We start from the raw sequence: 121,896 nt of genomic DNA on the forward strand, positions 1-121,896 counted from the left end.
GTTGTAAAAAATCATGCCCAAATTTCTAACTTGAGTGTTGGGTGGAGGGTGAGGCTCTCGACAGATACAAGACGAGGAACAGGTTTGGGTGGGGTAGATAATAGTACCAGATAACATTCATTGGCTCCTGACTATGTGCCAGGTTCTACGGATGTGCTATCTTGTTTTACTCCACCCAACAAACTTACGAGGTAGGTATGACTGTGGTCCTCATTTCAAGTGTGAGAAAACTGAGGTGCTAAGTAGAGCAGCTAAGATGTAAACCTTCCAGCAGCCCGAGTCCAGAACTTGGGCATTAGCGATTGACGTTTTAGAACGGTGCAGTTGAAAACACTGTGCAGTTGGCACATGTAGGTGGTGAGAGGCAGATGGAGGCGCTGACCTGTAATTCAGAAGAGATATTCTGAGAAATGGTTAAAGACCTAGGAGGAAGGGAGTGGCTGTGGCTCCTGTGTTTGAGCGCCTGCTTCCCACATAGGAGTTCTGGGTTTAGTCCCTGGTGCCTTCTATAAAAAAAAAAAAAAAAAAAACCCAACAGCAAGCAACCAAAAAAACCCAGCAACTCAGGGGAGCAGATGTGGCTCAGTTGTTCAGCACGGGCTTCCCACATATGAGGTTCAGGGTTCAATCCCCTGCCCCAGTACCTAAAAAAAAGAAATAAAAAAGATCTGGGAAGAAAGAAGGCATTAAAGTGAATGACATTATCACTGAGAGGGTATGTAAAGCCACACCTTGATGTGCTATCAATCTTGTTTCAAACAAATCCATTTTATCGATACAAATTAATAAAGCATACAATCCACCGAAGTGTACAATCAATGATATTTGGTATAATCACATAGTTGTGATTTAAAAAATAAAATAAAATCTTGTTTCATTTTCCTTCGGCATTTATTATTTATTGTAGAGGAGGAATGTGGGAAAAAATAGTTTTTAGCTTTTTAATAAATAACCTTTTTTTAAAGATTTATTTTTTTATTTATTTCTCTCCCCTTCCCCCCGCCCCCAGTTGTCTGCTTTCTGTGTTTTTTCACTGTGTATTCTTCTGTGTCCGCTTGTATACTTGTCAGAAGCACCCGGAATCTGTGTCTCATTTTATTGTGGCATCTTGCTGCATCGGCTCTCCGTGTGTGTGGCACCATTCCTGGGCAGGCTGCACTTTTTTGTGCTGGGCGGCTCTCCTTATGGGGGTGCACTCCTTGCGCATGGGGCTCCCCTACGCGGGGGACACCCCCGGGTGGCATGGCACTCCTTGCGTGCGTCAGCACTATGCGTGGGCCCGCTCATCACACGCGTCAGGAGGCCCTGGGTTTGAACCTTGGACCTCCCATGTGGTAGGCGGACGCCCTATCCGTTGGGCGAAATCCACTTCCCAAATAACATTTTTTTTCCGATTGGATACTGTTTGCCTTTGTTTTTTATCCATGAAATTTAAGAATTTTTCCAGATTATGACTTGGAGCTTGTGGTGGTTTGAAGCAGTTTGTATCCCAGATAAACATGTTCTTAAATCTAATCTATTTCTGGGAGTGTGAACGCATTCTAAGTAGGATTTTTTTTTTAAGATTTTTTTTATTTATTTCTCTACCCCCCCCATTGTCTGCTCTCTGTGTCCACTCGCTGTGTGTTCTTCTGTGTCCACTTGCATTCTCGTCAGTGGCAACAGGAATCTGTGTCTCTTTTTGTTGCATCATCTTGCTGCGTTAGGAATCGGTGTGTGCAGTGCCACTCCTGGGCAAGCTGCACTTTTTTTTTCACGTGAGGCAACTTTCCTTACAGGGCACATTCCTTGTGCGTGAGGCTCCCCTATGCAGAGGACAACCCTGTGTGGCATGGCACTCCTTGCGCGCATCAGCAGTACACGTGGGCCAGCTCATCACCGGGTCAGGAGGCCATGGGTTTGAACCCTGGACCTCCCATGTGGTAGGAGGATGCTCTACCAGTTGAGTCAATTTTGCTTCCTTAAGTAGGACCTTTTGATGAGGTGACTTCAATTAAGGTATTGCCCAGTCCAATCAGGGTGGTTCTTTTATTTTAAAAAATTTTTTAAAGATTAATTTATTTCTGCCCATCCTTTCATTGTTTGTGCTTGATGTGCCTCTTCGTTGTATGTTCATCTTCCTTTTTTTTAGGAGGTACTGGGAACTGAAACTGGGACCTCCCATGTGGGAGCGAGGTGCCTAATCACTTGAGCCACCTCCACTCCCTGCTTTGCTGTATCTCTCATTATGTTTTCTTCCTTGTGTCTCTTGTTGCATCAGCTTGCTGCACCAGGCTGTTGTGTCAGCTTGCTGTCTTGCTTATCTTCTTTAGGAGGCATTGGGAACCGAACCAGGACCTCCCCTGTGGCAGGCGGGAGTGCAATCGCTTGAGTCACATCCACTTCCCCATGATGGTTCTTCATCCTATTACTGGAGTTCTTTATAAGGTGGATGAAATTCAGACAGAGTGAGAGAAAGTCACAGAGGGAGCAGCCTGAAGCTGGGCATCAATGGACCCTGGAAAAGAAGGGAGGGACAAGGAGATGCCATCATGTGCCTTGCCATGTGTTAAACTAAGGACTGAGGATCACTGGCAGACAGTCTCAGAACACCAGTCTTTGGGGAGTATAGCAGTTTGATATGGTGATGAATTCCAAAAATAGATATTAGCTTATGTTTGTAATCTGATTTGTACCTGGGCGTGATTAAGTTATGATTAGGGCTTTGATTGGGCACATTATTAGGGCGTAGAATCCCCACCCCTTGGTGGGTGGGGACTCACCGATAAAAGGCATGGCAAAGGACAGAGGTCAGGGTTTTTGATATTGGAGTTTTGACGCTGGACTTTAATGCTGAAGCCTTAAGCTTGAGCCCCAGGAAGTAAGCACACAGAGGAAAGAGAAGCAAGCCTCAAGAAGGAGGAACCTGGGAAATCTGAACCCTTGCAAGACATTGGCATCCATCTTACTCCAACACGTGAAAATAGATCTTGGTGAGGGAAGTAACTTATGTTTTATGGCCTGGTATTTGTAAGCTCCTACCCCAAATAAATACCCTTTACAAAAACCAACCAATTTCTGGTATTTTGCATCAGCACCCCTTTGGCTGACTAATATAGTGAGAAAGCATCACCTTGATAATGTCTTGATTTGGACTTTTTTTTAGCCTTAAAACTGTGAATGATAAATTTCCATTGTTTAATCCACCCAGGAACCCAGGAAACTAAAACAAAGCTTGTTTCTGTTTTATTACTTTTTCTGGATCCAAGCGAATTCACTGAAATTTCATTTCCACTTCAGATCTTTTCAGCCCTGAGTAAAGTTTTCTTGTCTTAAAATTTTTTCATTATTCCCTTTAAATGATTTGCTCTGTCTTCTTTTGGAGGATGCCCATAGTTTCAATCTCCATGATGCTCTCCATCTCCATTATTTTCTCTTTTAAAGAATTCTATTACTTCATTCTGTGTTTTTGAACATTTTCTCATGTTTACATTCTGTACTGCTGGTTTGCTATTCTGCATTGTCAAGTTCTATTGCATTGAACACTGCTTTTACTTTAGCTATTGTAGTTTTCATTTAATGGTACTCTCCATTTATCTTTGCTTATTCTTTAAGAGATGCAATGTCTTCTTTTAATCAAGAATAAGAACTGTTTTCTAAAATTGGGTTCTGCATCAGGGACTAAATATATTTCAAAGGAATAATTTTTGGCTCTAGCACCTTATTCCTTTTCTCATATGCCACATATTTAGTTCTACAGGGTTTTAAAACATTTGGTCATTTATCTTTAAAGTTGACTAGTTGATTTTTGTTGAAGTCCAGAGCTGGTGGCTTTAAAGATCGCAGAGTCAGACAATCAGGCTGCACGGTCTGCAGCTCTTACTTCCCCTTCCAGAGATGGCCTAGGAAATGGTTCTAAGTCTGTGAGTGGATCATCTTGTCTCATTGTCTTAGCTATTCTTAGCAGGAATCCACTTGCTTCAGGATTCCAATTTTTTATTTTCAACCTCTGGTGTTTGCAACTATTTTTGAAACTCAATGTATCAGTCTCCTTTTTCTAAGTCTGGATGTCTTGGTTTTAGCATTTCCCTCTTGACATTTCTATTTCACTTTGTGTTTTGTCTAAGTTTCTGTCAATCTGTACCAATCTCAAGCCTTTCTCTAGAGTCTCAATCCACTACTCTCTAACCCCTTATTCTACTTTATATTTCTCCATTGAACTTAGCACAATTTGAGTATTACACATATTTATTTGTATGCTTCTTCCATTTAGAATGTAACTTCTTGGAGGGACTATAGATAGATAGATAAACAGATATATATTTTAAGTTTCTGATGCTCAGGAAGATGGTAGATGCTGAGCACATTTGTTGAACGAACTGACAATATTGTTGTCTCAATAACGCATCCTCTCACAGTCTTTCGTTTGGGTACCAACATTTGAGTATCACACTTTCTCAGTATGCAAATGTCTCTTTCTGCCAAGCATTTCACTTTCTGTCCCGGTCTAGAAGTCTAAGTGTGTGGGGGGGCCCCCGGATTCGCCAGACTGTTCCAGGCCCACGGTTGCTGTCGGGCCTCACGCGCAGTCCCTTGTCGTTCTCTGGGTCAGTCAGGACGCCGCTGCGGGGCTCGACCCTCTCCCGGGCGTCGATCCCTCCCTCAGGGTCAGTCTGGCGGGTTCCAACGCGAGGTCTCGTACTCCCGGGCCGACTTAGGGACCGCCTCCCGCGGGCGACCGCCCCGCGGCCGCCGCACGTGACCGCTCCGGGGGGCGCCTCCTGCCTCCGCCGCAGTGCTCCGCCCTGAGCGGGCCGCTTCCGCCGGCCAGCGCCCGCCCCGCCCCCAGGCTGTGGGTAGCCAATCCTCGCGCACGCCTCTAGGCCCCGCCCTGGCGCCCTCCTCGGCGCGCGCCCCTCCCTCCGCCCGCCGGCCCGCCCGTCAGTCCGGCAGTCGGTCAGTGCAGCCGTCGGTTCTCCCGCTTGCCTCGGCGGCGCCCTCCTTCCTCCTCCACGGTCCGCAGCGGCTGCACGGGCGGCGGCGCGGTCCCTCCGGGTGGCGCGGCGGGAGCCGAGCGGCGGCCGCGGAGCGTCGAGCCCAGCGCGGCGGCGGCGGAGGCGGCGGCGGCCCGGCAGCCAACATGGCGGCGGCGGCGGCGGCGGGCGCGGGCCCGGAGATGGTCCGTGGGCAGGTGTTCGACGTGGGGCCGCGCTACACCAACCTTTCCTACATCGGCGAGGGTGCCTACGGCATGGTGTGGTGAGTGTCCGCACCGTCGGCAGGCCCGGCAGCGTCTCGCCCTCCCGCGCCGACCCGGACCCCGACCCCGGGCTGGGCCGCGGTCCGCGCGCCTGGGGCGGGGCCCCCGGGCGGGTCGCGGGTGTAGGGGGGATTGCTCGCGGCTCCTCCCTCGTTCGCCGCCGGGAGACGGCGAGGGACGGGACCCCCGGGCGCGGAGCCGGCCCCCCGAGAAAAGAACGGGAGCCCCCCTCCCCCAGATTTGCAAGGATCGGGGTCTTCGATTTGAAATCCGATTGTAAAACTGGGAATTCCGTCAGATGCTTGTCAGTAGCGGCGGCGGCTGTGGGCTTCTGTGCTGAATACCGAAATAACTCCTTTTCCTTCCTTTGCCTCAGTTTTCCGCGAACGGCTTTCGTTACATATCTTTAGGGGTGCCAAGGGTGCACTCGGGCGCAGGCTTTTTAAAAGGCGTGCATGCCTCCCGTGTTGGTTGTGGAGTATTTCAGTCCTGAAGTTTTTAAGATGGCTATTAACGTTGTACTGTTACGTTTTCAGGAAGGATAAGTCACCCTGGCTCTTTCCGATTTATTAAAGATCCGTTTGGAGTGGGGCCTACCTAGTTTGACGTTTTTTTCCCCCTTCCCCTTTACCCCAAGTGCTCTCTTGGGTAGCATAAATGTTTCTGGACGTTTTAGCACATTTACTGTGGACTTTGCTTGTTAATGTTCTACTGATCAGTAGGTGTAGCCTTGATGGAGTTCTTGCACCGTCACATCCCTTCTCCTTCATCCTTATCCAGGTCCCTAAGAATTGTCTGTGTGGTGTGAGGCTGACGATATTGTTTTTATTTGAACCAACGAGCTTTAGTGGTTTGGGCTGGGGAAGACTTGTGGAAGTGTAGACTTCCTCACACCTACCTCTTCTTGTAAGTGTGTTTTCTCTGTTGAATGATGGAAGCAAAGTAATATTGACGGAACACTTCGTGGTAGGTACTGTGCTAAGTGTACATTATCTCATTTTGTTTGAACAACCACGGGGGGGGGGGGGAGCTGAGGAAAGGGTGGTGGTATACCTCTTTCAGGTGAGAGAAAGTGTGTGGCCTTCAGATGCAGATTGAGATCTGATTTTAAATGGCTGTAGCTCTTTCTGTTATACTCTGCTTTCCTTAGTGTGATTAGTGATTTCAGGATTTAGCGTGTTTTACTGTTCTTAGCAAGTATGTTTCAGAAACACATTCAAATTTCAATGGGCATAATTTTTAAAATGTCAGAGAGGGCAAGTTTATACCAAGTAACATAGCTAGATGGAATGACTAGTTAAATTATTTTTTAAAAGATTTTAATTGAATCTTGAATACTTTCTCTTGGGCAAAATGCTTCACAGTATACAACTGTGAAAGTTAACATGTACTCACAGGTTTAGGAGCGGAAAGAGAAATAGGTCAGGCCTAAAAGAAATAGGGACCTGAAAAATAGGGGAGAGTAAGCACTGCCTGCAGCATCACTTCTGTCACGCATCTTGATGCCATTGCACCTGCTGGTAAGTATGCCATTGAACATGTCTCATTAGGAGGGGCTCAGAATTTCCCATCCTATCCTTTGGTTCTTCTTAAAATTAAGTTATCTAAAGTGAGAATTGAACACTCTTTAAGACATTTCTATTGAAAGGTTTCCCCCCCCTCTATCTGATAAGACCTTTATTAGTCTGAAGGTGATTTCGACCTGGTAATCATTTCTGTCATTGCTGTGGACTTATTTTACTTTCTCAGTCTCCATTCAAGTGCAGTACCAAGTCTTTTTTTCCCTGTGAATTTTCCTTACTAAGTAAAATCCAAATACAAATGAATTGGAATTCAAATCCTGGGTTCAGAAACTTTTTTATCTTTAGGTTGATAATACACTCTAATAAGAATTTAATCTTCTTTATTGCTTATTATGAACATTTAATAAATGTTAAATCAAGATGTAGATTGTGGTTTGAATTGGGCCTTTTAAGAGTGGGTATGATTTCGATGGGGAGATAATAGGAGCAAGTGACAGCTTAAGCTGCGGAGTCTAATCCTGGAAAAGTACAGTACTTAGGTGGCAAACTAGGGTACTCTGAAGGCAAAACTGAGTTTCACTGTATATTTGTGTAATGGGGAAGCATTGGAATTTTTGAAAGACAGTCATGTGGTCAATTTTGAATTTACTTTTTTGGGGGGAAGATATACAAAAGTGATAGAAGAAATTGGAGTGAAGGAATCAATTAGGCTATTGTAACCATTTAGAGGCTCAGTAATATAGTAAGAGCAGAAGGCAGCAGTATAGGTGAGACACCTGCAGAGATAAAAATCAGTCAATAACAGGGACTCTCATCAGAGGAGTGGCAGAAAGAATCGTGGCAAGTAGGGAAAGAAACAAAAAATGATGAAACCTTAAGGGGTAAGAGACGGAGAGAAGTAGGTTCTGGTTTTGAGAAGGGTTTCTGAGATAGAGACAGGGCTTGGTGATGGATTGGGTATGGGTACAGTTATTAATTTTAAGACTTCTAGTTTACGAACCTGGGAAGGTGGTGATGCCATTATCTGAGAAAAGGAATATGGGAGGCAGAACAGGTTTACAGAGAGAAATGGTAAATTCTTATTTGGACTAATAAACTTTATAGTGCCTGTGGGCTGTTCAGGGTATATCCAGAAGACATCCTGAAATTTATGAAGGAAGCCACTGCCAGAAATGGAAATTCATGTAAATGTAGTTAGTCTTTTTGTGTGTTTGTTTTCTTAAATTTCTAAAATATGCAAACATTCTACCCACCAAACACCACCACTGCCTTTCCCTTACCTTTATCCCTTGGTAACCTCTAATTTATTTTCTGTCTCTATAAAGTTGCTATTTCTAGATATTTCATATAAGTGAAATCACACAGTAGTTGTCCTTATGCGCTTTGCTTCTTTCACGCAGCATAATCTTTTTAGGTTCATCTATTTTGCAACATGTTTCAGAACTTCATTTCTTTTTATGACCCAATAGTATTCTATTGTGTGAATGTACCATGTTTTGTTTATCCATTCATGTTTACTGATACTTGGGTTGTTTCTACCTATTGGCTACTGGGAATAATGCTTTTATGAACATTGATGTGCAAATATCTGTTAGTCTCTGTTTTCAGTTCTTTGGGGTATATACCTAGAAGTGGAATTGCTAGGTCACAAGGTAATTCTGTGTTTAACATTTTGAGGAACCAGCATCTACTTTCCACAGTTTTACATCCACCAACAATGCTCCAGAGTTCCAATGCTTATTTTGTTTTTTTTTTAATAGTAACCATTCTTGTGGGTGTGAAGTGATATCTCATTGTCATTTTGATTTTCATTTCCCTAATGGATAGTGATGGTGGGCATCTTTTCAAGTGTTTATTGTCCATTTGTGTGCCCTCTTTGGAAAAATGTCTGTTAAGTCCTTTGCCCACTTAAAAAAATTTTTATTTACCAGCGCTTTGTACCCACCAAGCAAAAACTTTCCCTTATCCCCCTGGGGTAGCTTGGAGTTATGAACCCCAGAAAAATATATTCTTAATCTTAATTCATTCCTGAGGCTGTGGACCTTTTATTGAGGTTACTTTGGTTAAGTTGTGTCTCATCTCAATAGGGGTTGGGGAGGGGTCTTAATCCTTTTACTGGAGGCCTATGGAGAAGGCCACAGAGAGAGGAATCTGCGGGAAGAAGCCAGATACTGCAAGACAAGGGAATCTGGGAGAAGACACTTCAGTGTACATTGCCATGTGATGGAAAAGCCAAGGAACCCCAAAGATTGTGGGTCAGCCAGAAAGATACCCCCAGGGAAGAAGCAAGCCTTCTAGCCTCTGAAACTTGAGCCAGTAAATTACTGTTGTTAAGCCAACCCATTATATGGTATTTGTTACAGCAGCTGGAAAACTAAAATACCTCCTCCTCCCATCCCCTGGTAACCTCTAATCTATTTTTTGTCTCTGAATTTGCTATTTCTAGATGGTCCACATGAATGACATCATACAATAATTGTCTTCATGTGCTAGCTTATTTCACTCAGCATAATTTCAAGGTTCTTCCGTGTTGCGGCATGTCTCAGAACTTCCTTTTTACAGCTGAATAGTATTCCACTGTGTGTATATACCACATTTTGCTTACCTGTTCATCTGTCTGTGGCTGCTTGGGTGGTTTCCACCATTTTTCTTTACCCAGGTTTTAGCTGGATTGTCTTTTTCTTGTTGAGTTGTAAGAATTCTTTTTATTTTAAGCCGTAATCAGATATATGATTCACAACTATTCCATCCTGTATGTTGGATAGTTGAAGTGTTGAGTCAGAAGAGATTCTTTTTTTTTTTTTTTTTAAGATTTATTTTATTTGTTTCTCCCCTCCCTCCTGCCCCGTTGTCTGCTCTCTGTGTCCATGCACTGTGTGTTCTTCTGTGTCTGCTTATATTATCAGGCGGCACTGGGAAATTGCATTTCTTTTATTTTTTGTTGTGTCAGCTCTCCACGTGTGTGGTGCCACTCCTGGGTGGGCTGTGCTTTTCTCATGTGTGGTGGCTCTCCTTGTAGGGTGCACTCTTTGCGTGTGGGGCACTCCTATGCGGGGGTGACCCTGCATGGCATGACACTCCTTGTGTGCAGTAGCACTGCATGTGGGCCAGCTTACCACATGGGTCAGGAGACCCTGGGTATAGAACCCTGGGCCCACCATGTGGTAGGCGGATGCTCTATCAGTTGAGCCACATCTGCTTCCTTCAACAGAGATTCTTATTGGGATTGTTGGTTAAGTGACACTGCAAGCAGAAGTGTTTGTAAACCTTTTTGGTAAATCCGTAGCATTCAAAGGGATCATTATCCTGGAAAGTTTTAAGAACCACTGAGGCAGTAAAGAAGTAACCCTATCAAACAAATACTTCTGAGAGACAGGCAGAGGAACTTGAGGACTGATGAGATGTGTAAGAGAAGAAGTAGGGGTAAAAAGGAGGGAGAAGGGAAATTGAAACTTTGTGCTTAGTTATTAACTTAAGAAGGATCTCTTTTAGTTAAATTGAGTTTGAAATATTGTTTCTGAATGTGACAGAGGTCATGGGGTCATCTCCATAGAAATACTAATTGAAGCCTTCAGAATGGATGAGGTGAGAAAAGATCACCAAAGGAACGCTTGCCTTTAGGTGTCAATAGAGGTAAAGTTACAGACAAGGACAGAGGAAGTGTGGTCAGAGAGGCTAGAGAACCAGAACTGTACATTTTCAAAGAAACCAAGGAAGACTATGTATTGAAGGGATTGACATCAGCATGTGGAGGCAAACAGAATGCAGCTGAAGATGAGCTGGTGGATTTGTTTGGCCTTCAGCTTTCCTAAAACAAGCAAACAAAGATGGTTCCAACTGAAAGTTCATTATGGGCACATTCCTAGTGGTACAATATCCTGTTCTTTAAGATTTCTCTGATTTCTGGCAGAAGTAGAACTACTATTTATTATTCAGCATTTTGTTTTGTTTTGTTTTTTAACTAATGAGGAAACTGAGGCACAGAAATTAGCTAACTTGCAGCTAGGAAGCAGTAGAACAACCCAGTCTGTCCGATTCCTAAATGATACTCAACCAAAGATCAGAATTGAGAAAACAGATGCTTTCAATAACAGAAAATATTTGTTGTCTGTTTTCGCTTGTATCACTTTTTGGCCTTCCTTAAAAGTTTCCATGCAGTCATTCACTCAGAAAACATTTATTGATTCTAATATGTGCCAGGATTCACATGGACCCTGCCCTTTAATAGCACTTATTCCACATGGTGATTTGGAGTTGGGCAATAATAAAGGAGGAATGTGTGAACTGCTATGAGAAAAAGACTTGAGTGACAAGGGACTTTGCAGACTTTTGAATTGGGTGTTGATATATGACTTGGAATTGCTTTGAGACGTGCATTCTAGGTAGGGGGTAATGTATAGGTAAAGGCACAGACGTATGAAAACAATATGTCAGTTCAGGAAAACCATAAGTTGGGGTGGCTGGAGTATAGGGTGCTTTAAAGAAGAGGGCTGGAGTTGGGGTGGGAAGGAGCCAAATCTTGGAGGACATTGTTTACATGTAGTTTGGGTTTGATCATATAGGTGAGAGACTGTCATTAAAGGATGATCTCCTTTCTCCCTATTCTGCATCAAATTTTGTTCATTGTTTTCCCCCTCTTTGTTTCTCTTAGTGCTTTTTACCTACTGTGCCAGCTCTCTCTTACTAATTAGTCATACGGAGTGGGGGTGATTCTACGTCCCTCGCTCCCAGGGCATTTGGAAATGTGTGGGAACTTGTTTTGTTGTGGTCATCGCATTGACTAGGGGGCATGCTAAGAACCTGCACTCTCTACTGAAGAATGGTTCTGTCTGAAATGCCCAGAGTACACCCCCATTCCCCGCCAAACACTGGACCCTTTTAAAAACCTGTCTTCCCTAAGGCTTATCTCTAAACTTCCCGTTATTACCTCCTGCCATACTCCTTCCCTCCCGCAAAGTCTGCTGGCATTTGTACTGCCTGTTTGACAGGCGGGCACAGCAGTAGTATGTATCATCTGTGAAGGTTCTGTATAGACTTGGAGTCAGGGATCGGGATGCAGAGTATTAATTTCGCTTGCTGTTAATTGAACTGTTAAAAAAGCTCTTGCATGCTTTTTGGAGTGCAAAGGTGTAAGACCAGCTTACATGAACAACAGAAAATCAAACATTTTTTAATAGAGTTTAGATTTAGAGTGCAAATAAAACTCAGAACAAAATTAATATTGATATTAATAGCATTCATATTTATTAATGTGCTTATGGCAGTTAGCTATAACTGATATCCCATTCCCATGAATATTTTATTCTCACTTCTCAAAGACTTTTATGAAAAGCATCCATGTTCAGTTTCCCCAAGAACCATGTGTAGTTGATTCTTTGCCTTGCTCACATTAACATGCAGCTCTGATTCCCCATCAGACATTCAGAGCTCCCTTGTCCCAACCTCCTCTTCTCACCCACCTGCCTAGCCCTTTTTCTGTGTTTTTTCACCTTCACTTCTTTAGGCCGCCCACACTGAAAGGTGCCAAAGCAGCACAGCTAGCAGCCACACCCTGTTCTCTGTTCTGGCTAGGAAAGGCCAGCCTGCCTGAGCTGGCTGCCAGAGGGTTTTAGGCAACAGACCAGGCTGTACCAGAGGAGAAAAATTCAAGGATTCTGACCCCAGGCTTTCTGGGATCCAGGTAGAACCACAGGAGGAGAAAACCTATAAGCAGTTTGACATATTTATGGTAAACCTTTAATAAGTTCCTGTTTGATCAGCTATAAAATTGAGTTGGGCTCTATCTGTAGTTTTCAAACAGCCTCCAGTGTGTGGGGCCTCAGGCCTACCCCCGTGGAGAAACTCCATGTGCAACATGTCTTTTCCCTTAACAGAGGAGCTCTGCCTTTTCCTTGCTCTTTCCTTGGTCTCCTGTGCTTCCCTCCTGCCGTTCCTTCTCTGGTTCCTTCCTCCCTTACCCACTCCCTCATTCTGTCCTTTCATCTCTATTTATCTGTCCCTGTTGTCTTTGCATATATACCTATTGGGATTAGCAGGAGAAGATTCCCTTTGGGAAAAGGGTTTAGTTATTTTAAAAACATTGGAAAACCAATGGGATAGATGCTTTCCAAGGTTCTTCTCTGATTCTCAGTCTTAGGGCAGGCTCTGGGTTTTGAACCCATGGCCAATAAGGTGAAAATGGGGTGGAGGGTAGGAGGTACCTGCTGGGGCTATGTCATGACTGCCTGCCAACCAGGCAGTTGTAGACCTGCTTTGCTTTAGGTACTCAGATGTTAAATTCATTCTCATTTAGTCTTCATCTTTGAGGTATAATTTTTTTCACTTTACAGATAAGGAAACCTGGGCTGAGGTAATTTACCCAGGATCATGTGTCAATAAATAAATAGCAGAACTGAGATTTGTTTATGTTTAGAATCCAAGGCTTGTGCCTCTTGTTTTTTGTTTGTTTGTTTTTCACTTCTGTAGGATTTCCTCTGTTCCATCAAGCTTTGTGGAAACATGCTTCCTACAGCCTGGGCTCCCTAGTGCATTGGCATCAAAGTCTGGTGACTGTGACAGCAGACTTGGGCCTGATGAGTCTGGGGGAGGAGAAACTGGGTGGTTAGAAGGGCTGATGGAGATGAAGGGATCAAGTAACTTAATGTTCATCAGGAGATGAGGTTGATTACCTTCACCAGTTTCTTGATTTTCATTCATTTAATAAGTATTAACCACCACCTGTCTCTGTGCTAGGCAGTAAGAACACAGTGGCAAACAAAAGTTCTTTCAGTTTACAGTCCAACAGGGAAGTAATAGCATTTCCTGAATATGCTGAGGTACAGAGTGCTATCAGAATATAAAAGCTGGAGCCAAGGTAGTCTGATGTGTAGTCAGGGAGAATTTCCTGGAGAAAGTGGTGTTTAAGCTTTGACCTGAAGAATGACTTGGAGCTTGCTGGGTGAAAGGGAGGGGCAGGGTGTTGAGTTTTTCAGGCTCTGCCTTGTAGAGAGTAGATCATGTATCGGCAGCAGTAGAATGGGGAGATCTGTGAGGAAACTGCTGGAGAGCAGAGGTGGTGGCATCTTGGACTGAGGTGGTGGCAGTGCGGTTGGAGAGTAGAATTGTGACATAGAAGGGAGACTTAGGGAAAGCATTTTTTGATTGTAGATAATAGACACTCTCCCTGGAACTAGCTTGGATAAAATAAGGCATTTATGATTAAGATCCAGAGGGCTTTCTTGTAGTAGCAGGAACAGGACGTACAGTTAAAACTTAAGTTAAAACCAGGAACTTAGAAGGTAGCTATCTCCCTCCCTCTTTACATTTACGAAATCTTGTTGCACCATGCATCTCTGCACAGGTTTTTTTTGTGTGTGTGTGTGCTTGGGTAGTAGTTAATCCTAGGTTCCTAAAGGTAAGGTATGTGCTTTCTGTTCATTTGACACCCAGAGGCTGAGAATACTCTGAATCTGATTCCTGTTCGAAGGAATCTGGCCCAGCTTTGAATGGTGTCTACCTCTAGTCTAGTCAGCTGAGACCCAAGATGGGGTCTTTTAATAAGGCTGGACATCCCTAAGGTATGAGGGGTGAGATGGAGTAGTCAAAAGAGAGCTCTTGGAACTGACAGGTGGGGTAACCAATCAGAACAGCAAACAGTTGGAGCCCTGCTCCCAACGTTATGAAGGGGGAGAAGGAAAGACTTTAAAAAGGACCTGGGGCCCTACATGCATGTCTCATTCTGCAGCATGCTGTGGTCTGTGCCTTAGACTGTGTACTTTTTGAGTTTTCTTGTTTCTTTCTTTTTTTTAAAGATTTATTTATTTCTCCCCCCACCTCCCTGTTGTCTGCTCTCTGTGTCCATTTGCTGTGTGTTCTTTCTGTCTGCTGGTGTTCTCATTAGGCAGCTCTGGGAACCAATCCTTGGACCTTCCAGAGTGGGAGAGAGGGGGTCATTCTCTCGCGCCACCTCACCTCCCTGTTCTGCTGTGTGTTCTTATTGTCTCTCTTCTGTGTCTCTTGTTGTGTCATCTTGCTGCATCAGCTCTCTGCGTGGGGCGGCACTTTGCATGGGTCAGCTCAGCACACGGGCCAGCTTGCCTTCACTAGGAGGCCCTGGGCATTGAACCCTGGACCTTCTTTATGGTAAATGGGAGCCCAACTGCTTGAGCCACATCTGTTTTCCTCTTGTTTCTTTTTTTTTTTTTAAAGATTTATTTCATTTCTTTCTCTCTGCCCCCCCCCCCCCCCCGTCATTGTCTCCTCTGTGTTCACTTGCATTCTCGGCAGCACTGGGAATCTGTGTCTCTTTTTGTTGCGACATCTTCCTGCGTCAGTTCTCCACATGTGCAGCCCCACTCCTGGGCGGGTTGCACTTTATTTGCGCGGGGGCACCTCAACGTGGGGCGCACTCTTTGTTCATGGGACTCCCTTATGTGGGGATGCCCCTCCACGGCACAGCACTCCTTGCATGTGGCAGCGCTGCGCGTGGGCCAGCTCACCACATGGGCCAGGGGGTCCTGGGTTCGAATCCTGAACCTCCCATATGGTAGGCAGACGCTCTGTCAGTTGAACCATGTCTGCTTCCACTTTTGTTTCTTAAACTTTTTAGTCCCTTGCCTACCCTGAAAATTAAAATTAAAAAAAGTGTCTTGTTGACTGCTGACTTGCCTGTTTAAAGTTCTTGGTGCTATTTCCCTTGCTCTTCCCCAGGCTGAAACTATTCACTACTGTTGGAATCTGTGGGGAAGGGAGGAAAGAAGAGAATAGAATAGCTTTTAGGGCTATTCTACCTTCCTGTTTCAGGTGAGGTGGCAGCTAAACTGAAATGGTGTCTTTAAAAGGAAATTTATTCTTTAATATTTGATATGCATATAACATGTGACATATATGTGAATTTGCAGCCTAACAATAAAATAAAACACCTAAGAATGTACCACCCATTGTGACTTCTTGATCAGATTTTCTGAGGTCAACTTTCCTGATCCCTGGACACAGTCTCACCCTGGAGTCTTAGCTGCTTCCTGAGAGTCTGTACAATGGATTAGGTAAGAGCAATCGTTTTGAACCATGTACATGTGATGGTGGGCATGTGACCCAGCCTGAACCTTGATTTTTTCTGTGTTGTGAGGGCTAAGAGAGATAAGAGGTGTGAAGGACTTAGCACTCAAGTCCTCCTTAATGCTCTAATTGTTGTTATTCTCTTGAAGTAAAGGGACCTGGCAAGACCTGGATCCTCCCTTACTGGGTCTCTGAATGTGTGAAAGTAAAACTATTAGACTTGGTGTCAGACAAGTTGCGTGTTGAGTTCTAGCTCCGTGACCATGGGCAATTCACACTCCTGTACTTTAACACTCAGAGAGCATCTTCTCTGCCAGGCCCTGGGCCATGTTCTTGTCCTTCCTCAAGAATGTTACCTTGTAGTATTGGCGGTATACTGATAAGGGAAAAGAGCATTCAGACAGAGCAGCCGACTCTATCTGACCTTCCCAGTCAATAGTCAATTCAAAAAGTAGAATATTTACTAGGCGCTGTTCTGGGTGCCGAGACTGGAGCTTCAAGCAGAACTCTGGCCCTCGGAGTTTACAGTCAGGCGACCTGGCCGAGTGGGAGTGGTCTGAAGAGAGGGTGGTGGGGTCTGGAGAGAGGAATAGAAAGGCTGGATCAGGGATGGTAGCCTTAAGTTTCTTCTAATAAGTTTCCTTTTAGTTCTCTCTTACAACACCTATCAAAAACATAGTTTAAAATACTTTTTTCAATGTCTGTTGACATGTCATTTAATTTTAAATGGCCCTTTCCTTTTTTTTGCATTTGGACAACTGAAATTAATACAGAGTGGTTTATGCACAAACCTTTTTTTTCCACAGGTTTTTAACAGGTTTTTTAACAAGTTTTAAGTGGTTTAATCCTTTATTGTTATTGAATGGACAGGAAGCACCTCTTACCAGTTTCTATAGTAAGCAGAATCATATTTGTTTTCTTTTTTCTTCTGTATGTCTCCTAAAATAGCTTTTGAGAATTTGCAGGTAAATAATTGTCCTCCTATTTAAGAATCATATGGTTGACAAATAACAAATTTCTTTCTCAGTCACGATCTTTTTTGTAAATTTATACTTTTTTGTTTGTCACTCTATTTGCAATGTTACTAATTAGTAGCATTGACAGGTTTGGTTTTCAAATCCCTCTGACTCCACAGAGCCTCTTACCCAGGAGCCCGAAGGATGGCTGATGTTTGAGGTTAGGGCAGATGGTAAAAATTCCCTTCAAAAGAGATTTCAGCTCTCATACAAATTGAGAAAATATGAAGACAGTAGTTCCTCCCAAGTATAAAGTGCTCACATTTCAGTTTGGACTTTAATTTGGGTTAACAAGCTTTTAAAATGCCCATCTCCCTTTTAGGGTCAAGTCTCATTCACCCTTTTATATTAAACTGATTTTTAAAAATTGGCCAGTCAGCAAGCAAAAGAAGCCTGTCTCTAGCTTTTTACCCTTTTTTGAAAAGCAGCTTTATGAACATACCATAAAATTCACCCATTGTATGTGTTAGAGTTCACTGATTTTTAGTAATTGTACAGTTGTGCAACCATCACCACAAGCCAGTTTTAGAATATTTCCATTATTTCCAGAAGTTCCCTCTTGCCATTTGCAGTCAGTCCCCACACCCACTCTCACCTGTCAACTACTGATTTTTCTAATTTGCCTATTCTAGAAATTTCATAAAAAATGGAGTCATACAACATATAGGTTTTCGTATGTGGTGTTTTTCATTTATAATGTCTTTGAGATTCATCCATGTTGTTGCCAAGATCAGTAGCTTGTTGCTTTTTGTTGTCAGGTAGTAATAAATTGAATGAATATCCCAGATGATGTATGTTCGGAATGCTTTCAGTTTTTGTCTCTTATGAAGAATGATGCTATGAACATTCATGGACAAGACTTTGTGTGGACATATGTTTTCATTTCTCTTGGGTAGATGTTTCTAGGAGTATTGAAGTGATTTTCTGGCATCCTAGAATTTAATACCTCCTTATAAAAAAAGGTAAATTTGAAAATATTTTGTGATGGTTCCTGACTTTGGTAGGAAAGCCTCTAGTATTTCCCCATTTTCTCATTGGGCTAAGGGATGTGCTGGCGGGGGGGGGGGGGTTGTTTGTGATATAAATCGGGGAATTTTGTAAAATTTTGCCTTTTGTCAGGTTTTTGTCTTTTCTGCATCCATGGAAATGATCATATTATTTCTCTCTTTTTAGCATTATTAATATGAGGATGATATTAGTGGATTTCCTTATAGTGACCCTCCCTTATATTCTTGGAATAAACCCTGCTTCATTATGTTGTATTCTTTATTATTTTAAAATATACTGTTAGATTCTGTTTGCTAATATTTGAAGATCTTTGCATTGATATTTGTAGGTGGGATTGGTCTGTCATATCTTTTTTTTTTGTACCATATATGTCAGGTTTGAGTTTTACTGCAATACTTGCTTCATAATGTAAATTTGGAAGTTTTTTTTTTCTTCTTTTCTATGTTCTAAAATATCATTGGGACTACCTTATCTTTATGTGTTTGGTAGAATTTCCCTGCCTTTGAAACCGTGGGCCTGTTGGCTATCACACTTTTGCCTCTCTAGCTTGTTTTCTATCCTGTTGCCAGGGTAATCTTGTAACCATATGACTACTATTTCCTTGAGCACATATTATCTATCTACTAAAAGCCTTCACATCCTTAAACATTATAGTATTTAGTATTTCCTGCATACTGTGTGCATTCTTCCACTGACTTTTTTACTCATCATTATATTTTTAGTATAGTTTTTCATTTTCACTTCTTTATATTATTGTATAGCACATGTGATCCTTTCTTGTGTTGATAGACATCTGGATTGTTTCTCATTATCACAGACAGTGCTTCTGGGAATAATCTTGTACTTTTTCCCTGATCTACAAGAGTTTTTACTGACACATCTTCTGTTTTGGTTCACGTTCACTCCTAAGCTTTAGCTGTTCATAGCCTGAGAACCTCTTTTATGTTTACTAGGGCCGTTAACCCCTGATGAATCTTAAATTGCAATTTCAGACTGCTTAACACTGTGAGACTACAAGAAATTCTTTTTTTTTCCTAAAGCTTTTTGTGTAGGCACTTACCCACAAGTGGATGAACTGAATCAGGCAGGATTTTCCTGAACTTTTAGGCTAACGTATTGCTGGAAACAGAAGTCTAGAGCATTTTCTTCATCTCATTCTTTATTTTATTTTAAAGTAAAATTTCATATCCTGTAGTGCACATTATACAAACACAAAATCTTTACTAATGATAGGTTAGAGAGGAAAAGATATGCACATAACAAACCATATGAAGTTGAGATGTTCTGCTATATCTTTAATGGTCATACGAAATAAGACAGCAACCTTCACATTTGCTTTCAGTTTTTGCTCTTATTATTTCATAATGAAAGAAGAGTGATTTTAAATTTTTTTTTTTTTTTTTTTGAGATACCAGGGCCAGGGATTGAATGTGGGACCTAGTATGTGGGAAGCCGGCACTCAACCACTGAGCCACATCAGCTCTTCTGGGTTGTTGTTTTTCATTTGTTTGTGGCTTTTTTTGTTGTTTTTAGGAGTCAATGGGAACTGAACCCAGGACCTCCCATGTGGGAAGCAGGTGCTCAGCTGCTTGAGCCACATTTGCTCCCAATCTATCTTTTTTTTTTTTTAAAGATAGATTTATTTATTTATTTATTTATTCCCCCCCCCCCCCCCCCCCCCCCCCCCCCCCGGTTGTCTGCTCTCTGTGTCCATTTGCTGTGTGTTCTTCTGTGACTGCTTCTATCCTTATCAGCAGTACTGGGAATCTGTTTCTTTTTGTTGTGTTGTCTTGTGTCATCTGTGTGTGTGTGGTGTCATTCTTGGGCAAGCTGCACTTTCTTTCACGCTGGGCAGCTCTCCTTACAGGGCACACTCCTTGCGTGTGGAGCTCCCCTACGCGGGCGACACCCCTGTGTGGCACAGCACTCCTTGCGCGCATCAGCACTGTGCATGCGCCAGCTCCACATGGGCCAAGGAGGCCTGGGGTTTGAACCGCGGACCTCCCGTGTGGTAGGCGGACACCCTATCCATTGAGCCAAGTCCGCTTCCCAGAAGAGAAACTTTACATTCCTTTCACTTTCATATAAATGCTTCTGTATTGCCTTTTTCTCGCGGCTTTAACAACAGTCAGTGGTAATCTCAGACTAGCCATAGAGTGGAGCCTGTACACTTCTAGACCTGCTGAGTGGTTCTTCCCTGTCTGCAGTGCTACTCTGGGGATTGCTCAATCACTGCCCACTGCTGGTGTCCCAAGCAGAAGTAGTTTGTAGTTATCAGAGTGTATGCGTCTTCCTTTCCCTTTGGCTTTTTAAAAACTGGAAAGAACATGTGCAGATTTATAGCATGTTTCATTTACAACATTTCTACAGAAAGTATTTTGCAGGTTGTCAGGCTGGACTCTGTAAGTGATTACTGACAGAGTTGTATGTCCTTTTCCATGCAGAGGTGGCAAATGCACAATGATGGAACTGGCCCGTGACATGGTATACTGGAACTGTGGCCAACAAAAGGGTAGTTCAACCAGGGAGCTGAGAATTTTATGGAAATAAGGAATTACAAAATTTTTTCTTAATTAAATAATGCAAAGGTTTATTTTGGTTAAACATTTTATAAAAATTCAAGTGTAAATGAAAACTTAGCCTGTTTTATTTTTAAAGATAGGTAGATAGATGATAGATAGATAGATAGATAGACAGACAGACAGACAGAGACTGATGGATTTCCCACCCTTTGCAGCTTGTTTTGCTGTCTCTTCTCTGTGTCTATTCGCTGCACGTTTTTTTCCTGTCTGCTTGTCTCCCTTTGTTGCGTCATCTTGCTGCGTCAGCTCTCCATGGCACGTGGGCCAGCTTGCCTTCATAAGGAGGCCCCGGGACACATATGGTAGATGGGAGCCCAACTGATTGAGCTATAGCCGCTTCCCCCCCAAAAAAAAAAAAATTTTTTTTTTTTTTTTTTTTTTTTTTTTTTTAAGGTAGTGGGGCCAGGATTGAACCTAAGACCTCATATATGGTATGCCGGCACTCAACCACTTGAGCTATACCTGCTCCCTAGCCAATTTTAACTGTCTGATTTTAACCAGTACCCAGTTGGGTCACACCTACCTTGAGCTAAATAATGAGGACAGGTTGAGGGCACTTAAGTTGAGGGCACTGAAGTCTTCTCCCTGCAATTGACTTGTTCTTAATTCCCCACTTGTTCATGGCCACTGCACAAGCTCCAGAGGGAAGGATTGCTCAGTCATGTTCCAAATTCTCCTCAATGTAAAGTGATTTATCACCTTGTTTTGCTTTTGACAAAATAGGGACTAAGCACAGGTGTACAACAATCCAAGAGTAGCCCATACATAAGTCACCTATGTATATGTTTTTATTATGTAAAGTCCACCATTCAGCTTATCTTTCTAAAGCTACGGTAACAGTTTGTTTCTTTTTCACTAATGATACTGATGAGCAGTCACTTGAAGGGAGGGAAGGCCAGTTTATAATCCAGTCCAGAGACTCACATAAGGTTGGACTTGGTTGGATTCTGATTGTCATCTTCATCTCTTTCTTGCATGTGCCTCCCTGACCAGATTTATTATCATCCTGGTGATTATGTTTGCATTCCCAGTATTCTAAAATACCGAAACTGGAAGAAGTCACCTTAGAGACCATCTTCATGCTACAGTGGTTCCATGCAAACAGGGAGATTTGCAAGGAATGTCATAGACACTGGAACACTGGAGAGGTTGGATGAAAGGCTTCTGTTTTGCCTGTCTTCTCTAAGATTCTGGATTTACAGAACCTCTCATTTGTATCCACAAATTGCCAATTTCAGCTGATTTTATATTTTATCTTTTAGATTTGAAATTTCTAATGGTGGGGAAAGTCAAATTTCCAGGCGTGAATTGGTGTCTAGGAAATAAGTGGTAGGGGCATTAATTCAGCTGACATTGAATGATGTCTAATGGCTGCCACTGTGAGGAACACTGTATGATGGTGGATACAAGATTAGTAAAATGTGGTCCCTGTCTTCAAGGTCGTTACGTTGATTCCCCACATCTGCGTCAGCAGCCATCTCTCCAGGGACTCTGTGTAACACATTTGGAGCTGTACTTGGATGTTCTTCTGTTCCACTAGGCCTCTTGAAAGCCTGGCTTTCTTTCTTAGGCCCCCCTAATTGCTTTGGGTTTTTTTGTACTAATTCCAGGAGGACCCACAAATGCCACCAGGAGCCCTGAAGACTACCAGTTTCAGGTGAACATTAAATAAAGGAAAAGAAAATGGAGGTGGGGGGGTATAATTCTGTTTCTGTGGAGAGGGACTGATTTGTACCTTTGCCTACATCTGTAAGAGAATTTTCTACTGTAGTAGATATTTTGATATCATTGGAATAAACACATCCATATGTGGAAACAGAATAATAAGGAAAATGTCTTCTTTTATGTAGTGCTTTATACTTAAAAAATTCCTCTCATATTTGTCATATCAGATCTTCCCAGTTGACATCTGTCATAGCAAACCTTCACTGTTCCATAGGATAGATAAAACAGTTATTTATTTGTAAATAGATAGGGAGACTGAGACCCAGGCAATGATAGTGACCTTCCCACAGGTAAAACAGAATAGGTAATTGGAGCTAACATAGGGGAATTTTCATTTGAGAAGTTCAGGAGTGAGAGAATTGATATAGGTGCTGCAAGCTTTCTTGCTGATGATAAGATCTGTTTCAGCTGATAGATTGGCAGTATTAGAAAGAATATTCATGGGAGCAAGGCCCTGGGGAAGGAAGGAGGACAGGCCTGCACCCTTATTGAGCCTCCATTGTCTCTGGTGCAGTTATGCATGTTGTGAGATCACAGGTGGGAAGTTCAGAGGCCCCTTGCTCAGGAGAAGAAAGCAAGGGTGCTGTGGTAACAGGCTAAACTGAGTGCTTGTCAGGGATTTTATATCAGGTGGCCTTAGGTTCTGAGTAAAGTGAGAGGCGAGGCTGGGCATCTGCCAAGAGTGTGTGAGGGATTGAAGGTTTGAAAAGTGTCAAGGAGGTTTGGGATAGGTGTCGTGTGATTGAAAGTCAGCTAGAGGTGAATCAAAGGACTGACTCCACTGCTGGTAAGCTGCTTGAGCTCCTCGCTTTGTTTCTTGCTGAATCCTCATGTAACAGTACCAGTGATGGTTCCTTGAGCCTTGCTAGCTCTGCCATCCTTGTAGTCTTCATCTTCCCCTCACATTTCCATTCACTTCGTTATATTATTTGAACACATGAATGGATGAGGGAGTGAACTATTAGCCTCTTTAAGAACAGCAGAGAACATGTCTCATTTATCAATTTACAGAAACTGTGTTTTAAATCTCAGCTCTGGCATTAATAGCTAGGTAACTTAGAGTACATCATTTAAATTCTGAGTCTCATTTACTCTTTGGTGGAATGGAGAATCATGCCTTTGGAGCATAGAAATGACTGTCAACTAAATCACATATAATTCTCACAGCAGTTTTTCTTGCATCCCAATATGAGACTAGAGAATAAAGCTTTGAAACGAACAACTGTAGGTATAGGCTCAACACCTGTGTAAGTAACATACTTCATGGAGCTTGTTTGGTGGTGTTGGGCATGTTATCAGCCAGCCCTGGATGCCTGGCAGCTAAAGGAGGAGGAAAACTCCTTCAACACTCTAACAAGTATATTAAGCACTTTCTGGAATAAAAATGAGTAAGATACAGCTTTTACCCCAGAGGATTCTTTAAGAAATGTGTTAGGGGACTTAGAGGATTTTGTGTTTTTTCCCGCATTCCCTTTATTCCTAGAAAATTATAAAAGTGCTTCTTTTTTTTTAAAGATTTATTTTATTTTTTATTTCTCTTCCCTATCCCTCCATGCCCCGGTTTTCTGCTCTCGTGTCCATTCGCTGTATGTTCTTCTGTGTCTGCTTGCATTCTTGGTGGCACCGGGAATCTGTGTTTCTTTTTGTTACGTCATCTTGCTGCGTCAGCTCTCCATGTGTGCGGCACCACTTCTGGGTGGGCTGTACTTTTTTTGTGGGGCTCCCCTACATGGGGGACATCCCTGCATGGCACGGCACACCTTGCGCATAGCAGCACCGTTGTGGGCCAGCTCACCACATGGGCCAGGAGGCCCTGGGTTTGAACCCTGGACCTCCTATGTGGTAGGCAGATGCTCTATCAGTTGAGCCACATCCGCTTCCCTAAAAATACTTTGTAAGCCAAACATTCATACAGTATCACCCTTGTGAACAAATTAACGACGTAAACATTGAAAGTTATTTTTATTCCCAAGGTTTCTATGGAATTTTAAATGTCCATGTGATACGTATCCCAGTTATTGTTAAGACTAGACTTCAATAAATACCTGATACTCATAATTCTGTAAAACATTTATGGAGAGTGGTAGAGTATGTAACCCACACCATTTACATACAGGATCATTTTGATCATAGAATTCTTTGGGGAAATGTTGCTCCTTTTAACAGTCAGCAGGTAAGTCTGGGAGAATTTCCATTTTCCTTAGCCTTTTGGTGGGGGCTTCAGTAGTTCCCCAATAGGGTACTTATCTCAGATAGAGGCTTCACAGATGACAGGACTGAGAGCCTCCCTGAGGATGGGGAAGAGTGGTGGGCATTGCCTTCAAGTTCTCCAGTATCACTTAATTTACCCAGAGGACGGTGAGTGTGTTCCGAGAGAGCTGGGGAAGGCCCAGCATGCTTTAATTATGGGGAGTGGCAAGCTACTTCCCTCCCTAAATGGTCTCAGAGAGAATTCTCTGTGTAGAAGAGAGTTTAATATGAACTTGATATTTATGGTTTCAGTACATTTGATGGAACTACCGAATTGCTTTGTAGCAATTTAAGAGGCCTATAACTGAAGAAGAATAAATTATGGGTTCAATTTTTATTATTAATAGCAATAACAAAGAATACTTGGCCTATTAAAAAATTTTAACACATATATAAGCGAAGTGTATACATCTTAATTGTTCAGCCCAATGAATTTTCATAACTCAACATCACTAGGTATAAGTAGTAACCAGATCAAGAAATAACATGGTCAGCATCCCAGAAACCTGCCTCCTGCTTCCCTTCAATCGCCATACCCTGCCACCCCCATCAGAGTAATCATTGTCCTGACATGTAACAGCATAATTAGTTTTGCCTGGTTTTTTTACTTAATGTAAATGGCATCAAACAGTATGTCTTCTTTTGTGTCTGATTTCTTCCAGGATTGTGAGAATCATCTACATTGTTAAATATATTTGTAGTTTAAGATTGTTTTACTTTTTAAAGTCTACTGCTAAAAGCCTAGGAAGAAGACTTTTCTGTCTTTTCCTATAATTGATCATATGACTTTTGCACTGTGGTTAACTCTGCAGTTCTCGAAGAAAGAACTCTTTAACTAGTCTTCATACTCTCTCCATTTCTTTCCTAGACCAAAGAACTGCAAAGTGTTCCATTATCTTGTTTTTCTCATTCCATTGCTGTATTAATTTATTGCTGCATAACAAATTACAACAACTCGGTGGCTTAAAACAACAGTAAACATTTATCATCTCATAGTTTCCATTGATCAGGAATTGAGGAGTGAGCCTAGCCGGGGCAGTTCTGGCTCAGGGTCTCATGAGATTGCAATCAAGATTTTGGCTGGGACTGCAGACATCTGAAGGCTTGGCTGGGAATGGAGGATTTACTTCCAAGGCAACTCACTCTCATGGCTGGCAAGTTGGTGCCAGTTTTTGCTGATGGGGGAGTGTTTAGGTCACAGTTCCTCCCCATAAGCCTCTCTACAGGCTGCTTGAATGTCCTCACTACATGGCAGCTGGCCAGGCTCACTCCAAGAGAGGACACCAGGTAGAAGCTGTCCTTCCTATGACTTTGTCTCCAAAGTCCTATAACCTCTGCTCTGTTGTATTTATTATAAGCAAGTCACTAAATCTGGCCTTCATTCCCAAGGGAGGGAAATTTAGTTTTTGGAGATGAGGAAAGTCATGTGCTATATAGACTGTCACTTAATGGAATTGTAGCTAGCACAGCTGTAGCTAACTTTTAAAAAGTCTTCAGCAAAATAGGGGTTTAGTGGGGTAGTTGGAAACCTATTGTCCACTTCCTTGGGTGAATACCACAGTGCTGACTGGAGCAGAGCCAAGTTAAAAGGAATGCCTGTTGCTACAGCATAAGGATCAGTTATGAAACAGGATAGGTATTACTGGAGCTGAATATTAAGTGTTCTGGCTTCTGTAACCATTTCTTTGCTATGTTTACTTATAATAAATCTGACCTTCTCTTAAAAAATATGCTTATAATTCTTTGGGTTTTAAATACCTACTATATGTATTATAAATCTAATTTGTTTTGACTATATTAATACATAAACCGTGACAAGACTTCAAACTTTTTTCATGATTTTTTAATATTACATTAAAAAAATATGAGGTCCCCATATACCTCCCACCCCCCCATGATGTTTATTACTATCTGGGTCCTTTACCCTTCCAGATAAATTTGATAATTGCTTTTTCATTTTTTCAAAAAAGGCTTTTGGAATTTTTATTGGGATTGCATTGAATCTGTATATCAGTTTGGGTAGAATTGACATCTTAATGATATTTAGTCTTCCAATCCATGAATACGGTATGCCTTTCCATTTATTTAAGTCTTCTTTGGTTTATTTTAGCAAAGTTTTGAATATGGGTTTTTTACCCCCTCTGAGAATAACAGAATTTATTTTTCTTGTCTTTGGTCTGGGAATTTGGTTTTCCTGTGTAACTTAATAATTTGTGCTAAATTTGTGCTTAGTATGTTTTGTCCCCCATTTTTAATATGTATGTTTTTATTAGAGAAGTTGTGAGCTTACAAAACAATCATGCATAATGTGCAGAATTCCCATACATCAACTCTCCACCAATTCTTTATATTGTTACAGATTATGAAAGAACATTATCAGATTGTTAACACTAACTGTGATCCATAGCTTACATTGTTGTTTTTTTTTTCCATCTGACAAGATATTGGTGATTGAACCCAGGACCTTACACATGGAAAGCAGGTACTCAACCACTGACCTACATCCTTTCCCCAATTACAGTTGGTTTTTTTGTTTGGTTGGTTGTTTTTGTTTTTAGTAGGTACCAGGCATCGAACCTGGGACCTCATACATGGGAAGCAGGTGCTTAACCACTTGAGCTACATCCGTTCCCCTTACCCATTATTATTTTTTTTATTTTTATTTTTTAATTTATATCTCTCCCCTTCCCCCCCAACTCCCCTGTTGTCTGCTCTCTGTGTCCATTTGCTGCGTGTTCTTCTTTGTGCGCTTCTGTTGTTGTCAGCAGCACAGGAATCTGTGTTTCTTTTTGTTGTGTCGTCTTGTGTCATCTCTCCGTGTGTGCGGCGCCATACCTGGGCAGGCTGCACTTTCTTTCGCGCTGGGCGGCTCTCCTTACGGGGCATACTCCTTGCGCGTGGGGCTCCCCTATGCGGGGACACCCGTGTGGCATGGCACTCCTTGCGTGCATCAGCACTGCACGTGGGCCAGCTCCACACGGGTCAAGGAGGCCCAGGGTTTGAACTGCGGACCTCCCATGTGGTAGACAGACGCCCTATCCACTGGGCCAAGTCTGCTTCCCACCCCTTATTATTAACACTATGTATTAGTATTGTACGTTTGTTGTAGAGAGAATACTCATTAACCCACAATCCATCTTCCCCCACATGGTTCACTGTGTTATATAGTCCTGCCTTGTGCTCTCTGTCCAAAAAGTGTGAAGATAGGTCCTTTTTGATTAGTATTTATTCCTGATAAATTTGTCCAGAGAGTTTTATGCAGTATACTGCATAAATTATTTGGCATTCTTCTGCACTTGGAGATTTGTCTCTTTTCCCTATTTATTTATATCAGTATGGGCTCATGGATATTTATTTTATACTTTGGGTTATAGTTCAGTGCTACTTTATTTTGTTGCTTACATTGTTTTGGCTTTGGTCAGTGGGCTCCTTACCTCCACAGAAGCTTTGAATAGCAAGAACAGCAGAAACATTTTTCTCAAGGCTCTAGAAAACAGCTTAAGGACTGCAGTGACAGGGCAAGCACTGAATCAAGGAAAAGACCAGCTAAAAGCTATAGGATCTGGGAGCAGGTGTAGCTCAGTGATTTGAGCACCTGCTTTCCATATACAAGGCCCTGGGTTCAATCCCTGGTACCTCCTAAAAAACAAACAAAAAACCACAATAGGATCTCATGACTTCCTGGCTAGATCCCCTTCCCCTACCCCTTACCATCATAGCGTTAGTCTCTGGTCCCCGTTCCAGAGCTAGCAAGTGTAACCCTCATGCACATATTGGGATCATGTATCTCTGGTGGTGGCCTGAGGGATTGAACCCAGATACTCATCTGTAAGCTTGCCATCCCAGAACTTGCTCTGTGTGTAGAAGGGAGCTCAACGAACTCTACTTCAGAACACTGTGGAAGATCCAATTGTGTATCCCCAGAGCAAGGCTGTAGGACATACAGTGTAGTGCTCAGGACCGTGAGAAAACTGTTTCCTAGAGGAGAGGGGCCATTTAGAATTGTGTAAACAGAGCAATCCCTAGGGACATGCAACCATGCCCAAGACAATGCATTTGTGGTTAGGAGCTGGGAGGCCTCTGCACTTGGGCTTGAATCTGTTCTCTGAACTCATTATATGAATAAGCCCTGAAGGAGAACACTTGCACAAAACTGGGAAAAGTGTTTTTTTCCCTTCCCGTTTTTTTGGTTACCTCCTAACATTAAAAAAGAGCTCTTTCGTAATACTTGCTGAATACAAACTTAAGAAACAGACATCTCAGGATGTAAATTCCATTGATAGTACATTAAAATATCAAAATGTCCAGGTTTCAGTAAAATATTACAGAATATAAAAAGAAATAGGACTCACAACACTGTGATTATACTAAAAGCTATTGTTTATACAGTTTGAATAAATGGTATGGTATGTGAATATAGCTCAGTAAAACTGCTTTAAAAAAAGAAATAGGAAGTCACGACCCAGGCAAAGGAGAGGAATAAAGCAATACCAGTCATCAATGAGGACAAGGCATGGGACATACCAGACAGATGCTTTTTAAAAAGCCCTAAATATGCCCAAAGAACATACTAAAATAAATCTGGAAAACAATAGGTGGACACAAAATATCAAAAGAGAAATGGAAATTATGGAAAGGAACCAAACAGCTGAAGACCGTAATAACAGAAGTTAAATAATTGCCTAAAGGGGTTCAATAGGAGATTGGAGCCGACAGAAGAAAGAATCATAGAATTTGAAGATAAGACAATTGAAATCATCAGTCTGAGGGGCAGAAGGAAGAAAGGAGTGAAGAAAAGTGAACAGAGCCTAAGGAACCTGTGGGACACCCATCAAGTGTACAGACTTGACACATTGTGGGAGTCCCAGAAAGAGAAGAAAGAGAGAAAGGGGCAGAAAGAATAAAAAAAAAATGGCTGAAAACTTCCCAAATTTAACGAAAGATGGGAATATACACATCCAGGATGACCAATGAACTTCAAACAGAATTAACCCAAATAGACCCATGTTATGGCATCAGTCCATCAAATGATAAAAAGATAAAGATAAAAAGATAGATAGAGAGAGAACTTTGAAGGCTGCAAGAGAGAAGCAACACGTAATGTACAAGGGAGCCTCAATAAGTTTGATTTCTCATTAGAAACTGTATAGGCAAGAAGACAGTGGGATGTCCTTCCTCCCTCCCTCTTTCTCTCCATTTTTTTCCTGAGGTACTAGGATCCAGAATTGAACTCGGGAGTACATATGTGGGAAGCTGGCGCTCAACCAGTGAGCCACATCTGCTCCCCAAGGGATGACATATTTAAAGTGCTGAAAGCAAAATATTGCCAATCAAGTATGCAGAATCTGGCAGAAATGAGGGAGAGATTCAGACATTCCCAGATAAATAAAAGCTGAGGGATTTTGTCTCCACTAGAAGAGTATGGTGCATCAGCGGTTTTGAACTCATAATGTATAAATGTAATTTGTTTCAAGAACTGCGTAAAGTTGAGGGGATGGAGTGGTACATGAACATAGTTGATGCTATTGAAGTGAAGTTGGTATCAAAGCAAAGGAGATTGTTATAGATTTAGAATGCTAAATTTAAGCCCCATGGTAACTACAAAGAAAATAATGGCTGGCTCAATGGGAGAAAATACTTGGAAATCACATCTAATAAGGGTTTAATATCCATGATATATAAAGAGATGTTAAAATTCAACAATAAAAAGAAAAACAATCCAATTAAAAAATAGGCAAAAGGAAACAGATGAGGCTCAAGCGACTGAGCTCCCGCTTACCACATGGACAGTCCTGGGTTTGGTTCCTGGTGCCTCCTGGAAAAGACAAGCAAAACAGTGAGCTGGGGTGAGGGGCAGGAGTAGTGAGCTGATGCAACAAGGAGACACAGAGGAAAGAAATGAGAGACACTAAAGCAGGGAGCTGAGGTGGCTCAAGCGATTGAGTGCCTCTCTCCTACATGGGAGGTCCCAGGTTTGGTTCCCCTTGCCTCCTAAAGAGAAGATGAGCAGACACAGAGAGCACACAGTGAATGGATGCAGAGCAGACAGGGAGCACAATACAAGGGGGGAGGATTATAAATAAATTTTTTTTTTAAAGGGCAAAAGACTTGAATAGCTGTCCAAAGAAGAAATGCAAATGGTAAAAAGAAGAAAAGAAAAAAGAAAACATGAATAAATGTTCAACATCACTAATGATTAGGGGAATGCAAATCAAAACTACGGTGAGTTTCACACCTATCAGAATGGCCAGAGAACAAGTGTTGGAGACGATATCAAGAGATAGGAACACTTATTCACTTTTGGTGGGAATGGTACAGCTACTGTGGAGGACTGGCAGGTCCTAAAGAAGCTGGATATAGATTTGCCATGTGTTCCTGCAATACCACTACTGGGTGTATACCCAGAAGAACTGAGAGCAGTGACACAAACAGACATCTGCACACTGATGTTTATAGCTACACTATTCACGATTGCCAAAAGTTGGAAACAACCCAGGTGTCCATCAATAGATGAATGGATAAACAAAATGGCATATACACACGATGGAATATTATGTAGCTGTAAGAAGAAATGAAGTTGTAAAGCATATGACAACATGGGTGAACCTGGAGGTCATTATATTGAGTGAAGCAAGCCAGACACAAAAGGACAAATGCTGTATGAATGCTTTACTATGAACTAAATATATTGTGTAACATATTGTATGATTTCATTTATATAAAATGTAAATATGAATTTATAAAGATGCAAATTCATAAAGACAAATTACAATGCAGGTTGCCAGGAGTGGGGAGCAGGGGAAATGGGGAGTGAATGCATAATGCATGAAGGGTTTCTATTTGGGGACGGGGGAAGTTTTAGTAATGGAAGGTGGTGGAAGTACCACAATGTTGTGAATATGATTAATTCCGTTTAATGGCATTCTTGGGAGTGACTGAAATGGGGAAGTTTATTATGTATATATGTTGCCACAATTTTTTTTTTTTAAAGCAGTTAAAGAGACAATGGTGGGAAGCGGATGTGGCTCAACTGATAGAACGTCCGCCTGCCATATGGAGGGTCCAGGGTTCAATCCCCAGGACCTCCTGACCCGTTGGAAAGCTGGCCCATGCGCAGTGCTGCTGCGCGCAAAAGTGCTGTGCCACGCAGGGGCGCCCCCGTATAGGGGTGCCCCATGGGCAAGGAGTGCGCCCCATAAGGAGAGCCGCCCCTCATGATAAAAGTGCAGCCCGCCCAGAAGTGGCACCACACACATGGAGAGCTGATAACAGCAAGATGACGCAACAACAACAACAAAAGAGAGATGCAGTTTCCCAGTGCCGCCAGATAATGCAAGCAGACACTGAAGAACACACAGCGAATAAGACACAGAGAGCAGTCAACAGGGGATAAGGGGAGAGAAATAAATAAAATAAATGTTAAAAAAAAAAAAGAATGGCAGTTAAATCTAATACATGATTCTGGATGGAATCTAGCAGGGGAGGAGAAAAGGCTCAAAGGGATATTATTGGGATGTGAAGTAATTGGAATATAGACTGTAAGGTTTAGCAGTGCTAAATTTCTTAGTCTCGGTAACTGCATGGTTATGTAAGTGAATATCCTTGTTTGAAGGAAATGTTCATGGCAGTGTTCAAGGAGTCTGGTGTATAGAGCCTACACTCAAGTGTTCAGAAAATAAAATTGATAAATAGACAAAGCTAGCTGGATGGACAGATGGAATGATAGAGCAAATGTGGCAAAATGTTAAAATTGGTGAATCTGAATATCTGGTGGTAGCGGTATGTTGTAGTTCTCTTTATGGGGTTTGTATTTTTTTTGTAACTGTCCCGTAAATATGAAAGTATTTCAGAATAAAAGTTAAAAATACAAAAAACCCTTACCCTTTAGATATAACTCCCCTAGTTCCCCTTTTCCCCAGTGCTAGGTGACCAATACTCTACTTTTTGTCTCAAGATTTTCCTGTTCTGGACATTTGATATAAATGGTATCATATATTTTGTGTTCTTTTATAACTGGCTATGCATGTTTTCAAGGTTTTCGAGGTGATGATGTAGCTTGTATTAGTGCTTTATTCCATTTTATGGCCAAATAATATTCCATTGTTTGGATATAGCATGTATTGTTTATTAGTTGATGAATACAATAGTGGTTTCCACTTTCTGACTTTATAAATAAAACTGCTATAAACATTTGTGTATAAGTTTCTCTGTGGACATAGATTTTCATTTGCTGGGTAACTCCATGTCTAATCATTTGAGGAACTGCCAAATAGTTTCCAAAGTGGCTGTGCTATTTTACATTCCCACCAGCAGTGTGTGAGGGTTCAAATTTCTCCACTTCTTCATCAACACTATTTATTATCAGATTTTTTGATCCCAGTTATCCTAGTGGTTTTGAATTGGTATCCCATTGTAGTTTTGATGTGCATTTCTCTGAAGACTAATAATGTTGAACATCTTTTCATGTGCTTATTGGCCATTTATCTGTCTTTTTTGGAGAAATATCTGTTCAGATCTTTTGCTCTTTTTTTTTTATATGCCCCCCCTTGTGGCTTGTTTTTTGTATGCTGTCTACTCTGTGTCCATTCGCTGTACATTCTTCTGTGTCTATTTATTTTATTTCCCCTCCTCCCTTGCAGCTTGCTTGCTGTCTGCTCTCTTTGTCCATTCGCTGTGGGTTTTTCTCTTTTCTTGTCCCCCTTTTTTGGTTGCGTCACCCTGCTGAGTTGGCTCTCCGTGGCACCTGCGGGCGGCAACACTCCGCGGTGCTTGCGGGCAAGCCTGCCTTCACAAGGAGGCCCCAGGATGCGAACTGAGGGCCTCCCATATGGTAGACAGGAGCTCATCTGATTGAGCCACAGCCACTTCCCTTTTTGCTCGTTTTTAATTGGGGTGTTTGTCTTTTCATTATTGAGTTGTAAGAGTTCCTTATATATTCTAGATACAAGCCCCTTATCAGATATATAATGTGCAAATATTTTCTCCCATTCTGTGGGCTGGTTTCTTTTTTTACTTTTTTCATGGTGTCCTTGAAACAAAACTTTTTTTAGTTTTGATGAAGTTCATTTTATCTCTTTTTTCTTTTGTTCCTCATGCTTTTGGTGTCAAGTGTCATAATCCACTGCCAAATCCAAAGTTTTGAAGATTTACCCATTTTTTTCCTACTAGTTATGTAATTTTAGTGCTTACATTTAGGTCATTGATCCATTTTGAGTTAATTTTTGTGTATGGTATAGGGTAAGGGTCCAGCTTCATTGTTTTGCATGTGGCTGTCCAGATTTCCCAGCATCATTTGTTGAAAAAACTCCTCTTTCCCCATTGAATGGATTTTTGAAACTCAGTTGACCATAGACACATTTCTGGAATCTGTTCTGTTCTCTTGATCTGTTTGTCTATCCTTAATTCTAGTGCTTGCTTTGCAGTAAATTTTTTTTCTTTGGTTCATTTTGTTTTTGTTCTGCGTAAGTTTTGAAATCTGGCAGTGTGAGTACTATATCAGTTGTTTTTCAGCATTGTTTTGGCTATTCTGGGTCCCCTGCAATTCTCCATATGAATTTTAGAGTCATCTTGTCAGTTTTATAAAAAAGCCAGCTGAGATTCTGATACAGATTATGTTGGATGGCTAGATCACTTTGGGGAGTAATCCCATCTTAATCATATTAAATCTTCAGATTCATGACCGTTTATATCTTCTTTAATTTTATTCAGTAATGTTTTATAGTTTCAGATTATAAGTTTTCCATTTCTTTCTTTTTGAAAATTTTATTAGAGAAGTTGTGAGCTTAAAAAACAATCATGCATAATGTGCAAAATTCCCTTAACATAAACCTTCCACCAACACTCCACAATGTTGTGGAGCATTTGTTACAGATTATGCAAGAATGTTATTAGACTATTACCACTAACTATGGTCCATAGCATACACTTGGTGTATTTTTTCCAAACACCCTTATTATTAACACTATGTATTAATATTGTGCATTTCTTAAGGTTCATGAGAGAACGCTCTCATATTTGTAGTGTTAACCACAGTTTATCTTCCACTACATGCTTCACTATTATACAGTCCTATACCTTGTATATTCTATCCAAAATATACACTCACTTTCATCATGAAGTGGTTTTGCATTTCTTTTGTTAAATTTATTCCTGAGTGTTTTTATTCTCATTGCTGTTAACTGCAAGTGTATAGAAATAAAATTGTTTTTTCTGTATTGATCTTATGTCTGCAACCTTGCTAAACTCATGTATTAGTTCTAATAGTTTTTTTTTTTAATCCTCCACTTCGCTGACCTGCTCTATTAGTTCTAATAACTGTTGTGAATTTCTCAGGATTATCTAGATATAGGATCATATCTTCAGCACATATTGATAGTTACCTCTCCTTTTCCTATTTGGATGAATATTATTTCTTTATTTACTAATTTCTCGGCTGGATCCTCTAGCACAATATTGAATAACAATGGTGAGAGACTATATCCTTGTCTCATTCCTGATGTAAGCGGGAAAACTTTCAGTCTTTTACCCTTGAGTACTATGCTAGCTTTAGGTTTTTCATATATACATTTTACCATACTGAGGAAGCTTCCTTTTATTACTGTAGTTTTTAATGGATTCCTTAGGATTTTCTATATACGAGGTTGTGTCATCTCCAGATCAAGTTAGTTTTACTTCTTCCTTTTTACTTTGGTTGTCTTTTCTGTTTCTTGCCTAATTGCCCTGGCTAGAACCCCTACTATAGTGTTGAATAGGAGTAGAGAGAGAGAGCAGACATCCTTGTCTTGTTCCTGATCTTAGGGGGAAAGTGTCTAGTCTTTGACCATTAAGAAATATGCTAGCAGTGGGTTTTTTACAGATATCCTTTATTTTAAGATTTTTTAAAAAAGATTTATTTATTTATTTAAATCCCCCCTCCCCCCTCCGGTTGTCTGTTCTCTGTGTCCGTTTGCTGAGTCTTGTTTCTTTGTCCGCTTCTGTTGTCGTCAGCTGCAGGGGAAGTGTGGGCTGCGCCATTCCTAGGCAGGCTGCACTTTCTTTCGCGCTGGGCGGCTCTCCTTATGGGGTGCACTCCTTGCGTGTGGGGCTCTCCTACGCGGGGGACACCCCTGCGTGGCAGGCACTCCTTGCATGTATCAGCACTGCGCATGGGCCAGCTCCACACGGGTCAAGGAGGCCTGGGGTTTGAACTGCGGACCTCCCATGTGGTAGATGGATGCCCTAACCACTGGACCAAGTCCGTTTCCCCTCACATATCCTTTATTGAGTCAAGGAGTTCTATTCCTAGTTTCTTGACTTTTTATCAGGAAAGAGTGTTGGCTTTTTCAGATGCTTTTTCTGTGTCTTTTGAGATAACCCCAGCTCAAATATTAAATGGCTTCTGAGTGACTAGGGATTGATGCAGGTCTTATTTATTTTTTTAGGAGGTACTGGGGAATGAACCCAGGACCTCATACATGGGAAGCAGGTGCTCAACCACTCAGCTATATCTGCTTCCCAGGATTTATTTTTTATTTTAAAATTTTATTTTTATTTTTCTGAAGTTATAGTAGCAGTTTTATAGTAAAAGATGTAAGAATAACAAAAAAGCCTTTTGATGTAAAATTCTGTTTTTGAAAACTTTTTTAACCTATTTAAGAGCTTTTTCATTACTGATTTAGTCTTGAACTTTCTTAGGTCTTGTACCAGAATCAGAGAGAGATTCTGTGTTCTCTGCTTTCTCACGCTTTTGAGCTTGCCTCTTCTGCTCACTGCAGCCAAACTTCAGTCAGCCCTGCCATCTCATTCAGTCCTCAGAACTGATGCCATGCCATGTGCAAGCCTTTCTTCATTTTGAACCTTCTGGCTTTTTCCTAAAGGTGTGTGATTTCCACCCCATCCCTGATCTTACTGGAGCATTTGATGTTGCAGACCACTTCCTCTGAAAAAAGCCTCCACTTCTTTACTGGCTTTCCTAAGACTTGGACTCTCTGTGGTTATTTGGCCCTCTTCTCATTCCATACAATCTCTCTGGGTGGCCTCATCCAGATTCCTAGCTTCAACTACTGAGGACTGATAACTCGCCCATCCTAAAAATAAAACAAAGTGAAACCCCTCTGCACCCTTCCAGGCACCACTATTTTCTCTCTCCTCAGGTCCCCCCCCACAGTATACTGGTGTCTGAGCTCATTGTTGTACCCTCCCTCCCGTGACTGCTCTCAGCTCCCTTTTCTCTGTTGGGCCAGTTCTCAGCGAAGTCTGTTTGTCTCTCTGCCTCGCTCTCCTTTTTCTGCATACTTATACTATTGTGTTCTGTTCCCCACCCCCTTTAATTTTTTTCTGTGAATCCTACATGTAATATAACATAACATTACATTTATTGAAGATAGGTAGCTCACATAACTAATTCTCCACTTTTTGAGCTTTTGAACTATTTCATTTTCACCATTTTTAAATGGTACAGTTATAGGCTTTTTTTTTTAGTACAAACAGGGTTTTTTTCCCCCCTTTGAGTAATTTTCTTGGAAACTGCTTCCCAAAAAGTGGGTTGAGCAGGTCAAAAATAAGACTTTTGTAGTATGTAGCCAGATCGCTCTCTAGAAATAACATTTGAATTTAGGCTGCCACTGTTAATCTTTAAAAGAATCCCTGCTTGCTCTCCCTGTTCCTTCTTTCTGTGACAATGTGACTTTATCCTTTTACTCATAATTGAATAGGTATAAGGTGTAGTAGCTTGTAGTTGCAGGAGGACCTTGTCTTGGTTTGGGTTTGTAGGGTTAAACTTTTTTCTTCTACGTTTTACTCATTTAGTGTTTGAACTGTGTTCAAATTCTTGGACCATTTATTCATTAGAAACTGGTATTTATTTTCTGAAAGCTTTTTAATATTTATATAATTAAATGAATTAAATAATTCTTTACTGTGTTCTTTTATTGCTTCAGAATTGATGAGATACACTAAGGCTTTCCAAGCCTTTTAACCTGAGTAGATGAAAATCATTGTGGAGAATAATGCTGTGTTTAGATACTTTATTTCTTTTACTCCATATTATTAGTTTTATCAGTATTTCATTAAACTGCTCTCCGTATTTCACCTGAGTTATATTTAAGTAATAGATATTTACGTGTGTCTTTCTGAATATTTGTTCTATTATTCTAGTTTATTATTTTTCACTTAACTTGGCATTATAAAATGCTTTACTCTTGTTTTTCCCAAATGGCTACATTTTAATTCCTTAGTAGAGCTTCTGCCTGGAATCCTTGTCAGCTTTCCTACTTTGGTGAACTGGGATGCCAAGATAAAAAATATTAACAAGGTGACATTTATCTGCCTCTTCCCCACTGCCAAAATCTGGAGCTTGTTTGCTACTCTGCTTCTCTGTCTTGGCTGTTAATTCTCCAGGGATCCCTCAAATTGAACTCTTACATCTTAGCACCTGAAATAGCAAGTCAACAAAAGGAGGTATTTTTAAAAATAGACCATTTTTTTTTCTTGAGATATAATTCACATACCAAAAATTCACCCCTTTAAAAGTACACAATTCAATTATTGTTAGTATATCCACAAAAATATGCAGCCATCTAATTCCAGAATATTTTCATCATTGCTCTCCTCCATTCCTACCCCGTACCCCCAACCCTGGGCAACCAACCCGTGCCATTACAGTGGAGAACCTGTCGTGCTTGATATTTAAACTTGGTCAGTGTGTGTGCTCCCTTGCAATCTTGCTTCCTGCCTTTCCACATGAATTTTATTATTCTGTTGTCAGGATTTACTTTTCAGAGTTATTAATTATTATCTGGTGTTAATGCCATAAATTTAACTTGGACAATATCATCTTTATTTTAATTTTCTTAGTTGGACTTGGGGGTGTGCTTGTCTTCTCTCTCTCTCTACATTCTCAGATCTTTTTTGCCCTCTGCTATTTAGATTTGTTAATCTCCCCTTTTCCGAGCTTCTTCCCTCTTCCCTTAACCCCAACTGCTAGGCATACTCTGTTCTTTCATTCGCTCTGATGCCCTTTGTTATTGTTGTATTTTTCCAAATTAAAAATATTTGATCATTTTCTTTGCTATAATTTCTTATTGGCCTCTGTATTTCTATTAATCTATTATTTCTAGCTGTGGTGATTTCTTCTGCATTGCCCTCTATCTATTTAAACTGCCGGGTTTCTATCATTATTAATATCATCTTATAATTTATATTCTGAGTGGCTTATTCCTTTATCCTGTGTCTACTATTTGCTGCCTCCAGAGGTGTTTTATAAATTCTCCTGGAATGTGTCATAGTTCTGCAGTATCTATTCTGAATGCTTCTTATTTAGCCGCTTTCTTATACACTTTAGCCCATTGCCATCTTTATTTGTCCCTGTTTTCACAGACTTTTGATCTGCCATAGCTGCTCCTTTTCTCCTGGGCTTTTATGGTTTGTACTTTATTACTCCTCCCAGGTCCTGGGTTACCCTTTAAAATTTGCTTGGTCTGTTCCTCTCAGTTGAGTCTTATCTTTGTTCTTTGTTTATAACTTTGTTTATTTTGTTGGGTTTTGAAGGAGGAGGCATTGTGTACCATTTCTCACTTAGCTCTCTTCCCAAAGTTCTGTTGTGTAAGCTATTCTGGGCACATTCCTGTATAATGGCATGAACACTGAATTAGGGGCATATACCAAAGGGTTGATCTTTCTTCTCTTGTTGGATGGTTTTGGCCAAATCACTTAGGTTTTATGGTCAGACTTTACCTCTTGAAGTTTTGTATGGTTATGTTTTTTTAATAAGCATAGTTTTTATATTTAATGAAATATAAGAAAAATTAAAGCAAGGTTTGCAGTAATAACAGTGTTATTAGTCTGACAGTAATAAGAAAAAATGAGATTGTTGGGATGGAAGTCTGATAAAATTGTTGTCTTCTAGGTGATAATACTATTTACATTTGTGTTGAATTTACCAGATGAGTTCACAGATATTTATTCTTCCATATAATCCTATATTTGACAGATAAATGTTCTTTCCATTTTACAAGGGAAGATTTTGAGGTTCAGCAAGGTTAAGAGACTCACCTAAAAGTTAGGAGCACAGAGTTGTAATAATGCAAGATCTTGAGTTAGGGTTTGAAAGCTTCCAAGATCAGTGTTTTTTTCTGTTATATCTGGGCTTGGTAACTTGACCCAAAATAAAACTCCAGTAATGTAAGATTATCCCTTCAAATACATGTCACTCTACCACTTCCACTTGGTAGGTTTTCCACAGTGAGAGAAGCCTGGAGTCTCAGCAGCTGTCCTGCAGAGCTTCTGTTGCTCTCTGAATGGACCCTGGACCAGTGTTGTCAGTAAGACAGTTATTGGCGGGGAGTAGGGGGGTAGGGTGCAGATTGACTAGCTGCCCTGTTGCCCCTCTCTGGCAGCATAGCTTACTGTATGGGTTTTTGTTGTTGTTGGCTCCCTGGTCTGTTTGTTTGTTGTCTGTCTGTTTGGTTTTTGCTTGTTGTCTTTCTTGTCTGCTTGTGCTCGTCTGCTCATTGTTTTTGTTAGTTTTTTATATATATAGTTTTTTTAAGATTTATTTTATTTTATTTCTCCCTACCCACTCGTTGTTTGCACTTGCTGTGTCTGTTTTCCTTGTTTCTTCAGGAGGTACTGGGAACTGAACCTGGGACCTCTGATGTGAGAGGGAGATGCCTAATTGCTTGAGCCACCTCTCTTCCCTGCTTTTGTTGTGTCTCTCTTGTGTTTCCTCTTGTGTCTCTTGTTGCATCATTGTGTGTCAGCTTGCCGTGCCTACCTGTCACTGATGCCAGCTTACTGTCTTCTTTAGGAGGCCCTGGGAATCGAACCACATCTCCCATGTGGTAGGCAGAAGCTCAATTACTTGAGCCACATCCACTTCCCAGCTTATTTTTGCTTGTTGTCTGCATGTTTTCTTTCTTTTTTCTCCCTCTCTCCCTGTCCCTCCCCTGTCCTGCTGTTTTTGCTCTTTGGCCATTTGCTGTGTGATCTTCTGTATCTATTTCTCTTCTTTTGTCTTCTTTTCTCGTCTTTCTCCTTTAGGATTCACTGGGATTCGGTCCTGGGGACCTCTGATGTGGAGAGAGGTTCCCTATCAATTGCGCCACCTCATTTCCTGGTCTCTGCTGCGCTTCACCTTGACTCTCCCCTTCATCTCTTGTTGTGTCATCATCTTGTGGCGTGACTCACTTGTGTGGGCACTGGCTCACTGCATGGGCACTCGGCTCACTGTGTGGGCACTTGGCTTGTCACACAGGCACCGACTCACTGCATGGGCAATTGGCTTGCCATGCAGGCACCCACGTGGGCACTCGGTTCACTGTGTGGGCACTTGGCTCACCGTGCGGGCACTCGGCTTGCCGCACAGGTACTGGCTCGCTGCGCAGGCATGCTTTCTCTTCTTCTTTTTCACCAGGAGGCCTCAAGGATTGAACCTGGGTCCTCCCATATGGTAGGTGGAGGCCTTATCACTTGAGCTACATCCGCTTCCCTATGTGTTTTCTTTCAGAGGCACTAGGAACTAAACCCTGGACCTCCCATGTGGGAGTGGGCCCTCAACTGCTTGTTCCCTCTCTGGGTTTTTGATTGTTTGGGAACATATGTATTTATTATTCAAGGGTGAAAGTGAGGGGATAATATGGGGAGTATAGGCAAGGAACTGGATTCAGAAATAAGATGTTCGCAGTAACTTGAGCAATGAAAAATTTGAGTAAGTTAAAAAAAAACTCATAATTTTGCTTGACCAAGATCCTACAGAATTCCTGTAAGTCTCTGAAGTTCTTTGAGATCCTTGTGTAATGCTCACATGATTGAAACACAAACCTCAGTCCAGGAAAGGCAAGCAGTCATCATGTGGGCCTAGGTTGAGGAATTAGAAAGTTGTCCAGAACCAAGGCAGTGCTTCCATCATCCTCACTTGACCAGCAGCCCTTTTTTCTGTGGCTCTGTGACTATCTACTTCATAGTTGTTGGAAGTAGTAGTATTATGACACCCATAGTAAAGTCTGGGTGTGCATGGCCCATCCCAGTATCCTCTGTCCTCCAAGCTGACATCATATTCTACTGGCCTGGCATCTCTAGTGTCCAACCTCCAAAGTCTGTGGCCCTGCTCCAGGAGCTCTGAGGAGAGAAGCTAGTTGGCCCAGGCCAGCCTCTGGGCGGTGCTTCCTGTGCTGGGTGTTACTGAGCCAGCTGGGGTCAGAAAGGCACCATCAGGGAACACACCTAAAAGGTGTCTGTCACAGAAGTCACCTGGGGGAACTTAGTAAGAATAGTACCAGGTCCTACTCCCCAGAGGTTTTGTTCAGTCAGAAGGTGGGGGTTAGAAACTAGGTACCCACACTTTTAAGAAGCTCTTTGGATGATTTGGATTCTTACTCAGATTTGGAAGTCAGTTTTCTCTGACACATGTAAATAAATCAATCTATATTTTATTTGCATAAGGAAATACTAGAAGGATAAACAAGAAATTAATGGTTATAAGTGGGGGATGGAAACAGTGATGATAGTAAGATTTATACCTTTTTAAAAAAACTTATGTATTTTTTAACTTTTCACCCATTAAAATTTTTTAAGAAACTTGTCAGCTTAACAATTAAAAGTCAGAACAAAACAAAAAGTTCTTCATTTTCAAAAAGTTGAAGATTCTGAGGACCAGAAGGTGTTACCCTGTTTCTGCAGCCAGGTTTCTCGTCCATGAAGTAATTCCAGCTTCTGGTACTGATCATTTAAATGTAATACATTTTTCTAAGTAGCATAATGCTGTGGAACTTCCTATTGGTAGGCAAGAGAAGAAGGGAATTGGGATTAATTTCTGTTCCCTTGGCTTATTTCTGTTCTGTAGGGAGGGCTTTTCCATGGAAGACCAAAAAACCGTGACTTGGAGACCCAGGACAGAGTGGCCAGAGAGGAATAGCATATGAAGCAATCATCTTATCATCTTCAGTCTTAGTTTCACATTAGAATCTCATGGGGTCCTTAAAAAACCCCAATACCCAAACTATACTCTGGACTGAATAAATTAGAATTTTTGAGTATGAGACTAGGCTTTTTTTTTTTTTTTTTTAAGTTCCATAGGTGGTTCAGATGTATAGCCAAGAACCACTGGGTTAGCAGCAAGAAATCTAGCACCATCATAACTTTGCCAACTACACTTTTTATTCTTTTCTCTTTTTAATATACAAATCAATAATTTAACACTTAGTGAACATTTCCTTTGTGCCAGACACTATTCTGGGTGTTTCATGTCCTTTATTTAATTTTTTCCTTCCTTTTCTTGCTATTATCTTTTTTTTTTTTTTTTTAAGATTTATTTTATTTATTTCTCCCCCCCCCAACCCCCCCCCCCCCCCCCCCGCTCCGGTTGTCTGTTCTCTGTGTCTATTTGCTGTGTCTTCTTCATCCGCTTCTATAGTTGTCAGTGGCACAGGAATCTGTGTTTCTTTTTGTTGTGTCATCTTGCTGTGTCAGTTCTCTGTGTGTGCGGCGCCATTCCTGGGCAGGCTGCGCTTTCTTTCGCGCTGGGCGGCTCTCCTTACGGGGCGCACTCCTTGCGCGTGGGGCTCACCTACCCGGGGGACACCCCTGCGTGGCACGGCACTCCTTGTGTGCATCAGCACTGCACATGGGCCAGCTCCACATGGGTCAGGGAGGCCTGGGGTTTGAACCGTGGACCTCCCATGTGGTAGACGGACGCCCTAACTGCTGGGCCAAGTCTGCTTCCCGTTGCTATTATCTTTTTGTCACCAGTAAATTTCCCTTTAAGGCTAACCTGGTTCCCCTCTTCCTTTTTATATCCTTCCTTCCCACTCTCTTTTCTTTCTCTTAAAAATCTTTGTTTTCTATATACAATTTTCAACATGAGCAAATATTTTTATTTTTTAACTTTTTTTTGAGATAATTTTAAACTTGCGAAAATGTTGCAAAGATAGTACAGAGTTCCCATATATCCGACTTTTCTTAATGTTAACTTTTTTCATTAAAAATTTTTTTATTGACGTATATCATTTTTACATGAACATACATAAACAATAAATGTATAGAAAAAGTTGTGAACTTACAAAACAAATAGGCATAACACCATACAGGGTTCCCATATATCACCCCAAAACCAATACCTTGGATTGTTGTGAAACATGTTATAAATTTGAAAGAGTATTGTCAAATTGTTACACCGTAATTACAGATTATTACACCATATCTTACATTTGGTGTATTTTTTTCCCCAACTGTCATTATTTTTTTTGTTCATAAACCATACAGTTTATCTGAAGTGTGCAATCATTGGCATTTGGTATAATCACAGAGTCATACATTCATCACTTCAATATAGAGCATTTTCCCTAATGTTAACTTTTTATGTTATGATAGTACAATTGCCAAAACCAGGAAATTAAAATTGGTACAGTTCTATTAACGAAATGCAAACCTTTCATGGATTTCCCCGTTTGCCCTCTAATGTCCTTTTTCTGTTCTAGGATTCATCCAGGATCCCATCTTGCATTTAATTTTTGTGTCTCTTTTGTCTCCTCCAGTTGTGACATTTCCTTGGTCTTGCCTGTCTTTCTTGACCTGACACAAGAATACTGGTCTGTTTGTAGACTCTCCCCCAGTTTGGGTTTGTCTGATGTTTTCTCATGATTAGAATGAGGTCATGCATTTTTGGCAAGAAAACCAGAGAGAAGTAATGTGCTCTTCTCAGTGCATCATAGCAGAGGGTTCGTGATGTCTGTATATCTTATTCCTAGAGATGTTAACTTTCATCATTCCGTCGGAGTTCTCCACTGTAAAGTTACTGTTTATTACTTTGTAATTAATAAATATCTTGGGAAAGGTATTTTGAGACCATGCAGATAACCTGTTTCTTCTCAAATTTTCACTTTAGCATCCATCCATGGATCATGTCTGAAACAATTGTTAGGGTATTTGTCTAATGATTTTTCTGTTGCTTTCCCCTCATTTGTCTATTTGTTATTTATATCAGCATGATAAAATATTTTATTCTATGGGTTAAAATCCAGTACCATCATTTTTTATTTCGTTGCTCAAATTGTTACAACTTTGACCTTTGGGAACTCTCTGTTGGCTCCTGGATCTTTTCAACAAGCCCCTGTCCTTTTTTGAGCATGATCTTTCTTTCTGCCACCATCCGATGGTCTAGGCTCATCTTGTAATTTCCTTGCCTCAGCCCTAGAATCAGCTCCTTTCCCAAGGAGTCCAGGTTTCTTTTAATGAGGAATGGTGTTTAGAAATGAAGATCTAAGTGCTAAGTATGTTAATTGCTATTGGGATGCCATTGCTTCTAGATCTTTTTAGTCCCGGAGCTAGGAAACGTGTGTGGACTAACCCATGCTTACACACAGCTATATTTATTTCTGTATCTAACCATATATTTATGTTGAGAACTGTGAGTTCTCTACCTATATATAGAGATACATAGAGACAGAACCTACTTCTGATTCTAATCCAGCCCTACCATGGTTTATTTTAGCTGCCCCTCCCTTCTTATTTGTAATCTTTCCCCAGTGTGGCTTTCATTGCCTTCCATTTGTTTATTTGTTCATCCTTTTCTATTCATAATTGCTTAACCCATATCCCTCTTGTGAGAAACAAATTTACTCCCTATATTACAGTATTTGTGTACAGTTCTTTTTGACTTTATAGTATCCAGTTATATTAGTCAGCCAAAGGGGTACTGATGCAAAATACCAGATATTGGTTGGTTTTTTAAGAGGGTATTTATTTGGGGTAGGGGCTTACAGATACCAGGCTGTAAAGCATACATTACTTCCCTCAACCAAAGTCTATTTGGAGCAAGACAGCTGCTGATGTCTGCGAGGGTTCAGGTTTCCTGGGTTCCTATGTTCCTGGTGGTTGCTTTTCTCTGGGTTGAAGGTTCCTTTCTTCCTGGGGATCCAGCTTAAGGCTTCAGCATCAAACTCCAACATCAAAACTCCAACATCAGAAAACCCTAAACTCTGTTCTTTGCCAGGTCTTTTATCTGAGAGTCCCCACCAAAGGGTGGGGACTCAGTGCCCTAATCATAACTCGATCATGCCCAGGTTACAAATCAGATTACAAACATAATCCAGTATCTATTTTTGGAATTTATAACCATATCAAACTGCTATACCAGTCAAATCCTGTTTTCCAAAGTTACCAGGGCTACTGCTTTTTTCCCTCTTTCCCTTAGTGTGGTTATGTTACTCATTTGTAATACAATCAGTTTCATTTGTTATTATTTGTATTCCATTTTGGAGTCTTCCCACATCCTGGTTGGTTTTAATTGTTTGATTTTGCGGGTATGTGATACCTGACTATGATTTGAAGGGTCATAGCTGTACAGAAAGGTCTACTTAGACAATGAAAGGTCTACTTAGACAATGGTCACTCCTCCTCATTCCTACCACCCCATCTGTCCCACTCTACACTTCTTTTCACCCCTTTCCCAACCATTCTAGTAGGTAGGCAATCTCTTTAGTTTCTGGTTTATCTTGCCTATATATCTTTCATACAAATAAGCAGATACATGTGTATTTTCTTACATCCCTCCCCTTTATCTTTTTTTTTCTTCCCCTTTATCTTATATGATGAAGATTAGCATAATATAAATCTCTTTTGTACTTTGCTTTTTCACTTAACAGTGTGCCTTGGACATCATCCTCTGTCAGTTCTTAAGAGATTTTCTTATTTTTGTAGTATATTTTCTTATTATTGGAGTATATTTTCATGGTAGATTCCTAGGAATGGGATTGCTGGGTCGAAAGGGGTATGTGTGTAATTTTGTTAGATATTGCCAAATTCCCTTCCAGAAGGGTTGTACAATTTGCATTCCCACCAGCAGTATAAGAAAGTTACTTAAAAAGGCCTGACCTGGCGCGCCATTTGCACAACTTATCCTGACTACACAGACCCGCAGTCTATGGCCTCATACTGTGTACTTTTAAAAGAAAGTTACTTTTATTTTATTGCATTGCATTTATTTTAAAACTTTGCCTATTCATGAATGATTATCAAGTTTTGTTCAGAACAGTCTACCTCCTTTTCTATCAGTATGGGCTGCAAAAACAAAACAAACCCCAAAACTATCAACTTTAAATGCAGAAGCTTTTTAATGGAAAGAAATAAAATTGGTTTTTTATTGCTAACTGTAGACTTTCTTACTGGCATTTCAGAGTTATAATTATATATATTGCATTATTCTACTTTACCTAGTTTAGCATCCGTTATATAACATCTCACCACCTGCTTAGTTGTACAAGCATCTCTTTTCAGCTTAGATAATAATACTGTGTACCTCAAGTTTAAATGTTTTTCCCTATCTTAGTCATTTTCCACATGTCTGAAGGAGGTGTTTAATATTTCTGACAGTGAGGTAGTTCATAAGAGACCTGAGTTTCTTGATTCCTTTATGACTCAGTGATAGGGATGCATGCAAGGATAGTCCTTAGGAGGTGAAACTGATAACTCTGTTTTCAGATCATAGCTTCCTGTCCTCTTATCCTTCTCTCCTCTGCATATCCTGGCTTGACACCTTTGCCTTTACTGTTTTCCCAATCTGTGGTCCTTCCTGGCCTTCCTTGCATCCTAACCCAGTCTGGATTCTGTCTGCTGACAACTTCACTCTAACTAAACCTACAATTCTCTAACTTTCTCCACCCTCACTTGGTAAGAATCCAATCGTTTATTTTCTTCCATCTTGCTCCCAGGCTCCTGGAGAAAATCGCTTATTTGTCGTAATTGGTACCACAAAAAAATCTCTGGATTCTAACTTCCACTGGACCTTCAACATGGTCTTTTTACTTGTCCCCATTCAGGTCCCTTTTTACCTCCCCTTTTGGCTTTGCCTTTACATCTTCTGCCTTCATGTCCACTCTCACTCCCACACCTCATATACAGTAAGCCTCTTATTTCAGGGGGGACATAGTTGGCTTATCCTGACGAAAAAGATGTAAATAGCCAGAACCTTTAAATGGGTAGGCTACTTTCGTAAGCAGTACATTCTCTGTGTCTTGATTATTATGATGATTTTTATTTTTGTTGTTAACTGCTTGCTTTCTTCAACTTCTTTTCATTTGAACTGTTAGGCTCTGGCTCCTATCCCCAGCACTCTATTGGGTGGTAGAGCCAATTAAGAGCATAACCGTAGTTCATCACCTCCAAGAGAGCAGTAGAGGGCTATTTCTTGTCCCCCATGTGGTTGGGTGGCAAAGAACATGGGTTTTGGGGATCAGTGTTATTGAGTTTGAACCCCAGAATGTTAGCAGACCCCTCCCCTCTGTGCCTCAGTTTCTTTATACAGTTGGGATTATGCTTTCTAGGATTATGGTACAGATAGATGAAAAGGTTGTGTTTTTTTTTTTAATCCTTTAGCCCTTTGCTGCATGCTCAATAAATAAGTCATTGTGAGTGATGAGGCCCTTTTTAATACTCTCACTGTATCAGATACAGGGGCTCATGGAGCTGCTTAGGCCCCTGTCTGCTGAATGTTTGCACCTGGGGGAAACTTGATGCTTTTAGTTTTTGTCGCTTTTACTTCTCCCTGTTAAAGCCCACTAGTCAGCCTCCTCAGGACCATTCTAAAATTCCTGCCCAATGAAGGTGGAAGGAAATAATTGAGTAGGAAGAAAATGTAAGGGAATGATCAAGGTGTGGGTAGCCATCTGCTTTGTGAGGATGCCTCTTCCTTTCTCATGATAAGATCCGAACGCAGTCAAATTCTAGAGATCACTTCTAAATAGTACTGCTTTGGACTAGAGTGTCTCTTGTAAGAATAATCTGACTTTGTGCTACCCTAGCACTGTTCAAATGAGACAGTCTCTTGATTTGATTGTGAGTTTTTAGGATGATGATAGTCAAAATACCAAATCCTGATAGAATATCTTGAATCTAGTAAACTAGACCTATTTTTCCTATTTGTGGGCAGGGAAATGTTTCCTTTTAATAATGTGTGTACTTGAGTCCACCCAAAATTTTTGGAACCTTTACTACAAGACTTCATCTTTCTTTTTTCTCAGTTATCATACATTCAGCTTTGTGACTGGCTGTGGCTATTTTTTCTCTTAATACACAATTAAATTTTTTTATTTTTCATTTCCTGTGTTTGGAAGAAACCTGAACAAAGAATACTGGAATCTTCTCCATTTTGCAAATAGGCTGAAACTATCAGTGCACACACGTAAGGAATAAAAGAATTAAACCTCCTTATTTGAAGCCCGTTGTTCTTTTTTGATGTTACTTCTTTTTAGGATCTCATGTGATAGAGTTCATAGTAATAACAATGGAGAAGTGGATGTGGCGCAAATGATTGAGCGCCCATCTACCACATGGGAGGTCCTGGGTTCAGTTTCTGGTGCCACTTGGAGAAGACAAACAGACAGCGAGCTGAGACAACAAGATCATGCAACAAGGAGACACAGAGGAAATACAATGAGAGACACAATAAAGCAGGGCACAGAGATGGCTCGAGATTGACTGCCACTGTCCCACATGGGAGGTCCCAGGTTTGGTTACTGGTGCCTCCTAAAGAGAAGGAGAGCAGACAATGAGTGCAAACAGTGGGGTGGGGGGGGGGGGGAAATAAATAAATCTTAAAAAAAAAATGGCTACTGCTTTTTAAAGGCTTGCTATCTTTCAGGCTTTGCATCTGCTATTTTTATATTCTCCCAACCCTTATGGTTTCCTCATTTTTCAGCACGTAGTTATTGCAAGATGTTAAACTAGGTCAGCCACTGTCTCAGCTAATGAGGGGTAGGGCCAGAATTTGAACCTAGTTTGACCCCTTAGCACCCATTTTATTACTGGAGAGAGTGAAAAATGCATATGGCCAACCAAATTTGTTCTCCCCAAGCACCTTTTCTTGGGAGGTAGCAGTATTAATCACATCAGATTTTAAGCTCTGTTACCTGTAGTATATTGGACCATTGGAGCAAAAACATTTACTGTTACTGGGATAAATTTTATAGTTAAGATGACTGTAGCTTTTTCTTTTGCTCACTTAACGGTTGGACCCTCTAACAAACCCTTTGCACTCTGACTTTCTTGCTTAGTGAATTGTAAGAGAACCAAGCTGAAGTAAGGAATACATTTTCGTTTAAAGCAGTCATTAGTATTATCTACCTACTTATTTTTGGAACATTAATTTGGATCAGTCAAACTTACTTAGCATCTGAAGACAAGTTAATTTTTATCTGTGAAACGAAGTACTGTAGTTTTGTGTTCAGATAATTAAAATTCACCAAAATGGGTAGCTTCAAGAACAGCTTAATAGCTTTCTCTAAAAATAACCCATTCACAGTTGATAGGTAGCATTTTAGCTGCTACACAGTGTGTACAGTATATGGTACTTGGGCATGATGAAATATCCCCTTTATTTAGACAAATTTCAATTTCAACAAATATTATTGAGCTTGTATATGAGATTTTGTAATGATGGGAGGCTGGGGAGGATGGGCAAAACCCCTGAAAATACCTGAAATTTTATTTCCGAGCCTTAGAAATCACCGTGGAGGCCTGGGTATTTATTCTTATCATACTGCCATTGCTTAAAACCTATTTGGGATGACTGCTAAGGGGTATGGGGTTTTTCTTTTTGTAGAAATGAAATTATTCTAAAAGTTTGTGATGAATGCACAACACTGTGATTATACTAAAAGCTATTGATTGTACACTTTGGATGGATTGTATGGTATGCGAACATATCTCAATAAAAAAGCTTAAAAAAGCCTATTTGGAATATTTTCCTTGAAATTGCCTTCACTACAAATTTATGAATGATGAAAGAAAATCAAACCTATAATTTTGTAGCGTAACACAATTTTTTAAAAAATCACATTTGAAGTATATATATAATAAAATGCAACTTTTCTAATTGTATAGCCTAATGAATCCTGACAAATATATATGCTTGTGTAACCACCACCACAATGAAGATGTAGAACATAAACATCACCCCAACAAGTGCTTTGTGCCCCTTCACAGTCTCTACCTCAAAACAATCATGGATGAGCCTTTTCTCACTGTAGATTAGTTTTAGCTTTTCTAGAATTTCATGTACATGGAATTTAAAAGTATGTACATGTTTTGTTCTGCTTCTTTCACTTCGTGTAGTGTTTTGTTTTTTCCAGATTCATCCTTGTTATTGCATGAACCTGTTGTCCTTTCCTCCTAGTGCTGAATACTCTTCCATTGTATGGCGCCCTGCACTGTTGACTTTTTCCTTGTTGTGGGATATCTGGGTTGTTCCCAGTTTAGGGCTATTATAAATAAAGCTCATGTAAACCTTTGAGTACAAGCTGGTGTGGACATATGTTTTCATTTTGCTTGGGTAAATACTTAGGAGTGGAATTGCTGGGTTGTGTAAGTGTATATTTAACTTAAGAGACTGCCATTCTGTTTTCCATAGTGGTTGTACCATTTTTGTAGTCCCACAAGGCAGTATATTAGTTCCAGCTTTTCTATATCCTCACCACCACTTGGTATGGTCAGTCTTTTAAATTTTAGCCATTCTAATGAGTGTGTGGTTTTAATTTGCATTTCTTTGATTACTCGTCAGTCTTCTTTTTATGTGCATATCACCTACAGAATGCCTCTGTTCATATCTTTTACCTATTTTAAAAATTGGGTTTTCTTTTTATTTTGGAATTTGAGTTATTTATATATATTCCAAATATAAGTCCTATGTATTGCAAATTTTTGCTCACATTTGCACAGTTCATTTTTGCCTGATGGTATCACCTGTCTCGGTCATCAGATCCCATTCAGCAACCTTTTCTTTTCAGTCTTGCTGTCTCCTCCTCTGTCTTTATCTCTGTGTCAGATTACTTGGGGGTTCAGGTCTGTTCCCTCTTCTCTTATTCTGCACGCATTTTCTTCCTAGATGATCATTAACACCCAGCCTCACGATTTTAAATAACTAGATGCCTGTTCTACTCCAGATTTACACCCCCGTCTTTCCGATTGCCAGGCACGTATGTCCAACTATTTGACATCTCATTTGGTTATTTCATTGCAAGCTTAAAACTTGCTCCCATACTGAGATTATGTCATAAACCCCACCCCCTCATCGATCTGTTTCTTATTGTTGTATGTGTCTCAGGCATCCTTTTCTTGCTCTTCATAAGTCCTTGGTTCTTCTGTATATTTTATATGCAGTCCATCAAGTCCTTTCTAGTCACCTCTTCTCTCATCACTTTAGTATACTCCAGAGACTTTACCATTCCCTAGAAAGTTGTGGGTTGTTTTGTTTTTTCATTGTTTTCCTGACTTGGGCAGGTTGCTGGTTCACTGTACCTTTGGGCCTGAGATGCTAATTGTCCTGCAGTGGGTAGTGCAGTTTCGTACAATGAATAACTGACCTGCCTAAAAATGTCAATTATGTGCTCCTCAGTTCAGCTGCTGTCATCTCCTTCCTGTAATATCATAGTACCTCCTAATGATGTCCTTTTTTCAGTTTTTCCCTTTACAGTTCATTCTTTACATCACAGCTTGAAGGATCGTTTAAAAATATAAATTGGGTAGTTTATTCCCCAGCTTAAAGTGGAAGTGCACTTAAGATAAATCTTCAATCCTTAGCCCAACTGCCAGGTCAGACAACTACTACTTCAGCCTCATCCTGAGTTGTGGCTCTCTCTGGTACACTCCAAGCCCACACATACTTTAGGGTCTACAAATACTCCAAGATTGGGGACTGGCTTAATCCCTCCTTGCTCGTAGAATACTTGTCTTTCCTGCCACCCTTCAGCCTGGCTTATTCCTGCTCATCCTTCATTATTTAAATGCCAGTTCCTTAGAAGTTGACAGCCCCTAAGTCCCTAATTTAAGCCAAGTTCTCTAGTTATCTGTAACCACATTTGTGTATAGCATTTGCATTTTCCCTTTAGTGTCCATTATAATTTATGTATTTGCAATATGTAATATACACACACATATACATACATGCATATGTAACTCTTTGTCTACCCCATATGTTATAAAGTTTATATGGGCAGGGAGCTTCCTATTTTCATTACTGTTTCCTACAGTGCCTAATACAGTGTAGGTGATTAATAAATATTTGATAAATTAATGAAAAGAAAGACCCCCAAAAAAACAAAAAATAAGTAAACTCCATTGAGAGGTGAAGAATTTTCTTGTCTGTTTTGTTTATTATTATTGAAATACTGAAAATGCTATAATAATGAGTGAAGTGATGAATGCACAACTGTGTGATTACACCAGATACCTTTGATTGTTTACTTTGGGTGAATTGTATGCTTTCATAATATGTATCAATAAAATCAATTTGTTATAAAACAAACAATAAAAGAACTCCAGCCATGTTTTGAACTCTTCTGCAGCAGCGTCTTGCTAAATGCTTTCTCTCAGACTGCCTAGCAAATTCTGCCTAACAAAGGGATTATTACCAAGTGCCAACTATTAATAGCAATACATTTGGAAAAGGACCTTGACCAAAAAGGGATAATATTAAATACAAGTGAGTTTTTATGGATAAGAGATTTCAAAGTCTCAGCAGGATCTCATTGACTGCCACAATAAACAGTGCCTCAAGCAGGAGTGCTCCTGAGGGCTCTAGAGACATCTAGACACTATAGCAGGGCAGACAGTCTCAGGAATTTGGCACCCTGTCAATGGACCTTACCTTGAAATATATGTTCCCCAATGTAAAAGAGGTTCATTTATAATTTCCCTATACATGACTCTTCTGCCCCTTTTATTTGAACCTGTAATTAGCACTATGCTCATTAAATATATGTATCAGAGACTTAAATCTTTGGCCTGTTCATATGCGGGTTGAGCCCTGAATCTCAGCAGTATTGTAATGCCTATTCTCCAATTCACTGGACTCTCCCAGGACAGCTAACAAAAGGATGATGATGGACAACGCCCATCCCAAAAAACAGAGTTACCACAACTGCACAAGACAATTCCATCCATCTGCCTCATGGGATCTAAGACCCCTTTCAATTAGAAACAGAGTGGGCATCACCATCCTAAAATCCTCAAGGTTGAGGAATGAACAAATGTAGGGAGGAATACAACTGTGGACTAAAGTGGACTTATTATTCTAGCAATGGAATATCTTGTAACGTTGATATAAGAGCAGTTATCACCAGAGGTTCTGAGGGGAGGGAGAGGGAAGAATAGATGTAACATGGGGCATTTTTGGGATATTGGAATTGTTCTGAATGACATTGCAATGACAGATACAGGCCATTATACATTTTATCAAAACCTAGAAAAATATGTGGTGCCAAGTGTAAACTGTAATGTAAACTATTGACTATGGTTATAGCAGTGCTTCAATATGTGTTCATCAATTGTAACAAATATACCACACTAATGAAAGATGTTAGTGGGGAAAAGTGGGGGGGGTATATGGGAATCCACCTGTATTTTCGATGTTATCAGTTAGGTAATCTAGACCTTTTTAAAAAATTAAATAAATAAGCTATAAACATTTTTTGAGTTATATATTTGTATATATATATGAGAAACAAGGCAAAGCAGTGTATCAGTAAGTATAAACAAGTATAATGTAAGTTGAAGGCATAAGTGATTCATGTTTAGAAGTTAGTTGTGATCTAAGTTTGAATGTTTATATCAGGGCAAAATGAGAAAATGATTTAATAGACCTGGGCATTTCTTATTGTTTATACTAAAAAACACCAACCAATAACCCTCAGAGGTATAATATATTTCAAGTACCAAGTTTTTGCAAGACAAACCGATAACCCTCCAAACTCCTGAGTCTATGCTTTTTACATTTTTCATTTACTTCAGTTCCTGCTGAGTACTCACCTACCTCATATGGAATATACACCATAAACAAAAGTGTTTACATAGGGAGAAACAAGACTTGAAAGTATGGTATTAACCATATTAAGAGTTGTTGCTTTTTATTTTTTTAATTTTTTTTAAGATTTATTTTTCTCTCCCTTCTCCCCTCCCAGTTGTCTGTTGTCTGTGTCCATTCACTGTGTATTTTTCTGTGTCTGCTTCTATTGTATTGTTGTCAGCGGCACCAGGAATCTTGGTTGCATCATCTTGGTGCATCAGCTCTCCGTGTGTGCAGCTGCCACTCCTGGGCAGGCTGAACTTTCTTTCTCGCTGGGCGGCTCTCCTTATGGGGCGCACTCCTTGCACGTGTGGCTCCCCTTCACAGGGGACACCCCTGCATAGCATGGCACTCCTTGTGCACATCAGCACTGCGCATGAGCCAGCCCCACAGGGGTCAAGGAGGCCATGGGTTTGAACCGTGGACCTCGCCTGTGGTAGATGGATGCCCTATCTGTTGGCCAAGTCTTCTTCCCTATTATTAAAAATTTTATACCCTGGGCCTCTTATGTGGGAAGCTTGTGCTCAACCACTGAGTCACATCAGCTCCCTTGAGTTGTTTTTTTCGTTTGTTTGCTTGTTGTTTGTTTTTTTGTTTTTAGGAGGTACCGGGGACTGAACCCGGTGTGGGAAGCAGGTGTTGAACTGCTTGAACTACATCCACTCCCCAAGAGTTTTTGCTTTTTACATAGTAGTAAGTATGACCTTGAAAGAAGGAGATGCGATCAGGAGTGGAGGTGTGAAAAGTTCTCAATGTAAGCCCAGCTGGTGGAGCAGATGTGGGTATACTACCTTCACAAGAAAGCAGTGTCATGGGCAGACCCAAATGTATCTAGAAAAAGCATGTTCAGGGGAAGCGGACTTGGCCCAATGGACAGGGCGTCTGCCTACCACATGGGAGGTCCGCGGTTCAAATCCCGGGCCTCCTTGACCCGTGTGGAGCTGGCCCATGCGCAGTGCTGATGTGCGCAAGGAGTGCCCTACCACGCAGGGGTGTCCCCCATATAGGGGAGCCCCACATGCAAGGAGTGCACCCTGTAAGGAGAGAGGCCCAGTGCGAAAGAAAGTGCAGCCTGTCTAAGAATGGCGCCGCACACGCAGAGAGCTGACACAACAATATGACGCAACAAAAAGAAACAGATTCCCGGTGCGGCTGATAAGGATCACAGAAGAACACACATTGAATGGACACAGAGAGCAGACAACTGGGGTGGCGGGGGGGAGAGAAATAAATTTTTTAAAAAAGAAAAAGAAAAAGCATGTTCATTCAGGATGGTGGTGGTCGTGGGGACAAATGTTATGAGGAATGATCAAAGAAATATCAGTTATAAAGGAATTGTAAGTAAGGCTATTCAAATTAATAGTCTTAAGAATATAGTTTAGTTTTTAAACTGTAATATTTTTATTATAGTATAAAAACTACAATTTGCATACAGCGATTTGGAAGAGGTCTTTTTGTTCTCTACGTGTTTTTCCCTCAAACGAGTGCTACTGTCAGTCATAGCTGGCAAACAGTAGTAGATTTTAAATGGCTCTTCTGTTTCTCAGAGACCAGAATGGTACAAATGTATTCCTACAGGTTCAAGCGGTACTCTGACAATAATTGTTTTTTCTCATAATCTAAGATGAACGCCGTAATTATCTGACTCCTCTGAGTTAACACTTGGATGTCAGAATAAGTTATCACTCTCTGTTGTAATAACAGTGTGTCTTTCAGCTATTAACTGGTGCTTGTTGCTTAGTTTTAAAACCATTGTTGAGAGAACATTGGTATGTTTCTTTTTCCTGTAATACTAACACTTTTATAGAAACAAGTATTTATTTTCCCCCGAGTTTGTATATGTAAAGGTTTTTGGTACTCCATTTAAACGTGTTAGGCCACTAATGCTCTTCACCCCCATCTTTTTTCTTTTCTTTTTTAAGATTTATTTATTTATTTCTCTCCCCTTCCCCCCCCCCCCCCCCATTGTCTGTTCTCTGTGTCTATTTGCTGTGTCTTCTACTTTGTCGACTTCTGTTGTTTTCAGTGGCACGGAAATCTGTGTTTCTTTCTGTTGCATCATCTTGTTGTGTCAGCTCTCCGTGTGTGCGGCACCATTCCTGGGCAGGCTGCACTTTCTTTCATGCTGGGCGGCTCTCCTTACGGGGTGCACTCCTCACACGTGGGGTTCCCCTACGAGGGGGACACCCCTGTGTGGCAGGGTACTCCTTGCGCACATCAGCACTGCGCATGGGCCAGCTCCACACGGGTCAGGGAGGCCCGGGGTTTGAGCCGGGGACCTCCCATGTGGTAGACAGATACCCTAACCACTGGGCCAAGTCTGCCACCCCATCTTTTTTCTCTTGGTGTTACATTTTAGATAGTTTCCACTGCTATGTCTTCTAGTTCACTGAGTTTTTCTTCAATGTATAATCTGCTATTAATCCCAACCATTGTGTTTGTTTGTTTTTTTTTCATCTCTGTAGAGATTTTGGTCTTTTTTTTTTTAATGCCTTCTGCTTCTCTCCTTATTGCTCAGGCTTTCCTCTGCTTTCTTGAACATAGGAAGTATATTTATTAATGGTTGTTTTAACATTATTGCTTAATAGTTCTATCATCTGTGTCATTTCTGAAGCATTTATATATATATTTTTTTTCCTCTTCATTTTGGCTATATTTTCTTGCTTTTTGGGATACTGGCATATTTTGATTGGATATAAGGCATTGTGAATTTTAAATTATTGAGTGCTAGATTTTTTGGTAGTCCTTAACATATTTTTGGACTTTTATTCCCTGATGCAATTAAGTTACCTGGAAGCAGTTTGATCCTTTGGATGCTTGCTTTTAAGGTTTCTTAGGCAGATCCAGAATAGCCTTCAGTCGAGACTAATTTGGCCCCACTGCTGAGGTGATACTGAGGAGTCAGCTTGCTGCTCTGTGTGTTAGGAGGTCTTTGTGTCCTGGCTAATAGGACAGGAACTATTTCCAGCTTTGTTTCATGGGGACTGTCCACCTGCCCCTTTCCAATGTCTTTTTCCCCCACCTTATTTATTAATTTTAAGCTGCCTTGTCTTATATAACCTATAGTTCATTGATTTCTTTTTTCTCACAATGGGGAATACTCTGCAATCAGTATAATTTCATTTTGAATCTTAACTTTAGTTTTAATAATGATCTTCATAATTACTTTAATGGTTGCACATGACCTATTCTGTTAACATTCCATAATTTATTAAGCCCTTCTTCTATTTGACAACACAGGTTTTGTTCTTTTAGGTGGTGTTGTGGTGAATATTTTCATATATTACCACTCTTCTTAAAGATGTGCAAAGGGAGAAAGGCAGGTGGATTACATCCTGTTTATTTCAATCAGCAATGAGTATTTAGGCTATTGTAGACAATAAGTGTTTGTTAAATGATTGAGGTAGAATATAATTTACAAAATTCAATTAGTTAAGTTTTCAGTTATCTTAGTGATTGTTTTATTTCATAAATATTCACCTGTATTTTTATGGGAGATTAAAATAACTATGAAATATTTGTGTTTCTTTGTCTTCTTAAATTGAGCCCATATTATCTAAATGCTAATTGTTTTATCAATTTGGGGAGTATCATTTAGTAAAATACTTTTAAAATAAACTTTTATGTTGAAATAATTTTAAATGTACTGAAATTACTACACAGATAATACAGTATGCCCCTTACCCAGTTTCATTTTCTCCTAATGTTAGCATCTTACATGACGGCAGTATATTTATCAAGACTGAGACCCAACATTGGTATGTTAGTGTGAACTACCCTTCAGACTTAGTTTGGATTTCACTAGTTTATCCATTAATGTTCTTTCATTTGCTTGCAGAATCCAGTCCAGTATGCCACATTGCAATTAGTTGTCATGTCTCCTTAGTCTCCTCTGGTCTCTGACAGTTTCGAGGTGTACCAATCAGATATTTTGTGGAAACCCAATTTGGGTTTGTCTGATGTTTTTCTCACTACTAGACAGTGGCTATGGGTTGGGGAAAAGATACCACAGAGGCAGTGTGCCCTTCTCACATCCGTCAGAGGACTGTGTCCACATGGCATCTTGTGAAGGTGGTATCTTCCAAGTTTCTCTTTTGTAAAGTTACTGTTTGCCCCTTTCCATATTCTGTTGTTTGGAAGCAAGTTACAAAATGCAGCCCACCCTTAAGGTATAGAGGAGAATTAACCTCTACTTTCTAAAGAGGAAAGCATCTACATATATTATTTGGACTTCTGTCAGGAAGATTTTTCTCTTTTCATTTACTATGTCAGTATGGGCTTATTTATATTTATTTTATACTTTATATGTATCTTATACTTTGAGTTATAATTTAAGACTACTTATTCCCCCTGTCCACTTTTTTTTTTTTTTTTAAGCATTTCCTTACTTTTCTGGCACAACAAAATGTTCCAGGCTCATCTTGTGTTGTGGCTGCCTGTGCCCTCAACTCAGCCATTTCTTAGAGCCCTTGTTCCTTTTATTGGAGAATGGTATTTAGAAACCCACATCTGAGCACTGGTTGCATTGGAATACTTTTAACCCTCTAATGCTAAGTGTCTGGAAAATGTTAGTAAATTAACTTTAGCAGAAGAGAAAGGAGTATTCAAGTTACTGTCAAAACCTTTAGAACACAGAATAGAATTAGCTGTTCAGGCAAATGATATCTCTTCATTTAGCAAACTTGAGATTCACATTGGGTGCCTGGTTCAATCTCTGCAGTGTAGGGCAGGGAGTCCCAACTCACCCACACTGTCATCGTGCCACATTCCTTCCTGGCTTTGAAGACTGGCTCAAGACAACATTTGACATTTCCTTGGGCCACTGGAAAGGATTTTTGGCCTGGGATTCATTGGTATTCTAGGTATTTTGGGGTAGAGGGACTGGGACAGGTGAATGCTAAGTTGTTAAGACTGAAGTGCTTGTGGCTAACAGCTTGTATCCTTCCCAGTTCCTTGTGTCATATGTAGCTTAACCACGGGATTTTGGGTAGCAGTTTTTTCATTGGAAGGCATTAGATGAGCATAATATTGTTTGCTTCTCCCCTGCAAATTGGATTATAACTGCTATAAAGAAGACATGAGTAATTTAGAGCACGTAGTTCTGCCCTTGAGGAATTTAGTGTAATGAATAGAGAACATTTGAACAAGACCCAGCTAGGAAGCATGAGGTTTGTGAAATGGGCACTTGTTCACCCTGAGTCTGCCCATGCCGCTTGATCACCAGTGCCTTGGCTTGGAAAGCCTTTTCTCATTTGGCTAAAAGGGCCTCCTTGCCTCCAGGCTAGCTGGTATGATCCCCCCATACACACACACAAATGCCACCCCCATTCCATTCTTTTAATAGACTGCTACTTGGGCAAATGTTATTAAAATACAGACATTTCGTCATGCTAAAAATCTCTGCTTAACCTCCTTTAGTGGTTCGCCATTACCCTCATATCTGTCTCACTTATTCACCTTGATTTTCCCGTCATCCTCCTTGTCCTCTTACCACTTTTTTTTTTTATAACTTTCTCCCATTTTTTTTTTTTAATTTTTTTATTTATTTAATTCCCCTCCCCTCCCCCAGTTGTCTGTTTTCTGTGTCTTTTTGCTGCGCCTTGTTTCTTTGTCCGCTTCTGTTGTTGTCAGCGGCACGGGAAGTGTGGGCGGCGCCATTCCTCGGCAGGCTGCTCCCTCCTTCTTCGCTCTGGGCGGCTCTCCCTATGGGTACACTCCTTACGCGTGGGGCTCCCCTACGCGGGGGACACCCCTGTGTGGCACGGCACTCCTTGCGCGCATCAGCACTGCGCATGGGCCAGCTCCACACCAGTCAAGGAGGCCCGGGGCTTGAACCGCGGACCTCCCATGTTCTTACCACTTTTTAAATTAACACTTAAGCTCTTTCCAATCCTCTACCCTTCTCTTCCATTTACTTACACCAATGTTAACACAGATCATCTTACTGCAAATTGAGTGAAAGCTTTCCAGTTTGTATCTTTCTCAGTCTCTCCTGTTTAGAAGTCTTTCCATCTTTGCTTCTGAAACCCCACTCATCCTGTTCTTACAAGTGGGCATTGGAGTTACACAGCGAGGGTTCTCATTCTAGCTCCACCACTTTCCAGTGATGTGACTTTAACAATTTATCTTTCAATTTTGGTTTCCATAAATGGGGTAGGTGGTATCTTTCTCATAGATTATAGTAAGGATTAAATGAGAAGATGTGCCAAGGACTTGACACATAGTAAAAACCCACTATATGGTCACCATTGTTATTGTTATTATTTTTTTGAAGATTTATGTATTTCTCCCCCCTCCCCCCTCCCCGCCTTGTTCTTTGTGCTTACTGTCTGCTCTCTGTCTGTTCTTCTCTTTTAAGAGGCACTGGGAACTGAACCCAAGACGTCCCATGTGGAAGGGAGGTACCCAATGCCTTAAACAGCCTCTGCTCCCAATTGTTGTGCCTCTCATTGTGTTTCCTCATTGTGGCTCTTTCATCATGTCATGTTGTGTTAGTTCACTGCACCAGCCTGTTGTGTCGGCACTTCATCTGCTTGTCTTCTTTAGGAGGCACCGGGAACCAAACCTGGGAACCTCCCATGTGGTAGGCAGCCACCCAACTGCTTGAGCCACATCCACTTCCCTGGTTGCCATTATTACTTCCTATTTTCTCCTTCTCTTTAATCAGTTCCTCTGCCTCTGACTGCTCCTGAGTTCTATTCTTAGACCTTTCTTCTCAAGATTATCTTTTTTTTTTTAAAGATTTATTTTATTTATTTCTCTCCCCTTTCCCCCCGCCCCAGTTGTCTGTTCTCTGTGTCCATTTGCTACATGTTCTCTTTGTCCGCTTCTGTTGTTGTCAGCAGCACAGGAATCTATGTTTCTTTTTGCTGCGTTATCTTGATGCGTCAGCTCTTCGTGTGTGTGGCGCCATCCTTGGGCAGGCTGCACTTTCTTTCGCGCTGGGCGGCTCTCCTTGTGGGGTGCACTCCTTGCGCTTGGGGCTCTCCTACTCAGGGGGCACCCCTTGCGCGCATCAGCACTGTGAATGGGCCAGCTCCACAGGGGTCAAGGAGGCCTGGGGTTTGAACCGCGGACCTCCCATGTGGTAGATGGATGCCCTGTCGACTGGGCCAAGTCTGCTTCCCCCTCAAGATTATCTTTCTTTAGCACTACTATCCGTTTGTGAGTTCTGGTAAAGATTCCCATTTCTTATTCTGAAACCTTGATCTCTCTCCTTATGCTAGAACATGGAACCTTCATTTCCTCCATCTGAATCACGCACAAGCATCTTTAGTTCTTTAAATCAGGATTTAAGGATTCAAAAATGTCTTTTTGGGGAGCAGATGTGGTTTGAGTGGTTGAGTGCCTGCTTTCCACATGGAAGAGAGGTCCTGGGTTTAGTCCCTGGTGCCTCCTAAAATCAAACAACAAGCAAAGAAGTGAAAGAGCTGGCTTGGGAGCTGATGTGGCTAAGCGATTGAGCTCTGGCTTCCCAAATAGGAGGTCCCCAGTTCAATCCCTGGCTTTGGCACCTTGAGGAAAAAAAACCAGAACAAACCTTTTTAAAAAAGTGCCATTTTACCCCTGCATCTTTACTTTTGTACCTCCTAAACCCAGGTCTGCCCCTAATGTTTGCTTGGCCTAGATCAGTCATACAAATAGAACCCTACATACTGCATAAGTCAAGCTAAGAACCATGAAATGTTGAAAAGGACATCATCAAAAAGAATTAAAAAGAAAAAAACACATTAAATGTAATATGTTCTGTCCTTCTACCATGGCAGGTATATTGTCATAATAACCTAGAAAGGTTGCCAATTAAAATTTTCAGATTCCTTAGAGTTCTCTGCTGGCGGAATAAAGAGAACAGGCTTCCAGCACACCACTCTTGCCTTTCCAGTACCAATTTTGCCTGCACTGCAGCTCAAGAACGTTCATGTGGATACCTGGCCTGCAAGCAGCTGCCCCTTGGCCACTCTTGTGGTATACACACTGGAAGTACATTCTGCCTCTTGGGAGAGACCCCAGGCACAAGACCCACACAGGCTGCGGAGCAGATTGAGGCTGCAGGGAATTTCATTACTCCTGAGAAGCATGTTCCCCTGACCCCATAAACACCTTCTTTCCTGGGAAAGGGCATGGTGGGATGAGGTCCCGTTTCTATCTCCAGGTGCTTCCTTTTGCTGGTCTTCATGCCCTTGCCCTTCTTCCAAATCGTGTTCATCCTTCAGATGTGGTTTATTTGCCTCATCTTAAATACCCTTATTGGGAATTCATCTACCCAGCTATGCTGTGTGTTACAGAAGTGCTTTTACTACAATAAAAAGCTCAGTGTATATCATCTGTTCTTGGCTCCTTCCTTCACTAGATTGCATGCCTCTTAAGAGCCAGGATCATTATTTGATTTTGCCACCAGTTTTAAGATAAAGTCACACAAATGGGAAATGAGTGTGTCCTCAATGCACTGCAACTCCAGCATTGCTCTGATATTGTTGTGGTAACCCTATCAAAACAGGAAGTGGAGTTAGTTTAGCATGACTTGTTAATAATTGACTCATTCTGGTTCCCTTTTCTGCCCTAAATGAGCACAAAAGTCTGTTAAATAATCTCCAGAATTTTGTGGGCTTCTCTTTCCACGTTTACTGGTCAGTAGTTTCTGGAATCTGTTTATTCCCACCTGCCCCAGCCCTGGAATCTACCACATATCCAAGGACCCCTGTTTTTTGCTTTGTTTTGTTTTCTTTAAACAGCTTTATTGAGAAATAATTGATACACAGTAAAATGCACATTTTAAAAGTATATAGGTCCATATGTTTTTACATATTGTACAGCCATGAAACCATCACCACAATGAATTAATGAATATACCCACCTCCAAAGTTTTCTTGCTTCCTCCTGCATTCTTCCTTTCTCATGAAACCCCGCCTTGCTCCAGGCAACACAAATGATCTGCTTTGTGTTCTTATAAATTAGTTTTCATTTTATATAAATGTATTTTTCTGTTGGTCTGGTTCCACTCAGCATAATTATTTTGAATTTCATCTTTGTTATTTATATCAAGAGTTCCTCTCTTTTATTGCTGAATACTAAGAATCTGCCTGAAAACTGAGGTCAGATGTGCTCACCTCCAGTTTTCACCACCTCCCATTCTCCACAATTTATGCATTTGAGGATAAAATTCATCTGGGACTTGAGGTTGCGTTCCTTGAAAATGACTCTGTGCTCTCAGTATTTGGACTCCTCAAGGACAGAATAGTATTCATTATCTTTGTTATCAATTGGTACATAGATGGTACTAAGCTAATGCTTCATTCAGTTTTTCTTTTTAAAGAATATGCCCACTTCCAATTTTAAATATTATTCTTTCAGGTAGGAACAAAATTAATTAAAGATATTTTGCATCCCTTTCCAATAATTACTTTTTATTTCTTTTAAGTCTTTTTGTATTGGTCAGAGTTTAACATGCTATCCACTGCTCTGTACCTTGCCTTCCCCTATCCATTCATACTGTATGATTGCATTACTATAACCAGATATATTGTGTAATATATTGTGATTAAAAAAAAATTTATTTGTATCCAGTACATTTAATTGAAAAATGTATGTTTTTATTCAACTGTAAAAACAAACAAACTAGATCTTGAAGAACTTTCCACATAATCCCTTTTTTCAGCTACATAGTATTCCATTACATGGATAACCACTCCCCTGTTGAAGGACATTTTGAAAATTAAACTCATTAAGCAATAGCTACCCATCCCCTGATGACTTCTAATCTGCTTTCTGTCTCTATGAATTTGCTGCTTCTAGGTATTTCATGTAAGGGGATTCATAACATATTTGTCTTTTTGTGTTTGGCTTATTTCACTCAACATGTTTTCAAGGTTTGTTCATGTTTGTAGCATGGATCAGAATTCCATTCCTTTTTACAACTGGATGATACTACATTGTATATATCTATACACACCACTTTTTTTTTTTAAGATTTATTTTATTTATTTCTCTCCCCTTCCCCCTGCCCCCGCCCCATTGTCTGTTCTCTGTGTCCATTTGCTGCATGTTCTTCTTTTTGTCTGCTGCACAGGAATCTGTGTTTCTTTTGTTGTTGTTGTTGTTGTTGTTGTTGGGTCATCTTTGCTGCGTCAGCTCTGTGTGTGTGTGGCGCCATTCCTGGGCAGGCTGCACTTTCTTTCGCGCTGGGCTACTCTCCTTACGGGGCGCACTCCTTGCGCGTGGGGCATCCCTGAGTGGTATGGCTCTCCTTGCGTGCATCAGCACTGCGCATGGACCAGCTCCACACGAATCAGGGAGGTCCAGGGTTTTAACTGCAGACCTCCCATGTGGTAGATGGACGCCCTATCCACTGGGCCAAGTTGGCTTCCCCACACCACATTTTGTTTATCCATTCTTCTGTTCATGGACCCTTGGGTGTTTTTGCCTTTTGGCTATTGTGAACAATGTACTATGAACACTATGACACAAGTATCTGTTCCAGTCCCTGTCTTAAATTTTTTTGAAGTTGCATACCTAGAAGTAGAATTGCTGGGTTATATGGTAATTCTTTGTTTAACTCTTTGAGGGTCTGTAAGACTATTTCCCACAGCACTGCACTATTTCACATTCCCACCAGCAGTGCATGAAGGTTGCAGTTATCTCGAGTGCTTTGTTTTGTTTTGTTTTGTTTTGATGGTAACTATCCTATTGGATGTGAAGTGGCATCTCTTTGTGGTTTTGATAGCATTCCCTTATTGGCTGATGATATTGAGAATCTTTTCATGTTCTCTTTGGCCATTTATCTTCTTTGGAAAATTGTCCATTCAAGTCCTTTGCCCATTTTTAAGTTGGTTTGTTTTTCATTGAGTTGTAGGAGTTGTTTATTTTTTGACATATATTCTGCATGATGAACTTCCATCAGATATATGATTTGCATCTCTTTAAGCACAAAACTTTTTAATTTTTATCAAGTCCAGATTATCTGGTGGTTGTTTTTTTGTCATTGTTGCCTGTTTGTGCTTTTGATGTACATAAGAGACCATTGCCAAATCCAAGGTTACAAAGATGTCTCCCTCTGTCTTAAAAGATATATAGTTTTAGCTCTTAAATTTAGGTCTTTGAATAAATAAATCTTTAAAAAAAATTTAGGTCTTTGGTCCATTTTGAGTAAATTTTTGTATATGGTATAAAGTAAGAGTCTAAGCTCATTCTTTTGCCTGTGGATATCTAGTTTTCCCAGCACTGTTTGTAATGGACTTGGTACCCTTGTTGAAAATCAGTTGACCATATATGTGAGAGTTTATTTCTGGGTTCTCAATTCCCATTGGCCTATTATTTTTGTCTTTATGACAGTACACATTGTTTTAGTTACTGTGGCTTTGTAATAAGTTTTTTTTTTTTTTTTTAAGTGTAGTAAGTTTTGAAATCAGGAAGTGTGAGTCTTCTAACTTTCTTCTATCTCAAGATTATTTTGGTTATTTGGGACCCCTGGTAATTCCATTTGAATTTGAAGATTGGCTTTTCCTTTTCTGGGAAAAAAATAAGGCTGCTGGAATTTTGTTCAGGATTGTACTGAATCATTTGATTGCTTTGAATAAAAATGACATTTTCAGATTTTAACAATATTAAATCTTTCAATCCATGAAGTTTTTAGATCTAATTTAATTTTTTTTCCCAGTAGTGTTTTGTAGTTTTTGGTATACAAGTTTTTCACCTCTCCAGATAATTTATTCCTTTAGGTGTTATTGTAAATGGGAAAAAAATTTTTAATTTCCAATTCAGATTGTTTATTGCTGTCATATAGAAACACCACTCATTTTTGTGTGTTAAAATTATACTCTGCAATTTCACTGAAACTACATTCTTTTTTGACATCTGTTGAAGTGTTTTACTTTTTCCTCTTTAACATCATACCTTATTTTTAATGTGTTTTAGTTAACTTATTTATTTCAGTTTTTGCCTCTGACAGGATACAAGAGACTCGGTTTGCTTAGTTTTAAAAGGGTATTTCCTTGGGCCCACTTGAGTGACCAGTAAAGACATACGTCTGTTTGGCAAAGTGAAAAGCGGGTATGGGAAAGCAGACATGGCTCAACTGGTAGAGCATCCGCCTACCATATGGGAGGGTCCAGGGTTTGAACCCAGGGCCTCCTGACCCATGTGGTGAGCTGGCCTATGCACAGAGCTGCCAGTGCGCAAGGAGTGCTGTGTCACACAGGGGGCGCCCCCATGTCGGTGCCCCATGCACAAGGAGTGTGCCTACAAGGAGAGCCGCCCCGCATGATGGAAGTTCAGCCCACCCAGGAGTGGCACTACACACACACACAGCTGACACAGCAAGCTGACACAACAAAAAAGGCACATTTTCCCGGTGGCCCCGAGGGTGGAAGCGTACACAGAAGAACTTACAGTGAATGGACAGAGAGAGCAGAAAACGGGGGAGGTGGGGGGAAGGGGAGAGAAATAAATAAAAATAAATCTTTAAAAAAAAAAAAGATGAGTATAATGTGCTTTTTTTTTTAAGATTTATTTATTTCTCTCCCCTCCTCCCCCCACCCCATTTGTCTGTTTACTGTGTCTATTTGCTGCATCTTCTTTGTCCACTTCTGTTGTTGTCAGTGGCACGGGAATCTGTTTCTTTTTGTTGCATCATGTTGTTGTGTCAGCTCTCCATGCGGCACCATTCCTGGGCAGGCTGCACTTTCTTTCGCACTGGGTGGCTCTCCTTACGGGGCGCACTCCTTGCGCGTCGGGCTCCCCTACACAGGGGACCCCTCTGCGTGGCACAGCACTCCTTGCGCGCATCGGCTCTGCACATGGGCCAACTCCACACGAGTCAGGGAGGCCCGGGGTTTGAACTGCGACCTTCCATGTGGTAGATGGATGCCCTAACCACTGGGCCAAGTCCGCCACCCTAATGTGCTTTTTTATTGAACCATTCTTGAATTCTGTGATAAGCATTACTTGGTCATAATGGATTATTTTAATTTGTTGTTAGATTATATTTACTCATTTATTTTTAGTCAACTTTTACACATGTGCTTATAAAAGAGATTGGTGTTTAGTTTGGGTTTTAGTTCTTTTCCATCTCCATTATCAGTTTTATAAAAATAAAATATTTCTTTTTAAGATTATTTGCTTTGGGAAGCAGACTTGGCCCAATGAATAGGTGTCCACCTACCACATGGGAGGTCCAGGGTTCAAACCCCAGGCCTCCTTGACCTGTGTGGAGCTGGCCCATGCCCAGTGCTGATGCGTGCAAGGAGTGCTGTGCCACACAGGGGTCCCCCCCCCACGTAGGGGAGCCCCACGCGCAAGGAGTGAGCCCCTTAAGGAGAGCTGCCCAGCACGAAAGAAAGTGCAGCCTGCCCAAGAATGGTGTTGCACACATGGAGAGCTGACACAACAAGATGACTCAACAAAAAGAAACACAGATTCCCGGTGCTGCCGATAAGGATAGAAGCGGTCACAGAACACACCGTGAACGGACACAGAGCAGACAACAGGGGGGTGGGGATAAAAAAAAAAGATTATTTGACTTAATAGGCATGGATAGGAAGCTTCTCATGGGTGTTTTGTTTTTTTAACCTTGAACAAAGTATTTAACCTGTGAATTTTTGTTTCTAAAAAGAGTAAGCTTATCAATTAAAAGAAAAAAAATTATAAAATTAACCCATCCAGAGGCTGGGTAGTCAGAGATTGGATTAAAATTTCAAACTGCAACTATAAGTTGTTTATAATAGGTATTTAAAGAAAAATGATGCATTTTGGCTGGGGTGGGTGGTGGCGTAGGTGCTGGGAGTGAGCAAAGAGTAAATTCTTAGGGAGAAAGAAAAAAGTAGGTTTGATAATGTCAAAGTTACTTCAAAACAAAAATCTATTGTGAGACCAGAAAATCCATGGCAAAAGACATGCCATTGTAGTTACTAAGTATCAAAATATATAAAACTGAGAAATCCAAGGAGAAACTAGCAGATACAGAATTGTTGTGGAAGATTGTACCCTCTTTTTGATCAGTTCTCTCACAGGTTATGTAAACCAAAAAAGGCACTAAAAAGAATAGGTAAAACAGACCTGACTCCATTGACAGGATCACACCTTACCAGCTGAATGGTTGAGGATGAGCTCAAACTTCCTAAAATGGGGTCAGTGTATTATTTTCTCACTGAATGATGATACAATTAAGGGAGGCAAACTGACCATAAACCTCCCCCTACCCACCTAATCTTATTCTTAAAAGCAAATTTTTGGCTGTTTGACTACCATGTTATGATAAAACTGGAAAATCAGTGGTTTAGGGCTTCATGAAGCAGACCAAAGTAAAAATGAGATTTGAGTAGTAATTCCTTATTTTGAGAAAATGTATTTCATGCCAGAGTATCTGAGGGCACCTGTGTAAAGTGTATTAAGGACATGTGGGAGAGTTGAAGATGAGTCCCAGAAGCAGAGTTTTGTAGTGGAGTCAGACAAATTCATCAATAATTCTAATAATAAGTACACAGATAAATGCTATTTTAGAAGCATACACTTTATTGTTATTTTACTGTTTTATATTTCCAGCACACTGAGGAAACAAGTAGTATCTCATGGGCTGTCAGTATTATTTCCCTGCTTTGGTCAATGGAACAGATGTTAATATTTATTAATATGCAAAGATTTCAATAGAATATTGATCATAAAAATAGTAGTAAAATCCTTGATTCAAATTGATCATAAAATTGAAGACATTTTTTAAAAAGATAATGCAAGCCCTTGCATAGGAATCCAAATTTATTGAACTGATGCTAAGTTATACAAAATCTCATCACTTTAGGCTTTTAGGAAGCAGGTATAGCTCAGTGGTTGAGCACCTGCTTTACATATACAAAGTCCCAGGTTTAATCCCTGGTACCTCCTTCAAAAAAAAAATGGCTTAGTTTACACTTGGCCACCTCAAAGTAATAGTAACATTATGTTGGTCAATTTAGATACTGTGACTCCCTGTTGGATAGACACACAGTATTTTCACCCAAACGTTAATGCGTACAAAGCAACAAGGCATTGTTAAATAAAACAGCAATAGTTACTGTAAATTAGGCCTTGTGCCCAATTACGCATGACTAAAATTACTTCCCATAGCCACATCCACAGTACTCTTCTACTTTTTAACATCTCAACCAAAACGTTACACATGTGAAACAATCACTATAAATGGGCAAAAACACTTAACCTGTATATTTGGTATTGCAGATACACTTATGCATGGGCAAGCAAGGGATTCACAGTGAGGATCTACAGCTGCAGAAGCCTGAAAATGATTTACAAAAAACATTAAATCCTTTTAAAGAGTTTGAAAATATCCACTTGTAGATCCCTACTGTACACGACTGTAAACATTGTTTTCTATGTAAACAAGAACGGAAACATCATTTCCTTCCTAACTGATATTAAAGGCAATGTCTTTAAGACATTTTACTGAAAAGACTACCATATTTTAAAGACAAGATCACTGTCTCCACAGGTTTTTCAAAAAATTTTTTTAAAAATTGTATAACTCTGTTAATCAAAAAGCATTTTGTTCAATACAATGATAGTGACCTTGAATTTCTTTTTTTTTTTTTAAGTTATAAGCTGCAAGTATCAAAGAAGTGAGAGTTATCTGGATTAGTCTATATAGGAGCAGTTTGTACTTTTATTAAGCTAAAATAAAGGTGTTTTTAGGATTTACATTATTGTATTCTTCAATACAAAGTTTATGGGCCATGTTAAAGTATTCATTTCACCATTTTCATACATCTACAACACTGATGGATGAAGAATGTCTCTTAAGCAGTAATACTTGAACATAGCCAGTTGCATACTGTAGGACTATTACATAAGTAAATATCTCTCCTGTGATACTAGAAAGTGATTAGAATGTGCAAAATGATGCAGTAGCTTTCATCCACCTCTTAAGGGGCACCATCACAGGAAAGTCCATTTAAGATGTTAGTAGGTTTAATAAAGTTGGAATGCTGGCACTATTGAATTGGGCAACAGTTCTTCAGTATTGGCTACAATGCATTTAGTATATTAAAGCAGCTGACATGATGACTTTTTTGGAGACCTTCCCAGGTACTGGAGTTTTTCTTTTAATTTGCTGTACTAGGTCGTAAAAGATCTCATTAACATTTATTTTTGATTTTGTAGGAGATTCTAAGAATGCACAGTTGTTTCGTTGTCTGGGTAGATTTTGATGTTGTTCCTTTCCTACAGCTCTTTTATCCTCCATGTTGCACTTATTACCAGCCAGAATCATTGGTACATTATCAGTGTCTTTTACTTGAAGAATCTTTTCTCTCAGATTTTGTAAGTCATTAATATGTGTACTGTGCTATGATGGAATAAACTAATGCAAAGCCATGTCCATTTTTCATGTACACATCCCTCATTGCTGTAAATTGTTCCTTTCCTGCAGTATCCAAAATTTCAAGCATTTACTGTTGTGCATCTACTTCAGCTTGCTTTCTGTAAGACTCTTCTGTTGTAGGATCATATTTTTCAACAAAAATTCCTTGAACTGCATGGTCAGAGCAGACTGTCCATCACCTCCTGAGCCAAAAATGACTAACTTATACTCACTAATGGTATGAAGTTATTGTCAAAAGTTAGTACCAGGAAATGGATGTGGCTCAACTGGTAGAGCATCCGCCTACCATATAGGAGTTTCAGGGTTTGAACCCACGGCCTCCTAGCCTGTGTGGTGAGCTGCCCCATGCACAGTGCTGCTATGTACAAGGAGTGCGCCCTGCACAATAAAAGCACAGCCTGCCCAGGAGTGGTGCCGTACACAGGGACAGCTGACGCAGCAAGGTGAAACAACAAAAAGACATAGATTCCTGTGCCGGCGAGAATGCAAGCGGACACAGAAGAACACACAGCAAATGGACATAAGAGAGCAGACAATGGCGGGGAGGGGAAAGAAAGAAATAAATCTTGTTAACAAAAAAAAAAGTAGTGCCTCTTGTGCTGTCCCCTTTTCTGCGCATCTAGTGCCTTGCACTCCCTCCAGGTCGCTGCTCCTGGTGCCACAGCTGTACTGCCACAGCTCTGACCCTGAGTTGGGTTTCTGAAGATGTAATTTTTGTTATTGTTTCTCTTTGGAGTTCTTTTAAGTCAGAACTTAAGAACAGCTTGGAAGGAACATGGATCCCTCTGTTATGGTTACAAAGTATTTTTTGAAGAATGCTTTATAGGTTTTGTTATAAGAGTATCCTAGCACCTTGGTTAAGTTGCTTGGGGAAAAATAATAGTCATGTCATATGCAAGAGAAAGAAAGTTGATGCAAGCAATCAAAGCATCCTCTTGGGTCCAATTTTATTGGGGATGAAGATGTAGTTGGTGGTGATTTGAATGTTTCCGCTGACTCAGAGGAATCTGATCCAACAGTAGGAGGTTGTTTTGAAGGCTGAGATGATGACTTTCAGCAGAATGCAATTGCTGTTTCAAACAGGGAAAAAAAAAATTCTGTGTGTGACAGGAGGGGAGAGATTAGAAACATGTTACTGGTTTTATGAAAACGGGCATCCACACTATTAACAGTGGGAGATTCAGTATACTCTTGGTTGTGTCAGCTGTATCCTCCCTAAATTTGAAGCCCTTTTGTGGTAAATATACATGCTGCCTTCACTGGAATGAAACAGCGTTACACAGAGTAGTAATAAAGCAATTTGCACTCTTTTCTGCCAAGATGTTCTCGGAACTGTTTTTAAATGCCTCTCTGTCTTTTGTTTTCTTTTAGCTCTGCTTATGATAATATCAACAAAGTTCGAGTAGCTATCAAGAAAATCAGTCCTTTTGAGCACCAGACCTACTGCCAGAGAACACTGAGGGAGATAAAAATCTTACTGCGCTTCAGACATGAGAACATCATTGGAATCAATGATATTATTCGAGCACCAACCATCGAGCAAATGAAAGATGTGTATCCTTTTCAAGCAGCTGGCTCCACTACTTAGTTACCTTCTTGAGTACATACAACTTGAAATTTTCTGGACTTAATCAGAGTAAAGTAAAAGTGCATAAAGCATACATTTAAGGAGAAATTTTAATACTTGCCTCTTTTAAAATATTTCCCTAGTTCATTTCATTAGTTGTCAGTAACTGTTTTCACCATTTTCAGGTAAGTACAATATCACTGTCCATTTCAGTAAAGATTTCTATTAAGTATGCTTATTGAAATCTTTGTTAATATTTACAATCATGTTTTTCATTCAAGGTATGGTCTGTTAGGATGGTGAGAAAGAAAGAGAGGGCAGTAGATTTAGAAAGAGGGTGTCCTGGATATCCACCTTTGTAAATCTGGGCTGTCCTCATTTTAGACGACTTCTCACCTGTTTGGAGCTCAGTTTCCTCAACTTTAAAATTCAGATCCACTAAACCTTGAAATTACATGACAACATATAGAAATCTGGGCTCAGCAGGTCCAGAGGATGTGGCCAGGGTAAAAGCTGCTTTGAAAGGCAGAGACATTAACTGTACTGAGGAGGATCTGCCAGAAGAGAGGAGGTTATCCATTGCTTCTAGGATGGCTTCCTACCAGTTTGCCCACTCTACATTCTGCCTCTCCAGGAAGAGATAGCTCACTGTCTCTAGGCAGCCCTTTCCATTTTTAAACAGTGCCATTACTAAGTTGTAGTGATATTTTAAGTGAAATTGTAATGCCACATGCTGCTACCACCTGTTGATCTGCTTTACTTTTGCCCTGAAAGATAAGTCTGTCTCAGATGAGTTTTTCATGTCATGTTTCCTTTGAATGCCATGCTGCATCCTGCATTACATAAATCTACAGAATATACAGAATAATATTTACACAGAAATGAATAAAAGAAATACACAAATACTGCTGGTGAAATAATATGGTAAGGTTAAAAGTTTAAGGCCTTCATAATATTTTTTTGGAGAAGTTGTGAGCCTACAAAATAATCATACATAATGTGCAGAATTCCCTTACATTACTCCTCCACCAACACCTTACATTGTTATAGAACATTTGTTACAGATTATGAAAGAACATTATCAGTGTATTACCCCTAACCGTGGTCCATAGTGTACACTTGGTATGTATTTTTCATATATCCTCTATTATTAACACTATGTATTAGTGTTGTACATTTGCTATAGTTCATGAGGTAACACTCATATTTGTACTATTAACCACAGTTCATCTTCCACCACGTTGTTCACTGTGTTTTATTGCCCCATGCTTTGTCCAGTCTATCCAGAGTATATGTTCAGTAGCTCTTACTTGCATTGAAGAGTTGTGCGGTCATTGCCCAAGGCCTCTATAATTTAATTTCTGTAACAAAGAACATGTCCATAGCTCAAGTTCTTGGTGCTTCAATGTATGGAAGGACAAGAAAGCAAGAGGGTCTTAACAGTAATTGAAGAGTTGTGTTTGTCAACCAAAGGAATGCTGATGCAAAATACCAGAAATTGGTTTTTATGAAGGATTTTTATTTGGGTAGAAACTTACAGTCACAAGTCCATAAGGAGTAAATTACTTCCCTCACCAAAGTCTGTTGTCACATGTTGGAACAAGATGACTTCTGGTCTCTGTGAGGGTTCAGTCTTCCTCTTCAAGCTCTGTGGTCCCAGCTTCTTCTGGTCTCAGCTCAAGACTGGTATAAAGCTCATCTCTCTCCCTGGGGCTCATTTCTTTCTGGGCTCAGCTGCCCTGGTCTCTCAACAAGGTCAGCTGTAGACTCTCAGTCTCTCTCTCTTCCTGGGACCTCTGCCATTTCTTTGGAGCCATCTCTATTCCTCTGCGTTCCTCTCCTGTTGGTTTACTTCCCAGGGCTCCAGCATCAAAACTCCAACTCTCTGTTCTGCAATGTCATTTTCTCTGAGTCCCTGCCCACCAAGGGGGTGGGGATTCAACGTCCTACTGATGTGGCCAAATCAGAGCCTTGATCATAATTTTATCAAGTATAAGTGAAACCTCTGAATCTAATACAATCTAATATACCCAGAGGAACAGACCAGTTTATAAACATAATCCAGTATCTGTTCTTGGAATTCATAAATAATATCACACTGCTACAAGAGCCAAGCAGATAGACTAAGATTGGATTTAGTAGTAATGTATTCTAAACCACCATTTCCAAATGTTTCTTGAGAGATTGGGGGGCAGGGCAACAAGGGAAGACAGGAACAGTAACATTGCAAGTTGTTGCTGGGCCAGGCTAAGGAAGGGTGTATGTGGTGATGCTGGTAATTCCCTTTCCCAGTCCTTTCCAGCAAGCCTTGGAGGGAGGTTTTTTATTTTGGACAGCTTGGAGACAAAGGAGATGAGAATTCAAGTTTGGCCAGTATTTCCAAAACAGCTTTTTTAAGAGTTTAGTCTAGACCCTTAACCACTCACATCACACAAGTATAGTGTGTGTTGTCCTAACAGGTCCTGAAAAGGAGCTAGTTTTATAACTACTTCAGATTCCTTCCTTGCAGGTATACCAAGTGAAAACCTTATTTCTTTCATAGGCCTTTCCATCCACTAAGGGACTATCTGGGAATAGGGTCAGAAGAAGGTATGTTTTGTTTTCACTGTGACGAGCTATTTAGTGTGTTCCCTTAACCTGTCCAAACAGATATATAGTACAGGACCTCATGGAAACAGATCTTTACAAGCTCTTGAAGACACAACACCTCAGCAACGACCATATCTGCTATTTTCTTTACCAGATCCTCCGAGGGTTAAAATATATCCACTCAGCTAATGTTCTGCACCGCGACCTCAAACCTTCCAACCTGCTGCTCAACACCACCTGTGATCTCAAGGTCAGCAAGGTTATTTTCTCTTAGGGTGTCTATATTGAAAAAAACTCTTCAATGGGGACATATTCCTATTTATCCAGGATTCTTCTCATTATTCACATTTAAGATTACACCAAAAATACATGAAAACATTTTCACAGTAAAAAGATGCTTTTCCTCTTCACTTTCTCATTCCACTGCTCTCTACTCTCCAAAAGTAATACTATAATAAGTTGGTGTATATCTTTTAAACATTTTCATTCGTATTTTTATTTATATATATATATAACAAGAATGATTATATCTAAGTTTTAAAATCATAGATTTCATTGGTAACCTTTTCCTTCAGTAAATTTCACCCAAAAATAAACAGGAAAACCTCAGATCCTTTACAGTCCTTGGGGTTCTCATGAGAATATGCAGCATTTATGTATTTCTATTTTAACAGTTGGCAAAGCTCAATAAGGAGGGAAATCTGGGGGTGCCTTAGATGTGATGAAGGGATGTGGATGCAGTCTAATAAAAATGAATGTGAACTAAAGAAGCCCTGAAAATTGGAAAGACATTCCCTTTCCGTGCGCCAGAAGACATAATATTGTTAAGATGTCGGTGTTCCTTATATTGATCTACAAATGCAACAAAATTCCTACCACAGCTCCAGCTGGCTTTTTTTTTTTTCAACAGAGATTGTCTAGATAGGCAGATCTTTAGATTTCAGCTCAACAGACATTCCTGTTAGAAACTATAAGATAGATATACCAGGCCAGTGAGGTGGGTGCCAGTCCCTGAGATCTGAAAACTGACAGGTCTGAAACTGGATAGGTAATAGGTGATTCGTAATAAAGTGTGCTGTAACTAAGATACTGAAAAGAACGCTATGCTAATGCAAAGGAGAGGGGTGGGTCAGTTTTTGCTAGGGCGGTGAGTGGCACAAGGGAGAGGGTGGCATCCATGATGGGAAGGCTTTCAGTAGGCAAGTGGCTACATTGGGCATAGAGTGTCATAGAAAGAAGGAACAACTAAAAGTAAGTGATAAGGGAGATACCCAAAACAGTAATACTCTTCTATGTGGCTGCGATGGTGGCTGAGCAATAGGCAAAGGCTGGCTGAAGGTAGACCATGGAGAGCCTTCTGAACCTGTCTAAAAAAGGCAGTGGGTTACAGGTGGTCAGCTTATTCCCTGTCACTGAATGTTTGCAACAGGGCGACCTAAATCCTGTGAAATGTTGGGGAAGATATCTTCCTGCATCGGATAAGGGTGGGCTGGACTCTGTCATCTCTTAGTATCTTTCCATTTGAGATTCATGTACCTTCCACATAGGTTGTAACCTGATCAAATAAGAGCACAGTCCTTTTCATGGATCTGTGCATCTAAAATCCAGTGTGGACACACAAGGAATGAAGCAGGTTCTTTGGTTCTTAGTGGTTTTCTTAAAAAATGACAGTGAATATTTTTGTGTCCTAGTACTTTTTTCTTTTGCTTTCTTTTTTTTTTTTTTTAAGAATATCCTTGATTAAATACTTAAAAAAAAAAAAGATTTATTTATTTATTTAACACCCCCCCCCAGTTGTCTGTTCTCTGTGTCTATTTGCTGCGTCTTGTTTCTTTGTCCGCTTCTCTTGTCGTAAGCAGCAGGGATTTGTGGGCGGCACCATTTCCTGGGCAGGCTGCACTTTCTTTCGCACTGGGCGGCTCTCCTTACAGGTGCACTCCTTGTGCGTGGGGCTCCCCTACTCGGGGGACACCCCTGCGTGGCATAGCACTCCTTGCGCGCATCAGCACTGCGCATGGGCCAGCTCCACACGGGTCAAGGAGGCCCAGGGTTTGAACCGCAGACCTCCCACGTGGTAGACGGACGCCCTAACTACTGGGCCAAGTCTGTTTCCCTCTTTTGCTTTCTTATCATCATAGCCCTGTTATCACATCTTGCTTTAATTTATTTTCGAGGAGATGTTCTCAGTCAATATTTTAAGTACATAATATTTCTGGAAAAAGTTGACTCTTCCGCTTGAAAATGTTCATTCTTCAGAATAAAACAAACAGAACGAGGACTCCTTCCTATATTATATCTTCACTATTTATAGAAATGTCTTTATGTAGGACCATTTTACACACCCACAAAATTTGCACCTACACTGATATATATATGTTTTGTTGGCCATCTGTATAATCCAGGCATCGTTTTTGAAACCCAATGGAAAAAAACACCAATGAACATACACAATGAAAAAAAGACAGCGGAATATTCTAGACATTTAGTGTACTACAATACACCCACATTAAAACGTAGGCACAAGGTGGGCCCGCGTCACATCCTTATACAATCAGGAAAGAATTTCATTGCTAAAAGGAGTAGGGTATGTCACTGAGGTCACTCACTGGTCTTGGTGAGCATGTCCAAGAGACAGGACAGGGTACAGTGACAGTTCAGTGTGCGTAGTTGATGGTTGAGAGAGCGCCAGTGGTTAGCAGCTTCTCCTGTTGAACTATGGGACCACTGTATGCCCATCATATCCTCAGGATCTCCCTGCCCCCACCCCTACCATGGCTTCCTCATCTGTTTGCTTGTTGTCTGCTCATTTTTCTTTCTTGTCTTATTGTTTTTGTTTATGATCTGTTTGTCTTCTTTAGGAGGCACTGGGAACCGAACCCTCCCATGTGGGAGGTGGGTACCCAACTGCTTGAGCCACATCTGCTCCCACATCCTCAGGATCTTGTGGTAACAGTGATGCAACTGGGCCTAGCAAAGTTTGTAACTCTTGTTATTTAACTCCTTTTGAATTTTTAAGCAGCTATGTCATTTCTTCCTTTTTCCATTAACTTCTGGTTGATAAAATGTTTTCTACTCTCAACCCCAAAGTATCCCAATAGAGAGAACACCCGGGGAAACCATACTGCATTTTCAGATTACTTCAGAAATCCTACAACATCACTTCCATTATATTCTGTAAATTCAGTCAGTTTCAAATATCCACTTAGGTTCAGAAGGAGAGAAGATACGCTCACCTCTTAATACCAGTTCAGCCATAGAGCTTGTGAAAACTATGTGGGGCATGGGTTATGTTGCTGTAGTCCTCTTTAGAAAATGCAGTCTGTCACAACTCTTGTTTACTTTTGGTTAGATTGTATGGTATGCGAATATATATCAATAAAACTGTATTTTAAAAAATCATAGCACTGTAAGAATCGAGTAATCAAGCTGGCTAAAATACAGTTCCCTTTTCTTTGTCCTGATTCTGTGAATCAGGAATCATGAGACATTGGCCTCAACACTTGGCCTTGTCTAGCTGTTGGTTTCTCATAGTTGGTTTTTTTTATTTATCTGGGACTTGAAAAGCTTTGTATCAAGTCTGATCCCATCCGGTTTCTGACTGGGCAGAGGGCAGTGAAGGCTCTGTAGTCACAATCTGGAGCTTGCCCTAGTTTTGCTCCGCTGGCTAGGTGCAATATTTCTTTTCTGGCTGCATGATTCAAAATGTGATGCAGTCCATGTACTCTGTGGTTGTCAGACCAAGTTGTGAGGTATGGTTAAACTTAAAGTGGAAGATAAAGTCAAATTAGCCCTGCAAAAAGAGAAACTGTGGGTCACAGATATATTGGAAAATGCAAGCCGCATAGAATTGAAGTGGGTTGGCGATAGTCCAATGTACCCAGAAGGAATAAATGGTTCGTTGCTTCTTCCTCACCACTCAGCCATAAGAGGACACGTGGAAAATGGCCTGTGGAAAAGTAACTCGAGAAGCAGATGTGGTAGCTGCTCCTTTTGAAGATGCAGGGGCTGTGTGTCAGAAGACAGGGAAATTATACAATGCAGATGTGTGCAGCTTTTCTTGAATTCTACAGTTGGAGCAAGTGGAGCCTATGGTATCAGAGGCGCTCAGTGGTGATACCATTGTCTAGGATGGGTCGGGCTAGAGGAGAACATTTGTCTGGTAGACGGGATCCTTCAGGATGAATGAACTTGAGTGCTGATAGGGTAACTAAGAGATTGCTGCCCTGCTAGACTCCAAGTTTGTAAATGTCTCTCAGACTTGTCCCTTCCTCCTCTTCCCTGGTTTTATGACCTGAGTTCAGGACCGTATCATCCCTTAGCTAGGTTAACTCAGGGTAAGTCTGTAGATTAGTTTCTTGCAGGCTGCCTTCTATTATCTTCTACTGTACTCTGGTCTATTTTTGTTCACTTGTCTCTGCCTTTCTCGGGTTAGTTCCTCAGGGGCCAAGGAATGAAAATATCTTGTAGTGGAGTGTTGACTAAATGCATTATAGTTAGGATTTATATACCTTGACATCTGGCAAGGTTCCTAGCACGTTGCAGCAACATAGTATTGGATGTCCAGGTGGATAAAGGCCAGCAGGTACTTTTGTGGATCATAAAATTAGAAGCTGGAGAATCATCTTCAGTATATGAAACTTTTTTTCCTTAAGCTTTGGGAATGGGTTTGACTACATGGTAAGGAGGAGTAAAGTAGGAAGAATCTTTGGACATACCTACAGTCATGGAATATGTGGAAGAAGAGCAGGACATAAAGTCTAAGAACCAGAGGGTAAGTGAAAATTGGAGGAGCTGCTCTGCAGCAGGACAGTCCCAGGAGCCCTGGCAGGAGGGTCGATGACCCTACCCAGGACAATGTTTTTGACAGGGGACCTAAGCCCAAGCTGCTACTGAAAGGTGGAGATGCCCCTAAAATGTGTACTATTTAAAAATACTGCAGCCTTCCTTGTTTCTGACATTTGGCTTGTCATCACTGCCTTTCAGGTTGTTCTGAGGATTAAATAAAATGAATGAGTTTGTCAAGTTCCCAGCAAAGCACCTGCCTCACTTAGTAATGGTAGCAACCACTTATTGCCATTATTGCTATAATATTTCACTTTTGTTGTTGGGATGCTTTGATGTCAAAATGATTAGACTCTCTAAGAGGGTGTTACATTTTTCCTCACTTAGATCTGCGACTTTGGCTTGGCCCGTGTGGCAGACCCGGACCATGATCACACAGGGTTCCTGACAGAGTATGTAGCCACACGTTGGTACAGGGCTCCAGAGATCATGTTGAATTCCAAGGTAAGGACCAAATGTGTCATACAGTGAAAACCAAGAAGCAAAAGAACTTCAGATATGCATTGCTTTAAGCCTCTCTCTCCAGGCAGTTTCCATTTGGGTTGAGGCTCACCCTGTCTGGCCACAGCCAAGGTGCCATCCTGAAAGCTCCTATTTGTTATTGAAAGTTTGGGCCCAGTTTCAGCCTCCCTGATCAGCCAGAGTAGTGCTGATATTCTCTGTAGGATGGGAGGTTTTGCAGGCTCTAGTCATCGTTAGGGTAAGCGGCCTGTTTCCCACCCCTTGGTAAGCTCTCCAGAAGGTCTGCCTGTGAAGCTTTTACAAGTACTACTCCTGTGTGTAGCCTCAGTTTATGGTAGAGGTTTTTCCATGTGTGCTTCCATGGGCATGGGCCAGATCTGTTCTGTAAAGATCAGATTTATCTAATACTGAAGAATGTCTCTTCAAGCAAAATCATAGTATAATTTCTTGTACTTTAAGAAAATATGGATGTGGAAAGAATAGGATCTGTTAAAATTTAATATACAGAGTCTTCCAAAATTTTATGGTAGTCCTGCTTTCAATAAAATGTGTCCTTCTGCATCTCAAAGTGGCTGTGAAAAGTACATCCAAATTGAATACAAACTGTTTTAACAAGGTCAGTGTCTTGGTCATAAGAAATGATCAAATAACTTTTTATAAAGGTTTAATATTTAAATGAAATATGAAATATAACATCTTTGTTAGGTGTGAGCCACATGGCAAAAATTGAGATCTACTCTGGAGATTGACATTCTCTTTAATATATCATTTGCTTTGGCAAATGGTATATGAATAACATGTCAAAATTAAGGAATTACGTGGGCCTGCTTACTTCCTATATCTAATATCTCAAGAACTTAAGATTCTTGAACTCAGTTTCTTCTACCATAATGCAACATTAAGATACATACAAAAAAGCATGAAATACAGACTTTGGCCCTCGTGCCTAGGGTGCAGGGACTGGAAACAGTCCTGAGAGATTTATTGGGAATGAAAGGAATAGGTCTCATTAGTAATAGGCCTTGTTCTCTTACTCCCTACTTTATGGATACTGGGTTGGGGTAAACTATTAGATTGTTTTTGTGAGGAAATTGAATTTGTTTGAGGCAGTGTTTTATTTTTATTTTTGGTTTTTGATGTCTTAACGTTTCTTCAATTTAGTTATGAAAGTAAAATTCCGTTTCCAAGAAGAAAATGCTCTGTTGATTCTCTTTTACTTCTGTATTACAAATAATCCCACACAGCAGGCTCTTTCTCTGCACAGTCCCCATGACAGCCATTCCACGCAAGGAGGGAGTCAGCGGGTGGTGCTCCTTGTAGAAGAGAGCTTTCCATCTGCCTTTTTTCCTGGTCCTTCGTGATCTTGCAGTCTCCATTTGTACTTGAGATGGCCCCACTGTCTTCTCTCAGCCACCATCCAGGTGGAGGTAGCCAGGGAAAGGGAGCTCTGTGTCCTACTGGGATTTCAACTTACCATTCGCTCTCAGATTCACTGTAGAGGAAACCTTCCTTTCTTCTTCCTCCCTCTCTTCCTCCCTCCTTTTTTGCAATATTTTCAAGCTTACAGGAAATTTACAAAAATAATACAAAAACAGCCCTCTACCTAGATGTCTAGATTTACCAATTCTTAGTATTTTGATGGCTTTGCTATATCATCGTTCTCTAGACATTTGAGAGTAGAATACATACATCATGAGCCTTTCTTTTCCTTCCCCTCCCCCACCCTGCTCTTCTTGATATCTGTGTCCATTCACTTTGTAATCTTCTGTATCTGTTTCTCTTTTTGTCTTCTCCTTGTCTTTCTCCTCTAGGATTCACCGGGATTCAATCCTGGGGACCTCTAATGTGGAGAGAGGTTCCCTGTCAGTTGTGCCACCTTAGTTCCTGGTCTTTGCTGTGCTTCACCCTGACTCTCCCCTTCATCTCTTTTTTGTTGAGTCGTCATCTTGCAGCATGACTCACTTGCGCGGGCACTGGCTTGCCACGCAGGCACTGGCTCACTGTGTAGGCACTTGCACGGGCACTTGGCTCACCTTGTGGGTCCTGGCTTACCACATGGGCACTCGGCTCACCACACAGGCACTGGCTTACGACGCAGGCATGCTTTCTCTTCTTTTTCACCAGGAGGCCCCAGGGATCGAACCTGGGTCCTCCCATATGATAGGCAGAGGCCTTATCACTTGAGCCACGTCCACTTCCCTATATCATGAGCCTTTGACACTTTTTCCCCCCCTTTTTATTTATTTATTTATTTTTAATTATTTATTTATTTTTAAAAATTACATTATGAAAAATATGAGGTCCCATTCAACCCCACCGCCCCCGCCCCCCACTCCCCCCACAGCAACACTCCCTCCCATCATCACGACACATCCATTGCACCTGGTAAGTTCATCTCTGAGCATCACTGCACCCCATAGTCAATGGTCCACATCATAGCCCAGACTCTCCCACGTTCCATCCAGTGGGCCCTGGGGGGATCTATAATGTCCCGCAATTGTCCGTGAAGCACTATCCAGGACAACTCGACGTCCCGAAAACGCCTCCACATCTCATCTCTTCCTCCCGTTCCCCACACCCAGCAGCCACCATGGCTACCGTTCCCACACCCATTCCACATTTTCTCTGTGGACATTGGATTGGTTGTGTCCATTGCACATCTATGTCAAGTGAGGGTTTAGATTCCATATGGGTACTGGATGCACTCCTCCCGCTTCCAGTTGTAGACACTCTAGAGCCTTTGACACTTAATACCACTATGTAAATTTCATAAGAACAAGGATATTCATTTATGTAACTATATTAAGTACTATAGTTGAGTTCTAGAAATTTAATATTGATAGAAAGCTTATAGTTTATATTCCAGTTTTTTTCAAGTGTCATAATAATGTGGACTTTTTCTTTTCCGTTTCTAGATCCAGCGCAGGATCATATATTACATGTAATTGTCATTGTCTGTTTAGTGGTAGTAACATGTGCAACCTGAAATTGTGGTTACATATACAACCTAAAATTTTCCATGTCAACCACCCTCAAGCATGTAATTGAGAGACATTAATCACCTGCACTACATTGTGCTGCCATCACACCATCCATTACCAAAACTTTTCCATCACCTCAAACAGAAACCTATAATGGGTAGTTTTCCATCAGCATTATGCATTAACTTCTATTCTCCACTCCCATCTCAGCCCTACCCCTGGTAACCTGTAATCTACTTTCTGTCTCTTAATTTGCATATCCTAGTTATTTCATATGAGTGAAATCATATAGTATCTGTCGTTTTGTGTTTGGCTTATTTCATTTAACACAATGTTTTCACAGTTTATCCATGTTGTCGCATGTATTAGAACTCCATTCCTTTTTATGGCTCATTAATATTCCATTGTACAGATAGAACACATTTTATGGACATTTGAACAATTGAGTGGTTTCTTACCTTCTGGCTATTGTGATAATGCTGCTATGAAGATTGGTGTGCAAATACCTGTTCAAGTCCCAGAAGTGGGATTACTGGGTCTCATAATAGTTCTTTTTTTTTTTTTTAAGATTTATTTTTTATTTATTTCTCTCCCCTTCACCCCTGCCCCATTGTCTGCTCTTGGTACCCATTCACTGTGTGTTCTTCTGTGATTGCTTCTATCCTTAACAGCGGCACCAGGAATCTGTGTTTCTTTTTGTTGTGTCATCTTGTTGTGTCAGCTCTCTGTGTGTGCAGCGCCATTCTTGGACAGGCTGCAGTTTCTTTTGCACTGAGCGGCTCTCCTTATGGGGCGCACTTCTTGCACATGGGGCTCCTGTATGCGGGGGACACCCCTGCATGGCACGGCACTCCTTGTGCGCATCAGCACTGTGCATGGGCCAGCTCCACACGGGTCAAGGAGGCCTGGGGTTTGAACCGCTGACCTCCCATGTGGTAGGCGGACACCCTATCCATTGGGCCAAGTCCACTTCCCTCATGATAGTTCTATATTTAACTTTTTGAGGAACTACTAATCTGTTTTCCTAATTCTTTTTTTCTTTTTTAATTGATTTATTTATTTCTCTCCTCCTTCCCTTATTGTTTTGCGCTTGCTGTCTGCTCTCTGTGTCCATTCGCTGTATGTTCTCTGTCTGCTTGTCTTCTCTCTAAGCAGCACCGGGAACCGATCCTGCGACCTTCCAGAGTGGGAGAGAGGCACTCCTTCTCTTGCACCACCTCAACTTCCTGGTCTGCTGTATCTCTTATTGTCTGTCCTCTGTCTCTTTTTGTTGCATCATCTTGCATCAGCTCGCCGTGTTGCCCAGCACTCCTGCATGGGCTAGCTCACCACATGGTCCAGCTTGTCTTCACCAGGAGGTCCTGGGAATCAAATTCTGGACCTCCCATATGGTAGACAGGTGCCCAATTGCTTGAGCCACATCCGCTTCCCCCAGTTCTTTTTTTTTTCTTTTTAAGATTTATTTTTCATTTATTTCTCTCCCCTTCCCCATCCCCCTCCCCTCAGTTGTCTGCTCTCTGTGTCTATTTGCTGTGTGTTCTTCTGTGTCCTGTGTCCACTTGTGTCAGCGGAATCTGTGTCTCGTTTTGTCGCGTCATCTTGCTTCAGCGCTCCGTGTGTGCGGCACTATTCCTGGGCAGGCTGCACTTTTTTTGCCCTGGGTGGCTCTCCTTATGGGGTAGCTCTCCTTATGGGGCGCACTCCTTGCGCATGGGGCTCCTGTACGCGGGGGACACCTGTGCGTGGCCCAGCACTCCCTGCACACATCAGCACTGCGTGTGGGCCAGCTCATCACACAGGTCAGGAGGTCCTGGGTTTGAACCTAGGACCTCCCAAGGGGTAAGTGGATGCCCTATCTGTTGGGCCAAATCCACTTCCCCCAGTTCTTCCCTTCCTTCCCTTCCTTCCTTCCCTTCCTTTCCTTTCTTATTTTCTCTCTCCTTCTCCCCCACCCCCATTGTCTGCTGTCTGTGTCCATTTACTGTGTGTTCTTCTGTGTCCACTTGGATTCTTGTGGGCAGCACCGGGAATCTCTCTTTTTTGTTGCGTCATCTTACTGTATCAGCTCTCCGTGTGTGCGGTGCCACTCCTGGGCAAGCTGCACTTTTTTTGCATGGGGTGGCTCTTCTTGAGGGGTGTACTCCTTGTGCACGGGGCTCCCCTATGCAGGGGACACCCCTGCATGGCATGGCATTCCTTGCACGCTTCACATGGGTCAGGAGGCCCGGGATTTGAACTCTGGACCTCCCATGTGGTAGGCGGACGCTCTGTCAGTTGAGCCAATTCCGCTTCCCCCTAATTCTTTTTTATTTGCTATACTTCTCACTTGGAATGTTATTTCTAGCAGAGTATTCCATTTTTTCTTTTTATTTATTTCGAAAATTTTCAAACTCATGTGTGAGCCCAGTGGATGCCATTCCCCTACCTGGAATCACCAGCTGTTAGCATCTTGCCATATCCCTCCATGTCTGTCCGTCCCTGCCCCTCTTCCTCTCTCCCCTTCCCTCCCTTTCCTTCTCCCTCCCTCCCTCTCCCTTCTCTCTTTCTTCTCCCATCTCTTCCCTCCTGTCAAAACTTCTGATACTTCAGCAAACCAAAATGTTATCCTTAGGCTCTTTAGGCATACCTCTAATAAAATGGGATGTTTTGCACTTTATTGCCACCAACACCCTTAGCATATCTGAGACAATCCAGCACATTAGTTCATTCCCAAGTTTCCTCAGTTGTGTCCCCCTGCCCCCAAAAAAGTTTTTTATAGCTATTTCTTGGTTATTTTAATCCATGATCTAATCAAGTTTCCTGCATTGTACTTGCTTGTTAGAGCCTGTTAGTATCTTCTAGTCTAGAACACTCCTCTCGACCTTCCTTTTTTCTTCATGACATTGAATACTCTGCAGACTGCAGATCATTTGTTTTGCTGAAATGGCTCAAGTTCTGGATTCTTTGGACTGTTTTCTCACAGTTAGGTTTAGTCAAAACACATTTCCAACAAAAACGCCCCAAATTCTCAGAGACCATGTATGAACACCCTGTTTTCCTGCACTTCTCACCCTGTAGTAAATATTGTTGGCCCTTCTTCTATAAGGAAGAGCTTCTCTTTTCCTCTTTCTCTTCCATGCTCTCTCACCTTTGTTTTTTGTTTTTTAAGATTTATTTCTCCCGACTCATTGTGTGTACTTGCTGTGTCCTTTCGTCTTCCGTATTTCTTCAGGAGGCACTGGGAACTGAACCCAGGACCTGCAATGTGGGAGGGAGGCATCTAATCGCTTGAGCCAACTCTGTTCCCTACTTTTGTTGTGTCTTTCATTACTTTTTCTTCTTGTGTCTCTTGTTGCATCAGCTCACTCTCTTTGCTCATCTTTCTTTAGAAGGCACCGGGAACCTCTGCTCCCTGCTTTCTCCGTGTCTTTCGTTGTATTTTTTTCCTTAGGTCTCTTGTTCTGTCATCATGTTGGGTTGGCTTGCTGCACCTGCCCTTCGTGCCAGGTCACTGTCATCTTTAGGAGGCACTGGGAATCGCTTGAACCATATCTGTTTCCCTCTCACCTTTGTTTTTAAAATGCTATTATGGACTCATATACCTGTTTGTTTTTTCAGTGTGTGTCTATGATCGTCATCATTTTTTTTAATACTCATCTCACTTTTGGCATGCTGGCTTTGCTGTGTGTGTATGTGTTTATAACATTTTTTTAAACAAATCAATTCATGGATATATTAATAAAGCATAAATTCATCCAAAGTATACAGTTAGTGGTATTTGGTATACTCACATAGTTGTGCATTCATCACTTCAATCATTATTAGAGCATTTTCATTATTCCAATAATAATAATATATAACATTTTATTTTGATAGACTTCAACTTGTAGAAGAGTGTAAGCAGCACTCCTCAGACCTGGCCTCAAAATCCCTTTAATCTTTTATACCTTTTGATATATGCCATATAGAAATTAAAACTAAAACTTGAAAAATATGTTAATTCAATTAGGAATAACAATACTAAACCCATTCATGTTAAAATATTTTCCACCACAAAAAAAATTAGTGAGAAAAGTGGCATTGTTTTACAATTTTGCAAATTTCTTTCATTTTTGGCTTGAAAAAAGATTCTCATGTGGTTCTTTATTCAGTCCATTGAATACGTAGTTTTAATTGAAGTTACTAAAGAAAATCCATTCTCTTACCAGTATGTAAATGGAAAAGGGAGGACTATTTTAGTAGTCTTTTCAGCTCCTTGAGGTGATTTGATTTTCTGTACTAGAACTTAACAAGTGGTAGTTATTTAAGAGTTTGTTGTGTGGAATCTGAAATTTTGTCAATGAGCTTTTCGAAATCTTCTTTTTTAAAAATCCATTGGTATACCTTGCATTCATGACTGCATGATTTTCTAACATCTAGCACTATTTAAATAATTAGTTTCCAGAGTTATGCAGATGTTCCAAATATCACATTTCTTGTCCAAGAGCATCACATTTCATATAGCCTCTGGAAGAGACCCTATACATTCGTGAGAGAATGAATGAAAAAGGCAAAAAAAAAAAAAAGTTCTGTAGCAGTATTATGGAAGTAGTTCTTCTGCTGGATAGAACACCTGTATATTCTTTATCTCAGATCCACCAGTTTTTTCTCCTTTGGCCCATTTGCTTTATCATTCTCTCTTTATGCGTGTGTATATAGGCTCTCATTTGAGAATTTGGCATGATTGGAGACTTTTTTTTTTTTATCCCTCCCTTGTAGCTTGCTTGCTCTCTGCTCTCTCTGTCCATTCGCTGCTCATGCTGCTGTGTCTGCTTATCTCCCTTTGTTACGTCATCTTGCTGCACCAGCTCTCTGCAGGTGTGGGCTGTCAGCTCTCCGCGGGTGCGGGCCAGCTTGCCTTCACAAGGAGACCCTGGGACGTGACCCCAGGGCCTCCCATATGGTAGACGGGAGCTGATTGGAGACATTCTTGGTTGTCACAATGTGGTTGGAGGGGGCAGGGTGTCAGGGGCACTACTGGCATCTTGTGAGTAGATGCACAGGAGAGTCCCCACAACAAAGAAGTATCTGGCCCCAAATGTCAGCAGTGCCAAGGTTTAAAAAAAATCCCTGCCTTAGGGACTACTGCCACTAACCAGCTGGAAGCAACTACAGAAGAATGATCATTGCCCTTCACCTCCCCCATAAGAATAAGGGTGCAAACTCTCTGAGGGGGCTGTTGAGGCAAGTTAGTATAGGGAAAGAAGGAAGGCAGCTGGTACCCAGCAGAGAACGTGGCTGCAAAGAGTCCTCCCAGAAACCCCTAGTGGAAAGCTGCTGAAGAACAGAGCTGGAAAGACCCCACCCTGGACAAGATCCCCTTGGAACTCTTCCTGGGGTCAAGGGGAAGCCCTGGATTCCTCCAAACAACAGGCCTCCCCATTGGCCCCCTGAGAGCTAAGAGGTGTGGCAATCAATCAGAACAGCAAACAGCCGGGGCCCATCCGCAACGTTAGGAAAGGGGAGGAGGATCAAGGCTTTGAAAAGGACTAACCTGGAGCCCCACATGTGCATCTCACCCTGTGGCACACCTGCAACCATGTGTAGAGTTGTGTACTGTTTTTCTTTTCTTGTTTCTTAATAAACTCTTTGCTCCCTTGCAAAACAAAACAAACCCAAAAAACCCTGCCTTAGAACGAGGACATTCTCTAACAGGACTACAGTATAGTTATCAAAAGTAGGAAATTTAACCTTGATTCAATATCTAATGCACAGTTCATATTCAAATTTTGGATATTGTCCCAATAATAAACTTATAGCTTTTCTCCTTCTTGGTCCAGGATCACACATTAAATTGTCATGTTTCTTTAGTCTTCTTTAACCTGAAACCGTTTCTCCTTGACCTTGATGTTTTTGATGAAGTTCTGATAAATGCAGATCAGCTACTTTGTAGCATGCCCCTCAGTTTTGTCATGCATTTTTGGTACAAATACCAGAAAAAAATGATTTGCTCTTCTCAGTGCATTGTATCAGGAGACACATCTGATTTGTGCACACATTGGTGTGGTTTCTATGTTGGTCTTTTGGTGAAGGCAGTGTCCTTCAGGTCACTGCTGTAAGTTACCTCTTCTCCTCCTTGTAATTAATAATACTTTGTGGGGAAGTACTTCGAGACTCGGAGAGTATTCTCTTCATCAAACTTTCACCCATTAGGTTTACCATCCATTGATAGTTTTATAACTCTATCTTTTCTTTCTGTGTTTTAGTTACTCCATGTCTTTATTCTTGGTTATTTTATTCAGTGGATTGTAATCCTTTCTTACCATATGTATTTTAGTGCTGAAATTGTCCAGGATACAGCTAGTGGGAACCGCTTTGTTCATGTCCCCCTTAATTTTGGACACTTCCTTGCTTTCTGACTGTAGCTGCTCCAGGCTCACCTTTACTTTCTCTGCCCCACACCTGCAGGAGCCCTTGTTCCTTTGAGTTATTTTTTATGTGTTGGAAATTTTCTCCCTTATTTAATAGCTTTGGCCTAAAGCAAATGTTATTCTGGATTACAAAAATTTGGGAAGGAATTATTTAAAAATTCAACCGCATTTTACCATAGCTGTAATCTAATAATTGATTCTTAGCTTGTTTCATTTTCCAAAAAGGTTTCACAAAGTGTCCCTAAACTTTACTACCCTAATGGTTTGAATTGTTTTCCTTATCTGTTCTCCACATTTCTTCTTCTATTTACCATTACACCTAGTATTTCCATAATATTTAACTTACATTCCTTAGAGAAACATTTTTTACACTGCACATCTTTTTTCACATGTTTATGTGTCTTAGATAATTTTTCCATGCCTTTTTGCAGAATTTCTTTAAAAGAAAAATTATATCTGAAAAAGCAATCGAAAAAGGTGAGAATTTTGAAATAGGGATTAGCAAAATATAATGAAGCCAGCAGTTTTTATTATACCAGTTTTTTAACCTGATTCTTTTGAAAATATTTTATAAATAGAGTAGTAATGCCTTTTTTTTTCTTTCTTTTTTCCCCTTAACAGTGTCCCTTCTCAGGTTTTCAAAATGAGTAAATAGGCCACAGCAATGAGTACCACTGTTTTTCCTTCTTCCAGCTTCAATTTATACAGATTCTCGTTCCTTCTCTCAAACCGTGTGAAAAAGGAAGTATACTTTAGAAATTCTAATTTAATAATAAAATAATCAACTTTGAAGGAGGAAATAAAATCAAATAATCTTTGTTTTTCAACATCTTATAAATAAGCCAAATTATTCTTCATGATTTGGCTTTTTTCTGAATTATAAAACCAAAGGTAAATCCAGAACTCAACCATGTGCCAGTCATGTAGGATCATCTCAGTGTTTCAGGTAACCCCAAATATTCTTGGCCTTCTCTCCTTTTCCACTGCAGGGGTATACCAAGTCCATTGACATTTGGTCGGTAGGCTGTATTCTGGCAGAGATGCTTTCCAACAGGCCCATCTTTCCAGGAAAACATTACCTTGACCAGCTGAACCACATTCTGGGTAAGGTTCCCAAACATATCTGGAGCTAGCTTTATTCAGTTCACCTGCCCACAGTTCAGATCAGAGTGGCTTCATTAAATTGAGACTAGTTCTGATAACTAAACTTACCATATACATGAATTTTAACCTTCTCTGATTCAAAATGTTGCAGACTCTTTTTTAAGAAGCTTGTTAAGGGAAGCAGACTTGGTCCAATGGCTAGGGCGTCCATCTACCACATGGGAGGTCCACGGTTCAAACCCTGGGCCTCCTTGACCCGTGTGGAGCTGGCCCATGCGCAGTGCTGATGCATGCAAGGAGTGCCCTGCCACGCAGGGGTGTCCCCCGTGTAAGGGAGCCCCACACGCAAGGAGTGCACCCCGTAAGGAGAGCCGCCCAACGCGAAAGAAAGTGCAGCCTGCCCAAGAATGGTGCCGCACACCCGGAGAACTGACACAAGATGATGAAACAAAAAGAAACACAGATTCCCGGTGCTGCTGATAAGGATAGAAATGCCACAGAAGAACACTCAGCGAATGGACACAGAGAGCAGACAACTGCGGGGGGGGGGGGGGGGGGGGGGGGGCGGGGAAGGGGGGGGAATAAATCTTTTTTTAAAAAAAAGCTTGTTAAGGTAAACCTTGGGAGGTGGTAAAAAGACATTAATTACCAGGGTTCTCTCTGTCCACAGCTGATGGTGTGTAGTACATTTATCTTGGTCCTTTGATACTTAACAGTTAATTATTTTATCTGTAGGTATTCTTGGATCCCCATCACAGGAAGACCTGAATTGTATTATAAACTTAAAAGCTAGAAACTATTTGCTTTCTCTTCCACACAAAAATAAGGTGCCATGGAACAGGCTCTTCCCAAATGCTGATTCCAAAGGTAAATTTATTTTATTGATTATTCTTCTTAGGCTTAGCTTTTTTATTTGTTAAATTGTCTGGTCACTAGCCTTTAAAGTTAGCCTAGAGCTGTTTCCTTAACTATCTGGCCTGATGTAGTGCTCTCTCTTGATTGATTCTCTTCCCATTTTCTTTGAGAGGAGTGGCAATAGGGTAAGGGAGATGTCGCAGATGACTGGGTAGTTTTCTACCTTTTGTTTTCTTTGCTGCTTTTTAACCTGGATTAAATTCACATTTTTAGGGTTCTGAAAATCGAGGATAGCCTACGAAATAAATGTTACGCCTTTTTGTTCTTCATCATCATTTGAGTTTTCTTTTTTAAAAGGAAGGATTTACAGACATTAAAATTCTCCTTTTTTAGGTATGCAGATCTGAGTTTTGACAAACATATACAGTTATATAACCACCACGATCAATATATGGAATATTTCCATCATCATAAAATGTTCCTTTGTGCCCCTTAGTAGTCAGTTTTTCCCCCATCCCTTGGCAGTCACCCATCTGATTTCTATCTCTATAGTTTTGCCTTTTCCAGAATGTCATATAAATAGAATCATGCAGTATATGGTCTTTTTTTGTCTGGATTCTTTTGTTTAGCATAATGCATTTGCAATTCATCCATATTGCTGTGTGTATCAATCTCTTCAACAAATGGTGCTGTAACAGTTGGCCAACCATATTCAAAACAGTAAACTTGACCCATATCTTACACCTTATACAAAAATTAACTCAAAATGGAACATAGACTGAAATAGAAAGCTTAAAATAATTAAACTTTGAGGAGAAAACAGAGGATGGAATCTTCATAGCCTTAGGTTAGGAGAAGATTTCTTACTACAGCACCAAAAGCACAATCCATAAAAGAAAAAGCTGATAAGATGAATTTATTTTTTGATTTTTTTTTTTTTTTTTAGTTAACTTTGTTTAATACTTGTTTCAACTTTTCTGCTCACTTAACTAGGCATATCGTTATAAAACTCATAGGCAGAATAATGCCTTCATACCCCTGAGAGGGCCATGTCATTCCTGGAAGCTGTGGCTGTCTGAGGTTACATGAAAGAAGAATTAAGGTTTCAAATGGATTCAGCAGACCTTTTATTGAAATAGGGAGATCATCCTGGATTATCTCAGTGGGCCTAGTGCAGTCACAGGGGTCCTTAAAAGAAGTGGGCATCAAAAGAGGGAACCAGAGAGATGGCAACTTGCCAGCACCTTAGTGTTTTCCTTCTCTTATCTTTCTGTATGCATGCCTGCACACATATGCATTCTTTTACCCCCAAAAAATTAATTTTTCAGAACAATTATAAAAGTTACCTTTTTTTTTTTTTGGTAAAAATCCAAAAATCATAGGCATATTTAACTGAGATGGTGACATTCTTTTACACTTTCCCCTAAACATCACTGTTAATAACATTATGTCCTGAACATCTTTCTGTGTACATAGGTCTGGCTTAGCTTTGTTTTTTTTTTTTAATATTTTTACTCTTTTAAAATTTCTACCAAGATAGTGTATTATTATCATTGTAGATAGTTTTAAGTATAAGAAGAAATAGGTAAAAGAAAAAAAAATAGTCTTAATTACCATAATACCAAAAGCTTGCACTGCTTTTGTGTACTTGGTTGTTATATAATGTATTCTAGTTGCAGAATTTTTTCCATCGAATTTCACATGCTCGGCCTATGTTACTGATTATATTGGCTTGTATACTCTCATCCTAAGCATGTTACTTAAGTTGTATTTCCTGAGTTGCCTTTTAAAAGAGGTATGTACATAATGAAACTGTGCCTTTATGATTTGCTGGTAAATAGTTCTACCCCCCAGGCTTCCGTCCTCTGTTTCCCCACTTTTCTGTAGTCAGTCATTTTATCAAATTACTTCTGAGTCTTTTGTAGTTTATTTTCCTTATGTTAATTAAGGACGTGAACTTTGAGGATGTTTCATTCAGATAATAATTAACATCACTTAAATCCAGGAAGTTAATTTTGAAATGTCAGTTTGGGTAAATGTGAAAAAGAAATGGAGGGGGTGGGGGTATATGAGGACCTCATATTTTTTTAATGTAACATTAAAAATAATTTTAAAAAATAAAGACAATATGATACACATTTAAAAAGAAAAAAAGGAAAAGGACTATGGATAAAATAAGGAACATGGAGAAATGGGAGTTGGTGGTGCTGGATGAGCAACAGTAGAACGTTGTGTGTTTGGAGCATGTGCTTTGCAGCCATATTTCAGGATTCCCTCCACAGCCCAGCCACTTATTATCTGTGTCACCTTGGACAAACTACTTAACCTTTTTCTCTCCCCTTACCCCTCTCCCCCAGTTGTCTGCTCTCTGTGTTCATTCACTGTGTGTTCTTCTGTGTCTGCTTTTATTCTTGTCAGTGACACCTGGAATCTGTGTCTTGTTGCTGAGTCAGCTCTCTGTGTGTGCGGCGCCATTCCTGGGCAGGCTGCACTTTTTCACGTTGGGCGGCTCTCCTTAGGGGGCGCACTCCTTGCGTGTGGGACTCCCCTACACGGGGGACACCCCTGCGTGGCACGGCACTCCTTGTACACATCAGCACTGCGCGTGGGTCAGCTCATTACACAGGTCAGGAGGCCCTGGGTTTGAACCTTGGACCTCCCATGTGGTAGGCAGACACCCTATCCGTTGGGCCACATCAGCTTCCCACTAACCTTTCTGACCTCAGTTTCCTCATTTATAATGGGATTAGTGATAGTACCACATCACAAGGTTTTGTGTGAATATCTACACCTTTGGCATTTGTAGGTCTAGATTTTGACATCACAAGACTTAGGTTTTTTCGTTTACATATCTTAAAGATCTTTCCATAGCTGCAGTTAAAAAGAATGGGGCTGTATAGTATTCCCTTGAAGGGATAACCCCTAAGTGTTAAACCCATCACATATTGGACATTTGGGTTTATATCAGTTGTCTGTCGCTGCATAACAAAGCTCTTAGAAACTCAGTGGTTTAAAACAACAGCCATGTATTTGTTTGTGTGTCCCCTTGGGCTGGCCATCTGGGATCAGCCTTGCATTGCAGTCATCTGCTGGCTTACCTGGGGTTGGTTTGTTCCGAGGTGGGCTCACCATATCTTGCGTTTGGTTCTTTGTGCAGTTGCCACCCATCCCACAGTAAGCACAACTGGGCTGCTTGTCGTGATGGCAGAAGGATTCCAAAAGCGTGAAAGCCCAAGTTACGCAGCTTCTTGAAGCTGGGTCTTAAAACAGTGATACAACCATGTTCTTTTGATTAATGCAAATCACAGAATCAACCCAGATTTGAAGGGGTTATTGATCGGAGTTGCTGCAAAGAATTTGCAGCCATATTGAATTTGCCCCCAGGTTATTTCAAGTTTTATTCTAACAAACATACATACATTCATTCCTTAAGTAAATAGATATGAGTGTGTGGCCCTGGATATAAAACGTCAATAAAACAGATTAAAAACCTGCCTGCAGGGAAGTGGATTTGGCTCAATGGATAGAGTGTCTGCCTACCACATGGGAGGTCCAGAGTTCAAACCCAGGGCCTCCTGACTCATGTGGTGAGCTGGCCCATGTGCCGTGCTGATGCACGCAAGGAGTGCCATGCCACACAGGGGTGTCTTTGTGTAGGGGAGCCCCACACGCAAGGAGTGTGCCCCATAAGGAGAGCTGCCCCACGCGAAAAAAGTGCAACCTGCCCAGGAGTGGTACCACACACACACAGCTGACTCAGCAAGATGACGCAACAAAGAGAGACACAGATTCCCGATGCCACTGACAAGAATACAAGCAGACACAGAAGAACATACAGCAAATGGACACAGAGAGCAGACAACAGGGGTGGGGGGAAGGGGAAAGAAATAAATTTAAAAAAAAAAAACCTGCCTGCAGGTTGCTGATAGGCTAGATTGATATGAAAATGACAAAGAAATGAATGGAATACTGTGGAGGAACTCAAGAGTTTAAAACTTTGAAGCTGAAACAGTGGAGCTTTTAAGTCAGGTTAATGGTAATTATAAAAAAGGAAATGTAAATCTCTCTTAAATATAGGAAAAGGTATTCATTTTTACTCATAATACAAAGTATTAACATAAAAAAGTTAGTGGTTTTGTTGTTGTTTTTTTTTCTCTTAGCGTAGTAAGCATCAAAAAGTTTGATAACCTATTGCATTTAGGTTAAGACTGTGGGGAAACAGATTTTCTCAGAGATGGTTGGTAGAGTGTAAGTTGGTTGGCATGAAAGGCAATTTGACCATTCTCTCATGTCTTTTGTTCCTGCACTTCTGGGTATTGAACTTTTGGGTCCGCCAAACCAAGTGAGGGAAGTAGCATTTTAATTTGTTTTTCTCTAATTGAGAATGAGGTTGAACATTTTCTTATATGCTTATTGGAAATTGCTGGTTACTGAGTTCTTGAACTCGAAGTATTGTAGATTTTTCTTCAAAGGAGCCTAGGTTAAGATTCTCTCCAGAATGACTCCAGTGAGGGGGATGAAATTATTATTCAACAGATGGTGCTAGAATAGTTGGATAGCTATTTGAAAGAAAATAATTTTAAATTATTACTCATGTCAAAATGAATTCAAAAAGAATTGATGATTAAATGCTTTTTAAAAAATCATGCCATGTACAACTAACAATATTAGAGTATTTGATAGTTTTCTGATCTTTGCATGGAGAAAGACTGTATTCCTAAGTGTTAAACACGTACCAACCAAGAAAACAATCATGATGGAAAGATAGTAGGTTGGATCACATGGAAGTTAAAACTTAAAAAAGATTAGACAGGTCACGTGTCAACAAGAGGTACAAAGTATTCCAAATTGAATAGCATTTAAAGGATCCATGTCACTGTTACATAGCCGGCAACACAGCTCTGGAATCAGCTTTCTGAGTTCCATCTTTGGCTTTGACTTTAGACAATTAATTTAGCTTTTCTGTTTCATAACTTCCTTATTTCAAAATTGGAACAAATTAGAGTTCCTCCCTCAAGGTAAGTGGAAAGATTAAGTGAATGATTGGTTATCAGTGTCATGCTCACCATTAACATTACTAGTGTATAACAAGTAGAGAGAACTTGTAAGGCTGAAGCCTTACAAGAGCATAAAGTCATGGAAGGAAATTCTGAAATGAGGAAAACTATAGGAGGAGCAGTTTGGAAGATAGTAAGAATTTGGTTTGGGTCATGTTCAACTTGTCACCTCTTAGCCGTTAGAAACAACCTAGATGCCAATTGTGCTCATCAAATGGTTCAGTAACTTATGATATATTCATTTAAAAGAATATTATAAATCCACTAAAATTATATTTACAAAGTTTTCAAAGCATAAGAAAATACTAATGAGCAATATTTACTTGGGGAAACTAATATAGCATTTGTTATATATACTATAATCTCAATTATGTAAAATAAAATGCATAGAGAAATGGAATGAAATAGATTGGCAGTGTTATTGAGTGAGTGATGGAGCAATGGGTGATGGTGACTGAGGGAACTTGAGTGGGTCATTCACACAGCTGGGAGAGGCTATTGGGGCCCTTTTTAGTTCCACACAGCAAGCGAACTGGCTCAGATTCCAAGAAGGACTTTTTTGGCTCTCATAACAATAAAGTCCAGACGTGCAGCCACTTTGACCAGATTCTGGACTTCTCTGTTGTTCAGCTTTGCCTTCCTCTGTGTTGTCTTTATTGTTAGACAATCTCTTTTCTCATGGTGTCCAGATGGCCATCAGCAGCTCCAGGCTCACACTCATCTGTTTCTTGTTTTATCCCAAGTCCTGGGGCAGACACTCATTGCCTTAGATGACATGCCCACCCCTAACTGGTCATTGTAGCACAGGGTGTGTGGTCAAGCCCAGCATCAGCAGGTTCTCCTTGGCAGGCCTATGAGCTCCCCCCACCAAGGCACCCTAGCCATCCTGGTGAAGAAAGATCTAAACTTGCTTTTTCTCTTCCAGTTTTGTTTATTTTTTAAATTAAAAATATTGCAGGTTCATATATGTCAGAAGTTTATCCCCATTTTTCAGATAACCTACTGTTTGATTTATAACCTTCCTGACCTTGTTATTGCCCGTATATGTACCTGTATTGTAAATGAGGTCACAGGATGGCCACTGTTATATTACATTGTATTTTTTAATTACATTATATTTATAAATCTGAAGCTTGGGTGGAAGTTCTGGGCTAACAATAGGTTTGGGAGTTATTTAACACCTGGCAGTTGAAATCATGCAAGAGGTTGAAAAGGTGGGAGAATGAGATGCTTAAGAAGATGGAGGAGGGAAGCAGGTTTGGCCCAACGGATAGGGCGTCTGCCTACCACATGGGAGGACCGAGGTTGAAACCCAGGGCCTCCTGACCCATGTGAAGCTGGCCCATGCACAATGCTGATGCACGCAAGGAGTGCCATGCCACGCAGGGGTGCCCCCCGCGTAGGGGAGCCCCTCGGACAAGGAGTGCGCCCCATAAGGAGAGCTGCACCATGTGAAAAGAAGTGCAGCCTGCCCAGGAATGGCGCTGCACACACAGAGAGCTGACACAGCAAGATGACGCAACAAAATGAGACACAGATTCCGGGTGCCGCTAACAGGAATACAAGCAGGGACAGAAGAACACACAACAAATGGACACAGAGAGCAGACAACTGGGGGAGGGGGGTTGGGCGGGGAAGGGGAGAGAAATAAATAAAAGATAAATCTAAAAAAAAAAAGATGGAGGATACAAACCTTCCATGGGCCACGGAATAGGAAGATAGACCCTTGAAGAATAGAGAAAAGGCAGAAAAGAACTAGCATTGTGTGATTTTACAGAGTAAAAGATGACATTGTAAGAAAGTGGCATATTCATTAGTGTCCATGCAGTAGGAAGGGCTAGCTGGATACAGACTGAAAAATGTGAGTGGGTTTTCCAATCAGAGGAAGACAGTTGAGATGGTGAATGGGAATGAAAAGTGGCGACAGAATGGCAAGTGCAAATAAGGTCGAAGGGTTTGTGGGACAAGTCGTAAGTTGGCGAGGATGGACTTTGAATAGGGGAGAGTCTTTATTCTTGGAAAAGGTAAGTATGAGTGTGTATCGATCAGGTGGGTGGGAAGCCCAAAATGATCACGCCTTAGTCTCTCAGTAGCACCCTCAGTAAGATCTTTGGAGAGTAATGAGAGTCCATTGGCAGGAAGGGCATGGTTCAGTTGGTTAGAGTTGGGAAGAATCTTGGAATAGAGAATAAGGCTGACAAAGGATTTCCCGGAGCCGCCAAGGGCCCAGATGAGGCAGAAAATCATGAGGCTTTTGAGCACAACAGTTCTCAATGTACTCCTGAGAGTCCCCAAGATATTTTCAGGGTACCCATGAGGTTAAAACTACTTTCATAATCATACCAAGGTATTACATGTTTTTCTGTGTTGACATCTACATTCCTGGTGCAAAAGCAGTGGTAACCAGACCACGGTCTCCTGACACAAATCAAGGCAGTGGCCTCAGTGCATGAGTGGTCCTCGGATTCTTCATTGCCACCTATTCCGAGTCAAGAACAAATGCCAGTTTCACTTAAGAATGTCCTTGAGGGAAGCAGACTTGGCCCGATGGATAGGGCGTACGCCTACCACATGGGGAGTCCGTGGTTCAAACCCTGGGCCTCCCTGACCGGTGTGGAGCTGGCCCGTGCACAGCACTGATGTGCACAAGGAGTGCTGTGCCATGCAGGGGTGTCCCCCGCATAGGAGACCCCCCGCCCCGCGCAAGGAGTATGCCCCGTAAGGAGAACCGCCCAGCGCAAAAGAAAGTGCAGCCTGCCCAAGAATGGCACTGCACACACACAGAGCTGACACAAGATGATGCAACAAAAAGAAACACAGATTCCCGGTGCCGCTGATAAGGATAGAAGCAGTCACAGAAGAACACACAGCGAATGGTCACAGGGAGCAGACAACTGGGGGGGTGGGGAAGGGGAGAGAAATTAATTAAAAAAAAAAAATGCCCTTGATGAAGCAGTAAAAATGACTATTTACTGGATCCATGGCTCCCTTACCTGTCTACATGTTGTCTGCTTATATCTTTAGGAGGCACCGGGAACCAAACCCAGAACCTGCCATGTGGGAGGCAGGTGCCCAATTGCTTGAGACACATCCGCTTCCCCTGAGTGCATCTTTTTTATGTTTCTGTGACAACTGGAAATGCACATAAAACCTGCTAAATACAGTGGCTTTCTGGAGGAAAAGCATTGTGCAGTTATTTGCCTTATGATCTGAGTTGGTTGCTTTTTTAATTGATCCTCAATAGTTTTTAAGAGTGTAAAAGAAGTTTTGAGATTAAAAAAATTTGAGAACTCCTGTTGCAATGACAGGTCTTTTTTCACTGGGCTGAGTCAGCCACTGGAGTTGAATACGGAAGTGACAGGTTGCAGCCAAAGAGGGGCTGTAGAGAACCAGTCAGATGATTCACTGTAGGGTCTGGGCTAAAACAGGAAAAAGGGGCTAACGGACTAGAAGAAAATGTGGGCTCAGGTTGCTGTGGTCTTTTTGAAGTTAAAGAGAAGGTGTGGGATTCCAAGAGGGCAACAGAATCAGGGATCATGGTCAGATGTTGTCCAGTCTCTTAGGGGAGATACAACCTGCACCAGAGTAAGCCTAACTCTCTACCAGGATTCATGCCAGACAGCTTAGTGGTGCCAACTGATTGCTGTGCGATTTGGGAGGAGGGAGAGCTGGGCACTTTGACTGCAAGATCATCTCCTGCCAGCTGCTTCTCATTTCTCTCCTTTTCTTCTTCTGTAGCTGTGAATAATGCAGAAATAGCACTTGCAGTAAAAAAGAGGCTGGCGACTCATTTATTTTTCAAGTAGCGAAAGAAAAGCTGTCTTCCTTTGAAATCTTTGCTTGGAAGGGTCTAGAATTAAACTTTATAAAGAACTCTTAGGTTTGTTTTAGAAATGCTTAAGCTGCAGAATGTCCAGTTGTCTTGATGTGCTTCTGTACTTATTAATACCAACAAGATATGGAGGGGGAAGTGTCCTGTACCAGCCCAGCCCCCAGCCCACCCCCAGTAGTTTAGAAATAATGCTGTTAGAATCTGAAACATGGCCGGGTCCTCCTGAACTTTAACGACAGATGGTTTCTACTGGGGCAAAAGGCCAAGTGACCTTTAATCTTCTCTTAAGAAAGGCCTTGGAAAATTGTCTGTGAGCTCTTCTTGGGAAGTGATGGTTGGGGGCAGGGACTAAGGTAGGTTTTATTATCCGTATTACAGATGATAGGGTCTAAAGCTCGTGGAGGGGCAAGTGCTGTATTTACACACCTGCCAGGAATTCTGTAGAACTGGGATTTGAGCCAAGGTCCTGAACTGCTGACCACCATGGCCACCCCTCCCTAACCTTGTCACAGGACTGACCACTTCTTCTGCTGGCCAGACTGCTTCAATGCCAGATATACCTGGATTCCTAGGAATTGTCTGTGCTCTGAAAAGGGTCTGTCTTGTAAATCAGAGTGTCATTTGAAATCATGCAAGTACACTTATGAATGTGTATTGAAAAGATTAGAGGTAGAAGCAAATATAAATTTGAAAATGTAGAAATTTATGTTTTAACTTTTCCATGGAATGGCGTTTTTGTTTTTGTTTTTTAACTTTATTACCGCTCACTTAGGGACATGAGAAAGGTTCTTTGTTATTTTCTCATTATGTGAGAAACACATGGTTTGCCATATTTCTTATCTCCTTTTGTCTGAAGATCAAGGGTTGCCACTATGATGGCATGCTACAGAGGAAATTGTATGTGGGGGCCAGAGCTGAGAATGAGGGCAAGTAAGCCCCTTTCCAGGAGCCTGGATGCAGGTTCTCTTTGGCATCTACCTGATGTCTCTTAGTTGGCTTTCTTGCACTAGAGCAATCACTTCAGAAGGGTAACTGACCTGCTCTCAGGGATCAAACAACATTTCTTAGTGATTACCCAACAAACTTATTTTCGGAACTTGGAGTTGTCCTGGGTGGTGCTGCAGGGACAGTTACTGGACATTGTATGTCCTCCCATGGCCCACTGGGTGGACTGTGGGAGAGTGTGGGCTATGGTGTGGACCATTGACCATGAGGTGCTGCAGTGCTCAGAGATATATTCACCAAGTGTAATGAATGTCTCATGATGATGGAGGAGGTTGTTGTTATGGGGGGAGGAGTGGGGTGAGGGGTGTGGGGAGGATATGGGGACCTCATATTTTTTTAATGTAACATTAAAAAAATAAAGACAAAAAATAAAAATAAATTCAAAATAAATGTTATTCTTGTGGGGGAAAAGAAAAAGTAGTAAGCTAAAAGTGATATCTTAAACTGATCTTGAATTGTACCAAATTTTACTTCTTGGTTATTAAGTAATGCTTTTTGGTTTTAATTTTTAAAAAAGGACAAAGATCTCTTAGAACCTAGTAGTGTTGCTGATTTGCATATGAATAAGGTTGATGTTGCCATTTGCAGATAACCTAATAAGACATTATCATTTTAAGAAGACAGGCCTCTTTAAGCAGATATCAGTGACTGTTTTGTTTTGCTTTGTTTTAGTATGAGTATAGTCTGTTAGAATTCGTGTTCCTTATATTGGCTAGTAATTTTTAAGATTTGTTCCTTGAGCTCCTGGATTTTTCAGGAGTGCCTCAAGGGCTGTGAGCAAGGAGATAGATGTAAACTATTTTTAAAAGAAGCTCCCTTTGCTGCCTTTATGCCAGAATAATGTATTTTCTAGCGGGTATTCTTTCTCTTCAACACCTACTCCAAATACTAAATACAGGAAGTATTTTGTCACATTTCCCTTAACTTGTCCCAACCACTGTTAGCCATGCCCTTTGCCCATCCTCATTACTCGAGGTGGTCCTGAACACTAGCTCTTAGTGGTCAGCAGAGTGAACTGTTCATTAGCTGCCCCTCCATTAGTTCATGCAGATACCACACTCGCTACCTACTGTACTCTCTACGTACTCTCTACGTAAAGGAATGCTGTGCTGCCAAACACTGGCCAGGTTGAGAGTGCCTTTTTTTTTTTTTAATTTTTAAATTATCATATTTTTCAATTATCTTTTTTTTAAGTTAGTAGATCACACAAAATGTTGTATTAAAAAAACGTAAGAGGTTCCCATATTCCCCACCTCCCCACCCCCATCTTTTTTTTTTAAAGATTTATTTATTTATTTATTTACACACACACACACACACACACCGTTGTCTGTTCTCTGTGTCTATTTGCTGCGTCTTGTTTCTTTGTCCGCTTCTCTTGTCGTCAGCGGCTGGGGAAGTGTGGGCGGCGCTATTCCTGGGCAGGCTGTACTTTCTTTCGCGCTGGGGGGCTCTCCTTACGGGGTGCACTCCTTGCGCGTGGGGCTCCCCTACGCGGGGGACACCCCTGCGTGGCACCGCACTCCTTGCACGCATCAGCACTGCGCATGGGCCAGCTCCACACGGGTCAAGGAGGCCCGGGGTTTGAACCGCGGACCTCCCATGTGGTAGACGGACGCCCTAACCACTGGGCCAAGTCCGTTTCCCCCCATCTTTTTTTAATTGTATTTTTTTGAAGACACATAGATCACAAAAAATGTTACATTGAAAAAATATAAGAGGTTTCCATGTACCCCACACACCCCCACACCACTGCTCTCACATCACCAACCTCTTTCATCATTGTGGCACATTCATTGCATTTGGTGAACACATTTTGAGCACTCCTGCACCACATGGATAATAGTTTACATTGTAGTTTAGTCTCCCCCAGTCCATTCAATGGATTATGGTAGGATATATAATGTTCAGCATCTGTCCCTGCAATATCATTTAGGATAACTCCAAGTCCTGAAAATACCTGGAGAAAAGCTCCAAGTCACAGAGTAGACCAGGGACTATGGTTACAAATGACTCAGCCAGGGCCTGGAAAGAGGAGGTTGACATGAACAGGAGGCCAAGTGACTGTTTCCCTCTATGACCTCAAAATCCAGGCCTTTTCTGTAGGTTGAGAGGCAAATAGACCATTGCAAAAATGACTTTGGAGTTTATTTGAGAGAAGCACATTCATAAAACCTTTTCTCTTGATGCCTTTAAAGCAGAGTAGTGATTTAGGAAAAGTCCAGGCTTTGGAGGCAGATCTGGATTTGAATCCTGGTGATTCTACTTTCTGGCTCTGTAGCCTGTAGCAGATCACTTCACCTCTGAGCCTTGGGGTCTGTGATTGTCAAGATGGTCATTAAGTACCGACCTTAACACAAGGTCTTGTGAGGTTTAGAGAGATAAAAGGTACTCTGAGTGCCAGCTATTCTCCCTACAGCTTTGTTTTGTGGGTCAGTTCCTTAAACAGGAAATGGAAAGCATCTTGGTGACTATTCCTTCTACTTCTTACTATTGCAAAACATTTCTCTTTGTAGCTCTGGACTTACTGGATAAAATGTTGACATTCAACCCTCACAAGAGGATTGAAGTAGAACAGGCTCTGGCCCACCCGTATCTGGAGCAGTATTATGATCCAAGTGATGAGGTAAGAGTCCATGCTTCTGGCTGCTTCTCAGGAGTGCATATTAGCCAGCAGGGGGCCTAAACAGGAGGGCCCTGTCGTCATGTGCAGATTGCCCTGAGAGATACATGGTGCATACCTAGTCCTCCCAATGAGCCCCTATTTGGACCCCCACCCCAAACCCCTTCTGTCTTAGAAACTTTCTTACAAATTACCTGTAGCACAGGGGTCAGGGCCAGGGAAATAAATGGATGGATAAAGAGGAACAGTTCTACCAGTGTGGCGCCTGGGTTGGGAAGGGTCTGAGGAGGTTGGAGACCATTGTTGTAGTCTGTAGCAGGAAGGAACATTTTGTACCAATGGGCTGGCCTTGAGGATGGAGAGGGGTGTGGCTGCCTGCTGGGAGGGTGCGGGCCAGCAGTGAGGCCAAGTTGCCTCCCTGGGAGTCAGGCTCTGACTTGGGCAACTCCATGTCTGGTGGGGCCATTCCCTGGAGGTAAGGTCACAGGAGGCCTGTTGTGGGTAAGAAACAGTAGGTCCAGGGGTGGATACAGGAAGTCTTCAGAGCATACAGTACTCCCAAGGAAGGATGCTGTTTTTCAATGTTCCCTACAGGACAGTTCTTATTCCTTGGCTCTTTGGTTCCTCTGGGGGCTCAGTTTTCACTTTATTCTCTAGAAAATAACAAAGAAAAATGCAACGTGAACCAAACATTTGGATCCGTTTTAGTTGTCTCTTATGCATAGACAGTAAGCTTTTACACTCCTGTTTTGAAAGAGGGAAAACAAAATGTGGTATGTTAAAATTAAAGAGGGAAATGGAAGAGGAGAGGAAAAAAAAACACCAAAAGCCGAAAGCTGATAAATGAAAGACTACAAATTTTAAAAGAGGAAGTGTTTATAAATCAGCTTGTCCATCTACCCTGACTTCCCCCTCCTAAAAACAATTGCGGCAACTTGCAAAGATGCCCACAGCGTAATAAGTAGCATAGGAATAGGTGGGAAAACAAGGTTTTGTTCAGATTCTTCCTACCTCGTGAGCTGGAGCTTTTTTAGGCCTCCAGGTCCTAATCGGTGAGGTGGTGTAGTGCCCCCCCACACTAGGTGGCAGAGGTAGTAGATATTTAGGAGAGATACTGTGTGCATGAGGCCTCATGTGAGCCCATGCAGTACAAAGAACCAGAGAACTATCCTTCAAGGGGGGTGACTATCCTTCCTTTAGAGAACTGCTGTAAGATAACATGAGATAAGATCTGGGAGTCCCTGGTAATTAACTGGGCATTTATTAATTGACAGCTCTTTCATCACTCTGTTAGTAATGTAGCATTATATTAGCTATGGGTATTTAAAAATCAAAATATAAGTAATTTTAGGTGGTTGAATAATTTCATTTTGGTCACAATTGTGTATGAAGATTCTTTGACAAGTAGACAAATATATATTTAAATTACTGATCTTTCATAGAGTAAGTGTTCATGGTTAAAAAAATAGGAACTTGTAGAAGAATACAAGAAAGATTATTTTTTAGCTCTGTTACACAGTTGTGATTGTTAAAATTTTGTAGTATTTCCTTTCCAGTCTTTCATTTCTATATATAAATTTTAAAAGTAAAGATTTCATTCTTTTTAACACAAACATGAGCATTTTCCATGATATGAATCTTCCTTGCAGCCTTATTTTTAACGTCTCCATAGTATTTCTTCATATAAAGATACTGTCATTTATTTAGTCAAATGCATATATCATGGGTTTGATTTTAAAAACATATACCCCACTCCAATTTCAGCAAATTTTAACATTCAGTGCCTTAAATTTTACATTGAAATTTATTGTAGGACTTATGATATGTTCAGAAGAACATGTGAAAGGGCTTGAGTTGCCTCCATCTGTTAATTTGGAAAGTGATGTCAGGAGTGGGGCACAAGTGCAGAGGTGCTGATGATTGTGGCTGTCACTTTTTCAGATATCAGTCCTGACATAAATTTCAGAATTTAAATCTTAGTCATTTTATGGATCGGTAAATTATTGCCTTAACCATAAATTTTGTCTGTTAAATATCTTTTTTCTTAAAGCCTATTGCTGAAGCACCATTCAAGTTTGACATGGAATTGGATGACTTGCCTAAGGAAAAACTCAAAGAACTCATTTTCGAAGAGACTGCTAGATTCCAGCCAGGATACAGATCTTAAATTTGTCAGGTATCTAGAGCTATTACCATTTTATTAGCCTAAACAAGGGAGAAGGAATATAAATTTAAGTGATATTTAAAAGGAAAGAAAATTCAATGTATTCCTCTTCAGTTGAACATAGTTTTTGTAATAGTGATTGCATCATGGTTTAAAACAAGAAATTATTAAACTTTGTCTTTTGCCATTATTCAAAAGATAGGCTGTCACTCCTGGCAGTTTATATTTACCTATAAATTATAACATGAAGATGATATGAAGTGCAAGTGGCACTTTTTAGAATAATAGCTACAGTGAGACTTCGGTGTTCAGGCAACTGGTAGCTTATAAAAGCAGATTTTTGTGAAACTAAACATGTAGAAACAAGCTTGAGGTCTTCCTTACCTGAAGCATTTATTTTGCACTTCATACAGAAATGTTAACTTACAACTTTGGGGGCAGAGGTCTTAGAATTGAGAACATGGAATTGTATTCAGTAACCTCCTAAGTGCAGTGTACACATGGCAGTCAGGACAGAGTCAAGGAGAAGAGAGAGGTTGGCAGGCAGGAGAGGAAAACGCATATAAGAAGAGAACAGGGAAGCAGGCAAAGAAAGGAAAGGGGAGTTACATTCCCAAGAGTAGGAAAGAAAGCTGCGTAGGTGCTACAACCAAGACACAGGCTTACACAGGCTTTTATAGCATGACTTCGTGTTTAGAAAAGTTTGTGGTACCAGTGTGTATGAAGAGGGTGGGGGGAAAACGGACTTGGCCCAGTGGTTAAGGCGTCCGTCTACCACATGGGAAGTCCACGGTTCAAACCCCGGGCCTCCTTGACCCATGTGGAGCTGGCCCATGCGCAGTGCTGATGCGCGCAAGGAGTGCGGTGCCACGCAGGGGTGTCCCCCATGTAGGGGAGCCCCACGCGCAAGGAGTGCGCCCTGTAAGGAGAGCCGCCCAGTGCGAAAGGAAGTGCAGCCTGCCCAGGAATGGCACCGCTCACACTTTCCGTGCCGCTGACACAACAGAAGCAGACAGAAGAAACAAGATGCAGCAAATAGACACAGAGAACAGACAACCGGGGGGAGGGGGGAATTAAAATAAATAATAAATAAATCTTTAAAAAAAAAAAAAGAGGGTGGTTAGCTGGGACACGTGGTGTCTGGGTTAGATTCACTCTCCACAAAAGAAAGCCCACCCCCACCCCCACCCCACCCCTGTCCAGGCAACTGGCAGTGGGCCTCAAACTAGCATTCTTTTTTTTCTCTCTCTCTCCCGTTCCCCCCCAGTTGTCTGTTTTCTGTGTCCATTTTGCTGTGTGTTCCTCTTTGTCCACTTCTGTTGTTGTCAGCGGCATGGGAATCTGTCTCTCTTTGTTGCTCCATCTTGTGTCAGCTCTCCCTGTGTGCAGCACCATTCCTGGGCAGGCTGCACTTTCTTTCATGCTGGACAGCTCTCCTTACGGGGCGCGCTCCTTGCGCGTGGGGCTCCCTTATGTGGGGGGCACCCCTGCATGGCACAGCACTCCTTGTGTGCATCAGCACTGCTTGTGGGCCAGCTTCTACACGGGTCAAGGAGACCCGGGGTTTGAACCGCGGACCTCCCATGTTGTAAACGGACGCCCTATCCATTGGGCCAAGTCTGCTTCCCCAGGCTAGCATTCTAATCCAATTCTTCAGAACAGCATGTTCCTCAGGATTCTGTAGCATTCTTTTTCAAGTTGCTGTTTGAAAAGTGTTTTCTTTAATTTAGACTTTAAAATAATTTAGAAAGTTATTTATATTCTTTTAGGGATCTCTCTCCCCTCTCTTTCGTTTTTTGTTTTTTTTTTTTTTTTTGGGGGGTGGGGGGGACCAGAAGTCCCTTTTGTCTTTACTTAAGGAGAATGAATGTGATGATTTAGCCACTGCTTGTTCATGGTAGAGATTGGTCATGCTTTGGTTCTTATCCTTTCCTTCTGACCTATCTTTGGGCAACTTCATAGTACCTGAACATCTCTCAGAAAGGGTGTTTCAGGACTCCCTTCCTGCCATGGAAAGTAACGCCACCACTTAAATAAATCCAAAGTATTACAGAGCCCTCTGTACCCACCACTTCTAATGACAGCGATTCCAAAGAAATGCCAAGTCACCCTTCCCTTCAGAAGCTCCGGAGCAGGGGCCATGTTATGTGGTTAATGCTGTGTGCAGTAGACCCAAACACTGCTCTCATTCCAGACAGGGAATGTAGGCAAGCGAAGCTAGGAAAGCCTCTGTTGAGGAGGGAGGAGGCTGACCTGGCCAAGTGGGACTTGCATGGGCCTGTGCAAAAGCTGTGTAAACTTTGGCCATAAGGTGTAGTGGGAAATGTGATGAAATCAGTAGATTTATTTAAAAAAAAAAACAAGCAAACACATGCAAGTGTTCAAAACAAGAAAATGCAGATCTCAATTTCAAAGGACATATGACAGGAGAAAGAATAGGGTTGCGTAAGAACACTGTAAAAATGAACAGCAATGTGAAGAATTAAAACCAAGGGCTGACACAGTTGATGGAGAAACTCAGTGGACAGAACCGGCGGGAAGGAACTGGAGGTGTCCTTCAGCAGTGGTAGGGTCTCATGGAGAGTACAGATGGTCATGGTGCCAAGGTGGTAATGGGAACAGGAGGTGGCTTGGGCGGGATCACAGGATCAGGTGTCTTCCTCTGTAGGTGCAGTTTCTGTAGGAGTGTTTGTATGGGATTGCTGTTAGCCTTCTACTCCGTTTTCCCTTTTCTGTCTTTTTTTTTTGGTCATCTTTTGGAGTCTGGAGGCAATAGCTCAGGCTGAGGGCTCATCCTTGGTGACTTTGTATGGGTCAGCCTCCAGGCCTAAAAGCACAAGCTGCTCTGGGTGTTTCAAATAGGAAGGTATGAAGGTATGTAAATTGGTCAGAAAGTGTAATAGGCCTGGAGATCAGAAAGGGTCAGATAGGGTTACCTGCAGATTGGTAACTGCAGGAAGGAAGCAAGCTCTCCCTGGTCTCCCTGGTCTCCAGTTAAAGGAACGAAAGGGAAAATGGTGTCATCTGGGGCCCTTGGTCACTGTGCAAGTGAGGGTGCTGAGGCATCTGCTGTAGGTGCTGCTGTTAGAGCTGTTGTCACTGCTGAGGAGGGGCCCAGGAGTCCATAGTGCCTCTGAAATGGTGGGGGCTGGGCACCTGGAGCCACCTAACAGTGTTACTTTCACTCTCAGATACCTCTAAACCTCAGGAGCCTACCCTCCTTCTGAAAGCCACGGCTCCTCTTGTATACTGTGTGTATCATTAGAAGCAGAAAAAGGAAGGGAACGGGGCTTTTACTGTCAATGCCTACCATTGAGAGGACCTAACCAGAAACCAGCAGCCACAAAAGTCCAGGAGTACAAGTGACAGCCTTCCAGCCCCGTCAATAGGAACAGAAAACAAAGGGAGGGTAGAAATTAGTGGAGAACAGACATGACCAATAGAACCTCCAGAGTAAAGAGCCCTGAAAGCCAGGCAGAGTAACCAAATTGGCAGGAAGTAGATACAAGCATTCAGAGGGATGGAAAGAGGTCTGACGTAAGAGTAGGGGGTTGAAACTAGAGAAAGACTGAGTAGGAAAATGAGCTAAAGCCAAATTTATCATCTCCCAGGCAAAAGGGTCTGTCAGCTCTGACTAGGCTGTGGGGGTGCAAAACAGTGCAGTTGAGAGAATGGGGGGTAGCGGACTTGGCCCAGTGGATAGGGTGTCAGGCTTCCACATGGGAGGTCCATGCTTCAAACTTTGGGCCTCCTTGACCCGTGTGGAGCCGTGCCACGCAGGGGTGCCCCCCGCATAGGGGAGCCCCACGCGCAAGGAGTGTGCCGTGTAAGGAGAGCTGCCCAGCATGAAAGAAAGTGCAGCCTGCCCAGGGTGGTGCTGCACACACGGAGAACTGACGCAGCAAGATGATGCAACGAAGAGAGACACAGATTCCCGTGCCCCTGACAACAACAGAAGCGGACAAAGAAGAACACATAGCAAATAAACTCAGAGAACAGACAACTGGGCAGGGCGGGGGGGCAATAAATAAAATAAATCTTTTAAAAAAGAGAGAGAATGGGGAACAGGCAAAGCCTGGAAGACTCCTGGCATCTGGGAGGGGTGAGGCTGGCACTGTTAAATCCTTGTTTAGCCTGGTGTTGCCAATGGACACACCCAGAAAGACAAACCAGAAGGAAATGTTGAAGCACATTAAGCTGGCCCTTGAGGAAATCTGTAAATGAGAGGGGAGTCTGGGTTAGCAGGGCTCCAACGAGCAGAGTCCCGGTGCAGCAGAGTCTAGCACGAGTTGAAATGACATTCTAGTAGGAAGTATTTGTAATCTACGGTGGTTTGCACAATCACTTGTTGACAGAAAGCTAGTCCCCAGGAACTGACCAGTTTCAGACCTTAACTTGAGTTTCCTAACCTAAGCTTCCTCCCTGGTTGCCTGTTAGGTGCTCACAGTGGAGGGGGATTGATCTTCCTCTCCCAGGAGCACAGTCTCTCTTCATGGAGATATTCCAGGGTACCCAGCCAGTCTTTGCACAAGATTAGATTGCCTAGGACAGGTAATCTACAACCCACCTGCTGTGTGTGCTTATTAGAAATTCTAACTTCTGTTGCTTTTCTTCCTTCACAGTCTTTTGGCAGGCCATTTTCCTTAGGCCAGTTAGTAACCTCCTGTTTTTCCCCATTGTCTTCCTGGTTTCAGTCCACATACACTGCATACTTATTCTGTAGTAGGTACTCTTGGACACCAAGGCTTGTACAGCCTTGTAGGCAAGAAAGACACACATAGAACACTGTACATTTTTAGTGTGAAGGGTCATCTATGTGACATGGTATTTCAGATTTTCATCATTCAATCAATGTTGAGCACTTACTAGTGCCAGGTGTAAGGGCAACAAAATGCATGACCCAGACTTTGCTTTCCCACAGTTCCCAGTTTGCTAGCAGGGAGTAGGTAAACAAGGACCATGCTGCAGTGTCCCATGTGCTGGTACAGAGGACTGCCACTACTCAGAGGAAACTGTGTTTGAGCCACCTCTGGAAGTCTGTGGTCATGTGCTGGCAGGTACTGGGGTGCAGCACCAGGGAGCATGCCCCTGCAGGTGACCACAGGTGGAGCCTCAGTCCACCTCCCCCTGAGGAGCCTGGACTCCTTCTCCTAGGTAATTGGGAGTTCTCAAGGGTGAGAGCAGGATATCCCTGGAGAAGAGGCCAGGTCAGCAGCATGGATGACTGTGGGCTAAGAGTTACGGAGGGTGCTCTTCAGGGCCTCAGGTACAGTTGCAGACTTCTGGAGCTGGCATTATCAGGACCAAACACTATCCCAGGTCTGAGATCCCAGATGGTGTCATTGTCCTCACTGTAGAGGGGTGGCTGAGATTTCACTCTGTGTATTGGTGCTTTTCCAGGGGTACCTAAGGCATACAGATGCTCTGTGTGTGCTTTTAGATTGAATTTTTCCAAAGAAATTTTCTTTTTTTTTTTTAAAGATTTATTTATTTATTTCCCTCTGCCCTGCCCCAGATATCTGTTCTCTGTGTCTATTTGCTGTGTGTTCTTCTTTGTCCACTTATGTTGTTGTCAGCAGCACGGGAATCTATGTCTCATTTTGTTGCATCATCATGTTGCATCAGCTCTCTGTGTGTGCGGCACCATTCCTGGGCAGGCTGCACTTTCTTTCGCACTGGGCGGCTCTCCTTACGGGGCGCACTCCTTGTGCGTGGGGCTCCCCCACACGAGGACAACCCTATGTGGCACGGCACTCCTTGCACACATCAGCACTGTGCGTGGGCCAGTTCCACATGGGTCAAGGAGGCCCAGGGTTTGAACCGCGGATCTCCCATGTGGTAGACGGATGCCCTAACCATTGGGCCAAGTCTGCTTCCCCAAGGTAAATTTCAACTATTTCAAAAAGTTGAAGAAACTTTATAGTGGGCACCCATCTTCCCACCTGTACTTGCTTTTTCACATCTATTAATTCTTCCATCTACATATCAATCCATCTTATGTCTCCTATGCATTTCAAAGTAGGTTACCAACATCTAGCCTGAGTTTATAATTTAATCATCTAGAATTTAAAGGGAATCCAGAGGTAGCCGGAGCTAAAAGCATTTATTAAACTATAGACTCAGTTCTTTTGCAAACATTTTATTCTGATTATCACAGCAGCATTCTCTGAAGTCAGTAGAGTTCCCAGTTTTATGTTCGAAGTGTTTAAGGAATTTGTTAAGAATATACAACTCCGTGGCAAAACTAGGTGAAGAATCTGTGTCTTTTAGACCCAGAATTCCATTATCTTCTACTCTTTCCACACTGCCTCAACTGGCTTTCCTCCTGGGCAAGGTCCAGGGACTCAGTTCTAAGCATCATGACTCAATCTCCAACCCTCAGCCCAGATAGACGCACCAGTAGAACCTGGGGCTAAAGGTTCTGTGGGACCTGGAGTGTTCTGGTGTTTGTTGGCCACTTCGCTACATTAGGACAAACTGGAAACACACATACAGGACTAAGCACATAGCCTTGGGGTCCCCATTGTAGAGGGTAGCAAAGACTGCTCTAGAGGAGGCGCTCCAGGGAGCCCACCCAGCCTGGACACGGGTGGTACTGCTGCCCACAGCAGTGGCCCTCAGTCATCTTAACGGGTTTTGACCCTTGATGTTCTGCTTAAGGAGGTCAATTTTAGAAATGTTAAAATTGTTAATACGGTACGACAAGCCTCAGACTCTAATCCTTACCCAGACATCTTCCCTGTTCATGAATTTTCCCATGTGGGTAGGTCACTGAGGGCATCACCCTCTTTTTCCCCTGTGGCTTCATTGAAGATAAACACATTCCAGGGCAGGCTTCATTTCCGTCAGGTGAGAGCTGGGGTCTGGTCATTCCTCCTCTGGAGGGATATTGTCTCCCCTCTAGGAACTCCATCTCCTCATCGCACCGTTGGGCCATGACTCCCATCCTTCCTGCCTTGGCTTTATAGACAAAGCCCCAAGTCTGCAAGTGCTTTGTGGAAGAATCACCAAAGAGATCCTCTGCTAGAGTATCATATAGCAAACACTCCAGACCAGTGAGAATCTCCAAAGGGAAGGCATGTGTCTGTTTTGATTGTATTTTGAGAAAATTCCTCATTGGATCTACAGAACAGAAAGTGACCTGAGTCAGACCAGACTCCTTAGGGTAGTGGTTCTTAAAGTGTGGTCCCTTCTAAGCCCTGCTCGCCCACCAAATCTGTGTTGGAGCTCTCCAAGGTGTTTTAATTTTAATGCTCAGGTTTGAGACTCAGCCGTAAGTGGTTTGAATAGATTTGAATGGGAATATAGTTTCTCCATTAAAATGAAGGGAAAAGAATACTTCTTGTACTTTTATTACCACCATCGTTGTGGGCCTATTTAAGTCACTGGTTTTTCAGGGCACTGTCTGGCAGTGAAATTAGCCATCAGGTGACCTCTGACCTGAGTGATCTGAGTGACCAGAACCATCTTGTGCCCCCTGGGAATTGTGCCAAGGCTCCGTGCCTTCCTAGAATTCCAGCTGGCTGGCCTCACACTTCCAGCTGGGACCTTGTTTCCTTTATTCTGTTTTGCTCCAGTCCGAAAACTTGGGAGTTATTAACAACACACTTTCCACTGCCTGTGTAGTTGTTTTTGCCCCACCTGGTCATCCAGAGAGAGAGCGAGATTGCTGAGAACAGGAGGAGACAGATTTGTTTGTGTATAGATTGGGGATAGTGTGTGGTTTATAAAGGCTTCTTGGGAACTGAAGCTGGCCGGATTGTATGCACGTGTGTGTGAGAGAGTGGATATATGTGTGGTGTGCATGGAGAGGTCCTCCCTCGGGGCGTGCCTGCCTGCACAGAGGGCAGAGTCCTCTCGCCCTTTCAGAGCTGCCCGTGGTACTTACGCCCAAGCAGTTCCAGGTGAAATGACTTTTTTGGCTTGAGTCTTTTCCTTTGCTTTTTCACTTTTCAGTTTCTCTGATTCTGCTACTGTTCCGGTGTGACTCATTAACCCATAGATTTGTGTTTGTTTTTGTTTTGACAGGACAAGGGCTTAGAGGACTGGACGTGCTCAGACATCGGTCTTCTTCCTCCCAGTTCTTGAACCCTGGTCCTGTCTCCAGCCTGTCTCGGCTTATCCACCTTGACTCCTTTGAGCCGTTCAGAGGGGCGGTTTCTGGTAGTTGTGGCTTTTATGCTTTCAAAGAATTCCTTCAGTCCAGAGAATTGTCCCTGGCCCCCTGTGTGTCACCCTTGGTGGCACGCGGCAGTATGTACTTTCAGTGCACCTGCTGCTTACCGTCGCTTTAGTCACTAATTACTTTCTGATTTGAAAGATGCAGTGGTTCCTTCCTCTTCTTAGTCCTCTCCATACCGCCCTGCTGACCCAAGCAGGCTCACCAGAGATGGGTGTTTTCTAGCCTCCCCCTCGTCACTTGTGTCTCACTTTGTGATAGGGAAGGCTGCTACCTAGGGCACTTTAAGTCAGTGACGGCCCCTTATTTGCACTTCGACTTCTGACCACAATGGTCTCCTCAAAGCAGGAGCACATGCAAATGCCCTTGGATCACATTGCAGACTGCTGCAAGGGCTCCCGTCTCTGTAATCCTCTGGGGGCGCTTGTCAGCTGTCTTTTCATGTTAGTCACTAACATATTTAAGGCATGTGCACTCTGCCCAGCTTTTGGGAAGTTCAGTCATTTTTCCAAATAGAAAGGAAGAAGTATATTGCACCCACCAGTTTCACTCAGTAGGTGTACCATGATTCCTTGTACCATTTATAGACGTAGAACACTTGCCAAAATGTATGTTATATGCAGTGCTGAGTATTTGCAAGACTTGTATAAAAAGATTAAAAGTGGCAGCTTCATTCAGCATTTTGTGAGAGAAGTACGAAGGTCACGACACCATGATGTGGCAAGTATCTGGAGAGTTAGGGAGCAGGCTAACCCAAATGTCTTGGGGTAGATCTCCACATGCCTGTCATACATAACACCCATGAGCTGCTTCCCACCGTGTGGATTTCAGTAACTACATGTGATGCCTGAGGAGTTAGCAGAGAGGAACACTGCGTCTTTAAATGAGAAAGTGTACAACCCTATTTCCTTCGACAGCATGTCAGCATCTCAAGTTCATTTTCCAACCTACGATATAACAATTTGTAATAAAGCCTTCATGAGCTTGTGACATGAAGCACTGTTCTGTTGTCAAGTACTCTCAAATGTTTCTGATACTGTTGAGTAAAAAGACCATCAGAACAAGCTAGCACTAAGTCACGTTTGAAGCTATACCCACCTCTTACTGACCTTTTTAAGTATTTGTCCCTGACGCTGTAAACTGTGGAGTTGACTCGGTGTTCTGTCCCCGTGCGGTGCCCCCTCTCAACTTTCCCCACTGCTCTCTGTGATGAGAAATCTGCCTTGTTCAGTAATTACTGTACCCTCGCATGACTGTTACAGCTTTCTGTGCAGAGATGACTGTCCAAGTGCCACATGCCTATGATTGAAACGAAAAAATCTATTGTTACCTCTGAGTTGTGTTCCACGGAAAATGCTCTCCAGCAGATCACTTAGGAAAAAAATTCTATTTTTAGCTTTTCATTTCTTAGCTGTCCTTTTTTTCTTGTTTGATTTTGACAGCAGTGGAGAATGGGTTATATAAAGACTGCCTGCTAATATGAAGAGAAATGCACTTGTAATTCATGGAAATAAATGTACATCTTCTATCTTCACATTTATGCTAAGATTCAGTGTTGATTTCCTCTGGGCTAGTGTGTCTGCATGGGTAGGCAGGATCAGTTTGTGCTTTATAACAGACATGCTTATGGCCCTCACCTTCCCACCCTGGGCACAACCTGTCCACTTCAGTTTCCATGCCATAATGCAGAAAGTCATTTCTGCAGGGTCCTTTTCCCTCTGCACAGCAGAGAATCTACTCTGATGTTTTCCTTAATTCCAATCATAGATTTAAAATACTCTGTCAAATCCTGAAGAAGAAGCCAAACATCTCAGGTTGGATTCTGGTTCTTTGTAAAGAGGGCTTTCCTGTGTTCCCCAGAGCGGGCCCTGGGCACAGGTGAGTGCTGTGGAAGGCCGCCCAGTGGCCCTCAGCCCATAGTGCCCAGCCCAGGATGCTGGTGGCTAAAAGAGGGCCTCTGGCTTCTCAAAAACCTGAACCGCATGTAGGTTCTGTGCACTGAAGTCCATGGCTTTCACTTTCCTGCTCTAGGCTGCCTCATGAAAGATCCACACAGCACAGACCACACAGAGTCAACTCTGTGATCCAGTGATAACTCAGTTTTCATTTTAAAAGGAGTGCTGACAGTTTGTTTTATTACTCTTGTTTTTTTATACTTTCTTTTTAAATGGAATATTAGTAGTTTCATGCAGTTAACTTTGTAATCCTCTTCTAATAGAAAGCCATACCCCTGGATACTAATGCCTGGGAACCATGGACTCTTTCCCATCCCTCTTGCTTTCCCCATGGAGTCTGATTGGCATGAAACCACTAACCACATTCTGGAATCACTGTAGCCATAAGTTGTATGCTTTATATTGATCATGCCAAATGTAATTTAACAGGCCCAAGATTGTCACAACCAGGTTATCTGTGAAAAGTACTAGCTATTATGTGTAATAGACTCATCATTTTGGATCTTCTTACATTTCTAAAAATGTACAGATTAGGTCATCTAAATTCATGCGGGATACTGAACCGCCTCCATTAAGCATGCATTCAGATAATATCCCAGACTAATGGCTTTTTTGGTATCTAAAATATAAGCCAAAAATTCCAGGTGAAACATTCCAGCCCTTTCATTTCGTGCAAAATAGACTATCCACAAGGGAATGGGGTGGAGCTGAGGGAATTCGTCAGGATTACTCTGTGCTGACCCACAGGTCGTTTGATGTACGGGTAGAAGAATACCCTGTATTTTGTGTGCAGTACGCAGTGCATGGCAGGTTCACATGAACTCCTTTTGTTTTCAGGCATGGGTGATGGGTATAGAAGAAACTGTTGGCTTTCAGAAGCCCCCTGTGGCTCATCGGTGGTCTTTAAGGACTTACCTTGTGTACTGCCCGCTACACCTGCTATCTGGTATTTGGACCATTCAGAGGAGGCTGTTTCATTTTTATTTGCTTATATGTTGATAACGGTTTTAAAATTGGTAACTTTTATATAGTATGCCAACAGTACAGTATGTTAACACACGTATATACACGTGCTTTTGGGCCCTTCTCATAATACTTTTATATTTGTAAATCACTGTTTTGGAGTAATCCCAAGTTTAAGGGAAATATTTTTGTAAATGTAGTGGTTTTGAAAAATCTGAGCAATCCTTTTGCTTATACACATACTTAAAGCATTTGTGCTTTAAAATTGTTATGCTGGTGTTTGAAATATGATACTCATCCAGTGAAGACAAGAAGCATGTAACAGTCAAGTAAATACGTGATTTTTCCTCCTGTAATCCGGATCAACATGATGGCTCAGAAAAGACTGAGAATTCAGAGCAAATTCTCAAGGGTTACACCAGGTTTACTTAAAGCTCATTGCCTTTTTTTTTGTGCTGTTTATCCATGTAGCGCACTCAAGAAAGTTCTGAAACTGCTTTGTATCTGCTTTGTACTGTTGGTGCCTTCTTGGTATTGTACCCCAAAACTCTGCATAGATGATTTAGTATAATGGTAAGTTAAAAAATGTTAAAGGAAGATTTTATTAAGAATCTGAATGTTTTATTCATTATATTGTTACAATTTAACCTTTATTTGTGGCATTTGTGATTTGGTTAATCTGTATAAAAATTGTAAGTAGAAAGGTTTATATTTCATCTTAATTCTTCTGATGTTGTAAACGTACTTTTTAAAAGATGGATTATTTGAATGTTTATGGCACCTGACCTGTAAAAAAAAAAAAAAAACTACCAAAAAAAACACTTAGAGTCATTAAATTGTGTCCCTGTATTACCAAAATAACATAGTACTGTGCATGTATAGTTTAATTAGAATTTCATATGTGAAAATAGGAAATTGTCTAGCCTTTTATTATAGTACCCCCCAAAATAAGTGTGTTCCTAATTTAACTTTTGGTTATAGTAATAAGTGATAGAATCATAAACTGGTCCTCTGCAATTGAAGGGGGTTTCCTGTTCCATAGGATTATCTCAGATTACCTCAGATTGTGCTTTGGATCTCTGTTGGGTGTAAGGGGGAAAGAAGGCAGTGGTTGGGAATCCTCCTTTAATGCACATGTCCATCTCTCTCCTCTTCTTGAACTTCAGCAACCCCCTTGCTAAGGCAGATGTCATTGGCACCCCGTTTTTCAGACCATGAAGGCACTTATGAATATGTGGGACTCCTGGATGTTTGGTTCTTGTCAATTTTGGGCATTACACATGGCTTATCACAGAGACAAAAACATTGGAACATGTTTTGATACAGTGTAGAAAAAGAGACTTTGGAACCATAAAACTGGTTCAGAACTGGCCCCTCTGCTAGCTCTGGCCCATCCTTGTACATTTCTGTGCTTCAGTCTCTACTCTTCAGTCCCTCAACTACCAAATAGAACCAGTATTTCTTGCCTTGCATGTGGTAAAGATTGTAAGCTTAGCATTTAAAGCAATTAGCATAGTAAACGCTTAAAGCATATTCAGTAAGTGTCAAATCTTCCTAAGTTGCTTTTTTTTTAAATTTTAATGCAAGATGGCACTAAAATATCTGCTGAGGTAATTGTCTTATGATAAGTATGAGAAAGGAAGATATGTCAGAAACTTTCTTTGGGAAAACGAGCTGATCCAGCCTAAACTGGACATTTTTGGTGAGTATTTGAAACACTTGTGGGCATATTTTGTTTGCTTTCTCTCTGAGAGAGTAACATTCTTCATTGTTGGCATCCAAGTCCTATAGAAAGCAATTCACATAGTCATTTTTCTTGCTCAGTGTGGGAGGCTAATAAGCATATTCTTCACAATTTATTCCTGAGCTTCTTGCCTTGACAGTAGTGTAGCCGACACAGGGGCAGTGTACACCACCATCTGGCAGGCTATGTTAGCTGTGTCTTATCAGAACCAAAGCTTTCAGGGCTGACCAGGAAGAGCCAGAAACAAACCCAGGCCATGGGGGTTATGGATCGAGTAGAGACCAGGCACAGACCACCCCCAGCAGCACCAGGCTGAGGGAGGGAGTTGGGTTGGGCAGGTCCCAAGGGAAGCAGGTGAAAGCCTGTGCCTTTGCTGGGCTTGAACACTGGAGTCTAAGGGGAAGGAGCTAGTGGGGAGGGAGCACCTGAATGGGGAGGGGAAGGTAATGGTCACGCGCCTCTCAAGGAAAGGGATGGGGCAGGGTCAACGAAGATGGGGCCTCTGTTTCCAAGTCTGGCCCCAAGGGTGGCTGAAGACCTCGTTTTCTGGTGGAGAATTGGAAATGGCGCGTGGTCATGCCTCATGATGTCTTTTCAAGTGAGGGGAAAGAGCCATCCTGAGGAGTAGAAGAGAGAAATGCCCGGCCACCAGAGGGGCTGCTAGCCGAGGTTGGAGACCCTCAGTCACGGAGAAGTGCTCACCTGGAGAGGGAGGACGCGTTTCTCTTCAAGTGCATGTAGAGGACTGGGCAAAGCAGAGGACCATAGGCATGAGGTGGGCTGGTGAGAGGCAGTAAGTTCCCAGGGCCAGGCCATGGGGTGGTCGGAGGCTGCAGACAGACTCCTGGGATGTACAGGTTCTTTAAGCTCTCAGCAAATCTTAAGTGTGTCCATGGGGTTTACTGAAGGAGCAGGGAGACAGTAGAGCTGTTCAGGGAACTGGGGCCAGGACCTTGCATGGGTCACCCATTTGGGTCCTGTCCTCATTTAAGCTGGTGGCAGAAGCAAGGAAGGAAAAGACTGTCTCTTGAGTTATCGCTTCAGTGGCAAATCATCCAGTAGAAGAAACAGCTCACATGGGTTTCCTTTTACTGAGCCCCATGCTGATAGGCTAATCTGCTTTAAGGTCAATTTAGCATACACTTGCTGGTGCCACCTCAGAGCAGGCTGTGGAGCTGCAGGGAGGGCACAGCCCCTGTCTTCCAGGAAATCCCTGAAAGGGCAGGGTTCTGAGACAGGAATCTCAGCCATGGCATGACGATCAAAGGCCATATCCGATAGCTTTGGGATGACCAGGTTTTCTTTCTGGGTCCACAAGTGGAATACTTAAAACAGGAATGCAAAAAATAGGAATTCTACCTGTAAAAGCCAAGCGTTATCTTTCCAAGGAAGTCGAGGAAGATTCTTGGGGTTACTTTCATCCCCCTAATTAAAGGGGGCTTTGAAAGCCACACTGCTGCTGAGACAAGGCCTTTTTGGGATGCTTGGAACATTCTTTTCTGTTACCTTTCCCTTTCCCCCTCCTGGTTTGTACCTTGTCTCATCTTTCCAAAGGCATGAGGCCAAGGAAACTCATCAGGTAATGCTCTGCATTGACAAAGTAACCTAGAGATGCTTTCCCTTCACCGACTGGTGGCGTGACTCAGAAGGATCAGAGTGCAGCCTCCCAGGGACGGGAGACCCAGCCATTTCAGCTCTCTGCTTGACATCAGCCTTGCTGTGGGCTCATGGGGTGAGGGAGCACCTGGTTCACCGGGTGGGGCCTGGGCGGGATTACTCTTGAGCTTCACCATCTGAGGAGCAGGAGAGCCAACCCCCTTTTCAGGAAGACCAGAAGGTAACAGAAGCCTGCCATCAGGTATGGAACCCAGGGGAGGAGGCTCACCTCCCGGGCCAGGCAGGGCACATGGCATGTGGCATGTTGCGGACACAGGGTCCTGAGATGGAAGTATGCACAGGAGCTGGGGTGGCAGGGCGAAGCTTTCCACCCCAGCAGGAGGCACAGGCTGGGGATTTTACAACGTACCAAGACACAGCATTTTGCTGCAGAGTAGCGATGCAGAGCCTCTGTCCCCCCACGTAGCACCCACTAGGCCCACTGAGGCCACTTTGGAGATCAGGCAGGGACCCAGTGGTCACTGCGATCGCCAGAGATCTGAGTGCCCCCTTTTTTCTTTCCTCTAGTCCCCAGAGGATGCTTTTTTCATCCTTTTCAGAACTGCCACTACTTCCTTTTCAAACACTAGTATAAAATATTATTTCCATGGTTGTAAGCTAGCAAATGGGGGTTTTCTGGGGTTGAACCACATGCACAAGGACCAAAAGTGTCCTTTCACTGTGATGATCAAAGGTGGTGCCAAGAAACCAATGCTTTTTAAAAATATGTATGATAAAGTTTATTTTTAGAGAAATTTTATGTTACAGAGAAGTTACCTCAAAAGGATAGGGGATTTCCATATAACCCACCCCCTCCTACATTTTCCCCTATGAATAACATATTAGTGTGGTACATCTGTTAGAATTGATGAACCAATATCGGAGCATAGCTACTAGCCAGTCTGTAGTTTACGTTATGGTTCACATTTCACAGTGTACAGTTTTCTGCATCTTTTTTTTTTTTAATTTTTAAAAATTATTTATTTTTTAATTACATTATGAAAAATATGAGGTCCCATTCAACCCCACCGCCCCCGCCCCCCACTCCCCCCACAGCAACACTCTCTCCCATCATCATGACACATCCATTGCACCTGGTAAGTTTTCTGCATCTTGACAAAATGTATAATGGCCTGTATCCGCCATCGTAACATCAGAACAATTCCAAGTGCCATAAAAATGCCTGGTATCAGTGTTGCAAATTCTATTATGACAATAATAATAAGTCTACTTTGGTCCCTGGTTGCATTCCCTCTTATGCTTGTTCATTTTACAGTCTTGAGACTTTGAGGATGAGCATGCCCACTCTGCTTCAGATTGGGAAATGGCTTAGATTTTATGGGGCAATTGTTTCCCCAGTATAAGAGAGTCATTTATA

General features: G+C 41.6%; 1 protein-coding gene, 1 non-coding gene and 1 pseudogene across 2 annotated transcripts; 1 reads left to right on the plus strand and 2 right to left on the minus strand.

The window, feature by feature from the left end:
• Nucleotides 1–4,908: 4,908 nt before the first annotated feature.
• MAPK1 (mitogen-activated protein kinase 1) lies at nucleotides 4,909–117,976 on the plus strand. Its single transcript, XM_058281750.1, has 9 exons — nucleotides 4,909–5,238; nucleotides 71,923–72,105; nucleotides 74,768–74,957; nucleotides 79,877–79,993; nucleotides 90,371–90,485; nucleotides 91,221–91,352; nucleotides 103,751–103,860; nucleotides 105,908–106,033; nucleotides 114,050–117,976. Exons 1-8 carry the CDS (start codon nucleotides 5,120–5,122, stop codon nucleotides 106,022–106,024), a joined length of 1,083 nt encoding a protein of 360 aa, XP_058137733.1. The 5' UTR covers nucleotides 4,909–5,119; the 3' UTR covers nucleotides 106,025–106,033; nucleotides 114,050–117,976.
• LOC111766056 (small nucleolar RNA SNORA27) lies at nucleotides 66,115–66,236 on the minus strand. The gene has a single exon (XR_002798218.1). It is a non-coding gene; the product is annotated as a small nucleolar RNA SNORA27 (small nucleolar RNA).
• On the minus strand, nucleotides 70,215–70,898 carry LOC139437023 (ras-related protein Rap-1b-like; annotated as a pseudogene).
• Nucleotides 117,977–121,896: the final 3,920 nt, after the last annotated feature.

Source organism: Dasypus novemcinctus, chromosome 19, assembly GCF_030445035.2.
Source record: "Dasypus novemcinctus isolate mDasNov1 chromosome 19, mDasNov1.1.hap2, whole genome shotgun sequence".
Taxonomy (NCBI): Eukaryota; Metazoa; Chordata; class Mammalia; order Cingulata; family Dasypodidae; genus Dasypus; species Dasypus novemcinctus.

Excerpts from the sequence above, each read along its gene's own strand:
- MAPK1 (XM_058281750.1), top strand. The coding sequence starts at position 5,120 with ATGGCGGCGGCGGCGGCGGCGGGCGCGGGCCCGGAGATGGTCCGTGGG. Across the intron at positions 72,106-74,767 it reads ATCGAGCAAATGAAAGATGT|ATATATAGTACAGGACCTCA; the intron begins GTATCCTTTTCA and ends CTGTCCAAACAG. Across the intron at positions 103,861-105,907 it reads ATTATGATCCAAGTGATGAG|CCTATTGCTGAAGCACCATT; the intron begins GTAAGAGTCCAT and ends TTTTTCTTAAAG.